Source organism: Ornithorhynchus anatinus, chromosome X3 (assembly GCF_004115215.2).
Source record: "Ornithorhynchus anatinus isolate Pmale09 chromosome X3, mOrnAna1.pri.v4, whole genome shotgun sequence".
Lineage (NCBI taxonomy): Eukaryota > Metazoa > Chordata > Mammalia > Monotremata > Ornithorhynchidae > Ornithorhynchus > Ornithorhynchus anatinus.
This window is the reverse complement of record NC_041751.1, coordinates 25,991,704-26,135,882: the sequence shown is the minus strand read 5'-3', so window position 1 is coordinate 26,135,882 and position 144,179 is coordinate 25,991,704. Positions and strand designations below refer to the sequence as shown.

Genomic DNA, 144,179 nt, shown 5'->3' with positions numbered 1-144,179 from the left:
ATGATTACAAAAATATACAGAGCAGAGCAGGAGCTGGGCCCAAAATGTACAGACCCCTTAATTCCAGTCCTTCATCTATGAATGACAAAAGTTTAGTATTGGAAAGATTTCCAGCCCATTTCCCCTCTCTTTCTTCTCCCTTCATCCCTCCGCCCATGGTTACAATAAGAGTGGGGCCGACCAACTTTGTTTGACTATGCTTTCCAGAAGATTCAGAAACTGTTTTCCTGATGCCTTTTGATTTTAGAATTGAACATGACTTCAGTGAACCATCCTTGAACAGCAGGAGTCAAGAGGATGGTGTGGTGGACAGAAAGAGTGTGTTTTCACCAGCTTTGCAGACTACCACAGAGCTGGTTGACAAAATATTCCCCACCTACAAACTGGGTGCCAAATTTCTGTGTACTCCCCCAGGGCCAGGCTCCTTTTTAAAGATGCCCAAAGCTGCACCTGCTGTCCCAGAGCTGTTGTCAAAGCTTTGCTCTGCTAGATTCGTGATCAATCGTCTGGCGACAAACAGCTGTGGCAGTGTGTTTGTGTGTGTGTATGTGTGAGAGAGAGAGAGAGAGACAGGGGGCGGTGGGGTTCTCAGAATAAGTATTGGATGAAAATACATCACCAGCTTTAGAGGCAACATTTCCACTGGGACAAACCATTTCCACATGACAGAGAACACATTCCAGGAAGCCATTTGCAAAGATATGACAGGGGTGAACAGGGCAAGCTGAATTGCCAGCTGTTCAGATTTGAACAGTTATAGCTCTGCGCTGTCTAAAATGAGCCTACTTAACCTGGCTCATTCCTGGGGTCTAGGAAAGGGGATCTGAAAATTAGGTCTTGAGGACAATTAAGGTACGATTAAGATGCCACACATTTCTAAAAGTTGAGGGTAAAAGTAAAATGAAAACACCTTGGGTCTGAGCAGCTCTATGAGAGAATGGAACAGTGTAGTAACTCTTTCAAGTCCCCGAGGAGCCTTTTCTAAATGACCTCCTCTGTAGCTTTAAGAGAGCTGAAAAATGTGGTTGAACCAAAACTTGTTTTTTCCCATATTGCCATTTCTTTAACATCCTTAATAGAGTTTGTCTTTTGTAAAAGTTTGTCTTGTGATATTAACTAGGGGAGACTTTGGAAAGAAAGTCCTATCTACCGATAATTGATGTCTGGGAAAAACTGGCTGAAAGAAAAAAAAATGGCAAGTACCATTTATACACATACTACACTGAGGTTTCCAATCCTAAATGGGTTTTAAAGGCTGCACTATCAGCCTGGAAGAGTCTATGTCTTCGTAAAGTGAGATCTGTATTTTCAAAAGCAGAGATGTCTCCTAGAATCTGGTTGGTCCCTTTGATTCTATTTATCGTGATAATGTTGTCTTGTTTTTGTTTCATTCTGTTTTGCTCTGCTGTCTGTCTCCCCTGATTAGACTGTGAGCCCGTCATTGGGCAGGGATTGTCTCTATCTGTTGCTGAATTGTACATTCCAAGTGCTTAGTACAGTGCTCTGCACATAGTAAGCGCTCAATAAATGCTATTGAATGAATGAATGAATGAATGGCCACACATGTTTCCACGTTAGCCCAGGTTGTTGGTCCTGTGAAAAGAGATGTGTTCTGGGAATCAGGAGACCAGGATTCTTGTCCCAGTTCTTCCTGTAGCTGGCTAAGATGAGTGAAGACCATACAATGCATTTTGTAATGTGCTACACCTTACTAACATGTACCGAACCCACTAGGTGCTCAACAAGCTCTAATACTACTACTAATAATAATGATGATGTTTGTTAAGTTCTATGTGCCAGGCACTAAACACTACTGCTAGTAGTAATACTATTTATACTTACTGTATGCAGAGCCCTGTACTAAGCACTGGGAAAGAGTATACAAGTGGGAATTAGACATAGACTCTGTCCCTTGAGGGATTCACAATCTAAGAATAAAGGTGGAGGAGAAGATTTGGGACAGGAAGCATTAAAACATATTTCCATGTCTCCCTACTCCTCAAGAACCTCCAGTGGTTGCCCATCTGCCTCTGCATCAAACAGAAATTCCTTACCATTGGCTTTGAAGCACTCAATCACCTTGCCCCCTTCTATCTTACCTCACTGCTTTCCTACTACAACCCAGCACGTTCACTTCATTCCTCTAATGTCAACCTACTCACTGTATCTCAATCTCTTCTATCTCACCACCGAACCCACACCCACAACCTGCCTCTGGCCTGGAACTCCCTCCCCCTTCATATCTGTCAGTCAACAACAGAGTTGGCAGAAACGTTCCCTGCCCACAATGAGCTTACAGTCTAGAGGGGGAGACGGACCTTAATATAAATAATTTATAATATATAATTTACGATGTAAATAATTTATAACGTACATAAGTGCTCTGGGGTTGAGGTTGTGATGCTAGAGCTCATTCTTTGTCTAGTGACTGTGGGGTGAAGTAGGCATAAAGGATGAGCACATGTTCCTCCACTAGGAACTATTGATTTCTGCTGGAGAATTTTCAGTCGAGGAGTAGGAATAATAAAAATATCATGGTCATGGGTTCTAATCCCAGCTTTGTCACTTGTCTGCTGTGTGACCATAGGCAAGTCAATTCACTTCTCTGTGCCTCAGTTACTTTGCATAATGGGGATTGAGACTGTGAGCCTCATGTGGGACAGGGACTGTGTCCAACCCGATTTGTGTGTATCTAACCCAGAGCTTAGTACAGTGCCCGGCACATAGTAATTGCTTAACAAATACAATAATAATAATAATATAATATTGGTTGAGTGCCCACTGGGTTCCATGCACCATACTAAATACTTGAGATCTTCCCTGTTAACAAGAAGTTTACACTTTAATGGGGGAGAGACACAGGTAATATTTTCAAATAGGGCAATCAGAATAAATAAACAATCCATAGATACATAAGTGCTACAGGAGAGTAGAAATAAATGTATTTGTAAGTACTAGAGATGGGTGATGGGTTGATGTGACTTGGAGGAGAAAAAAATGCAATGTTCAAAGTGTCCATTTAAAACAGGGAGGAGAAAGAGTTGAATTAGTTTCCAACTTCTTCGGTAGATCTTATACTGTAGCTGGTCCAGTTCGGGGTTTTTTTTTAATGGTATTTGTTAAGTGTTTACTACGTTCCAGCCACCGTACTAAGTGCTGGGGTAGATACAAGCTAGTCAGGTTGGACACAGTCCCTATCTTACATGGGGCTTAAAGCCTTAATCCCCGTTTTACAGACGAAATAACTGAGGCACAGAGAAGTGAAGTAACTTCCCCAAGGTCACACAGCAGAAAAGTGGCAGAGTCGAAATTAGAACCCAGGTCCTTCTGACTCCCAGGCCTGTACTCTATCCACTAGGCCAAGCTGCTTCTTACTAATAATAATAATAATAATTATTGCATTTTTTAATCGCTTACTATGTGCCAAGCACTGTTCTAAGCACTGGGCACTGTTCACTAGGCCACGCTGCTTCTCTTGTCCAGTTGTCAAGTGGACAAGGTTTCTTCAGAATGCGGGTCATAAGGCTATAGAATCTTTTGTATCTGTTCATTACCATATCTAAGCTTCAATTAGCAATCCAACCGCAAGAGGCTAAATACATCTTTTTGAGTTCAAGCTAAGCCCAGTAAAGATCAATGGGAAATGCATGAGGGGTTATTGTATGGGGCTATTCGAGGCAGAATTAAGAATTAATTTAATCTAAGGCTGATCTTTGATAACTTGGTAGACATTCCCAAAGGAGAAATGCTAAAATCAATAGAAAAAGCCATGCGAAACTGGGCTGCTCAATTTATCTGGTGAGATCTCCACATGAGGTACCAGAAGGGGGAACTGGAACAGTGTTATGAAGATATGTTGAGAGATACTAGGAAGCAGGGATTGCACATATATAGCATTTGCTACAGATGGCATTTTTTTTTAACAAAATATACATCATTTGTGGGTATTGAGAAGCTGGCTGGTAAATTTAGCTTTGCTAAAAACTGAAGTCAAAAATAAAATACAAGGAGATATTACAGCCAAAATGCAGTGCTCTCCGCATAGATAATATCCATTGTCTGTTTATAACAGTGATAGATTCTTCCAGAAAACCAAAGGAACTTGAAACATTCAAAAAAGGAAAACAACATGTCTTATAATGGCAGCATTTTCTTTTAAAACTCTTGGATTGTTTTCGTGACTTCAACCGTTGGCTAAAGCAAGCTATAAACTGATTGAATTAAGATATCAAGATGCTGTTGTTTGGAGATTAATTTTTGTAGCTAGAATAAAATGGTATAGAGTTTTCACATCAATTATTTCATTTGATCCTCCCAATGTCCCCTTGCCACAGAAAGAAGCAGGTATGTTTGCACTCATTTTACGCATGAAGAGTCTGAGGCACAGAGAGTTTAAGTGTCTTACGTATGGTCATATTTCAGGCCAATGATGGAGCTGGGACAAGCACCCAGGATTCTCAGAATCAAGCTCCTTCCACTAGACAATTCCACCTTCCAGATAAAGCCATCATTCAAAATGGCTACCACTTAATACCCCACCCTTAGCAACTCTTCACCTGCCTTAGGGTTAACATTTCTCCCATTGTTCTAGAAGGCAACTCATGTTTGCATGGGATATAAATATTTTATTTAAACCTTTTCACGATTGTACTGTTACTGGGTGTCTTTATTTCATTTTTTTTCCCATTATGTATTCTGGTTTGCCTCTGTGTAGCACGATGAAACCTTAAATGTACATTTTGAATTCCAGCTATGCCTGAGGATAAAGTAAAAAAACAAAAACGAAGTCTGACTCGGTATTCAGGACAAATTCTGGTTCTGTTAAACAAAAAACAACCATTTTCTTGTAATTTTTCCATTGAAACTGAGATTTTTGGATTGCTCTTTAAGGTCTTTCCTTGTTTTTTCTTCCCCGCTCCTTCTATTTATGTCTTTTATGTCTTGGCAGGTAGAGTCTGGTTTCTCTGCAGCGACAGGTTTTGTAGTGAGTTAATGATGAAGTGTTTGCATGTGGGGGTGTTTTATGGGTTTGATAATGGAACTTGTTTGGGAAGGCCAGTGCAGTGCTACTGTTTATATTTTCAGTCTTTAGAAAATAGCTGAATACCATTTTCATTTTATTTGTGAGTCTGTGGTCTTTAACTTCCAATTTTTTCCCCCAGCATTTGAAGTTGGCTTTAGGGTTCGTTAGCCCTATGTTTGATTGTTCATCTTCACTGGCTTGGAAAGAGAATTTCAATGTGATATTCCACTCTGCCTGCCTTTAGATGTGGTTTTGAGAAGTTTCTTTCATTGTCTTTGTCAGGGGCAGTGTGAATTGTCAATAAATCACCGGACTATGTTTCAGGAGGTATGACACCCACCTGCCTAAGATGGGGCAAGGGCAGCTGTGAAGATATATACCGCCTCATGGGTAAAGTGACAGTATTTTCTGGAGTCCAATGTGGGACAGGAGATCTCCTGGCAGTGTGTGGAGGGAGGAGGAGAGGAGGGTGAGAGAAAGCGGCAGGAAAGAGAAAGAAAAGAGACATATGGTTAGAGTGAGATAGAGCAAAATAGATGACGGAGAGACAGAAACAAAAATACAGAAACACAAATACTCAGAAGAAACACCCAGAAAGGTCGAGACAGTCACACAAGCAGGGGGAAAAGATCCACCCATAAATGCCCATGCACTCCCAGAGAAACACATCTTCACTGAGATGGACATCTCCAGCTTGGAATACACAACAGCAGAAGGAAGCAACCAGCAGACAACGCAGCCTCCCCTCAGCGTCACATCAGATAAATTTCATCACTTCTGCTGGCTGCTCCATAAGATGTCTGCCTCAGCTGGCCCCTATGGGCTAAGCTCAGGATTGTTTTTTGGGTGGTAAAGTAAATGGACAAATTTGGGTACTTTCCTGCCCGACGTGAAACACCTGGCCACATTACTCAAAGGGAAAATCATGTTACAGGCCTCCTTCCTGTTATCATTCTTGGGAATCCATGTTTGTGGGAAACAACTGAGTATATTGCTACAGGCCCATAGTCTAACAGTAGAGTGAACAGTCAAAAAATAAGGGAAGGTGGGGGAGCTGGCTAAGAAGGCCGAGATGGTACCTGTAAATAAGGGCACGAATGATGCACATTTTGTAGGTTTAATGCCATGACTACAGGTCTAATAGACTTTCAAAACAGGTCACGAGACTTAATGACATACAGCCAAGTCTGGAAGCAGACCAGAAAAATTCAATCAGTCCCTATCAGACCCAGATGACTCTTGGCATTTGACCTCCCGGAGGTGGGAGGGACTGAACCATATGACCACCCCTTCCAGTTCCACGGAATCTCTTCCAAGTCAATGAGTCTATTTTCATCAGTGCCAGGGATTCAGGCTAGTATTTGGCAATGTTGGTATTTGTTAAGCGCTTACTATGTGCAGAGCACTGTTCTAAGCGCTGGGATAGACACAGGGGAATCAGGTTGTCCCACGTGGGGCTCACAGTCTTAATCCCCATTTTACAGATGAGGGAACTGAGACACGGAGAAGTTAAGTGACTTGCCCACAGTCACACAGCTGACAAGTGGCAGAGCTGGGATTCGAACTCATGAGCCCTGACTCCAAAGCCCGTGCTCTTTCCACTGCGCCACGCTGCTTCTCATCCTGAATGGGCTACATTTTATACATGGGAAATGGAAGTTTCAAATTCTTGCTTGCTGGGCTGATTGCTAAGATGGCAAGTATTAAAAAAGGAAGGCCCCATTGGTGATTAGGGATCATTATTTTCCTCTTCTCTCTGTAATATAATTCCACTGTTTTGCAAAAGGGATATGGCTTCCTAAGATCCCCAGTCATAAAAATGGAATCGTCCAGGAATAAGGAATTCCCCTTCTGAAACATGTAGTAGGAAGGATTCCGGGCAGTTGTTTAATACCCAGCCCCACTTCCCTCCCCACCCCCCCACCCCCCCCAAAAAAAAGGTTGTTAAAGGAACAGATTTCAGCTGGGGAATAATGTAGCAAGATGTGGTGCGGAAGCAAGCAATAGGCTGTAAATATTCCAGGAAAGGGAGTCTGAATCTAGAAAATGAATCTAGAAGCAGTGTGGCTTAGTGGAAAGAACCCAAGCCTGGGAGGCAGAGGACCTGAGTTCTAATCCCACCTCTGCCACTTTGCTGTGACGTTGTGCAAATCACTACACTTCTCTGTGCCTCACTTACCTCATCTGTAAAATGGGGATTAAGAGAGTGAGCCAGTGCAAGGGCTTAGTACAGTGCTCTGCACACAGTAAGTGCCCAATAAATATGATTGAATGAATGTGGGACATGGACTGTGTCCAATCTAATTATCTTGTAGCTACCTCAGCACTTAGTACAGTGCTTGGCACACAATAAGCGCTTAGCAAATAACATTTTAAAAATGTAGGAAGCATGCCATGAGGCACATTCTGGGAAGAACGAAAGCCTCACAGGCAGCCACAAAGCAGTTTAGTCAGTGAGGGAAGATGGTGGGTTGGGTCCGGAGCTGAATCCTGTGGCAAGGCTGGCCTAGGGTGTGGAGCAAAATTGTAAAATCACTGAGGACAGGAAGCACATCTTTTGCTTCTCTTATTCTCTCCCAAGCACTTCGTACACAGTTCTGCACTCGGAAAGTACCAGCAAATGCCTGACTGATCCTAGCTGAGAAGGGAGCTCTGAACTGTAAGCTCCTTGCGGGCAGGGAATGTGCCTACCCACTCCGTTATATTGTACTCTCCCAAGTGCTTAGTACAATGCTCTTCACATGGGAAACAATAAATATGATTGATCAAAAATAGAAGAGAAGTCTAAAAGAGAACTCATAGGCATCGTATTGAGAATTTCTTTGGCTTTTATCTGGCTCCCCCCTCCAAATGCAAATAAATTACATTAATATTCATAAATGCTCTCTCCCTGTGTCACACCATTAGGTTGAGTTATAAGAAAAGCCAGGAATCGTCATGATTGCCAAGGTTAAAAGTGTGAGAGAAATCTCAGGGACATTCATTAATCACTGTTCTGCGTTGCTCAGGTTGACTCGCTGATGTTTGCACTTAGCAGTTCAGAATTCCACATCAACCCACCTCTCCAACACCTATTCATCTTGTGTCTGAAGGAAACTCAGGTGAAATCCAACCACTAATTAAGTCCACTGGACCAAATGTAATCTGCCTTATTTCTGGCAAAAAAAAAATTAGTTCTGTATCTGCAACAGATCTTCTTGGTCTACTTAGAAAGAACTTAGAGAAGTAGTGTGGCCTAGAGGATAAGAGTACGGGCCTGGGAGTCAGAAGGTCTCTAATCCTGGCCCCACCACTCCTCTGCTGTGTGACCTTGGGCAATTCACTTCACTTCTCTGTGCCTCAGTTACCTCATCTGTAAAATGGGGATTGAGACTGTGAGCCCCACGTGGGACAGGGACTATGTCCAACCTGATTTGCTTGTATCCACCCCGGCGCTTAGTAAAGTGCCTCTCATGTAGTTAAGTGCTTAACAAACACCATAATTATGAATTATTAATACCAGTGATTCCCAGGAACCCAAGCAGAACTCCAATTGACCACAGCCATTTTGGCACAGCTTAACCTTGAAGAGCCTATTACATTTGTTACCCACCAATCCCTGCTTTCGGCCTTCAAAATGGAAGTTTGGATCTAGTGAATTTTGGAGAATAGTTAAGCTGAAAATAAAAGGACGTCTTTCTTAGGAAGAGGTGTATCCTTTTATTAAGGAATGGATGGTCTCCTGATTTTTTTACCTCAGCCAGGACACGAAGAGCCTCCTGTTACATTTCTCTCCTTTATTTTAAGCTTACTAGTATCTGGTCTGTGGGCAGGGATTGTCTCTCTTTATTGCTGTATTGTACTTTCCAAGCGCTTAGTCCAATGCTCTGCACAAAGTAAGCGCTCAATAAATATGATCGAATGAATGAATATTCTTTGAGGACTAATATTTTTGAACAGATGCTTATCTTTGTACTGAAAAAGGTGACGCTCCCAATAAATGGATGGACTTGGCTAGGAGTTAACATAGTTCTGGATATGGGAAGATCCAGTATGTACCAGTAGATGTTGCTGTGAGTCTTGGAATGAAAGACCCCAGGGGAAGGACAGACGAGAGAGCCATACAGAGGAGTATCTTAAACGGTCTTTCTTGGTCCAGAGTGTTTTACTTAAATAGCCTTCCACTTGGCCGAGCTTTCTAGTTTCAGTAAACAGTCCAACAAATGCATATTGCTCAGCGAAGCTTTAAAAGCCAGATGCCTTGTGTTTCCTGAGTTGGTCTAAAGGCTGTTTTTAGTGGGCAACAGCATCAGTGGATTTCCTTTTATCATTTTGATGTTCAGTATATTATTTTTTGCTCAGAACTACTTCCTTTTTCTCCTTCCTCTAAAAGTTCAAGGTTGAAAACAATTTTCCATCTCACAAGCTGCACAGATCATTCTTCCTTCCCACATGTACTGGAGCTGGACTGGGATACAAAACAGCTGGGAGCCACCTAATCTGTTCAAGCTATACCATGGCTGTAGGGAAAATATCCCCAACTTGGGGGCTTCAGAGGACAGGGGAGTCATCAGTGCTGTTTTGGCCACATCACACTGAGCTGGACACCAGCCTTAGCCTTGTTCATTCATTCAGTTGTATTTCTGAGCGCTTACTGTGTGCCGAGCTCTGTACTAAGCACTTGGGAGAGTGTGATAAACAATAAACAGACACATTCCCTGCCCGAGATGAGCTTACAGCCTTGTTTAATGGGGAAGAAGCTCTTGCACATAGCAGAGTGGTGGAATCAATCAATCAATCAATGGTATTTATTAAATGCTTACTATGTGCAGAGCACTGAATTAAGCACTTGGGAGAGTACAACAGAATTAGCATACATGTTCCCTGCCCATAACGAGCTTATAGTCTAGAGGGGGAGGCAGACATTCATATGAATAAATAGAGAAGCAGCATGGTGTAGTGGATAGACCACAGGCCTAGGAGTCAGAAGGTCATGGGTTCTAATTCTGGACCCAGCACTCATCTGCTGTGTGACCTTGGGCAATTCACTTCTCTTCTCTGCCCCTCAGTTACCTCATCTGTAAAATGGGGATTGAGATTGTGAACTGCACATGGGACAGGGACTGTGTTCAACTCAATTTGCTTGTATCCTCCCTAGCGCTTAGTACAGTGCTTGGCACATAGTAAATGCTTCACAAATACCATCGTTATTATTATTAATAAATAAGTTATAATATATGATTTAAAGATATGTACATAAGTGTTGTGGGGTTGAGGGTGAGGTGAATATCAAATGTCCTAAGGTCACAGATCCAAGTGCAAGTAGAAAAGGTACATATGTCACTCAATCAGTTCATCCCCTTCTACCTTACCTCACTGATCACCTACGATAGTCCTGCCCGCACACTTGGCTCCTCTAGAGCCAGCTTGTTCACTGTATCCCTATCTCGTCTGTTTCATTCTATATTCCGAACTCATCTGCTTCATTCCCACATTCTCTCAATCAATCACTCAGTGGTATTTATTGAGTACTTTCTATATGCAGGGCACTATACTTAGCACTTGGGAGAATACAACAGAATTAGCAGACACATCCCTTGTCCATAACGAGCTTACAGGCTAGAGAATGACCTAGCCAGGAACTCTCTCCTCCTCCTCCTCCTCCTCCTCCAAGAGGCCATCCCTCACCTAGCTATCATTTCCCCTAATAATAATAATGATGGCATTTGTTAAGCACTTATTTTGTGCCAAGCACTGTTCTAAGTGCTGGGAGGTGGGTGTACAAGGTAATCAGCTTGTCCCACAATGGGGCTCACAGTCTTAATTCCCATTTTCCAGATGAGGTAACTGCTCTCTCTTCTGCGTCTCCTATGCCCTTGGATCTGTACCTTTTAAGCATTTGGTATTCCCCCCATCCTCAACTCCACAGCACTCATGTACATATTTGATGTTGATTTTGATGTCTGCCTGCCTCCCCCACTGGACTGTAAGCTCCTTGTGGGCAGGGAACGTGTCTAGCAATTCTGATGTACTCTCCCAAGTGCTTAGTAGAGTGTTCTGCGCACAGTAAGTGCTCAATAAATACCATATATGGATTGATTCAAATTCCTGACCTTGTCCCTGAATACCCAAAGTAAACATTCATTCATTCATTCAATCGTATTTATTGAGTGTTTACTGTGTGCGGATCACTGTAATAAGTGCTTGGAAAGTACAATACAGCAGTAAAGAGAGACAATCCCTGCCCACAAGGGTCTCATAGTCAACTTGGTAGTTTGAGGGGCAGTTGGCCTAATTTTAGAATTAGCTCTTGTCTCTCTTTCTTCCCAGCCTTTAAATGATCAGGTACAAGGCCATTACTGTGTCCAGCCAGCCCAGTATTATTTTTCTGACAGAGGAAACAGAATGCTTGAAGGAACCATGTGGTGATAGTCCTGTCCTTTTATATCTCCCCTCTTTTTTTTTCTCCTCCATTTCCCTCCCTTGTTTCTCCTGTTCTCAGTTTTGTAGCACTAAATCTGTAATCCTCTATGTAGTGCCTCAAGCCCTTCAGAGGAGAGGCATAACACATGTGAATAATGAATGGACAGCTGGAGGGAGAGCAGACGTTCACTTAAGTAATGAATTCGCGATGTGATTTGGGATTGGGCAGTGGTTCACTAAGCAGGTGAGTAATAAGTAAGAGGAATCACCAATTTGGATGCACTCTGGAGCTCATCATCTCTCATCACCGTGCAACCTCCCACCTCACCAACTCTGAAATCGTACTCTCCGTCCATGACCTCCTTACCTGCTTTCTCCCCGCATGAATGCACCCCACATAAATCTGACCTTTCCTTCAAGACCGGAGTCCTCCGATCTCTTATTCCTGGCCATCATGTCTCATTTGGTCTGTGTGTCCCCTCTGTTCACACGCGAATCAACGCCCTCATCTCCACTCCCTCCACAGGACTTGACTCCTTGGCAACCCTGTTCCACAAACCCCCAGCCCTGGATCACATATTAAATATGCTTCTTCTCCTCCTTCTCTTCCTACCTCTATGGCCGCTCCTTCTCAGTCTCTTCCACCCGATCCGCCTCTCTCTCCCTAACCTGCCCCTCAAGGTGTAATTCTGGGTCTCCTTCTATTCTTAGTTTATACTAACTCTGTACTAACTCCTCCTGTACACTGAATGCTCATTGTGGGCAGGGAATTTGTCTACCTACTCTGTTACCTCAATCAGTCAATAAGTCAATCGATTACTGTGTGCAGAGCACTGTACTAAGCACTGTACAATATCGGAGAAGCAGTGTGGCCTTCTGGATAGATTATGGGCCTCAGAGTCAGAAGGACCTAGCCTTTAATCCCAACTCTGCCACTTGTCTGCTGTATGACCTTGGGCAAGTCATTTAACTTCCCTGGGCCTCAGTTACCTCATTCGTAAAATGGGAATGAAATCAGTCAATCATTTTTACTGAGTGCTTACTGTGTGCAGAATGCTGTACTGAGCACTTGGGAAGGTACATTATTATAACAAAGACACATTCCCTGCCCACATCGAGCTTACAGTCTATAGTCTATAGACCATGAGACCCATGTTGGACATGGACTGTTTCCAATCTGAATAGTTTGTATCCACCCCGGTGCTTAGTACAATGCCTGGCACACAGTGCAAGCACTTAGTACAGAGATCAATAAATATGATTGAATGAAAGCTTAATAAATACCATTAAAAATACAAATGTACATATAAAAGTTGGAAAAACACAATACTCTCCCAAGTGCTTGGTACAATGCTCTGAACTCAGTAAGTGCTCAATAAATATGATTGATTGACTGATTAATGCTCTCTCATGGCTTCTATTATGACCGCTTGGTGGATGACCCAAATCTACCTCACTAGCCCTGACCTCTCTCCTTTTTCCTAATCTTATATCTCCTCCTGGCTCCAGGGCATCTCTATATGGATGTCCCATAGACACCTAAAGCTCAACAGGTCCCAAACTGAACTTTATTACTCTATTTACTCTATTGTACTCTCCCAAGTGCTTAGTATAATAATAATAATAATAATAATAATGGTACTTTTTTAGCACTTGCTCTGTACCAAGCACTGTACTAAGCACTGGGGTAGATACAAGATCACCAGGCTGGATACAGTCATTGTCTGACATGTCTAAGAAGGAGGAAGAGAGGTTAAGTGACTTGCCCAAAGTCACACAGTAGATAAGCAGACCATGTCCTTTCACTCCCGACTCCATGCTCTTTCCATAAGGCCACACCGCTTCTTGGTCCTCTGCAGAGTAAGCGCTCAATCATCAATCGTATTTACTGAGTATTTACTATGTGCATAGTATTCATTCATTCATTCAATCTTACTTATTGAGTATTGTACTAAGTGCTTCAGATAGAGTTGGTAGACATGCTCCTAACCACAGTGAGCTAGAGGAGGGGAAAGGTATTGAGATAAATAAATAATTTATAATATGTAATTTATAGATGTGTACATAAGTACTGGGGGAATGAGGGTGGAGCGATTATCAAATGCCCAAAGGTCACAGATCCAAATGCATGGACAATGCAGGAGGGAGAGGGATTGTGGGTAAAAGAAGACAATACTTGGCACATAACAAGCACTTAACAAGTACCATTATTATTAAATGGGGGACGCCTCTTGGACGAGTTGTGATCTTAATACGACTTTGAAGGTGGAGAGAGTGATGGTCTGGAATATATGGAAGGGGAGGGAATTCCAGAGTAGGTGGAGGATGTGAGAAAAGGGTGGAGAGATAGAGAAGATTGGGGCACAGTGAGTAAACTGGTGCTAGAGGAGCAGAGTGAGTGGGCTGGACTGTAGTAGGAGATCAGTGAGGTAAGGTGGAGTGGATGCGGGGAAGCTGACTGAGTGCTTTAAAGCCAATGGTAAAGAATTTCTGTTTGATGCGGAGGTGGATGGGCAACCATTGGAGGTTTTTAAGGAGTGGGAAGATGTGGACTGAATTTTTTTAAAAAAAATTATCCTTGCAGCAGAGTGAAGTATGGACTGGAGTGGGGAGAGACAGGAGGCAGGGAGGTCAGGGAGGAGACGGATGCAGTACTTGAGGCGAGATAGGGTTAAAGCTTGGATTGGCACAGTAGCAGTTTGGGTGGAGAGGAAAGGGTGGATTTTAACATTGTTGTGAAGGTAGAACTGGAAGGATTGGTGAAAGCTTGACTACGTGGGTGGAATGAAAGAGATGAGTGGGGGACAATGCCAAAGTTATGGGCCTGTGAGACAGGGAGGACACTGGTATAGTCTACAGTCATGAGAAAGACAAATACCTCTGAATGCTTGATTGATTAATTGAACTCACCTTCCCTCCCAAATTCTCTCCTCCTCCTCATTTTCCCATCACTGTTAAAAACCATCATCATCCTCCCCATCTCTCAAGCTTGCAAACTTGGCCTTTTTCTTGACTCATTTATACCTCTCTCAACCCTAATATTCAGTAAGTCACTAAATCCTGTTTGTTCTTTCTTCACACTATCTACAGAATTCACCCTTTCCTCTCCATCTTAACTGCTGATGCAATGATCCAAGTACTTGTCAGATCCTGCAGGAGTCCCTCAGGGCTCAGTGCTGGATCCCCTTCTATTTTCCATCTACATCCACTCCCCTGGAGACCTATTTGCTCCCACCACTTCAACTATCATCTCTATGCTGATGATTCCCAAATCTATCTCTCCAGTCCTGATCTTCCTCCTTCCACTCTGCTGCTCAGAACACCATCATTTTTCTAAAAGGTTCTTCTGCACTCTTCTCCCTACATCTCAGAAACCTCCAGTGGCTGTCCATTCCTCTCACATTAAGCAGAAATGCCTGACAAATGGTTTAAAGGCACCTAATCAGAAATCTCCCTCTTACTTATCTTCTCCCACTACACTCCAGCTCGCACTCCTCGTTCCTCTCAATCTAACCTACTCCTTGTCCCGTACTCTCGTCTCTCTCACCACTAACCTCTTGCTCAAACTCTCCTCCACTTCTAGCAAACAAATGCTAGAAATAGAGAAGATGCAAGAATACCCTGAACTCTCCAGGAATTTCCCAAATGGGCGGAGAACCTGCAGGCATGGCCTAGTGGATAGAGCACGGGCCTAGGAGTCAGAAGGTCATGAGTTCTAATCTTGGCTCCGCCACCGGTCTGCTGTGTGACCTTGGGTAAGTCATTTCACTTCTCTGGGCCTCAGTTATCTCATCTGTAAAAGAGAGATTAAGACTGTGAGCCCCATGTGGGATATGGACTGTGTCCAACCTGATTACCTTGTATCTACCCCAGGACTTAATACAGTGCCCGGCACACAGCACGCACTTAACAAATACCATAAAATAATGAAATAGTACATATTCATTATAAAATAGGTTGTCAGGCAACAAGGATAAAAGAGGTCATGTCCTCAAGGTGGAGTGTGCAACAATGTCACCCATGATGTAAAAGTGGTAACTTGAAGAAAAGGAGAGGTGGGAATCAATCAATCGATTATATTTATTGAGAACTTTCTGTATGCAGAGCACCGACAAAGGGTTGTCTTTTCTTCCCAGGGGAAGAGCCCCTTGGCATTCCTGAATAGTTACACTGATTTTTCTGTCTCTGATTCATTATTTACCAAGCAACTTCCTAAGTCTAATTTAATTTCCCAGGCAGACTCCTGCCAGGGAGAGATTGTGTTGTCTAGCAATCGTTACGTTGTCTCCCAGATGGGGATAGAGCTCACTGTAATAAACTGACTCTCTGGGCTGGTGAGTCTGTCTAATGCTGACTGCCCAGCCAGGACCTGAGTGAAAACAGCCAGCGACTTCAGCTCCCAGATCCAGAGTCCAGACCCAGGAGCCGATGTGATAACACCTGAGACACACAGTCTGGTCCTCTACACCTTGATAAACCTCAGAGGTATAATAACAATGATGATGATGGTATTTGTTGAGCGCTTACTATATGTCAAGGACTGTTCTAAGTGCTGGTGTAGATAACAACCTAATCAGGTTGGATTCACTTTCTGCCCAGATGAGGGACTGAGGCACAGATAAGTGAAGCGACTTGCCTAAGGTCACACAACAGGCAAGTGACAGAGACAAGATTAGAATTCTGGTCCTTCAGACCCCCAGGCTTGTGCTCTATTAGTCCAAGGAGGAGACAAGGAGGTGAAAGAGAAAACAGCCCTGGGCACTTCAAATGTTAAGCACAACAACAATGTGGCCTGGACTGTGAATCTCACATTACCATTTTCAGCCACACACACTCATAGGTGAACTTCACCGTCAGTGGAGACTTCTATGAATCCATCAGTCAATCAATTAATCAATCAATCCATCAATTATTGGTATTTATTGAGCGCTTACTGTGTCTTGTCTTATGCCGTCAAGTAGTCTTCGACCCATAGCGACGCCATGGACGCAACTCTCCTAGAGCGCCCCACCTCCATCTGCGATCGTTCTGGTAGTGGATCCATAGAGTTTTCTTGGTAAAAATACAGAAGCGGTTTACCATTGCCTCCTTCCGTGCCATAAATTTGAGCCTTCGCTGTACTAATCACTTGGGAGAGTACAGTGCAACAGAACTGGTAGACACAGACCCTGCCCAAAAGGAGCTTATAGTCTAGAAGGGGAGACAGACAAGATAACCTAATAAAACATGGACGTGCACATGATTGTTGTGGGGCTGAGAGAGGAGAGAGTATCAAGTTCTTAAAGGGTATAGGAATCACAGAAATGAGAGGGAATAGGGGAAAAGAGCGCTTAAATGGGAAAGACCTCTTGGAGGAGATGTGATTTTTAAAAGGCTTTGAAGGTGGGGAGAGTGGTGGTCTGTTGGATATGAAAAGGGGGAATTTCAGGCCAGAAAGAGGATGTGGGAAAGGGGTCGGCTGCAAGACAGACAAGATCAAAGCACCATGAGATAGCTGGTGCTAGAAGAGTGAAGTGTTCAGGCTAGGCTGTAGTACGAAGGACAACTATATTTACTGAGTATAAAACACTGTACTAAGTTCTTGGGAAAGTACAACAAAAGTAAGAACCCTTTCCTTTCCCTCAAGCAGGAGGGAGCTGTAGATGGTCATTATCACCAACACTATATTTTTCTTACTCCAGTACCGCCCTCGCTGGCAATAGGGTAACTCTTCCTTTCCTCACTGATTTACCTCTTCAGTTAGGAAGCTTAGGGCTTTTGCAAGTTTAGATCCCATGTCCACTTGTTGCCAGTGGCAGACTTTGGATGTTACAGTAAGTCATGCAGTAAAAACAACTTAATATAATATAGTTCAACATGTACAGTCTCTTCCAGGTCTTTTTCTGGTTTCCCTGAGGCAGCCATTAAAAGAGAATGACGATAGGAACAAATGACAACAGCCATCTTCTTTATTGTTAATCTAACAACAATGGCTGCTGCTGCTGATGTTTTTATTTTTGTTCCCTGATAGTCTTCTCTGTTGCCCCCTTGCCACTCGCCACAATGTTCCAGGGTACAAGGTTGCTCAGGGTGGTCACTGGCAGCGTGGCTCAGTGGAAAGAGCCCGGGCTTGGGAGTCAGAGGTCATGGGTTCTAATCCCGGCTCCACCACTTGTCAGCTGTGTGACTTTGGGCAAGTCACTTAACTTCTCTGGGCCTCAGTGACCTCATCTGTAAAATGGGGATGAAGACTGTGAGCCCCATGAGGGACAACCTGATCACCTTGTATCCCCCCAGGGCTTAGAACAGTGCTTTGCACATAGTAAGCGCTTAACAGATACTAACAACAACTTGAGAATTCCAGATATTAAGACACATGTTACACCCCATTATGCTGGGCATGCAGAGTGATGTGGGGGTGTCTCACACATACACACACACATACACAACACACACACACACACACATACACATGCTATTTTGCAGAAGTTCACTGAGTTTGCCCAAACCCAGAGTGTTTCTCTGAGGGTTCCCCTGACCAGAAAGCTTTGCGTTCACTTCCCAGGTCCTTGTGAACATGGCTGTGGTTTCTGAGCCGCCATATATGAGCAGGGCATCGAGAGGGTGGGGCACTCATGGAGGAGCTTTCAGCCAGTGGGACTTTGATGGGATGGGGAGCAGAAGAGGGGGCAAAGGGAGAAGACGGAAGGTAGGAAAGAAAAGATAGAGAAAGAAGGGGAAGGAAAGGAAGGACAAGGTATTCAGTTGTGTCCCTAATTTTCAGTCTGTGCTGGATTGTACTAAGGACTAATTTTACCTCGGGACTTACCACCATCACACTTTTCCCCCCTTTATCTCTTAGAGAGTCACATTGTATATTAGAAACACTTTGGCACCTTTTCAAGGCTCTGTAAATGGAGAAAGAGCCTGTGGAAACAGATGGCTTCCAGACTCAGTTAGCCCTGTGGGGATACTGCTCTCTTGGGGTACTGAGCTTTAGAAATTCTCCTGGCTCCAGTCCATTAAAAGGAGAAACAGCATCCATCTGATCACATTTCTGAGGACCAGTTATTCGACACAAGGCCTCACCGCTGGGCTTTGTCCATTATTTGTTGGTTTTTTTTTTTAAGAATAATGAACTCAGCTCTCCTATCTGAAAATCAAAAGAACTTTCACATAGCTCATTTAATTGTACTCTCCCAGCATCCACCTGTAAGGGCCAGGCATTACTACCCCTTTCACAATGAAGAAACCAAGGACAGACAGTTGAAGAGACTGCCTGAAGTTGCACAACCAGTGACAGAACAGAAATTAGAACTCAGATTTTCTGATGCCTAGCTCTACATGAGCAAGACTGAGCTCCTCATCTTCCCTCCCAAACCTGGTCCTCTCCCAGACTTCTCTATCACCTTGGATGGCACGACCATCCTTCCCGTCTCTCAGGCCCGCAATCTCGGTGTCATCCTTGACTCATCTCTCTTGTTCACCCCACACATCCTATCTGTTACCAAGACCTGCCGGTTTCACCTTTACAATATCGCCAAGATCCGCCCTTTCCTCTCCACCCAAAAGGCTACCTTACTGCTACAGGCTCTCGTTATATCCCGGCTAGACTACTGTGTCAGCCTTCTCTCTGACCTCCCTTCCTCCTCTCTCGCCCCGCTCCAGTCTATTCTTCACTCCGCTGCCCGGCTCATCTTCCTGCAGAAACGATCTGGGCATGTCACTCCCCTTCTTAAACAACTCCAGTGGTTGCCTATCAACCTCCGCTCCAAACAAAAACTCCTCACTCTAGGCTTCAAGGCTCTCCATCACCTTGCCCCTTCCTACCTCTCCTCCGTTCTCTCTTTCTACCACCCACCCCGCACGCTCCACTCCTCTGCCGCCCACCTCCTCACTGTCCCTCGGTCTCGCCTATCCCGCCGTCGACCCCTGGACCACGTCCTCCCGCGGTCCTGGAACGCCCTTCCTCCTCACCTCCACCAAACTGATTCTCTTCCCCTCTTCAAAACCCTACTTAAAACTCACCTCCTCCAAGACGCCTTCCCAGACTGAGCTCCTCTTCTCCCTCTACTCCCTCTACCACCCCCCCTTTACCTCTCCGCAGCTAAACCCTCTTTTCCCCCTTTCCCTCTACTCCTCCACCTCTCCCTTCCCATCCCCACAGCACTGTACTCGTCCGCTCAACTGTATATATTTCCATTACCCTATTTATTTTGTTAATGAATTGTACATTGCCTTGATTCTATTTAGTTGCCATTGTTTTTACGAGATGTTCTTCCCCTTGACTCTATTTATTGCCATTGTTCTCATCTGTCCGTCTTCCCCGATTAGACCGTAAGCCCTTCAAACGGCAGGTACTGTCTCCATTTGTTGCCGACTTGTTCATTCCAAGCGCTTAGTACAGTGCTCTGCACATAGTAAGCGCTCAATAAATACTATTGAATGAATGAATGAATACACGTTCTTTTGGCTAGACCGTGTTGTTGCTGTAGAAAGGCAGAGTCCTGGCTTGCTTGTAAAGGAAGTAGAAAGCTAGTCTAGTGGCAAAATCTAGGGCTCCCAGCCCCTCCCAAAGACTGCAGTCTTGAGATTGCAAGAACTCCTATAAAGCTGGAGGGATGTACATAATTCAGTGAATATTACCCTTCCTGTGGGAGGGTTCCTATATATGTCACATCAAAATGACATCCAGCAATACTGCCATGCAAGACTGCCATGCTGCCATGCTTTTGATGGCTTTAGATCATTATGGTCAGGGAACGTATCTGCTAATTCTGTTGTAATGTACTCTCCCAAGCGCTTAGTCAGTGCTCTACATATAATAAGTGCTCAATAAATACAATTGATTGATTGACGTAGATTCTACCGTTGCAGTGCATCTGCTTGGGACCTGGACCTATATTTCAGTTATTCTTCAGGAAGCAGCACTTACTTCCTACTTCTACTACTTTAATCCACGAGGCACCATGTGTGACAGGGACTGTGTCCTACCTGATTATCTTTATCTACCCCAGTGCTTAATACAGTGCCTAGCACATAGTAAGTGCTTAACAAATACCATAATAATAAAAGTAGGAACAATAATAATACACACACACAAATACACAAGAACTTACTATCATTAAATGATAGAAAAAGGTTTGGCAAAACTCACTAACCAGTGATCCGGAATGAGTTAGTAGAGGGATCGTTAAGTCTGAACTGATTACTTTGTATTTTCCCCAGCACTGAGCACAGTATTTGGCCCAGTGGAGATGCTTAATAAATACTATTATAATTAAAAAGTTAGAGACGTTAGCTAGGGTGCTCAATTCTGCTATATTGGATGCCTTTACTATGCATTCTAGACAAAATGCTGTGAAGGAAATTAGGAAACATTCTTCCAAAAATGCAAGCCTATTTGGAACACAGCATGGCACAACGTTGGAAGAAATAATTGCGTATGGTTGCAAGTGCATGTGGCATTGAAGACCATAAGTACTGCATCATATTTTTTAAAATGGGGATTATGCAAGACCACGACCTCTGCATTATAGGAGAAGTAAGATGACAAGGAGGACAAGATTTCCTCCAGACAATCTGTTACCACTGTAGGACAAAATTATCTGTTGGCTGGGCCCAATAGAGGTATTGCTCATATTTTTCTCTAAATAAATCTCCCAAGGCAACCAAAATCCTTTAGGCTGTGAGTGTGTGGTGATCATTTACATTTTTTTCCTTTCCTTTATTGGATTTTTTAATTGGTATTTTTTAATCACTTGCTATGTGCCAGGTACTGTTCCAAGTTGGATATAAGTTAATCAGGTTGGATACAGTCCATGTCCCACATGGAGCTCACAGTCTTAATCCCCATTTTATAGAAGAAGTAACTGAGGCCCAGAGAAGTGAAGTGACCACCCCAAGGTCACACAGCAGACAAGTGGTAGAGCTGGGATTAGAATCCAGGTCCTTCTGACTTCCAGATCCGTGGTCTATCCACTAGGCCACATTGCTTCTTCAGGTTTGTCAAAATGAATTCATACTCAGGTGACGGTTACCATCTTTGAATTACCACGAATGATCTAGGAATCAGCAGATTTGGCCTGTAAAATCAATTTTAAGTCATAGGATCCACAGCACACCAGGTGGGCCTCTTCTGGCTTCCTTTAAAGCCCGCATGAGAATATTAACCAACAGTGAAGCATTTATTTCAGAATTTACCAGCACTGAAGGAAACAGAGAAAAATTGGTGTCACACTCCTTTCAGTTTCATCTATTCTGGACATATATAGGATAGTTTCCATAAAAGGACTACTTTCAAACTTCAGATATAAGTCACAGAGACTTTCTGCCATGTTGGTTCACTTCAAGCATAGATCAGGAACCAGTTGAAATCGGGAATGTTATGTTTTAGTTGTGATCTTTAACAGACAGAATCTAAATTTATATCAAGTGTGTTGGCAGAAAGGAATTTGGCAAAAAACTGTGAACTCATTGTGGGCAGGGAACGTATATACCAACTCTGTTGTATTGTACTCTCCCAGATGCTTAGTACAGGGCTCTGCAAGCAGTCAATAAATATCATTGATGATGATAATGATGATGATAGATCAAGTTAGGGACAGAGAGCTGCTGACACTCCAACTGTTCCTCTAGCACTTTTCTGCTGATGGTGTTCATGGCAGCAGAGAGCACTGTAGGTCTCTTCAATTTACTGTCACATGCTCTTCCCAGCATTGCTCAGAAATAATAATCTTTTTGGGTGCATTAGTTAATTGGAGACACTGTTTCCTTTCCATGCTAAGATGAACCAATAAATCATATACTGTGTCTAGAAAATAGAGTGCGGTAGTTCTGAGAGCTGCTGTATGAATAGAGATCTGCGAAGTCAATACTATATTGTTTAGAATATAAAGCAAAAGATCATTCCTCTTTCCAACCCTCAAGCACACAAACACATATGGCTGTGCACAGAATCCTGTTTGCCAAATGACATTGAAAAATGTATTATTTACTTATACATGAGAAGTTAGGGGAAAACCTCCAATCAATCAATGGTATTTGTTCAACCCTTATGGTGTGCAAAGCACTGTACTAAGCCTTGAGAGAGTACAGTACAATAGAGTAGGTAGACATGATCCCTGCCTTCAAAGGATTTAAAAATCTGGTGAGGTAGACAGATGTTAAAATGAATTACAGGAAGGGGAGGCAACAGAGTATGAGGACACGTAGTGTGGCCTAGCGGATCTAGAACAGACGTGGGAGTCAGAAAGAGCTGGGTTCTAATCCCAGCTCCACCACTTGACTGCTTTGTGACCTTGGGCGTCTCACTTCACTTCCTCTGTATCTCAATTACCTCATCTGTAAAATGGGTATTAAGACAGTGAACCCCATGTGGGACAGGGACTATGGCTTTACTTGTAATCATTCCAGTGCTTAGTACAGTGCCTGGCACATAGTAAGTGCTTAACAAATATCACAATTATTATTATTATTATTATTATGTACATAAGTGCTGGGAGCACGGAGGTGCCTAGGGGATATGGACTTAAGGACATAGCTGATGCAGAAGCAGAGTTGAGTGAGTAGATGACACAGAAGTGAAGGAGAATAGTGGGGAGATGCGATACTAGTCAGAGAAGTTTTCTTGGAGGTGATATAATTTTAATAGGGCTCTGAAAATAGGGACAGTGGTGGCCCATCAGATACGAAGGGGAAAAAGGTTCCAGGGAGGAGAGAGAGTGTGAGCAACAGGTTGACAGCTAGAGAGAGATGAGATCAAGGCACAGTAAATTGGTGTTAATGAGAAAGGTCTGAGGGCTGGGTTGTAGTGGGAGAGAAACCAGAATAGGTAGGAGGGAAAGAGCTGATTGAGTTCTTTAAAGCCAATGGTAAGGAGTTTCTGTTTGATGTGGGAATAGATGGGCAACCACTGGAGGTTTTTGAGGAATGTGGGGAAGAGAGGCGGTCAGATTGTGAGCCCCACGAGGGACAGGGGCTGTGTCTAATTCCCACCTGGGCACTCTCTCCACACACAGTAAGCTCTTAATAAATACTCTTACCACTATTCAGAATGATGTTTTAGAAAAATGGTCCAGGCAGGAGAGTGAAATACCGGCTGGAGAAGGAAGAGGCTGGAGGCAGAGAGGCTAGAAAGGAAAAGGATGCAGTAGCTGAGGTGGGAGATGACAAGTGCTTGGACCAGTGTGGAGGTGGTGGTGTCTACAGTGATAGAGCAACATTTTAAGAAACTGCCTCTGGAGCCTGCATCTGAGAGGGAGATTGGGTAAGAAGGTCAAGGCCTATTTTTAGATGGCAACCCCCCTCCAGAACCCTATAGAAATTAATGTCTTGCCAAGATGCTATTGTTAAATACTTGCTACAACCGCTGAGGCCTGAATCCACTCAGGAATTGTGGAGGTTGGTTACACTGTTGTGTGTGGGAGTGGAAGTGGGAAGACTCGGGGCCAGATTAGAAGTCACTGTGGGAGGGCTGAAGTGGGAAGATCATGAGATCATGAGTTGAGTTGGAAGGAGGCCATGGGGAGGTGTGGAGAATACATGTGAGCCATGGAAAGAGGAGGTTCAGATTTTTAATTTTTTTTGCCACCGGGAGATAGAAATTGAGGTTCTGCAGTGGAAAGAGTCCGTCTGAGCAGAACCGGGAAAAGATAAGCTCATCCAGTAGAAGGCTGTAATTCCTGGCGTGCTGAGGGGTGTGTGTTCTCTTTTACTTCACATTTGGCTCAGTCAGAGTTGTAATCACCCTCTTCCTGGCTCATTTCACCTAGGGAGTGCTGAAAGCTTGACAAGTCTTGGCATCTTTCATTACCCCTTTAAGGAAGCAGGGACTCGTTCCTTGAAATGCAGCAGCAATTCTCTCCCAGTGGCCTAGCCCAGCCTCAGCCGCCTAAATGCCCTCCAGACCAAAGAGAAGCCTAGTCAGGAACCAGTGATGCTGGGCCATCACCTGAATTTCTTGGAGGTGGGGCCCTATCGACCCCTTAGTTTGCACCCAGTGGTGTTCACCAACCAGACCCAGGCCTCAGGAGAAAGTGTTTATAAAGAGCTTTGCCTTTTTCAGAGAGTTTTTTTTCAGAGGTGCTCTGTATGAAAGCTAACTCCCAACCATCACAGTAAAACGTCTTGATAATGAAACTGAAGTAACCATTATCAATCACTCAGTGGTATTTGCTGAGTGCTTTTTGTAAGCACAGTACTATACTGTAAGCTCATCCTCTAGATTGTAAGTTCATTGTGGGCAGGGAATGTGTCTGTGTATTGTTGTATTGTACTCTTCCAAGCACTTAGTACAGTGTTCTGCACACAGTGAGCACTAGATAAATACGGTTGGTTGTCTAAGCACATGGTACACATGATCCCAACCCACAAAGAGTTTACAGTCTAGGGAGGGAGACAGACATTAAAAGAAACAATGTGGCCTAATGAAAAGAGCACAGGCCTGGGAGTCAGAGGACCAAGGTTCTAATCTCTGCTACTTATCTGCTGTGAGACTTTGGGCAAGTCACTTCACTGTGCCTCAGTTATCTCATCTGTAAAATGGAAATTAAGACTGTGAGACCCATGTCGGATAGGGACTATGTCCAACCCAATTATCTTGTACCTATCCCAGATCTTAGTACAGTGCCTAGCACATAGAAAGCCCTGAAGAAATAACATTACATAAATAATTAAATAAATAAATAACAGAGAGGGGAAGTGGAAGATAAGTTCTCTGGGGTTGGGGTTGGGGTGACTACCAAGTGTTTATGGGGAACAGATCCAAGAACACAGGTAACTTGGAAGGGAGGGTGAATACATGAAATGAGGGTTTAGTAAGGGAAATGTGATGTGATTGGAGATGTGATTTAAGTAGGGATTTAAGTAGGTGGAGAGAGAAACGGTCTGACCATATGAAGGGGGAAGAAGTTCCAGACCGGAGGGAGGACATGGTAAAGGGGTTTGGTGGTGAGATAGATGAGTGAGACTGGGGCATAGCGAGTAGGTTGGCTTTAGAGAGGGGTGTGTGAGTTGGGCTGTAGTAGGAGATCAGCAAGGTAAGGTAGGAAGGGGAGAGCCGATTGAATGTTTTACAGCCCCCGGTAAGGAGTTTTTGTTGGTTGTGGAGGAGGATGGGCAATCATTGAAGGTTTTTGAGGAGTGGGGACATTGTTTTTAAAAAATGATCCGGGCAGCAGAGTGAAACCTTGTCTGGAGAAGGGAGAGACAGGAAGAAGGGCGGTCAATGAGGAGGCCTCAGTGTAGGATAGATGGTAAGATCCTTTTGGGTAGGGAAAATGTGTACCAACTCTGTTGTACTGTACTCTCTCAAGCACTTAGTACAGGCTCTGCATAGCGGATAGAGCATGGGCCTGGGAGTCTGAAGGACCTGGGTTCTAATCCTGGTTCTGCCGCTTGTCTATTGTGTGATCTTAGGCAAGTCTTTTCACTTCTCTGTGCCTGAGTGCCCTCATATGTAAAATGGGGATTATGACCGTGAACTCCATGTAGGACATGGGCTGTGTCCAACGTGATTACCTTATATCTACCCCAGCTGTTAAAACGGTGCCAGGCACACAGTAAGTGTTTAACAAATACCACGATGATGATGATGATGATTATTACAGTAAGCCCTCAATAAATACCATTGCTTGACTAGATATGATAAGGGCTTGGATCAGTGTGGTGACAGTTTTGGATGGAGTGGAAGAGGTGGAATCTAGAGATGTTGTGAAGGTAGACCAAATAGGCTTTGGCAATAGATCGAATACGCAGGCTGAATGAGAGAGATGAGGATAATGCAAAGCCCTTTATGAGGGGCTTCACTACATGGGAGCTGTTTCGATATAGTCATTTGGATACAGTGGAATGCCAGAAGAAACAGAATTCTTATATAAATGGTTTCTTTTAAAGAAACTGATATAAGGAAGTTTTGTTGCATTTCTACGTGCTGTTGAGTTCTGTTTCAGGAGATATGCTTAATCCACAAAGCCCAGAATGGGCTGGCTGCTGTCTCCTAATTCATTAGCTGCATGACTAATTAACAGCTTCTACATTCATAAATTCTGTCACAAGTAAACAAATCAGAGGGTTCTTTTTTTTTCTCAGTCCACACAGTAGGGTAGCTGAATTCATTTTAAAAAATGGGTTTTAAAGATTTTTAAAAAATAAAATAAAGATTTGCAGTGGTTTGCAGTAGAGGAACAGCTTTTTGCTTTGACAGTATCCCATCAAAATCTTTATAAATATGACAGGACATTTTCCCAAAATTCATTAATGTACATTCTGTGTGTAATGCATATGAAGAATGAATCAAGATGCTGCCATCTCTAAGCAATATGTAAAACAATATGGGACCATTCTGAAAAAAGTCTGCTGCAAGCTAGACGTCTCTAAAACGACAAACTGAAAATAATTTCAACTTGAAAACTTTAACTAACTGGAGGGTCGTAATTATAAATTTGTGACTCACTGTGGTTAAGCAAAAGTTCATTCTGCCAAACAATTTTATTTTCATTTAATCTCAGACCTTTTCACATTATTTAAAAGCATTTGCTTCGTTCAGAACCGGAAGAGACAGGAAACATTTAACGAACTACGTTAGGTCAATTCTGTACATTATTTACATCCCCTTTCCCTCAATTCAAAATAAAAAGTTGGCAAGCCTGAACTGTAATATTGGGCTATTTTGACTCCATTGGTCCAAGCAGAAAGCAATTATCGAATAAAACCCAACATACTCAAACATTATAAACTGTATTGAGCAGCTGAACTTTGGGGAATAGACAGTCTCCTTTGTGGTTAGCCATATTTTCCTCAGATTGCTGTTGAAGGTCTCTCTCAATCCAGTAAGCTTCCAGGCTTTCTTCACTACTTAACAGATTTCTTTTTTCCCCCGCTTCTCCCACCCACCTCTCTCTCCCACTTGATTTCTCTCCTCTTCCTACCCCTCCTCCCCACCCTTTTTCCTTGCATAGAGTGGTGCAGTAGCTGTCCAACTTTTTGTAGGAAATGTCTAGAAGAGATCAAGGGAGATAAAATCAAACATCTTGAAGTTAGAGCATGAAAAAACCCCAAGCTCTAACAGAAGAATGAGGAAAGATTATGTGTATCCAAGCTAATGAAGAGAACTCCAGAGTATGTGTGATCAAGCCTCTTTTGTACTGATTTCCAGGTGATTTCAGAGTCCTTGTCATTCAGATAATAGCCTGTCCCTTCTAGTGTCCTTCATGGGAAGCCTGACTGAAAACTGAGGAAGATTTTGATGATGTGATTGTTAGAAAGAACATCTCATGGGGATTTGTTACCAAATGATCTTTTCTTTTCCAATACAATTTTTTCGTTCCTCAAAACCAGTAGTTGTGCAACAAAACTGGGTTGAAACATATTTTTTATCAGTCGGACAGTCTCAGAAATCCATCGGACAGTATCACTCTATTCCTGACAGATTACAATTTGTCTGACCTGAGAAATGCGGTGGGAGTGGTGGGGAGGAGGAGAAATTGTAGAATCTAAATTCCATTAGCAGATTTTCTCTCTTTGGTTGCGATCCCTCCTTTTTTTTCTGAAATTGCAAGAATTAATTGGTATTAGAGGTGAAGCATGCACCTCTTTTTGTAAGAAACTGTATCGGGTAGTGGATAGAACATGGCCCTGGGAGTTAGAAGAATACTCTACCACTTGTCTGCTCTGTGACCTTGGACAATTCACTTCACTTCTCTGTGCCTCAGTTACCTCATCTGTAAAATGGGGATTGAGACTGTGAGCCCCATGTGGGACAGGGACTGTGTCCAACCTGATTTGCCTGTGTCCACCCCAGCGCTTAGTACCGTGCCTGGCACATAGTAAGCACTTAACAAATTCCATAATGATTATTATTCAGTGATGTTGTATTATGGACTGGTCCTGGAGGAGAGGGCACGTGTGGCAATCACTCTGACCCCACTTCGAGGGTGGGGCTCACCCCAGTAGAGAAAACAGGGTGGATTACAAAAGAGTTGGCAGACACATTCCCTGCCCATAATGAGTTTACAGTCTAGCGGGGGAGTGCTCTGCACACAGTTAAGTGTGCAATAAGTACAATTGATTGATTAACAGCAGCAGGGGATTGGCGTAAGTACCCAAGTGCTTAGGTGATGTGGAAATGCTGTAAATTTGTTGTGGGGAGGGAATGTGTCTGCTACATTGTTATACTGTACCCTCTCCAGTGTTCAGGACAGTGCTCTGCCCACAGTAAATGCTCAATAAATATGATTAACTCACTGCATCCTTCTCCAGCTCCCAGAACAGGGTGGCTACCATCTCTGTACCACAGGCAGGTATTGTTGCAACCCAGACCCAGGGTTCCCACTAAGAGGCAGCGCTATTAAGAAGCTGGGAGAAACAGGCATCAGTAACCAAAACTCCAGGCCTAGGCTGGAGCAGTCTCCAGAGGCTACTTTGAGGCAGGGCTTGGTAGTAGCTTGCCCTAGAGGATTGAGCAAGGACCTGGGAGTCAGAAGGATCTGGGTTCTAATCCCAGCTCTGCCACTTGCCTGCTATGTGACCTTGGGCAAGTCATTTGACTTCTCTGGGCCTGTTACATCCTCTGTAAAATGGGAATTGAGACTGTGTGTGGGACAGGGACCCCATTTTTTTGTATCTATCCGAGCGCTTGGAACAGCGCTCAAGAAATACCATCATCATCATCATCATCAGGGCCTCTGCCCAACCCCAGAAAAGCATTATCCACTGACTCCACAGCACCACTCCACCTTGGGTTTGGGGTGCCAACCCCATCCCCCATTCACCACCTCCTAGAGTAGAGCTCTGACTCAGGCTGGATCAATCTCCAGCAGTGGTAGGGATATGGAACCATTCATTCATTCATTCATGTTCACTGAGCGCTTATTGTGTGCAGAGCATTATACTAAGCCCTTGAGAGAGTACAATATAAAAATTAATAGGTGCATTCCTGCAACACAATGAGCTTACAATCTAGAGGAGGAGGCAAACATTAATACAAATAAATAAATTACAGATATGTACTTAAGTGTTGTGGGGCTGGGAGGGAGGGATGAATGAAGGGAGCAAGTCACAGAGATGCAGAAGGGAGAGGGAAAAGAGGAAAGTAGGACTTAGTCAGGGAAGGTCTCTTGGAGGAGCTGTGCTTTCAATAAGACTTTGAAGTTGGGGAGAGTAATTGTCTGTCCGATATGAAGAGGGAGGGCATTCCGGGCCAGAGGCAGAACCTGGGCAAGAGGTCAGCGGCGAGATAGATGAGATCGAAGTACAGTGAGAAGGTTGGCATTAGAGGAGCGGAGTGTGCGGGCTAGGTTGTAGTAGGAGAGTAGTGAGGTGACGTAGGAAGGGGCAAGATGATTGACTGCTTTAAAGCCAATAGTGAGATGTTTTTGTTTGATGTGGATGCAGATGGACAACCACTGGAGTTTCTTGAAGAGTGGGGAAGCATGGCTTGAATGTTTTTGTAGAAAAATGACCTGGGCAGCGGAATGAAGTATGGACTGGAATAGGGAAGAGACAGGAGGCAGGGAGGTCAGCAAGAAGGCTGATGAACCGGCAACAAGGTCTTTCTAGAGGGAGTGTGGTGTCTTTCCTGGGCCCAACCAGCCCCTAGTTAGAGCAACTCTGACTCATAGAAAAGTGAGGAAGTTAGCCCTAGGCTGTGGCATTTAGAACCTCATGAATAGGCACATGAAAGGAGGTATCTTTCCTCATTGTTGTTGGAGTTGAATCCAAGCAAAAAAGGTGCCATGACTTTCTTCTGAGCATTCTGCCCAAATCAGACCCCACAAGGAGAAATTCCATCATAAGAGATAGCAACATAAATTCACCCATAAATTCGTATTTACAACAGAGAGTGGAAAAAGAAAACCTTCCACGGGGGTCAGCTGGACAATCCTGCAGCTGTCATAGAATGAAAAGCCAGAGTTTAGAGAATACAGCCTACACAACCCAGAGGTTATTGCTGTGGGCGGTTTAGGGATGGGGGGAAAAGGGAGGAAAGACAGATTCTCCAGCAACATATCCAGGGACTCTTGTGAAAGCCATGACCCTGTTGATCCTGTTGCTTTATTTAGACCCAATTCTTGTGCAGACTTAAAAGGATCTTGGAAAAGCCTCTGGGGATAATGGCATCAGACCAGCCAGCAAGGGAGCTAGGAAAAGAAACAGCTTGCTCTCATCCTCGAAGGAAGTGCTGTAAGTGCTGGATGCAAATGGGAGGTGGAGGTCTGTGAGGGATGGTTGGTCTGGAAGAGAAGGATCATATCTCCTCCAGGAAGCTTTCTCTGACTATTCTCTCATCTCCCCCACCCTATTTTCCCTCCCTTCTGCATCTCTTACGCACTTGAGTCTTCACACCCTAAACACTCACCCCCAACTCCAAGGCACTTATGTACATATCCTTATATGTACATGAGAAGCAACGTGGTGTAGTGGATAGAGCTCAGGCCCGGGAGTCATAAGGTCATGGGTTCTAATCCCAGCTCTGCCACTTGTCTGCTGCATGACCTTAAGCAAGTCATTTAACTTCTCTGAGATGAGATGACCTAATCTGTAAAATGGGGATTGAGACTGTGAGCCCCACATGGGACAGGGACTGTGTCCAACCCAATTTGCTTGTATCCACCTCAGTGTTTAGTACAGAGCCTGGCACATAGTAAGTGTTTAATAAATACCATAATTATTATTATTATTATACTCCATTGCTTCCCCAGCTGTAATTTATTTTAGTGGCAGTCTCCCTCACTAGAACATAAGCTCTTCTGTATTTTTCTTTCCCAAGGGCTTAGTACAGAACTCTCCGTATATTAAGCACTTAATAAATATCATTGATCAATCAGACTGACAATAAAATAAATACTACTGATAGGATAGTCTTGGGACTGGACACCCTTCTTCCTCACACGTTAAACATCTTTTCTTCCTATTCTGCCTAACATAGCCCAGAGAGAAGACCTAGACTGGAAGCTCCTTGTGAGCGGGGAATGTCTCTACCAGTTCTGTCACATTGTACTCTCCCAAGTGCTTAATCCAGCACTCAGCACACAATAAACACGCAATAAATACCATCAGTTGATTGATTGATAGAAATCAGGCTAGAGTGAGGGCTGTACATTGTGGTGCTTGATAGCCCAGATTCCATCTTTGAGATGATCCAGTGGGCTAAGAAGCCAGGCCCCTGTGATCAGTCCAGTTTTTCTGGATTAAAGTTCAGCTTGGTTCTGGGAATCAAAAACTCTGCATGATGAGACTATACTATCAATGATGACTTTTCTGGCCAAAAAACCACTTGTATTGTTCTGGGAGGTGGTTAAGCAAAGTAGGAATCCTGAAAAACAATCAACCAATGGTATTTATTGAGCGTTTATTGTGTGCAGAACACTGTTCTAAGAGATTGGGAGAGTACACTACAATTGAGTTGGTTGATGGGATTCCTGCCCACAAGGAGTTTACAGTCTAGAGGGGGAGACAGACATTAAAATAAATTCAGTAATTGACATAGGTGCTGTGGGGTTGAGGGTGGGGTGGACATCAAGTACTTAAAGGGGACAGATCCAAGGACAAGGGCAATGCAGAAGGGAGAGGACTGGCTAATGTGGGTGGTGAAAGCTGCAGTAGTTACCAAGGCAACCAGCTTCTGGGTTATGGCACTACGCAATAGCATAGGCACTTCGGCAAATAGATGGATCCTGCATCGATCAATCAATCAATCAATTATATTTATTGAGCACTTACCGTGTATAGACCACTGTACTAAGCATTTGGGAGAGTACAACCCAACAATATCGCAGACACATTCCCTGCCCTCAGCGAGTTTACAGTCTAAAGGGGGATATGATATGGTCATTAATATAAATAAGGAAATTACAGATATGTACAGAAGTGCCGTGGGGCTGGGGGTGGGGTGGTGAATAGGGTGAGCAAGTCAGGGCCACGCAGAAGGGGATAATAATAATAATAATAATGATAATAATGATGGTATTTGTTAAGCTCTTACTATGTGCAAAGCACTGTTCTAAGCACTGGGGAGATACAAGGTGATCAGGTTCATTCAATAGTATTTATTGAGCACTTACTGTGTGCAGAGTACTGTACTAAGCGCTTGGAATGTACAATTTGGCAACAGATAGAGACAATCCCTGCCCAATAACAGGTTTATAGTCTGTCCTACGTGGGGCTCAGTCTTAATCCCCATTTTACAGATGAGGTAACTGAGGCCCAGAGAAGTTAAGTCACTTGCCCAAAGTCACACAGCTGACAAGTGGCAGATCCGGGATTAGAACCCATGACCTCTGACTCCCAAGCCCATGCTCCTTCCACTGAGCCACGCTGCTTCTCCTGTGTAAAAAATATACATGTAAAAAACCTCTGTGTGCACTTCACAGTGTGCTACGTTCCTGCCTGCCTACTCATTTGTTGCACTCTATGCCCAGTGAACATATAACTGACAACAAAGAGAGAGTGTGAGTCACACTGCTCAAACAACTCACTCTACAATCAATTCTTCTGCTTAGGTGCTCACCAAGGCTTGTCCTCCATTCTTGTTGGGAAACTCCATCATCCTTATCAGAACATTAAACGCTGATAAGTTTCCCTTAAAATGAATAACATATCCCCCTTCACACAAAAAAGGGGCTTTAGTAACTAGGAAGTTGTGCTTTGAACCTACTGTGGTACTTGTTAAGTGCTTACTCTGTGCCAGTGACTATACTAAGCACTGGAGTGGATACAAGCAAATCAGGCTGGATAAAGTCCCAGTCCCACGTGGGGCTTACAATCTCAGTCCTCATTTTACAGAGGAGGTCACTGAGGCACAGAGAAGTGAAGTGACTTGCCCAAGGTCACACAGCAGACAAGTGGTGGAACCCATATTAGAACTCATGACCTTCTGACTACCAGGCCTGTGCTCTATTCACTATACCATGCTGCTTCTCACCCACACATGGCATCAATATTTCTAGAGGGTTTTTTTAGGCTCCAGTCCCTCCAGCCTCTGAAATTCAGAATCAGCTAAAAACCCAGTAAATTTCAATAAATGTTGAAGGGCTCTGCTAAAGATATGACTGCTTCTTGCTAAACTACTAAAAGGGGCCTGGAAGATTCTACTCTCAACCAGTCCGGATAGCAGATCATGTAAATTGCAAATTCATGGAGATGCCCTTACCATTTGAACTCATTTTCCTCTAAAAGGAGAATTAGGCCTTTTAACCTCTTATGATTCAGTCAGCAAATGATTTAGAAATGTTTAAAGCTGCCCACAAGAAGCCGTTTTTCCAGACCGCGTTTTTGAACAGTAGCAAAGGCTATATTCCCTAAGGCCAGGAAAAGGGCCGGTTAGCTTTATACCACGTTGGCACATCTTCAGGAGTGTAACCGTGGCATCCTCACCCTTGCTATTGCAGGCAGCAGAGGGCACACCTGGAGAGGCAAGGCTCCCGTGCCCCTATGCCTGCGTCCCACCCCTCTCTCCTCAATAGCCCAGCCGAGTGAGATGGCAAAAAAGGCAGGGGGGAAGAATGGAGGGTGGGTACATGTTAAGAGTTCAAAAAAGCCCAGATAGGGCTCTGTAGGCAGGAATTCACTAATAGCATTGTACTTTTGGAAAGCCTGCACCTCTCCTGTGAAAATGAAGAAGGGCTTCCCGAACAAGAGCTTAGTGTAGGCAGTCAATCGCTTCCACTGAGCGTTTACTGTGTGCAGACCAGTGGACTAAACTCTTGGGAGAGTACAACAACATAATAGACACATGCTCCACCCACAGCAAGCTTACAGTTTAGAGGGGGAGACAAACATTAATATAAATAAAATTTCAGAGAGGTACATAATTGCTGTGAGGCTGGGAAGAAGGCGAATAAAGGGAGCAAGCCTGCACACCATAAGTGCTCCTAGTGAAAAGAGCAGAGGCTTGGAAGTCAGAGGTCGTGGGTTCTAATCCCAACTCTGCCACTTGTCAGCTGTGTGTGACTTTGGGCAAGTCGCTTAACTCCTTTGTGCCTCAGTTACCTCATGTGTATAATGGGGATTAAGACTGTGAGCCCCAAATGGGACAACCTGTTAACCTTATATCTACCCCAGTGCTTGGCATATAATAAGTGCTTAACAAATCCCATCAGTATTATTACTATTACAAATGCCACTGATGGATTGATGATTAAGGGCAATGCAGCCTGCCCCTGGCAATCAGGTGGTTCCCAAATTGACATCAACACTGCACCACGTGCTCAGGTTGGAATGATAGGGCCAGGAAGGGAAGCAGGCTGGTGGAGGGAATAGGAGAAGAGTACAAGGGAGGCAAGGTAACAAGTCTACTGGAGAAAGGTTAAAGGACTGAAAGAGGAGGACCCAGAAGTGAAAGCACCTAACCTCGGCATTCAATTATCCTCCCACCATCCAATTCTGTAACTGTTCTGGGAATTCAGCTGTGGCCCTGTCAGCCCAGGGATCTGTTCAGAAGCTGAAGGTAAGAGAATGGTTGGCTGGGGGTACTCTTGATCCTGTTCTCTGTGTGATTTGGGGGCCCCTTAAGGGGTAGAGCCTAAGGTAGGTCCTCATTTGGCTGCATCTCAAGACTAGCTCCTCCCTACCCCATACTTTTCCCTTCCTTCTCTCCTCCCTCCGCTCTCACCTTCACTACAACTGTTATTCTGAGCTAGAAATAGGAGAAGCAGCATGGCCTAGTGGAAAGAACCTTCTGGGTCTGAGTGTCAGAGGACTGGGGTTCTAATTCCAGCAGTGCTACTTGTCTGCTGTGGGACCTGGGATAAGTCTCTTAACTTTTCTGTGCCTCAATTACTTCATCTGTAAACTGGGGATTAAGACTCTGAGCCCCATGTGAGACAGTGATAGTGCCCAGCCTTAATTAGCCTGTATCTACCCCAACCTTAGAATGCCTGATGCTTAGTCAGTGATTAACAAATACCATTTTAACAAAAATAGCTTAATTTGGTTCTAGTCAAAGTCCATGGCCACTGGTCTCCAGATCCTAAAAAGGCATGATTGGAGCCTTAATGTGTAAAAAGTCACAGAGTCTCAGATTCCCCTTCATTTTCAAAGAATTTCAGCTACCCCTGAGGTTATAGCTTTGTGCTTACCCAATTTCATGAAGTTTTAAATATTTCAAACCAAATTAGATTCATGATTCACTCGCAGGCAGGAGCATGGAGTTATTAGTATCCTTATTGGTTGATAAATGACCTAGTCTGAAAGGCAGGATTGAAAGAGAAAATCATCCTCATCAGGAGGAACTGCAGAAATTGAATCCAGAGAAAAAGCAAACAAACCTCTGGAATTAGGATACTCTCAGACTGGATTCTGCTGTAGGCTTAGAGGGATAAAATCCTAGTTATGTACCACCACAAACCAACTTTTTCTGAGTAGTGTAAATGCCTGTCTTCTGGTATCTTGTGATTATGTATTCCTTCCAGGTCTCTCTGTTTTGGCCCTTTGTTTGCTTTGACAATCCCCAGAGGGAGGTATCTCACAAGAGCTCTGATCAAGCCCATGAGCCAGGTGAGATGATGAAAAGTATTTCTTTTCTGGCAGGAGGAGAAGGATATGGTCCTTTTTCATTACCATTTAACTGCCTATAAAAATCATGGACTCATGTGTCACAAAGCCCCCACCCAAGACAAGTCAGTTTGCTCACACTTTCCTTCCTGCCTAGAACTACCTCCCCTTTCATATCAGACAGATGGGCACTCTCCCCATCTTCAAAGCCCTACTGAAGTCATATCTCCTCCACAAAGCATTCCATGACTAAGCACTCACAACCCCCCACCTTATTTCCCCTCCCTATTGCCTCACCCTTGGACTATGTCCTTGTGGGAAGCAGTGTGGACTAGTGGAAAGAGCACGGGCCTGGGAATCAGAGGACCAAGGTTCTAACCCCTGCTTTGCCATTTGCTGTGTGACTTAGGACAAGTCACTTCACCCTCTGTCCCTCAGCTTCCTCATTTGTAAAATGGGAGTTAAGAGTGAGTCCCATGAGGGACAGGGACTGGATCGAACCCCTCTACCTTGTATCTACCCCAGCGATTAGTACAGTGCCTGTCACATAGTAAGCACTTATCAGATACCATAAAAATAGTTAGATATGGTCCCTGGACCCCAGGGGTTTCACAGTCTAAAAAAGGGATGGAGAGGGAAGGAGAGATGAAACTGAACACTTATACAACATCAAGACATAGACTGAAATACCAAATAAAAACAAAGCTCAGGAGGGCACTGTGGCCAGAGGAGCAGAATTTTAGGTTCCTTCCATTTCAGAGTTCAACAATCCAAACCATGGCCACAGTAACCGCTACAGAAGCAACCACAACAGTCTTCCTGAAGCTGATTCAAGTGTATCAGAATGAAACAGTAGAATGTCTTTGAATATACAAATGAAAATTCAAATAAAATATACATACATGCTTGGTGCTATGGATAGGAAATAAAAGGCTACATAATTGTTTAGGTTTATACAACTAGGATTTGTAAATTAAGTCAGGGAAGGTCTCCTGAAGGGAGTGAGATTTTAAAAGGAGTTGTAAGGTAGGGAGGACTGTGGTTCTCTTTACAGAAATACCTTACCTTTTTCTTTAAGGAACTCAATCAGTTTTTCCCTTCCTACCTTAACTCATTGATCCAGCCCACATACTTTGTTCCTCTAATGCCAACCTACTCGCTGTATGCCAACCTCATCTGTCTCGACACGACCCCTTGCCCACACCTTCCCACTTCATATCTGACAGACCACCACTTTCCCATCTTCAAAGCCCTAAGCCCTCCTAAAGTTACATCTCCTCCAAGAAGTCCTCCCTGACTCAATCCTCATTTCCCCTACTCCCCCTCTCTTCTGTGTTTCCTATACACTTGGATCTGTAACTTATAACACTTGATATTCACCCAACCCTTAGCCCCACAGCACACACACACACACACACATATATATATATACATGTATATATATATATACATATATATATATATATCTGTAACATTTTAATGTCTGGCTTGCCCTCTGAACTGTAAGCTCCTTGTAGGCAGAGATTGTGTCTAACAATGCTGTTGTATTGTACTCTGCTGAGTGCCTAGTGCAGTGTTCTCATACAGTAAGAACTTGACAAAGTGCTTGATTGACTGCAGTCTGGCAGATTTGTGAGAAGGAAGGGGGAGGAAGGGGAAGGCAGAAGCTCCAAGCCAACAAAACAGTGAGAGCAAGGGGACAGAGGTGGGAGAGTGGAATGATTAGTTAGAAGGATGAACTTGGGTGGAATGAAGGATGCCCTCTGGGGAGTAGGTGGGTGAAGAGTCTTCTGTGTAGCCTGACTTTTTTTTAATTGCAGCCAGTGTTTATTTTTCAGTGTAAGAAAGGACAATCCAGTGCTGTTTCATTAAAATCCTCATAAATAGCTTTTATTCCAAAACTCATTCCTTGGCTGTTGTTTCCACCATATTGTCTTGTCTTATGCCATCGAGTCATCTTCAACCCATAGTGACACCATGGACTCATCTCTCCCAGAATGCTCCAGCTCCATCTGCAATCATTCTGGTAGTGAATCCATAGAGTTTTCTTCATAAAAATACGGAAGTGGTTTACCACTGCCTCCTTCCGTGCAGTAAACTTGAGTCTTCACCCTTGATTCTCTCCCATGCTGCTGCTGCTGCCCAGCACAAGTGAGATTTGACTTGTAGCAGCTTGCCTTCCACTTGCTAGCCACTGCGCAAGCTAGGAATGGAATGGATATGCTTCTGCCTGATTCTCCCTCCTGTAGTCAAGACTGGTAGAGTACTGGGATCTCTCCAGGTGTGACCCTGAGTGGTGTTCCAGGACATTACCAAAAAAAAAAAGTGGCTAAATAAGATACATTTTTAACTACCCCAGTGGCCCTTGCAAGTAAATGTCTTCACACTCTAATGGTATTAAGTGCTTACTATGTGCAAGGCACTGTACTGAGCACTGGGGTGGATACAAGTAAATTGAGTTGAACACAGTCCCTGTCCCACATGGGGCTAGAAGTCTCAATCCCCATTTTACTAATGAGGTAACGGAGGCCCAGAGAAATGAAATGATTTGCCCAAGGTTACACAGCAGACAATTGACGGAGCTGGGAATAATACCCATGACCTTCTGCCTCCCAGGCCCGTGCTCTATCCACTACACCATGCTGTTCTCAGAGCATTGACAGTGGAAATGGGACTAGACATTTGGCAGATCTTTTGGATAAATGAAGCCAAAATGGCCAACTTCCTGAATTTCCTTAGCCTTTTGGGAAAATACCTAGAACACTTTCCAAGAAATAAGGTCAGTCAGAGTTGATGCTGGATTGTGCAGTGTTTATTGTTGCATAAGAAGTTAAATCAAGTCCCACGAAGATCCAGCCAAAGTATACTGATGTAATAGACAAATGATTATTGCCATAGGGAACAAGTCATGGAGATAGCTGGAAAGACTAGTATAAGCATATCTGGATGATTATGAATTGGCTGGGCTCTTGTAAACACTTCCACTGGTTCAAGAGGGAGAGCTTAGGTAACAGTGAACAGTTTAAAAATGATTCAAGATATCTCTCTTTCTCTTCCCCTTTCCTTTCTTATCTCCAACTTTATTCATTTCCCTGCCCTTTTCTTTTCACTAGGGCAGTCTAGCCACACAGCTAAATCTATCTGTACTTCTCAATTACTTAACCCTTCTCTTCCATCTTATCCAACTGTTCAGTGGGCCTAATGATCTGTCCATTGTTACTGGTAAGGAAGCACTCTGAGGTCACAGGATGGAAGGCACTCCAGAAAGAACAGTACTGACAGGGCAGAAAGCCTCCCACAGCAAGACAACACTTAGATTCCTTTCAGGGTCCGTCCTTGGTGAGTCTGATTATCACCATCTAATGTGGGGGTTGCTAGTCTGGAACATCTAAGCCATAGATTAAAAAATAGTGTGTTGTTTTTTTAAACCTTCTGTACCCATCTACAAATAAACACCAAGAACATAATTCAGTTTGGAGGGCATTCTGCATTAACGGTGAAAGATCTGACCATGAGATATAATTACTGTCCAGACTGTTACCATAAGATTATTTTTTCCAGCAGGAACTAAAGACTGACTATGAAACCGGAATGAGCCAGTGTGCCCAAGGGCTAAAAGTGTGTTTTCTATCCTCTCCCTTTAACCACTTCACTGAATTGGTCTCTTTTTATAGCAGTACACAAAGATGAGAGGCACAGAGAACAAACTGGTGACTACCACACCCTCTGAAGAAAAACAAAGACACAGGTTTTATTGTGATGATTCTGGAATATCTAATAATAATAATGTTGGTATTTGTTAAGCGCTTACTATGTGCCGAGCACTGTTCTAAGCGCTGGGGTAGACATAGGGGAATCAGGTTGTCCCACATGGGGCTCACAGTCTTAATCCCCATTTTACAGATGAGGAAACTGAGGCACAGAGAAGTTAAGTGACTTGCCCACAGTCACACAGCCGACAAGTGGCAGATCTGGGATTCGAACTCATGAGCCCTGACTCCAAAGCCCATGCTCTTTCCACTGAGCCACGCTGCTTCTCATTATTGATTGTAGCCCAAGGAAACCCAAGCACAGACTTGAGGACCTGAACATAACTGAGGTCACCTGGACACAAGTACTTAACTGATGTCACCAGGGAAAGAGAGGCTTCACTACTTATGACAGTTGTCAAACAAGGGATATCAGTGGTAGGTAAATGCTTTTGACTAGTACCAATCCTTCAGAGTGCCAGCGTTTCCTTTGTCATTAAGTAACTATTGGTTGAAATATATTTTTAAAACAATTTCATTGTGGGTAGACTGTGAACCCATTGTGGGCAGGGATTGTCTCTGTTGCTGAAATGTAATTCCCAAGTGCCTAGTACAGTATTCTGCACACAGTAAGTGCTCAATAAATACAATTGAATGAATGAATCAAGAACAGGAAGAGAAATAAGAGGTGGACCTAGGGAAACTCTCAAATCCTACAGCCAGCAGCAGGTAAATCGATTCTGATAAATGGGGCATAAGATAGAGGAAAGGTTTCTCCTCCTTATCTTCCATCATAATGCAATGAGGGAAGGAGGTTGAGAAATTCTGTTTATAATTGCAGAACAGGGGACATGCTGACAGTCAAGATCTACGTACTGGCATATGGACATTTTTGAAGAATGAAGAGGGGTGGCTTTCAATGAACTACAAAAAGGAGGGAAAAAAACCTGGCACATACTTTCCATTTGAATGCTGAGAAAATCAACAGGCGTTCTCCAACAAAGGTGGGCAATCAGAATGAAATAAGCCTCATTAATGAATCTAAAGATTTATAAACAAATGCCAAAAAGGACAAAATAAGTAACAGTAGCACCGGATTCCCACGGTCTAGAACTTGAGAGCTTTCATGCAAGTAAGTTTTAATAGCCAAGCTTGTAGAAAGAGGCTAAGTATCTTCAGCCATGCTAGTTAAGGTTCAACAGATGACATTCCCCTTGAAAAAGTCAAATTTCATTGTATGAGAAACAACTGAGATTCATGAAAGCAAAAGAAAAATATCACCCAATTAAGGTACAGTGTAGGAATCGGCACAGGCTTACTGGGAAAAAAAATCAGGACCTGTGGAAAAATTGTACGCTTTGTGATTTGCCAATAGGGATCTGGGTAAAAGAAGGGACTTTCGTAGTTCCCTGAGGGGAAAATCGACTCTGCAATGATGATATAAAGAATATTAAATAATGATCAGAAGTATTTACTGAGCAGGTACTGTCTGTACATCTTGAGATGCAATCTCTGCCTCCCCCGCCCTCCCCCCTCCCCCTTCCCCCCTCCACAAGAAGTTCATAGTCTTTAACAAGAGAAATGCAAATGAAAAAAGCAATTGAATGATTATGAAGAGCTGGGGAATGACAGTGATTAAAAGTATGTCAAGAAATGATTTAGGGATGGGGGTGGGAATATCAGTTTTGTGCTCTTCTAAGAAAATTTTACTCATCTGACCCTTTGAAAGTGCTAGCCAGCATGGCCTTTCAGAAGCTGTGATCTGATGAAGTCACCCCGCCTCACCCCAGTTCCTCCTGGGGCCAAGGGAGTTGGACAGAAGGTCGCTTCCTTTTTTTAGTCCATCAATCCATTACATTTATTGAGCATTTACAATGTGTAGAGCACTGTACTACGCACTTGGGAGAGTATAACAGTTGGTAGACATATTCCATGCCCACAATGAGCTTACAGTCTAGAGTGAGTTTTCCTTCCACTGGACCACAAGAGATCTTTTTGTGCCATCTTTCTGTCTAGATTTCCTCAGGACTTGGGGAATGACCGCCCCCTTGCCCCCCCCCTCCAAGTTTTAAGAAAAGTTGTTAATAAGCATGTGAAACTTATGGCAGTAAGTTTAGAAATGTCCGAGAGAGAAGAGATGGAACCCAGGGATTAGCAATGAATCAAGTTAGCATCTTTTAAAAGGAAAAGGGAACAAGTAATAATCAGCATCCTAGTGAGTTACTAGAAGCGATATTAAAGCAAATCTCTCCAAACAACAAAGAAATAACAGAATCCCAAAAGCAGGACTGGCTTTTGTAAAGAGCAAATCCGACAAATTAGATCAGTTGGTTTCATTCAATTACATTCCATTACCATTACCATTCTAATGGGAGTCCACATATCCAGGGCGGGAAATAGATAGACAAAGTGAATCTGTTCTATTGGAAGAAAATAATATGCACCCACAGAATACAGGTGTTATCTATTACCTCCTAGCATGTTATCCTATTTTCTCTTGGGCAGGCTGTCTTTTACATGCACCAATCAATGGTCACAGACAAAATCTAGAAATCAGAGTGATTTTTGAAAAGGCTATTCAAAAGAAGCAATGAACTTCTCCCCCTTGCAGCTCCACCTGGGCAGGAGTAAAGCCATTCAGGCACCAAGAAGAGTTTCCCTCCTGTACCCTGTGTAGAAATGTCTCATAATAGGTTAATGTGTGTGTTTCTTAAGAGACTGAGAGTGCCTTCAACTGTGACTTCTGAAAAAGAAAAAGAGAAAGGAAGAGGAAGAAGAAAAGAAAAAGAGGGAGGCAAAAGAAAGGGAGAAAGTCCTGGTTGGCTCAATTCCAATGTGAAAGTCTTTTCTGAATAAAAATACACTCTTGTACTGAACTCAAAAAACCCAGGCACTCCTCACCAGAATACTTACAAATAGCAAAGAATGCAAATGAAGCATATCACCCTATGATTCCCCCAATATTGCTAATGCTTTAATATTTTGCTCAGGAGGAACATCTCTTAAATCCCCATAAGATTTTGAATAGGTCAATTGTAGACCCACATCCAAATGAAGCATCTACGGGAGAAGTTCAGATTGATGGCAGGATAATGGCTCTCTAGCTTATTCTAAAGCTAGATGAAGTAAAGTGAACAGATGTCCCGCATTAAATGGGAGAGTTATGATTTGGGGAATGCCATTCCACTACCTGAAGGCCTCTGGTTGCTAATGGGTCCCATTTTAGGCTGTGTGGTGGGAGGAGATCCTATAGCCACAGCGGTGGTGGAGATGGAATGGAAGTAGGGAGATGCAAAATGGAAGAGAAATATCCAGTCTACTCCTCCTCCTCCTCCTCCTCCTCCTGGGCTATTGCTGTGGCTTAGTGGATAAAGCCCCCGACTCAGGATCGCACCTGGAGTTTCCACAACTCTACCAGTCTTGGATACCGGAGGGAGAGTCAAGCAGAGGCATACCCATTCCTAGCTTAGCGAGTGGAAGGCAATCTCCTACAAGTCAAAACTCACCTATGCTGGGCAGCAGGGCATGGGAGAGAGTCAAGGGCGGAGACTCAAGTTAACTGCGTGGAAGAAGGCAGTGGTAAACCACTTCCATATTTTTACCAAGAAAACTCTACGGATACATTACCAGAACAATTGCACATGGAGGTGTGGCTTTCTGGGAGAGATGTGTCCATGTAGTTGCTGTGGGTTGGAAATGATTTGACAGCATAAGACAAGTGGAGAGAACACAGGCCTGGGAGTCAGAAAGACCTGGGTTTTAATTCCAGCTCTGCCACATGTGTGCTCTGTGACCATGGGTAAATTATCTCACTTCTCTGGGCTTCAATTACCTCATCTGGAAATGAGGATTAAGATTGTGAGCCCTACGTGGGATAGGGGCTCCATTCAGCCCAATTACCTTGTTTCTACCCCAGCGCTTAGTAGAGTGCCCGGCATATAGCAAGTGTTTAACAAATATTATGATTAATAATAATGTTGTATTTAAGTGCTTACTATGTGCACAGCACTGTTCTAAGCGCTGGGGTAGATACAGGGTAATCAGGTTGTCCCACGTGAGGCTCACAGTTAATCCCCATTTTACAGATGAGGTAACTGAGGCACAGAGAAGTGAAGTGACTTGCCCACAGTCACACAGCATCCTTGTATGATTATTATTCGTGCCAGCAAAAAGACTGACCTGGTCCAGGCTGGGCCATTTGTTAACTGCAGTTTCTGATGAGGCCAGATTACTGTATTTCTGGCACGAAGCACCAACGAACAATTTAGCCCAGGCATCTGCTACTGACACTCCCATTATCTCTTTGTATTTCCCTTACTCCCTCTCTTTTACTTCCCCCTTTCTCTCCCCCCACCTTCTTTCTATCCTCCTTTCTGCTCCCAACCTTTGACCATGTCCCCAACTCATTTTGGGAGGCCAAAAATCTGATCCTTTTAGAATAATGTCTCCTGTGGAACAGAAGCACTGCGTAAGGAAGGTTCTCAAACAGGTTGGGGTTTCCTACAGGCTGAGGGAAGCCCAGTAGCATGGCAAGCCCACAAGGAATCATCCTAGCCTGTGAATTTACTAGTATTTTCACCATTAGTGGCATGTTAGACTACAAAGGACAATATTGAATCAATTAATTAGTTGTAATTATTGAGTGTTTACTGTGTTCAAGGCACTGTACTTAGGAGAACACAGTACAACAGAGTTGGTAGAAACATTCCCTGTCCACAACGAGTTCACCATCTAGAGGGATAGACAGGCATTAATATCAACATTGCTAAATTGGCTAAAATCCTCCCTTTCCTCTCCATGCAAATGGCTACCACATTAATCCAATCACTTATCCTATCTGGCTTCGCTTACCCTATCAGCCTCCTCGTTGACCTCCCAGCCTTCTGTCTCTCCCCACTCTAATCCATACTTCACTCTGCTGCTTGGATCAGTTTTCTACAAAAATGTTCAGGTAATATTTCCCCACTTCTCAAGAGACTCCAGTTGTTGTCCATCCACCTTCACAACAAAATAAAAACTCCTCACAGTTGGTTTTAAAGCACTCATCCCCTTGCCCTACCTCACTTCGCTATTCTCCTACTACAACCCAGCCCACACACTTCACTCTTCTAATGCCAATCACTGTACCTTGATCTCATATATATTGCCACTGACCCCTCTCCCACATCTTGCCTCTGGCCTGAAACTTCCTCCCTCCTTACATCTGACAGACAATTACTCTTTCCCGCTTCTTAGCCTTATTGAAGGCACATCTCCACCAAGAGGCCTTCTCTGACTAAGCCCTCCTTTCCTCTTCTCTCACTCCCTTCTCTGTCACCCCAACTTGCTCCTTTTGTTCATCCCTCCTCCCAGCCCCACACCACTTACGTATATATCTGTAATTTATTTATTTATATTGTCTGTCTCCCCCTCTAGACTGTAAGCTCGTTGTGGGCAGGGAATGTATCTGTTGTAGTCTCCCAAACTTTTAGTACAGTGCTCTGCCCACAGTAAGCGCTCAATAAATATGATTGAATGTATGAATAAACTAATAAATTATGGATCCAGTACATAAGTATTGTGGGGTTAAGAGAGGAGTGAATAAAGGGAGCAAATCAGTATGATGTAGAAGGGAGTGGGAAAAGAGGAAATGAGGGCATAGTCAGGGGAGGCTTCTTGGAGGAGATGTGCCTTCATACAGGCTTATTTTATAGGATGACCTTCCCCATTCAATTTCTTGCCTTGCACACACAGATCCTTTACCAGAACTGGGTAGAACAGACTTGGAGGCAATCGTCATCTTCTAGGCTATTTGGTAATAGAAATGACTCAAAAATAGCACTTGACAGAGGAGCACAGTATACTGCTTTCCTTGTACAGAACGTTGGCACAGTCCCTGAAAGAGAAAAGTGTGTGTGTGCGTGTTTGGGAGAAAAGAACCATTGTCCGGTTAAAAATCGGGGAGAGGGTCATTGAGAGCATAATGTCTTCTCTAAATCATCTCCATCATGAATTTAACTGTTTGTTTTAATTTCTATAAAAGCAACCCCAAGCGACTCCACCTTCAAATAAACACATTACAGGGCTTGAACCATGAGATTTACAGGGGCTAAAGTGGGTTTATAGGCTGGTTAAATTCTTATTGAAAGCTGACAGCCTGAGCCAATTTAACATCAGGTGAATCTCAGCATGGGAAAAAGGGAGAGGCAAAGATTGACCAAATCACCCTTTGTTGGAGTAAAGCAGAAGTGGGGAAAAGAAAGAAAGAAAAAACTAGAACATTTTCAAAGATGAAGGTGAAGAGGGTAGAAACAGTGCTGAAACCTTGAGACTGAGATTGAAAGTTTTCAGCCTCTTTTGGGAATCTTAATGAATGACATTGCCCTGTTACCGGGGAAACGCGGGGTGTTTAAAACCGTCAACGGAAATAGCAGCATGAGAACTCTTGGTTTACTGAAAGGGGCTTTAGGGGAACTGTGGCCAATTTATCTTCTGTTCTTAAAAGTCCCGGTCAGAGACCTAAAATGTCAATCTCCCTTAGGAGTTGTGAAAGCCTGATCTATTCCATCCAAACCGGCTAACCTCAGGCCTGTTGGATGAGACTCAACCTACACAGCAATTTTAACCTCTTGCACCTGAATTATATCTTTATGTTTCTCTTGGGGCAAGAGAACAGAGGATGACAGAAGAGTGCAGAAAGGGACTGCTATTCTTTCGAAAGAGACAAGGTCACAATTTTCAAGTATTTTCTTCGGTTGTGCTCATCTTAAATGATCAATTTCAAAAGCCCCCAATCCTTTCCAGAGATAAGGAGAATCATTAGGGATGAATAGAACTATCTGGGGTTTGGAGTATGGTTAAGTGCACATAAATTACACTTTGAGTTTTGAATATGATACAAACAATCCAGTCATTCCTTGCACTAGAAAAATGATGTATTTTAAGTAACATATTTTGCCTAGGGCTCTACACAGACTTCCATGAGTTCCCTGTCTCGATTCACGCACAGATGCCTGGAAAAGGATCTATTTGGGCTAACATTTTCCAGAGCAGAGATGATTTTCTTGTTTGTTTGAAAGTGTGAGCAAATTATAGTCAGCTACTAATGTAAGTACACGGAAAGTACACTTTTCCCAATTTCAAAGGCATTTATTCATTTTCTGCTAATAGATCAGCCAAACGCATTTGAAACTTTCAAATCTGGATCTTTCCATAGGTAATAATTCAATCTATCAATGATATTCATTGAGTGCTTACCCTGTGCAGAGCACTGTACTAAGCACATGGGAGAACAGAATTAGCAGACACGTTCCCTGCCCATAACGAACGTACATGTTTGAAAGTTTAACTACCTATATAGTGGCAACATCAAGTTGAGAATAGCCCTTCCATCTCACCAGCTTTTTATATACATTTGGTTTATATGAGTCTGGAAAGATTTTTGTTTATGAAGACTTACTAAACTACTGGAAAAGGTCCTTGTTTGGAGAAAATGGTTTCCACACCTGGCAATCAACGATGAACCATACTGAGAGAGGTAATTTTCCACTTAAGAGCTCCAGAGACCAGGCAGAAGCAGCAGGAGCCCTGAACTGCCTTCAGGAGAAGTTTAGAAGAACTAAAATTTTTGAGAAAAACCAATGAACCCATGAAACCCGTTCAACTGTGTGAGAACACAGGACAAATGTGTTTCCCAGCATTATTAGGCACTATAATGTTGAATGCTGAGGCAGAATATGAGGAGTTATCGATTTCTCATATGCACTGAGTTAGAATCAATCAGTGGTATTTACCAAGCGCTTACTCACTCTACATAGAGCAACCGTACTAAAAGCTTGGGAGAGAATACTACAATAGAGTTGGTAGATGTGATCCCTGGCCACAGGGAGTCCACAATCTACAGGGGAAACAGACATCAAAATAAATTACAGATAGGGGAAATAGTAGAGCATAAAGATGTACATGTAAGTGCTTTGGGGCTGGGTGTGGGGCTGTTATCAAGGTGCCCATGGGACACACAGCCAAGTGCATAGTTGATACAGTGGTGTGGAGGTGTGGTGGATAGGAGAAACGAGAGTTTAATCAGGGAAGCCCTTGTAGACCTAGTGAGCCATGGACCATGTCTGAAATTATTATCTTTGTCCTTTTATCCAGACTTAGTACAGAGCTTTGTTAAAAGAAAGCTCTTGGCAAGCAAAATAAATGGGAAGAACATGACCTACCTTCATCCTCCTCGCTCTTTTTTTTCCCCCCAAGTCACCACCCATCCGTCATGGGTCATTGCATTATTGTCTCTTTCTTGCTGGTTAATGCAATGACTGCTTTCCACCAACTGTTCTCTCCAGTAGGTCACGCTGTTTTAGTAGATTAGACAGGACAGCAACTGTGAGTTTTGTCTCTCCACAGAATCTATATTTTTTGAACCTGATATGGAGATAACGTGGCTATCCCGGGCAAAGCTCCAATTAAGAGGAAAGAGGAAAGAGGTGAGGTAGAAGCAAAGTCTGAATCATGACCATCCACAGAATGTTGATTTTCCTGGAATTCCTCACCCGGTTCTCAAACAATACCTTTCTGTGAGTGTTTGGACAGAGATATCTTGGACAAAGATCACTGCAGCTGGAGAGCTGTTGTGATTGCTGAGTTGCAAAAGTGTAGTGAAAAAATAGTGGCCTCCCTAGATCCAGCTTTGGTGAAGAGATGAATAGTTATGCTACAGGCAGAATCTGCTTTTTGCATCAAATACTTTATTGAAATCCCTCTTGTCACAGCAGTCTTCAAATACCCGCTGCAAATGTGGCTGGCATGAAATCACTACTTCATTTTTCTAGTTGATGGCCAAAGGGAAAAGTACATAAAGACTCCAGTGTGTTGATGCGCTGGTTGCCATATGGTTACTGCTAAGTGCCTTGCTTTTCAGAGATTTCTGTATCCTAATTTCCCTGACACAAAAAATTTAATTATTGGAGCAGTTATCAAGTTTATATCAGAATAGAATGAATCAGTGCTATTGGAGTTCCAGACCATTAGAACAAAAGCAGCCTATGTTTTAGCAGTTAATTGTCAGGCCATCTATTAATGTGTTTGGTAAAAGTTCATTTCTCCAATCCATTGCTCTCTCCAGAAAAACAAAGATCGAAAACAATGATACTTTCCAATTGTTCTCCCACTGCAGTGTTTAACTGGGATTGCCTCAGAGTCTCATCAAGGTTTTCTGGTATTTTAAAATGGCTTTAAAAAACCCCTCCTTGATCCCACGGTTCCCTCCTGTTGTCAACACATCTCCCTCCTATCATTTCTCTCCAAACTCCTGGAGCGAGTTGTTTACACCCACCGACTCCACTTCCTCTCCTCCAATTGTTTCCTTGACCCCCTCCAATCTGGCTTCCGCCCCCTCACTGTACCGAAACTGCTCTCTTTAAGGTCACCAATGACCTCCTTCTTTTCAAATGCAATGGTCTCTGCCCCATCCTAATCCTCCTCATCCTCTCAGATGCCTTGACACTATGGACCACCCTTTTCTCATGGAAACATTATCTAATCTCAATTTCATAGCACTGTCTTCTCCTGGACTGACTGAGTGATTGAGTGCTTTATAGCTAATGGTAAGGAGTTTCTATTTGATGCAGAGGTGGGTGGGCAACCGCTGGAGGTTCTTGAGGAGTGGGGAAAAATGAACTGAAGGTTTTTGTAGAAAAATGATCTGGGCAGCAGAATGAAGTAGGGACTGGAGTGGAGAGAGATGGGAGGCAGAGTGGTCAGCAAGGAGGTGGACACGGTTATCAGGGCAGACTAGGATAATAGGATTAATGTGGTGCAAAGGCCTGGAAAATCCACGAAGTTGATAATCTGCCCTTGAATGACTGATTTGACTGCTTTTGTTCTCACTGGAGAGACAACAAAGGGGATAAACCTGTCCAAGATTACACTTAGTTGAGAAACTGCACATTGCACTCCTACATCATTCAGCTGGAAATCAAGGCCCAAACTGGGTTGGTGTATTGGGTGTCACTAGAGAGGTCAAAACGGTTGGATAACTGGGTTCTAAACTTCTCTTCAGCCAATAGGGAGCGTCCTTCATCTAATCCAAGGTTCAAGAGTGATTTTTATTGGCTTTTATCCATTTTTTTTTTTACAGTCTTGTACAGCTGGCTGACTTCTGTTCCAAAAAGGTCAGCCTGCTGTGCAATCTGCACATGTAGCCATTGGAGCTTTGTATATCCTTTCATATGATGGAGTTTGGCTGAACAGCTCAATTTAGTAGAGTCTAAGTCCAGAGGAGAAAGGAAATTTATTTAAGCAAGTAAACACTCATGAAAAACAGTGAGTTGTGAGTGCTGAAACAGAATGGAGAGGAGTACACCAAGAACAAGAATCATTTTTTCCCATAAGGAAGTACTGTGAAGAGCACACAAACTCTCCTTTTAAAGAACTTTAAGAATTATAAACTGAGAGATAAGAATAAGGAGTTCACTCTCCAGGAACACACAAATATACACATATATAACATCCATACACAGATACATATACACTCCCAAACACATAGTACAATGCTTGGGAAAGTATAATAACATGGTAGTTGGTAGACATGATCCCTGCTTTCATGGAGTTTACAGTGTACAGGGGGAGACAGATTTTAAAACAGATTAGGATTAGAGGAAATAATAGACTATAAGAATATTTAACTATGTTTTGTGGGGCCAGGATGGATATTCAAGTACTTGTGGAGTACTCAACCAAGTGCATGATCAACACACTTGTTGATGTCCTAATTAATGGAAATGGGGCAAAAACAAATAGGGAAGGCAGAATAAACATTCTGAAGATGAAGAAAGGAAGATTGAGGTTTTTTGGTTAGTTTTTCTTTTTTTAAAGTTATCTGCTAAGCACTTACTTTGTGCCAGGCACGCTACTAAGCACTAGGCTAGATATAAGCCACTCAGACACAGTCCATGTTCTACATGGGGCTCACAATCTTAATCCTCATTTTATAGATGAGGCACTAAGGCACAGAGAAGTGACATGACTTGTCCAAGGTCATACAGCAGACATGTGGCGGAGCCATGATTAGAACACATGTCCTTCTGATTTCCAGGCCCAAGCCTATCCACTAGGTCAAGCTGCTTCTCTAGAGTTTACCCATAATACTGGATCCACCACCAGCTCCATCTGAATATTTACAAATTGGATTTTTCTTGAGTAGATGTCACAGCCCTCCATTTCTAAGACGACACTATTTGGCCCTTCCAAGCATGGAATTTCAGGGTGAGACTATGAGCAAGGCTGGGGAAGGCCTACATGTCAGTTCTCACTGTTCATCAGGTTGTCACCACAACCTCTGCTCCCTGGACATATTGTGATCAAGTCTGGGGATGGGGTGGATCCCCAAGACACTGCTCCATTCAGCACTGTCCCCTCCGCCCCCCCCCCCCCCCGATCCTAATCAACTCACTCTTCCTCATCACTGAGAGGATCTTGGGAGAAAGGTTGCACCACAAGTGGGAACAGCCTTGGCCCTCATCTCTGACCTGGCTTGTATTTCCCTATACTCCCAGGATTCTTAGGACAGAATGGAGGGATTCTCTGCCATTCATTAGAACTTGGGATCAATGACAACTTTGTTAATGAAGGGGTGTTACCCAGTATTTCCCACCATAGTTTCCTTTTTCCTTTTATCAGATTTCAATTCCTATGCCAATAACAGATATGCCCTGTCTTTTCTTGGGATTAATAGACAATGTGCTTCTCATTCTTTCTTCCTGTTTAAGCTTCCTACTTGTTTTATTTACTTAGGGCTAGCATTTGTTGAGAGCTTACTTTGTTCATAGAACTGTAACAACTGTAATAGTACAGTGCTCTGTGCACAGTAAGCGCTCAATAAATATGACTAATTGAGCATCTGAGGATACTGTCCCACTATCCTCTGTGGTCCTGAATTCTTCTGACCATCTCCTATTCTTTTGTGTGCATATCTATATTGGTAATTGTCTCTCTGTTACTGTGTGTCCCCTTCAATTTTTTTTAAATGGTATTTGTTAAGTGCTTACTAAGTTCCAGACACTGTACTAAACCCTGGGGTAGATACAAGCTAATCAGGTCATCCCACGTGGAGCTCACAGTCTTAATCCCCATTTTACAGATGAGGTAACTGAGGCACAGAGAAGTGAAGTGGCTTGCCCAAAGTCACACAGCTGACAAGTTTCAGAGTCGGAATTAGAACCCATGACCTGTGACTCCCAAGCTCATGCTCTTGCCACTAAGCCACGCTGCTTCTCTGAACCTCTTAACTTATGATTGTGAGCCCTTAGAATGTGAACCCCCATGGAAGAGGGACTGCATCCAACCTGATTAACTTGTAGCTACCCCAGCACTTAGAACAATGTTTGACACATAGTAATTGGTTAACAATTATTATTATGATGATGATGACAGAGATGAGGAATTGAGAACCATGAACCTGCCATGAACCTGCTGTGTGACTTTGGGAAAGTAACTTAACTTCTCTGTGCCTCAGTTGCTTCATCTGCAAAATAGGGATTCAATACCTGTTCTATTTCCTACTTTGACTGCAAATCCCATGTGGGATGTGATGATCTTGTATCTATCCAGAACTTAGTACAGTGCTTGGCACTTAGTAAGTACTAGACAAATGCCATCAAAACAGAAAAACCTATGACATCCAGTGCAGACATTCTCTCCAATATATTTATTCTTTTTATACACATTTTTGGGTGCATCCATTCAATCAGCACAAATAATTTTTCCTGTCTGCTGAGATGAGTTGTGATATATCTGAGGTCCCTGAAGCCAGAAGCTGCATGGCCTAGTGGAAAGAGCACAGACCTGGGAATCAGAGGCCTTGGGTTCTAATCCTGGTTCTGCCAATTGCTTTCTGTGTGACTTTAGGCATGTCACAACTTCTCTGGGCCTCGGTTTCCTCAACTGTAAAGTGGGGATACCTTTTCTCCCTCCTATTTAGACTGTGAGCACCATGCAGGACAGGACCTGTGTCTGACCTAATTAACATGTACCTACCCCAGCATTAATAACGGTGTTGGATTCATAGTAAGCACTTAAAAAAAAACATAAAAAGAGAAAGGAGAAAGAAAAAGTAGGTGTTGTATGGACAGAATGGTGAGAAAGTGAGAAGGGAAGGCAGGAAGCAAGACTCAGATCAGCCCCACAGTACTTATGTACATATCTTTTATCTCAATGCCTGTCTCTCCTTCTAGACTGTAAGGTCATTATGGGCAGAGAACATGTCTATCAACTCTTTTGTATTGTTCTCTCTCAAGTGCTTAGTACAGTGCTCTGCACACAGTAAGCGCTCAATAAATATGATTGACTGCTAGAATGTGTATAAATTAAAACAAGCAGCTGTGAACTTGGAAGTTGTATTTTCAGAAAGACATTTGACTGACTACACCCAGACCCATTTCATAAGGACAATAAATTATCCCACAACCTCCACCCCATCTCCCTTACCATCAGGGCTGTAGTCCACGAGATCCCAGATGTGCTTGCTGTATCTAGGGGCTTCCGAAATGTGTGCAAGAATTCATTCTCATATGATTGCTTATTGGAATGTCTTCTGGTTCAGGGGTAAATCCTTGGCAGGATGGCAAAATTAATCACAAGGTTTCAGAAATTTGGACTGCCTTGGGCTTAGTTTTATATATATATATATGTGTGTGTGTATATGTATGTGCATACATATATATGTGTGTGTGTCACCACAATATGTGGGGCTTCACCCTTCACCTGCTGCACTCAAAATAGTATTACAACATTCACAGTAAAAGTCTTTGTCAGTCATCTCCTTTAGAGCTGTCCCTTAGGCCAGCACTAACAGTGGAAGGCACATACTAGATTCCAAAATGGAGTCACCACTTCTGGGCCCCCCCCGGCTCCGTGCCCCGGCCACCTAAACAAAAGTGGGAAGGAAGAGAGACCTGGTGGGTGGTCCAGAACTCCAGACCCACCGCACAGATCCAGAAAAAGGCTGCCAGTGGCCGAGCAGGGCCTCATCATCATCATCATCATCATCATTATCATCAAATACTGATTTAAATGATTCATATTCCTCTCATTTTGTTGGAGACATTCCAAAAGAACAACACAGAGATTCCATAATTCCCTAGGAATGACCTTGTGAACAGCCATTCATGCATCTGTAAACTGTTTATCATGTGAATGATTCCTGCCCATGTACTCCTAAATCTGTCTTCAATCCTAATTTAAGTCTAAACTGAAAAAAATCCTCCCCCTTTCCCTAGTGCTGTGGCCTGGTTCCATCAGAAGCTATCATCTTTACACACAGTATTTCTTTGCTAGCATGTGGCAACACTTTCAGACGCTCACAGCAATCTTTGCTGCTGCCATAGTAACAGTTTAAGATAACTTGATGTTACTGTATTTACTAATACGTGAGGCTGCCACCTTTTCTCTGCCCGGTTCTGAAAAAACCTCTTATCAAGCAACGGGACTCCAGATGGATACAGGCTGCTGGCGATGCTGAAGAGTTTGTTCTAGTTTGAGAAGAACAAAAGGAGGAAGAATTCAATGGGTTAGAGAAATACAGGCACTTTGGAAAACAAGAAATTTACCCAGCGAGGGACATATTTTCTGCAGAAGTGAGAAATGGAGCACAAATTGTGGTTAAATCCAATTTACCGTAATTTGCCATTTATGACCCTTTCGGCAAGATGTTGTGTAGATTGACGGCAGATGACCGACCGATCGTATACTACTAATGCTGAGGTGATGGGATTCCTATTGCAGAGCCGAGGCTTTACGTTGCCGTAGGAGACTATTTCAGCCACAGGCCAAAACACACCCTTCCCCTTTCTTGGATTCCCTCATAATCATTCAGTCAATTTATCAATTTTATTTATTGAGCACTGCTCCCTTTATTCACCATCCCCAGCCCAGCAGCACTTATGTACATTGATATCTGTAATTTACTTATATTAATGTCTGCCTCCCCATCTAGACCGTAAGTTCGGTGTGGGCAGGGAATGTGTCTATTGTGCTGTACTCACCCAACAGCTTAGTACAGGACCCTCTGCACAGTAAGCACTCAATAAATAAGGTAGATTGATTACTGTGTGCAGACAACTGTATTAGGGACTTGGGAGTGTAAAATGTAATAGAGTTCACAGACACATTCCCTGCCCATAGTGAGCTTACAGTCTAGGGGAGTAGAACGAAGCAGTTTTAGCTTTAGAAAGACAAACTCTCCAAAGAATTGATTTTGGAGGAGGAATATCAAAGGCAGCCTAGGGTCAAGAGCCTGAGGCCTGGAAACTTTATTCTGGGAACAGTCTGAGAAGAGTTGAACTATTCTCTCCCTCTGGACCGTAAGCTCCTTGTGGGCAGAGAACATATCTGCCAACCCTGTTATATTAAACTCTCCCAAGCACTTAGTACCACGTTCTGCCCATAGTAACTGCTCAGTTAGTACCATTGAATGATTGATTGATCGATTTGCCAGAGATGGTGATAACCCAGCCTTTCAAGACTCCTCTGAAAGCATTATAGTAGGATTCCCAGCTCTGCCACTTGTCAGCTGTGTGACTGTGGGCAAGTCACTTAACTTCTCTGTGCCTCAGTTACCTCATCTGTAACATGGGGATTAACTGTGAGTCTCATGTGGGACAACCTGGTTACCCTGTATCTCCCCCAGCGCTTAGAACAGTGCTCTGCACATAGTAAGCGCTTAACAAATACCAACATTATTATTATTATTTACTGTATAAGGGGGGGAGGGTGTGGGAATGAAATCAGCCATGGTTTGAGAGTGTATTATAGAAAACACAAAGCACATAACAGTATCCCCAGTGGTGGTGGGGATACAAATTTAAAAGGTCCAAAGTGGCCTTTTCAGTAAGGGATTCTTGTACTGCTAGTGGTACTTTACTACATACCTGGTGATACTCAGCCCAAGCCTCTCAGTAAAGCAGAGAGTTAGGTGGTTTTCCTAAAGGAGGAGATGAGTCATCTGTGTGCTTACTTTTTGCTTTAGATAGCTACTGGCTCTTTCTCATGTAAGTTTGCTCTGATCCTATAAGTCTTGTTTTAGTTTTCCATTCTAGGTCTATCAGCTATTTATGCCTGTGGGGAGCGTGGGTGGGTATTAGGATGGAATTAAGTATCCCTTGGGTGAGGCTCTCAACAATGACAAAATGTTACAAAGAGGAGCAAGCACTGAACTTACCCTGGGCTTCATTACTTGCTCACTGTGTGAGCTTGGACCAGTCACTCAACCTTTCTGTTCTTATTTCCTTGCCTGCTGTAATGGAGGTGATGATGGTGCCTGGAAGGATAAAGCTGTTCTGATCATTCTGTTATCCTTGGTCAGAAACACTCCCTGAAGAAGAATTTCAAGCATTGCAGCCTAGCTGTGAAGTTGCCAGGAAGGAAGAGCAGTGTGTGGCACTAACAGATGTTTATTTTGGGCAAAGCCCGGGAGATGAAGTAAATAGGGTCCCAGAGGAAACCCTGCCCAGAACGGCAAGGTCGCTAGACTGGGCCAGGCCCTCACACACTTCTCATGTGGAAAGACCTAGAAGGTCACATCTTCTGTTTACTACAGTCCAGTGTGGAAAGCCAAGCCTGTTCTTTTTCCTAAACACTGTGGCCTCAGTTATCTTTTCAAGGGAGTCGATCCACTGGAAACCACGAGACTAGTGGGTACCTCTCCATGGCAAATACACCTAAGTTGAAGCTGTGTCTGCTCCTGTCAGACCGAACTCTGGCCTGTCAAGGATTTCCTGTCATATACTTTGGCTGAGGTGTCTCCGCCTTCCTCATCTAGCCCTGACAACAGGTAAGGTGAATCTTTCAAGCTGCTATCTCCTCATCTCTTCACCCAATGGGAACTTTTCAGAAATGAGTTTCCATCTCTTACCAAGTGAGCAGAAAAGTCTTGGGCTATTCTCACATATTTTAACATCTTATCAACCACCCCTTAGACTACTCTTGCTACTTAATGAGCCCTCTCTGGGACCAAAGTCCTGAAGGCTTGCTCCCAGAAGGAGGATCAACGGGTGCAGATGCAGTAAGATGAAACTCTACAAGTCATTCATTCATTCAATTGCATTTATTGAGCGCTTACTGTGTGCAGACCACTGTACTAAGTGCTTGGAATGTGCAATTCAGCAATAATGAGAGACAGTCCCTGCCCACAATAATAATAATGATGGTGTTTTTTAAGCACTTACTATGTGCCAAGCACTGTTCTAAGCACTGGGGTAGACACACAAGGCAATCAGGTTGTTCCACGTGGGGCTCACAGTCTTAATCCCCATTTTACAGATGAGGTAATTTAGACACAGAGAAGTTAAGTGACTCACCCAAAGTCACACAGTTGATTAGTGGCAGAGCTGGGATTAGAAACCACAACCTCTAACTCCCAAGCCTGTGCTCTTTCCACTAAGCCATGCTGCTTCTCTCTAGAAAGGGGGAGAGAGGCATCAAAACAAGTAAGCACGTATCAGAACGGCCCTCCAACGCTCCAGCCTGCTTGTGTGAATTTGATTTGCTAAGGGTTGGTACAAATATATTTTGGCTGTGTCTCAGAATGTGGGTGCAAGAGGAATCAGAATGAGCCAAATACTCTGGATTCCTTGGGTTGTGTGTTGTTTCTGGGAGCAAAGCTCTCTCAAAGGTATGGTGAATCGGAATGTTTGTCCTAAACCTTGTATTTTAAGTGACCTTGTCTTTACCTTGAATTGAGCAGCAGAGTCGATACAGGACTGGGTCTCGGGTGCTGAGGGAGGGCTCAGTTTACTGAGCAAAATTACTATATCAGCATACTGTTCTGTACCTTAACCTCTCTCCACCCACCCACCTGTTGACACTACATGAGACAATTTTTTTCAGGGCAAAGGGGGAAAGATCAACCTCAAATTTCATGAAGGGATTATGAGAAGGAAAGACAATATTACTGATGCATTTAGAGAACCTGGAGGATGGGAGAAGTCTATTCAGCTAACTCTCCAATCGCTTACTATTTCACCTATTCCTCACATGTACTTACTGTATCCCCAAACCCCCTTCATTGTCCCTCTCACTCCATACTTCTCTGACCAAATTTTATGGGGCAAAAGCAGGGCTGGTTTGAAAATTTGAAACACAACCCTTCAACCAATGTGGTTGTGTGCATTTTCAATCCAACAAAGAGAGTGTTGTCAGTGAGTTATTTTTAGTCTTAATTTGTATGGTCCAGCCGAAAGCTGTTTGTTGCTTTTTGCTACGAGATTGCTTCTTAGACATGACTCTATCTGTCCTGGAAGCCCACCTGGGTGACTTTTCATGACTCTCCCCTTCCCTCTTTAGAAAAGAAAAAGTTGCAAAATTTTGAAATATTTTGCTTTGTTCTTCCTTTATTCAAATTGTAACTCTTTGTATCCTGAAACTCTGTATCTGAAGATCAAGTAAAGGAGGGCAGTTAGAGTTCAGACATGACAGGTTCTAATTAAGCTTGGAGTTGGGGAGGAAAAGAGATTGGTTGCAGTCTCCTTCTGAAAAGTGGACTAATCTTTAATTTGCATTTGCATTTTAGATAGCATCTCTTCCTTTTAGTTCATCACTCTTCCCTGCTAAATTCCAAAAGCTGCACTTCAGTTTTCACAGCAAAATGCTTCACATGCCCTCTCTAACCTAACTCCTTTACCCTCTCCAAATCTTCTGATTAGGGATGAGAAGTGAAGTAAGCCAGAAACGTCAGGAATGCCACACCACTAAAACAATAAGTCCCTGATCTGGGCAGTCTGTCAGTAACCAGTGCGGCCACCTCCTCTAGGAAGCAGTGTGACCTAATGGATGGAGCACGGGCTGGGTGTCAGAAGGATCTGGGTTCTAAACTCAGCCGTGCCACTCTTCTGCTCTATGACCTTGCCTGCACCTGCTCTCCCTAATTTTTTTATGGTATTTGTTAAGCGCTTACCTATGTGTCAGCCGCTGTTCTAAGTGCTGAGATAGATACAAGCTAATCAGGTTGGACATAGTCCCCATCCCACATGGGGCTCACAGTCTTAATCCCCATTTTTAAAGATGAGGTAACTGAGGCACAGAGAAGTGAAGGGACTTGCCCAAGGTCTCCCAGCAGGCTAGTTGCAAAGCCAGGATTAGAAACCAAATCCTTCTGACTCTTAGGCCCATACTCTAGCACTTAACAAATACCATATATATGAAAAAAAAAGAGGCAGATCTTAGGTCCTGTTTCATTCATTCATTCAATCGTATGTATTGATCACTGTGTGCAGAGCACTGTACTAAGTGCTTGGGAGAGTACAAAATAATAAACAGACACATTCCCTGCCCACGATGAGTTTACAGTTTAGAGGGGGAGACAGACATTAATATAAATAAATAAATTATAGATAAGTACGTAAATGCTGTGGGGCCGGGACGGGGGATGAATAAAAGGAGCAAGTCAGGGTGACGCAGGAGGGAGTGGGAGAAGAGCAAAAGAGGGCTTAGTCAGGAAAGGCCTCTTGGAGGAGCTGTGCCTTCAATAAGGCTTTGAGGTAGGGGGAGAGTCATTGTGGGATTTGAGGAGGGAGGGCGTTCCAGAGGCAGATCCCAGTGGGAGGGGCCAGTCTGGCCCAAGCACAAACCAAACTGGGGTTTCTCCTTCATTAGAAGTAGTTCCTGGGGGAAGCTGAGGAGCAGCAGCAGCAGCAGCAGCACTGGGATTCATTCTCTGCATCTCTCCAACTTGGCCCCCTTACCATTCACCCCACCCCTCTCCCAGCCCCATTCAATCATTCATTCATTCACTCATTCATATTTATTGAGCGCTTACTATGTGCAGAGCACTGTACTAAGTGCTTGGAATGTACAATTCGGCCACAGATAGAGACAATCCCTACCCAATAATGGGCTCACAGTCTAAACGGGAGCTGCCTCTTGCAAGCAGAATGCTCAGGCCCCTTACTCATGGACATGTATATGTGTGTATGTGTGTGTGTAAATAAATGGATACACATACACTGAGTCAGCATTGCACACACACGCACGCACACACCCACAACCAAATGGTCCCACCAGGGTGCGTGGAGAGAGCCACTCTGGTGGAGGCAGAGAGGTAGGGAGCTTTTCCAGGGTCTCTGCCTCCTGCCTAGCAGGTGGGAGGCTGGGGAAAAGTCTCAATGCCTGGCCTCAGCCTCTGCCCTGGCTTGTGTCTCACTCGCCAGCAGCATCCCTTCTCTCATTTTTTTTTAAAAGCATGTTTGACACATAGCATGTGTGATGTCCCATGCATCTTCTTCCGCGACCACCCTAATGCCTGGCCATCCAGATAATAAAAATGTCGGAATTTCACAGCTGCTTGGGGTACGAGCCAAAACAGAAAGAAAAAGATCCAGTGAACAAGAGGCTGCAGGATTGAACGCAATCTGAGATCCAAGGGCAGGCAATGGAAGCTCATCACAAGTAGTGGTAGTCTGTCTGCTAGGGAGATGTGTTGACATATGGGTTCCCAGTGTCGGCTTTTAACTGGAGGTTTGACTCCAAACATATTCCATGCATAGATGCCACACCTAAAGAGAAGTCTGCTTTAAAGTGATTATTTTCACTTGAAAAATCCTCTCTCAAAAAATACTGCCCTTTGCAGCCTGGGTTTACTCTCTCTTTTGTTTTCTCATCCCTTCCTCCGAGTCCCTTGCAGTCACCCATTGACTTTGAAATGGTCCAACCCAATGACTGACTAGGCATTGGGGGACACCTGCCCTGTGAGGAAAGCTGTTCTTAAATGAGACTTTTCAGCTCGGTATAAATCATGTTTAGAAAGTTGACAGCACTCCTTTCATTTGAAATATGCATAGCTGTCAGATACCTGGCAAAACTAGTTTGAGGTGGAAAAGAAATGGTAGAATCCACATGATTCTTAGCCCTAATGAACTCTACTTCATTAGCTAGTTAGCAGCAGGAAAGTTTGTACTAGTATAGTCTGTTGCAAATCGGTATGAAGGAACTGAAAAACATTAGAAAAGCAGCAGGGTCTAGTGGACCGAGAATGGGTGTGGGAGTCAGAAGGACCTAGGTTATAATCCCAGCTCAGCCACTTATCTTCTGTGTGACCTTAGCCAAGTCACTTTACTTCTCTGTGCCTCAGTTACCTCAACTTTAAAATGGAGATTAAGGCTGTAAACCCATGTGGGACAGGGACTGTGTCCAACCCAAGTTAGAACAGTGCCTGGCACACAGTAAGTGTTTAACAAATACCATAAAAAAAAATAGGGAGAGCAGGTGCAGGCAAAGTGCTTTTACGATGAGATTATGTCCTCAGGTGTTCCTCCTGATTGATGTGAAAGTTCACTCCGAATTTAAGTTGATGCTCAGGGTTTAGGTAGCTCTGGGCTGCACTTTCACCCAGTAACCAGTCTGTCTCCAATCTGAGGACTGATCTGGGGCCTTCCAAGGCAGCAGCAATTTAGAGGACAGGGCTGGAGGGGGAGGGAGAAAGGAAGGTGGAAAAGCCTCTAGAGCTTTCTATCAATCAGGTAGATGTCTGACATCTAAGTGTCCAGGGGAGACTGTGAGGTGGGACTCTTAGGACAAGACTGAAAAGATTGGCCTTCTCTGCGAAAGAAGTCTGCAGGGTCACATAGGGAGGATGAGAAGGATTGATTCCATCGGCCATATCAGAGGGATGGACAAGAAGTCACGCATTGATGTTTCTCGCTATTTCACCATAAATCTCTGAAGGGGTAGGGGTTGGGTGCTGACCACAGCAGCGTGGCTATGGGAAGCAGCGTGGCTCAATGGAAAGACCCCGGGCTTGGGAGTCAGAGGTCACGAGTTCGAATCCCAGCTCTGCCACCTGTCAGCTGTATGACTGTGGGCAAGTCACTTAACTTCTCTGGGCCTCAGTTACCTAATCTGTAAAATGGGGATGAAGACTGTGAGCCCCACGTGGGACAACCTGATTACCCTGTATCTACCCAGCGCTTAGAACAGTGCTCTGCACATAGTAAGCGCTTAACAAATACCAACATTATTACTGGGGCTGGAATCAGATTCAAACATCATAGGCAGTGTCAGCGAGGTTTCAGGGCTGGATTATCCCACTAGGAAACTGGAAGAATTGCAAAAGGGTAACAGCTTCAGTAGTCTCAAGTAGCCTTGGATTTCTCTCTCGCTCTGTTCTTCAAGTTTCCTTTTTGATCTACAGAGGCAGTCTTTCTTTCTTCTAAGGGGGTCATAAATAGACATTTTCACCTCAGGACACTCACCAGGGATCTGGCCCAGAGAAAATTTTCCAGTCCTCTGCCCTTTAAGATCCCTAAGCATCAGTGTAATTACCAGAGCAGGTTTCTTCAGCTCAGCTTGCACCCATATAACCCATCTCTTGTAGCAGACCTGGGCTATGGTAGGTACAGGCTGAACCTGGAAGTTTCAGTTAACTGGAGCATGACGATGGTTGGCAAGACACTGTCTCTCTTATGTCTGGGTCCATCGTGTTGTCAACCTCTTAGCACGTCTGGAATCGGGGACAAAACCTGGCTCATTTTCATGGGAAGTCTTTCTTTCTCAATCAGAGCTCAGGAAAGCAACCCAAACCTATGCTTGCTTCAGTGACTTCTTTCTGGAATGCAGGTAGGAGACTAGAATTTCCTTGCCGAGTGCTCTGTACATAGTAAGTACTCAATAAATACCATTGATTGATTGTCTTGCTCTCTCAGAGGGCAGAAATCCACCCATGGGTTCCCTGGGACTTTTGCTTCTCTTTGCCCTATCCTCCACTTCCATTTCAGGGACCCTTCCACACTTACCCTCTTGTGGGTGGGCAGAGAGAACAAAAGGAGTGAAAGCTCAAACCTGTCGAGTTGGCAGCAAAAGCTGAAGTTGGGAAGGAGGCCGGCAGTTACGTGGGGGTTCCAGTTACCCTTCCTCTCCCTGCCCTCCTTCATTCCGGGACCACGGGTACTAGAGAATGTCTGCAGTTTCAAAAGCCTTGGGGGTCCCTAAAATAATGGCCAGCCCACCAGGTTTGGGACCACCCTCTCCCTCCACCCCCCAGCTGTGTCCCCTTTAGCTTTTCTTCCGGGTAAGGCAAACACATGCACCTGTCCATAGCAAATGAGAGAAAATCCCATGGCCTCAAGGGAAAATCCCAAGGCAAAGGGAGTAAGTAGAAAGTAACAGTTGATTCTCTTCTTTGCTGCCTGATTTTCTTTCCAGCCCTGTCCCGAGTTCTGTTAGATCCCCCACATTCCCATGTGAATCCAACCGGACCCCAACTCCCTGTTCTCCTCAATGCCGAGCAAAGAAAAAAAAAATCAGACAACTGATTTACCTTTAAAGCTTGCATATTTATTGAACAAATCCTACTAAAAGAGCTAAAATACACTGGGTACTTGTAGTGCATTATTAAAGATCACATGGTTACAAAAGCCTGCATTTTCAGCAGTACACAACTGCCACTATACATAAATGCCACGACTGCTGAATACTGTTTCTTGCTCTATATACAGCACAACTGACATACCTAATCTAACAAAAGAGGGGGGGATACTCTAGAGAGTGGGTACAATTGAGTGGGGAGAGGGAAGGACAGGGGCACTAAGAGAGAGGGGAGCTAAGAAGTTCAATGCATGCATTGGGGTTTAACAGTCAGAAGCAGAAACAGTTCAGTACAAAGCCTGCCCTGTCAAAGGAAGAGCTAAAAGACAGAGTTATATAAAAAATTAAGGTGGGCTTTCAGACTGTGGCTAACACAACAACACTCCATGAGTAGATGGTTCTGTTTTGTTTATTAGTTTCACTGGGAGCAAGAGCAAAAATGTAAAATCCACAACTTGCTCGACAAAGCTGTAGAGCTATATTCTGCCTTTTGAAGCGTTTCTCCATCTGAGTTTTTTGGGAGGGAACGACTGTCAGATTCCTAGTGGGTCTGCGGTTGGATGGGTTTTAAAGAGGACATTCAAAACTTGCCCCGGTTTCCAAACGTATGAACTAAAACCAAGAAAAAAAAAGATTTCTAAAGATCACTGTAAAATTATTGCTTCTCTTTCTCTAAGTTAGGCAGACGAGGGCACAAAAAGGAGATTTGTTTGTCAATTAGTTTTGTGATTGCTCCCGCTCCAACAGGTGCATGTTTGTGAGCGTGCACACGGCTGACAGAAAATCAGCTCCTCACTTGCGCTATTAGCATTTACTCACCCGACAACACTGAATAGGAAAGCCACACTGAAGACACAAGGAACCAAGTCAGTCCAGTCTAAAGAACAACATTCGGAAAACAAAGTCCCAACACCCTCTTAGAACACGAAAATAAAAAATAACTCCATCAGAGCTACCTTGCCAAGGAGCATTTAAAGTCCAAAATAGCACCATTCATCAGTGTCTCAAATCCCGTGGCAGCATCTCCGTCACTTACCACAAGGAAACAATGAGTTTCAAACTACTTCTACACATCAAAGAGTACATGGATAAAATATAGAGATATACAGACAATGGATGAAAATAACCACTAGGTGTGTTACATCTAAATGAAAAAATGGGGACTCTCAGCCTCTGCAAGAAGCAGTCAGGAGCTGTGGAAGTGGAGACACGGAAATTTACCAGTTGCATCTGGGCAGTAGGGTTTGAGTAGTGGAAGACATTGTTGTAGGAGAACCAGGCCTGAAGGCCCACCTGTTGTATTTGTAAACGTGGATTCACAGTGTGAAATTCTGAGAGCTTTCACGTACGTCAGAATGATTAAAAACTGGTTTATGATACATATTTGTCCACTGTCATTCTCTAAAGCAAGGCTCAGAGTCCCCCATAGTTTCTTCTTATACTTGATGATTTACACAGAAACAATTCCCAATATATGACACCATGACCTCATCAATACCCATACACCATGTGTAATACAAATGGAGGAGTAATGATTAAAAATAGCAGAGGTAATTGGTTCCCTTGGAACCCTGTCCATAGCCACGAACTGGACTCAGGAATGCAGCCATGGTCTCCGCCTTGTTCTTCTTGCGATTAACTTCCTTCGGGATAGGACCATTTCCCTACATGATAGCCACACAGATGTACATGCACACACACACACACACACACACACACAAGAGAAAAGAGATGAGGTTAGCAAGGCTTCTGGAAAAGTTATGAAATGTTCCTCTCCCTTTCCCCTGACTCCTCCCACTTGTACGTCCTTGAACTTCTATGGTCTTGTATATTAAGTTTACAGTTTAAGAATGGTTTACTCAAATGTAAATATTAGGTCAGGAGAGAGACAAGCTATGTTTTTTTAACATACACCAGGCCCTGGGCTAGTGAGATGAAATTTTATAGCACTGCTTTTGGGAACTAGGTTAGCAAATGCAGAGCAGAATAACAATGCTGATGGCAGTATTCACAGGTGGCTAATGCCTCACCAAGTTGTGATTTCTGTATATTGATCTTTTCTGATTCAGGAGATTTCCTAATATACGGCTAACAAAAAAGGGCTTAGAAAAACCCCAAGCACTTGAATGGTTTATTTCCATTCCAATAATCCATTTCAAAGAACTCTTGTTTGGTGACCTATAGTTTTAGCGGAAAGGAATATTTCTCGTTTCTATAAAAAAGGTCATCTAGCAGAAGGTTCCTTCTATAAGCAAGTGGTGAATGTTTCTGCATAATTTTCTGTATTTATTTCATAGGCTATCATGTTATTTTAGAAATCTTGCTACAACAGACCACCTTTTCTCCATGTCTCCTAGGACTTCCATATATTAACTCATTGATTCTCCCAACATTCCTGTGAAGGAAATGAGATGGGTGCTAGTATGGCCAAGGTAAAGCCGCCAAGTGAGGTGAAGAGGTTTTTGCTAAGCAAGAAAATGGCTAAAATAAAGTATAATGAGTTATCTAACGTGACTTCAGAGGAGAAAAAAACTTAATTTAACATCACCACCCCAAGAGCTCAATTTTCCTTTTGGCAATAGAGTTAGCCGGGATGACCGATCCCATTTAACAGATGGGGAGAAACCCCACAAAAAGCCTCAGGAGTTGTCTAAAGTCTAAAGTGGCTGAGCAAAGGATCCACCAGGCACCTCAGTGTAGAGTGGCATAGAGGGAATAGCACATGAAAGGTAACATAATCAAAAGGGCTGTGACCCTGGGCCTTAACTAGAAAGAACTGGGGACAGGTGGACGGTGGGCAGGGTTTCAATCAATACCATTTGAAAAGTACAATTTGAATGTCTCAACTCTCCACAATTATATTTTTTCTCAGACATTTCAATTTTGAAATGGTGACCATTTGACATCAGTATTCTCTTGGGCTATACCATTAATCACTAAATGCTCTTCTTGGAAAAAGTACTAATTACTGTCATAAAAAAAATTGTGGCTTCTTTTCCTCATTCAGGTCACAAGGTCAAATTGGGTAGGCTAATGAGCTATTTTGACAAAAGGGGAAAACTTTGATTAAAGGATTATTTTGTTGGAACTTTAGTCATGAACCCAGACCTCTAAATTTTCACTTTGTTTATTTTAGATTTTTGAGAGGAACATTAAAAACCTTGAGATTTCAAATCAATTAAAAGACACTGACCAAATGTCCAGAATAAACTAAAAGAAACAGATCAATCTAGAAAAAAAAAAACACCCAGAAAAAAAAACAAAACAAAACACTGGCCAACTAATGTCAACTAGTGTCAGGGGGAAAAAAGCAAAATATGCATTTATAAGGACTAAAAAATTGCCATGTTAGCCAGCTAATGATAGAGGGAGTTGGTGCTTGTATTATTTTTGTTGCAGTTCAACATGGACTGAAATGTATTCAGTCAATTCATGCAGACAGGACTTTTTCCCTGTAAAATTCCATCTTCTTGTGTCCCTCCTGATTGGTGTGGTAGTCTGCCTGGTAGACGATTATTGTTGAGGGATGAGGGCAGCTCTGTGGTGTTTTCTCACTCTCCCTTCCAGGTCTACCTGGTCTTTGAGGAGTGCTTAGAGGTGTTGGGCAGGATTAGAGGGGAGAGGGAGAGGTGGAAAAATTTGAAATGGAGTCTGTTAATTAGGTGGACATGTTGACACTAGTATTCCTGGGGAGGGCTAGGAGATGGGTTTAACAGCACACTACTCCAAATGCATTAAACTTGTCTACATGGCAAGCTGGCCACTAACACTATCTAGCAGAGAAGCTGCGTGCCCTCGTGGAAAGAGCATGGGTCTGGGAGTCAGAGGACCTGGACTTTAATCCTGGCTCCACCACTTATCTGCTGTGCGACTTTGGGCAAGTCACTTAACTTCTCTGTGCCTCAGTTACCTCATCTGTAAAATGGAGATTAAGACTGTGAGCCCCATGGGGGACATGGACTGTGTCCAACCTGATTATCTTGTATCAACCCCAGTGCTTAGTACAGTGCAGGGCACATAGTAAAAGCTTAACAAATACCATTAAAAAAATTAGCTAGGCATTGAAGGATAGATTTACTCTGGAAAGTTTCAGATCAAAGGAGGAATTTTCCACTTGAAAATCTATTTCACAAAGTATGCTTGATTCCATGCCGAGTTGGCCAATTTCTCTGAGATTTTCCATATTAAATATCTGGTCTAACTAGCCACTATCCATATTCAGCTAGTCTACATCTTTCCTTGGGTCTAAAAGGACCCAGGATTCAGAGAAGAGCAGATTCAGCTTTTAATTGCAGGCAGCATTTAGGAAATTCCTCATGAATGCCTATAGCATATCTGGGAACCAATGGAAAACTCAATTCTGGGAATGCTCTTGCTTTTTGTTGATTTAGAGATGGTTTGTATATAATTATAGGCTATGGGAATCAAACCAGAAAGTTACACATTTGTCCCACCCCCTCAACACACATAGTTAAGGATCTGGGCTAATTTCAAAATGTATTGAGCCTTTCATTTCAGCTGTGAAAACAATCTCAATCTTTATTTTTTTTTAAAAAAAAATCTCATGGTTCCTGTAGTTTTTTTTAAAGTAATGCTCTTTGTCAAATCTTGGTTCAGGGCAATTATTTTATCTAGAGATAGGGGCAGTTCAAATTCTCCCAATTTCAGTGTCACCCTTTCATTATTGCCAGCTAGGATAGGAGAAGGTAAATTAAATCACATCAAAATGTTTCCCTAGATGACTGAGCTCTTTAAGTGACTACTTGAACTGAAATTTGCATTCCTTGGTGTCAGATAAACAGCTTGCCAAAGCAAATAATGATTCTCTGACCTCAGGGAATCTGGTTTGCTGAAAATTGGTTTGACCCAGTCTGAGAAACCAGCTCACTCCCAACCTCAGTTCTCCATCCATCAAGTCTTTTTTCTTTGTAAGACAAAAGCCACCAGATGCAAAGGAAGTATCTGACATCCAAGTAATTTAGGCCAAAATGTTGTCCAGAAGCTGCAGGCTGGACTATCTGCTCTCAGATCTTGGTGGCCAAGCCAGAACTGTACTAGCCTCTCCAGATCTGAGGGATGAAAGATAGGCAGGTGAAATGCTATTTGCTTTTCTGCAGAATTCACCCTGTTGGGGGATGGACATGGAGGATGAGGTTGGGTGTGGGGAAGATGGTTGCAACAGGACAGGTAGGGTGTATGTGCGGGGGGGGGGGGAGAGATAGGTGGGGGGGGTCAGGAAATTTCAGGATAGTTTTAATATTTTTTTCAAGCATTAGAGTACAGGAGGAAAAGAGTTGGGCTCTTGGCTCTTCAGCTCTAATCTTCAGACTCTAGAAAGGTTCTTTCTTATTTATTCACAAATTCACAGGAGCAGTGGAGCCGTGTAGGATTGTTTTTGTATCGCCCTACTAATGATTTCAAACTTGAGCTTCACAAAGTTCCCAAAAGATATGGTGAAATGGGGCTCCAAATCATTTTCTTCTAGCATAAACTGCCAACTGGGGCTGTGTCATCCAAATGCTGAACTTAAATGTAATAACTGCAGCCCATCAGTAGAGGAAAGGAAACCACTCAATTTAACTGAGCTAAATGGAATCATGGTTTACTGTCAAGGCACTGACCAAATTTTTGAAATCCAGTAATGACAAGGGACTGCAACCAATTTCTCACATATGGATGGCACCATTTAAAGAGAGGCCAATGCTCTCCAAAAAGTGACAAAATTTCTAAGATGTGAAACTGAAATCCAAAAATTAATTTTAGAATGTAAAATTTAAAAAAAGGTCCAAAACTGTTACTCCTCTCCAGCCGGGATGGCAGAAGTGTGTTCACAGGAATTTTTAGCCCAGATAGCAATAGAAACAGAATGACATCATTTTGGCATTTTATCTCTTCTCTGTTTGCTTGCTAATCGTGCTGCCAGATTTTGAGTCATTGGCAAACACGTTTTTGGAAATGAAGAGATATGACCTGTGATTTCTTAAAAAAATTCTTTTCTTTAGTTTGTTCATCAAATGTTATAACCAAACTGGCCCAAATCACTGAAACCTTGCCAGGCAGGGCACATTTTTTTTTCCATTTAATAAATTCATGCAGTGATCATCACTTTCAAATTAAAGAGGTCTTTAGTTTCACTGGGCATTTCACAGAAATGGAAAATAAAGCCCAGTAAATAATACCTTTTTAAATACAGAGCTGTTCCTTTAGGCCCCCATAGTATCAAATGAAGACAGTTTTAGGGCACATTGCATTTTTGTTAAGTTACAAAATCTATGAAAAATAGAAAGCAAACAACCTCATTATGAAAACATTATTCTGATCTTTCAGATCAGCAAATGGAGATTATAGTTACCTTCAGAAATCTTCCATCCCCTTGGCCTGCAGGAAATGCCCCCTGAATGGCCCAGGCGGCTAGCTTTGGTTGATAAACCTGTGGAAACGTAAATGCTTATGAATCCTTGCTCAAGAGATTTTTGGAAACACCACCTTGCTGGGCTCTGTTCAATCAATCAATTAATCAAAGGTATTTATTGGGCCCTTACTGTGTGCAGAGCACTCTACTAAGCACTTTCCCTGACAGGGAGTTACACATCCATGTCTTAATAGGTCCAGGCAGTAGAGCACCGGGTGGTCTACTAGGCTTGATTGAGCCCTGGCCAGTCTCTGGCTCACTAATCCACATTCATTGATTCCAAAGGTTAAGAATAAACTATCAGTCAATCAGTGGTGTTTATTGAGAGCACCTGTGTAGTGCAAAGCACTGTATTAAGCACTTGGGGAAGTATAGTAGCAGTAGAAGACAAGATTCCTGCCCACAGGAGTTTTCACCCTGTGGGTACGAAAGACTGACAAAAACTATTTATGAGACGGTAGGAAGAGGAGTCTTCTCTCAGGATCACACCTGGAGAGTTTCCAGTACTCTACCAATCTCAACTATGGGAGGGAGAGTCAAGCAGAGGCATACCCATTCCATTCCTAGCTTGGGCTGTGGCTAGCAAGTGGAAGGTAATTTGCTACAAGTCAAAACTCACCTGTGCTGGGCAGCAGCGGCATGGGAGAGAGTCGAGGGCGGAGACTCAAGTTTACTGCGCGGAAGAAGGCAATGGTAAACCACTTCCGTATTTTTACCAAGAAAACTCTATGGATACACTACCAGAACGATTGCAGATGGAGCTGGGGCGTTCTGGGAGGGATGTGTCCATAGAGTCGCTATGGGTCGGAGGCGACTCGACAGCATAAGACAAGACAAGACAAGGAACAGGAGGAAAAACAAGGATAAAATAGGTAACAGTACGATTATGTTGGGATGCAGTACCAGAATAAATAAATCAGAATGAATGTAAATTGAATATATGCATATATACATAAGAGCTGACAAGACCCGAGAGCTTCCAATTAGGGATGAAAAGCCCCCAGATGGTCGCTTTCTGGTAAATTCACTCTTTGAAGCCTATCAATCAAACAATCAATCAATCATATTAATTAAGCACTCATATTTGTGAGTACTGTACTAAGTACTGCCCCTTATCAGTCTCTAGCCCCACCTAAGAGCCCTGCCAATTTTCCATTTCCATCCCCTACCTGAAAAGTTGGCCTCTATGTAACCCTACTGTACTTCTCCTTTACCCAGCTACACTCCATGTTCTTCCAACTCCTGGTTCATGGCACATTCCTCTGATTATTCACAATATAACTTGCAAATATACTGCTTTTTTTAATGAATTTTCTGCAGCAGCAGCCTTCCAGTCAAGGCAGCAGTCTGTCCCAGAACTCATTTCTCCTCTAGACCGTAAGCTCATTATGGGCAGGGAACGTGTCTGCTAATTCTGTTATATTGTACTCTCCCAAGTGCTTAGAACAGCACTCTGCACATACTATGTGCTCAAATACCATTGATTGATTGAGATGAGATTATTAAAAAACATTACTAGTTCCACTAAAAATCTGTTCCCCTGCACATAAGCGTCGCAGAAAACCAGCTGCCTAAATAGCATTAGTGCTGTCCAAAATTCACTCTGGACACCATGCTTCTCTATTGGTGTGGAAATCAAACACCCCCTTTTCCACTAACTAATGATTCGCAAATCTGCCAATCGTAGCAATCAACCTGTTTGAAGAGTTTGCACAGGAAAGGAAGGAGGGAGGCAGGGGCGGGTGGGGGGTGCGGTAATCTAATTGGTACATAGGGGTCCAAAAAAGGTTTTTGTAGGATAAGGGAGGTGCGGGCATGTTTGAAGGCAGAGGGGAATGAGTCATCAAGAGAGGATCAACAACAATGAAACCATAGAGGTACAAGCCCTGATGTTTTGCTGCCTACAGGCCAGCTCTATTTGGGTGGATTTGGGTGGAAAGTAGATGACAACAGTTTATCCAGAGAGCTCTTGTACTGTGAATTAAAGTGGAATGAGCCCAGAATGGGGGAAAGGAGGTGGCACTGAAGAAACACCACAGGGACTTGTTGAAGAAGCACTTCAAGGCATGTTCATTCATTCATTCAATAGTATTTATTGAGCGCTTACTATGTGCAGAGCACTGTACTAAGCACTTGGAATGAACAAGTCGGCAACAGATAGAGACAGTCCCAGGGATGGACGACTGAGTAGCAGTAACAGCGGTAGACGGATACAAGTTGCGTGTAACAGTCAGAGGTTGGGTGGCTGATGAAGCGAAGATATAAAGTCACAGACGTGACAGGCTCCCCACCGAGTGGCTTACCAAAAGACACTGCCCATGTTCACCCACTGTGGAAACGACTAAAGGTCACAAAACGGAGCATACCAGCAGCAGCATGTCCCACCCGATACAAAAGACATCAACATGCATTTATGACTTCTGCTCTCATTCTTTTCCTCCCTTTAATCATCCCACCTTCGGCTCCACAGCGCTTTATGTACCTAGCTGTTATTTATTTATTTAGTTATTTATTTATTTATTTATTTATTTATTTATTTATTTATTTATTTATTTATACTGTCTGTCTCCCCCTCTAGACCGTAAGCTTCTTGCAGGCAGGGAAAGTGATTACCAACTCTGCCCTACTGTAGTCTCCCAAGCACTTAGCACGGTGGTCTGTAAACAGTAAGCATTCAATAACTCCGATGGATTGATTGACGTTTGCAGTGTTGGGAGGAGCCCCACTGAATCACATTGATCTTTAATCTACAGAACGCATGCCTCACAGTTGAGATATCAACAGGTGGCTAGGATGGCTGATTGGTATTGCCTCCTCCAGGACAGTGCCCCAGGATTTACAGAGCTATTTCAACCTTCCCATTGTCTTTCCTTCTATGACCTCCCCGGTATCTTGCCAACTGTCACATCCCAAGACAAAAGGCACAACACTGACCATAAAGCTCTTTTGTGATTGAGGGCATTTGATTACTCCTGGCATCCACTGATTGGTTGCCTCAGAGCTGCCATCTGCTCCCATCTTTCCTTTTGGCTTTCTACTTTCCTTCTGGCATCAGGTGGGGTAATGCCTGCCTGTTCCATAACATTGTCCACAACAACTGTCATTGAAAACAAGGTCTGGTTTTTTGGCATAGGCACACTGTTCACTCATTGGCTGTGCATTATCTTCTATAGATTAAGAGAGGTAAAATTGGTGGTTTCTGGGGTGTTTTTTTTTTACACTGGGGGTTCGGAGGGGCGGAAGGGGATGACCACTTTACAAAGGATATTAATGCAGATCCTGGCTTCTCCATTTCCTGTTCCCTTTCTGAATCACTTCCCACAACATTGCTGGGAGATTTCAAACAAATCCTTTCTAAAATTTGACCTAAGTCCCCACCCCTGCCTGCCAAAGCTTTTTGAGTTGATCAGATCCACCATTCAGATTATGGGGAATGATTTTAGGAAGCGTTCTTCAGCCCAAGTTGTAATGCTGCTGTTATGGTTCTGGCTCCACTTCTCTTTGTAGATCCCATTTCCCACATTAAGATTATCCATGATTAGGAGTGATAACATTTTGAAATCAGTGACTGTTTTTCAAAGATTGTTATGCCCCTTCAAATCTTATCGGGGCCCCCCAAATATGCATTGACCCTGCCCACACTTACCAATAGCACTCAATCCCTCCTTGTCTAGACACCCCATTTTCTTGCAGCAAATTCCCTGAAAGTTCACCTCACCACCCCAATTTCCCATGAAATCGAAAGAAAAACAAATAGGAAGAAGAGGCAGAGATTATGCAATTTCTTTTAGGCTCACTATCTGACTTCCATTAAATCCTAATTACCTGGGACAGAGCTCATTTTTAAAGGCTGAAATAGACCTTCCATATGAAATGCAAGAGAAAAAGAATAAAAGGTATACTACATTCTTTATTTGCTTATAGGCAGATCTTTATTAGGTTTTGACATCAGAAGCAAAGGCTTAATCTGATTTTTTTTTTTTTTTGGCAAATTCAGGAAAAATCATTTTCCAAGGAATTGAACCACCTTCAATTCTGGAAACTACAAGGCTGATATCCTCAATGTTAAGACTAAAGATCCCAAATTAAAATATACCAGTGGAATCAAAAAAGTCCAATATGGTTTTTCTTAGCATATTATTTCCCCAAATTGTTGCACTTATCCATTTCTTCCCATAATTTTGACTTGGTAAAAATGTACAAGATCAAATAGCTATATGGACCTTTTAAGCTGATAAAAATATAATAATACCTTGATTTTAAATAGTGCTTTTATTCCCACAATGCTTTACATTACTTAGGCTATTTTGAGCAGGTATATTGAAAAGCAGAACCCAGGGAATCCCAGGACAGTACTTGGAATTCGGTAGTTTACATTTTGCGAAAGAATATTGTACTTGCAATATTGCACTAAACTGTAACTGTTCCAACACTGCCTCTGCAGTAGTTTCCACTCAATGATGCAGTGATTCCAGGCTGACATGCAAAGCATGGACCCTCAACAAATCCTGAGGATGATGATGATGATGAAGTTGAAGATGTACAGATACTCAATTTGAAATCTTACCAATCACTTAGTTTTCCCACTAAGCATTTCTATTGCAGAAAAAAAAATGGACTTAAGATCTTTTTGCCAATGGGCTCTAGGGAAAGAAATGTCTGGCATTAAACCTATACTCGAGGATAGTTTTTCCATCAAAAATCAAGATTTTGGAATAATAACCATCCATTATAATAATAACTGTGGTATTCATTAAGTGCTTACTATGTGCCAAGCACTGGACTAGGCACTAGGGTCGATCCAAGATAACCACGTCAGACACAGTCCCTGCCACACATTTGACTCACAGTCTAAGGGAGGGAGAATAGGTATTTAATCCCCATTTTACAGATGAGAAAACTTACCTTCACTGAATGGTGAAGTTAAGTGACTTACCCAAGGTCACACAGCAGGCAAGTGGCAGAGGTGGGATGAAAACCTAGGTCCACTGAGTCCCAGGCCCACGCCCTTTCCACTAGGCCACATTGTTTCTCATTATATCCCATTATATCCCAAGCTTCACCTAAACCTCTCTTCCTCATCCCTGAAATGACTAAAAGCATTTCCAGAGAGACATTTGCATTAATCTAAAAAGAGGCCATTTGTCTATTGTAGACAATAATGAGTTGTGCCGCACCTCAGCTCGAAATAAATTCTCTTTCTCGTTTGAGGCCCCAGGGATACTTGGAGGTCATATTTTAATGGATGCAATGATGGAGCAGAAGTGCTTCTTTTTACGGGCTCCTCAGATCAATTCTGAAAGCCTGGACAGCGAGGCCTGAACCATCCTTGGAAATAATCTTCACCCTTAACCACAGGAGTGCTTCCTGGTAATAAATACAACCTAAGTCGCCTGACACCAGAAGTGTTTTGGAAAGACGCAGAGCCAATTATTACTCTCCCATTCTGGGTCAAAATTAACCTTTTTCTTTCTGAAAAGCCATTTTGGGTAACTGTGAGAATACATAGCAAAATGGCTACCATATACATAGTTCTCCACTCCATCAAACCGTCTATCTCAGTTTTAACTCTACTAAGAGCTGTTATTTGTGCTGTATTAACTCAAAGTATCCCCTGGGAGAAAACAGTCACAGAGAGGTAAGTGACTTGCCCCTAGGCACACAGTAGGCCAAAGGCAAAGATGGAACTGAAACCCAAGTCTCCTGGTCATCCCTACTCTCTCCACAAACCCACTTTTCATTTTGAGCATCAGGGGGAAAAGAGGTCAGGGAATTTGGAGGGGTTGAGGACTGGGAAGGGTCAGATGCCAAAAAGCAAACAAGTCAGAAATTTAAAGATTTGGGATAAGCAAGGCTGAGAGTCCAGTTCACAATCCTTGGAAGTGATAATAATAACGATGGAATTTATTAAATGCTTCCTATGCAATAACTGTGGTATTTGTTAAGTGCTTATTATGTGACAAGCACTGTTCTAAGCACTGGGGTAGATACAAGGTAATTAGGTTGGACCCAGTCCCTGTCCCACATGGGGCTCACGGTCTTAATCCCCATTTTACAGATGAGGTAACTGAGGCATAGAGAAGTTAAATAACTTGCTCAAGGTCACACAGCAGACAAGTGGCGGAGCTGGGATTAGAATCCACATCCTCTCACACCCAAGCCCCTGCTCTATCCACTAGGACACACTTCTTCCCTATGTTCTAAGCACTGGCGTAGATACAAAATATGAAATCAGACACAGTATCTGTCACAGGAGGGTCATTGTCGATGAGGGAGAACAATTAAGAGTGCAAACCTGGATATAGCCCTATTATTATTACCACCTGTATTGTACTCTCCCAAATGCTCAGTGTAGCACTTTGCAAACAAAAGGTGTCCACTTAGTACTATTGATAGATGATTATCAATGTCTGGAATTAGGTGCCAGGGACTAATTTCAAAACTCTACTCTGCTGGATAACCTTCTAATCTGATATCTCTGTAGGCGCAAAAGTTCTGAAGTCATTTCCAGCTAGCTTCCTTGCCAGCCAGCTATGTGACATATAACTCCTAAGTCAGGTATCTGCAGAGTGTTCCCCGACCAGCCACCTATCTCTGCTTGAGTGGAAGTAGCCAGAGATAGCTGCCTGTTGGGAGAAAAACGCCTTGTTACCAGCAGACATAGATAGCCCAGACCCTCCTGAGGGGCTGTCGGTACATCTGGAGAGTCACATTGTCTGTGGAGAGGGGAGGGGCTCAAGAGAATGGGGCCTGATAGATTAGGAAGGGCAAGAGGGAGATGTGGGATGAGAGGAAACGTTTTAAAGCAATCCAAGAAAAAGAGTTGTGCACTGCTAAACTTTGTTGCTGCTACAGATCCCAAAATATGTTTGTGGGGGTAAAAATGGAATTACTCCAAGTTTCTGCCATTTTTTGGCTCCTCTTTTGTTTTATTAGAGTTTGGTCATGGAACATCTTGTGAAGTGTTAGGAACCCACCTTAGAAGGCAATGTATGAAACAGCTGGGTGTCGGGGAGGGGCGGGCGGGGGGGAGGGGAATGAGCTGGTTACAAAGTTTAGTGAAACCAATTGCTCTTTAAAGGGGAAGAAGGATCAGGGAACTATTGGAGGAGGAGGACTGTCTGTTTTGGGGAGCTAGTCCTGGGATGGGAAAAGCAAGGCAAGGAGCTGGAATCTCTAAAGACCTGATAAGTTATCCTTTCAACTACTGTCCTCCTGGGAACCTTAAAAGCTGAAGAGAGGAAGCACAATAATAATAATAATGATATTTATTAAGCACTTGTTTCCAGCTCTGTGCTGAACACTAAGGGAGAGGCAAAATAATCAGATTGGACACAATCCTGTCCCACATGGGATTCCCAGCCTTGGTGTACGGTCATGGAAAAGAGCTCAGGAGGCATGATTACTTGAGTCTAAGTCCTGAGAGGGAGAGGGACCAGGCGGCTTGTATAGCACCTTCTAATTGAATAAAGTCATCACAACAACTTTTTCTGCTCTATTGGAGAGCCCTAGATTTGAGTAGAATTAAACCACAATTTTTTTAATGGTACTTGTGAAGCATTATTTGCTAGGCTCTGTACTTAGCGATGGGGTAGATACATCATAATCAGGATGGATACAGTTTAAGTTGGAGGGAGTAGGATTTAATCCTCATTTTACAAATGAGGTAACTGAAGCACAGAGAAGTTAAGTGATTTGCCCAAGGTCACACAGCAGGCAAATGGCAGAGTCAGTATTAGAACCCAGGTCCTTTGACTCCCAGGCCCGCACTCTTTCCATTAGGCCATGCTGCTTCCTTGTTTCAGTAGCCAGACCAGAATATCCAGTATTTGTTTGCTTGGTGCCTAATTTTTGAGCCTCATGGAAAAATGCTGTGGGAATACAGAGGTAAATTGATATATCTTCCTGGTAAGAACTTACGTCTGTTCCATCTGTCAAGCCTGGTGGAAAGCTGCAGAAAGGATGGCTCATTCTTCAACATAACACTTGGACTTTCAAAAACTTCTGACTTTTTTTGTCCGATTTCAATTCATTCATCTTTCAGATTTGACTATGGAAACTATAGGTCTGACTAAACCTACTTTTTATGAGACTACTGATTCTTTTTAACTTTCCCTTGAGTTTATCTTTATTTTATTTTTCCACTTTGTATATTTAAGAGGTGTATTGAAGGGCAATTCATATAGAATTTTCCTTACAACTCATTTTACAAAATGGATGTACAACATTCACCTCAACTTTATCTGCATGTGAAATTTGTTCATTTTAAAGACTGTCCTGTATGTTGATCAGAAAGAGAAAACTACAACCAGAACCCTTCCAATTAAAAAAAAAGTGTGGGGTGAAGGGAGCAGAGAGTAGGAGAACATATGAAATAGACACTGTCTCTAATTGTCCCTAAGGAATATTGCAAATATATGCTTACCCTTAGGGAAACTGTAATATTTATGATTTCCCATCATCATATATCAATCATACTGTGTGCAGAGCACTTTACTAAGTGCAACAGAGTTGGTAGACATGTTCCCTGCTCACAGTGTGTTTACAGTTTAGAGGGGGAGACAGGCAAATAATACAAATAAATGACTTAATCTTTCTTCACATGGGTCATTTTTGCATGCCATCGGCATTAAGAGTGAGGTGAAGAAGTTCATACGACATCTACCATAGAGTGTTTTGTCAACTTGAAGAAAGAAAAGAGTCAGAGTTGTTTTTGCCTGCAGTTTATCAGTCACAGCATTTCACATTTTTAGGCTAATAGAAGGGAGAAAGGCTGGTTTTCTTGATGTTCATTCTGCCTAGTTTACCTAGAGAATGCCTCCCTGGACTCATAGAGACAAGGCAACATGTCAGCAGAATAGCTTCCTCATGTACTCCTCCTGCTTGGCCTGAGGGGGATTGTCCAATTGGCCACTGATGCCCCAGGGGCTTGAACTCTGGGGACAGCCATGGCATGGGAGGAAGAGAAGGAAGGGATGGGAGGTCATAAAGCCTGAAATGCCCTCTGCCAATGAAGCCGACCTAATGATATCTGCATTATTGGGTCAGGGCTGAGAGTTGGCATTAGTGGCATGTCCCTCTGTAAATAACAGTAATGTCTACCTAGCCCATTGCTTGTATGAATTAGGCCCTGAGGTCTGTTAGGCAAACTCTGCCCTAGGTGGCATCATTTTTTTTTTTTGAAACACTTTTTGCTGAAAAGACCACTGAAGAAAGCATGATTGCTCAAGGAAGCCCTGTTACAGGTCAAAAGGTACTAATGTAGAAATGTAGTTCATCTTGGGAAAAAAACCCTAAGATATTAGATTCAAACTAATTTTATGATTTAGGCTGTTGATTTTATTTACAGTTTTGAAGTAATAGTCCAGTACAGCCCACCGTTGCCTGAGCAACTTGCAAAATTGAACTTCCAAGTGACACTTGGTGGTTTTGGTCTTTTAGCCTCAGCTTTCGTGGTCTTTTTAGCTCAGTCTTTGATCCCATCAGAATTGGCTAATGTATTTTTTTTTGAAATCCCTTTCCATCAGAAATAATGCACCCTAGCACAAGATTTCACAACTCTAACTTTATGGGGAATTTTCTTTTAAATAAACCCTAACCTGGTGGGCAATTTTCTTTTCAATACTTTTCACTGTGCCTCCAGAATATTACAGATAGTTGTTTTGATAATCTCACCCAGAATTCTAAGTTAAAAAAAAAAACCTCTTTAGGAAAGCAGATCTCTCAAGCCCTGGATATTATAGAAATGTCTGAAATGATAGTTTAGGTGCCACTTAAGCATCTTCCTTGTACGCTACAAGATTCATTTGAGAAACCTACCCTGCAGTTTCCTGTAAGAAGGATCATTCCCTTAAAGGCAACAGGACAATGGTCAATAAACGTGGGAAATACTCCTTCAGAAACCTCAGATGACCCCCCACTGGGATGCACAACGGAGTTGGTGGCACTGGAGATACCTCTGGCTCTGGCACAAAGATTGGTTGCTATTGGATATCCTGTAATTTTACTCTCTCTATAATCCGATCCTTTGGCGGACAATTAAGATTCTACACAACTTAATGAATTCATGTGCTCAGTCCAATTATGACTAGAAAAGGCTGGGTATCCATTCCCTACATTTGGTTCTTGTGTAGATTTGGGGGCAGTATGGGTTCATCTTGCATTATTCATTCATTCAGTAGTATTTATTGAATGGCTGCCATAGGAGAAAGAGTGGCCTAGTTGAAAGAGTATGGGCCTGGGAGTCAGGAAACTAGCATACTAGTCCCAGCTCTGCCATTTGCTTGCTGAGTGATCCTGGGCAAATCACTTAATTCCTCTATGCCTCACTTTCCCCCATCTGTAAAAGGGGGAATAAAATACCTCATCTCTCCCCTTGACTAGACTCGTCTCTCCCCTAGACTGTGCGTCTCTTGTGGGTCAGGGACCGTGTCTGGTCTGATTAACTGGTATCTACCCCAGTGCTGACTCAGAGCAGTGTGGCCTAACGGGCAGTGCCACGGGCCCCAGAGTCATTAGGACCTGGGTTCCAAACCCAGCTCCACCACTTGTAAGCTGTGTGACCTTGGGCAAGTCACTTAACTTCCCCGTGCCTCAGCAACTTCATCTAGAAGATGGGGATGAAGACTGTGAGACCCTTGTGGGACAGGGACTGTGTCCATCCTGATTAGTTTGTATCTAGCCTAGCACTTAGAACAGTGCCTGACACATAGCAAATGCTTAACAAATATCACCATCATTATTACTACTAGGAGGTGGGGAGAGTACAGTAATAATTCTCTTTGAACAGCAGGCAATTTCGCAGTGTGTGTGCAGGTCACGTATGCGCACATATATTCACGCAGATGCACCCCACGTGGTGGCTTAACTGGCCGAGAGGCTATGAAACCCAAAGAGATTTAATGCGCTAACTCACTGACTGCTTGAATGAAGCCTTTGTAGCTTGGCTTTCGGAGTATGCTGTAGCCAAAGGCCAGAGTGTGTTTCCAGGTGTTGCTGGCCATGTAACAGGGTTGAAATGTAAGCTGATACTGTAAATGAATTACAGGGATCATTTTCTTCCAACCATATTACAGCAAAGACCAGGTGAAGCCAGGGAAAGATGCACTGACCTTAATCCTCTGAGTCTTGAATGCTCCGCTTGGCTTTAGGCAAAACGAAGGTGAGTCTCACCGCTCATCCTCACCTGCTAGTGTGGGATAATACAAGGCTGGAATCTCTCATGCAGGGAGGACAATCGCTCTACTCCTTGAAACCATAAACTTCAGAACTCATTTTGAGGATCAAGGAGAAGCAGCATGGCCTAGTGGAAAGAGCACATGACTGGGAGTCGAGTGAGTCCCACTTGACTGTAAACTCTTTGAGGGAGAGTACTATACTCTTCCAAGTGCTTAGTACAGTGCTTGGCACATAGTTCGCACTCAATAAATACCACTGATTGATTGACCTGGGTTCTAATCTCAGCTCTGCTACTTGTCTGCTGTGTGACTATGGTCAAGTCACTTAACTTTCTCTGTGCCTCAGTGTCCTGATTGTGAGCCCTAGTGCTTGGCACATAGTAAACACTGAACAAGTACTGCAATGGCTAATATTGCTATTATTAAGGGGCCACCCAGGCCCTCTAGCCAGGAGTGCTAGAAAGAGGGGTGAATGGATACTTTCAAATGTTGTAATGCTTTATGCTGTACTTCCCAAGTGCCCTCGTAAAGTGGAATGTACCAAATAGGCACTAAATAAATACTATCACTAGTATTGATACAACTACTTGCTAGCAAACCTTTCAACACTAAAAATAATCATAATAATAACGGTATTTGTTAAGTACTTACTAGGTGCCAGGCCCTGAACTAAGCACCGGGGCAGATACAAATAAATCGGGTTGGACACAGTCCCTGTCCCTTGTAGGGCTCACAGTCTCAATCCCCATTTCACAGGTGAGGTAACTGAGGCACAGAGAAGTCAAGTGAGTTGCCCAAGGTCACACAGCAGACAAGTTGCAAGTTGCGGAGTCAAGATTAGAACCCATGATCTTCTGACTCCCAGGCCCGTGCTCCATCCACTGTGCCATGCTACAATAAGGAAGACCTTGTTCTTATACCTTACCTGAACTCAAGTATTTAAAAGAGACTGAGACTATTCCACAACAGAACGAAATTACACCACAGTCAGCCTTCAGATACCTCTGCATGGCCTTCATTTAGCACTTGATTCCCGACTCTCTAAACACTTTAAATCCCAGGCTGCTTCCCTGTTAGGGGTCACTTCTACCAACAAACTCCATTTATAACACCTGCTGATAGCTTCACAGATGTTATCCTCACACACGCTCTGAAAATGTGAAAATGAGTTTCATTTTTTTGAGGGGGAAAAAGGGAATAGAACAGGAAAAAAAGGACGATTTTAGTTCTCGGAGAAACAATACTATTTCACCAATCAATTACATCCACTGATAAATATGAACATTGGTTCATATGGGCATGCCCATTGAGGGTTCGGGAAAACACACTTAACTTTGAGATTTGGGGCCAAGCTAATTATATCTCTGCTTATAAACAAATGGCCAGTAAAACTGATTACACACAAAGTCATTCTAAACATTTTACTTAGGAATTGGTTTTTTCTTGAAATAATTGAAGCTTTTAAATACTATGATCCTCTAAATTTACTCTGCCTATTCTGAAAATGTCTTTAGAAACTGCTGTTGAATCGGTAGGAGACAAATAGCCCTGGTCAGGGCAAATCCTCACTTTGGGATCTCAGAACTAGGTGTGCAATGAGCAAGGGCTGAGTAAAATGAAAACTACTGACAGCCCCTTTGCCCCACACTATGGGAATTTGCTTTCTTAACATATGATTGTGCATTTCCTAGTTCATCTGAGAAGTCTTGATGTACAAGAACAGCACTGGAGAAATCCAGGGAGAGTTGATGAATCAAGTCAGGAACAAGCTATTGAAAGGTTAATAGCATGGGAATCCATATCCAAAATTTATTTTCTATTACCATTTGAAATAAACATTTATATCTGAGAGTTATCAGAGGTTGAGGGGCTGGTGACTGATGGTGAGCAAAATTAGTTGGCAAACTTGAGCAGAATGAAAATTAGTAGGGCGGGTTCAAAATATTTTATTCAGCAAACTATTATCATAGCCTTATTCCTTTCTGACAGGAACAGGCTTAACACAAAGCAGTCCACCTAAGCACTTGATAAATCCAAAAAAGGAGTTACTGATCGAGGAATTCTCAAATGCCTGCCAAGTCAACCCTACACTGCTGCCTGGAGGTCAGCCTAGAACTGTAATTGAGCCAATTTGTGGATTCAAGTCAAAGAATTAAGTTTAAAATGAAAATCTCAACTTCCAAAGACTGACTTTCTTTGTAATAGGGAAAATGAACCAATAACTAGCTGAGATACCCTGGCAATGAGTAAGCTGAGAGAAAAACAAGCTCCATTAAAACACTGAAAGGAAAGCAATACTGGGGCTTGTGAAGATGGGAAGGAACATTCCAAATACACATTTTGAAAGGTCTTTTTCTTAACTTTCTCAGTTTTGAGTTCATGCAGATTGTTAATGAACAATAGGAAAACAAAAGCTGCAATGCAAGATGTTTGTTCTGTTCAGCAGAAACCCCTGCCTTTGTAAGGTTGCAGCCAAAGTCCCTTAGGCACTAACACATAGCATAAGCTTTCTTTTGCCCCACTGACCTCCACAAATATGTTAACGAAAAGCTTTTACCTTCACTAAGCAGGGGCCAGAGTAAATATTTAGTTAGCAGGGCTGAGTCCTAAATCTGCGGCACTTATTTCCATCAAATGATTGGCTTCCATATAGTGTCCTCCTGTTTCAAAGACCTTAGAACAAACCCAGAATATTACACTTTCTCAACCACAGCAGCAAACTGATGAAACTAGCCCTTCCTCTATGCCATAGATCAGAGCAATTCCATGGTGATTCTGACCAGACCATGACATGAGGAGGGCCAAGGTCTTTCTCAAAAACATTTCAAGGTTTATTAGGAAATAAGTTCAGCCTGAAGCCTGAACTGGCTTGTCCAGTTTTAACACGAGGACAACTCTCCTTAATTCAATGGCAATATGTTAGACTTCAAAAAATCTAAAAGCTATAGGAATGCTATATGCATTCTTCCTGAACCAGGCCTATTGTGTTAACAGTTTGATCATTCTAATTTGAACATTTTCATTACCAACATGGAATAACAATAATAATAATAATAATGGTTAAGGGCTTACTATCTGCCAAGTATTGTGGTAGATACAAAATAATGAGGTCCCTGCCTCGAGTCTATTTTTCACTCTATTGCCCAGATCATTTTTCTAAAAAAATAGTTCAATCCACATCTTCCCACTTGTCCATCCGACTCTGCATCAAACAGAAAATCCTCACCACTGGCTTTAAGGCACTCAATCACCTCTCCCCTTTCTACCTTACTTAGCTGATCTCCTACTACAACCCACTACACTTCACTCCCCTAACACCAACCTTTTAACCTTACCTCAGTCTCGTCTGCCTCACTGCCAATACCTTGTCCCTATCCTCCTTCTGACCTGAAATTTCCCCTTCATAACCAATAACCTCTAGACTGTAAGCACCCTGGGGGCAGGGAACATGTCGATCAACTCTGGTATTCTATACTCTCCTAAGTGCTTTATGCAGTGTTCTGCACACAGTGAGCACTCAATAAATTCAATTGATTCTCTCCCCACCTTCAAAGCCCTTCTAAAATCACCACTTCTCTAAAAGGCATTCCCTGACTGAGCCCTCATTTCCTCAATTTGCCCGTCCTCCCACATTACCTATGCACTCGGATCTGTACCCCTTAAGTATTTGATACTCACCCCGCCCCTAGCACCAGCACATATGTACACAACCCTATACTTTCCCATTTCCCCACTCTGAAATTTATTTTAATTTCTGTCTCCCTCCCTCTCTAGACTGTAAGCTCCTTGCGTGTGGGGATCATGTCTACCGAGTCTATTGCATTGTACTCTCCCAAACACAGTACAGTGCTCTGCCCACAGTAAGCATGCAGCAAATATCAGTGATTGATTGATTGATTGATTGACTGATTGAGGGATCAGACACAGTCCCAATCCCACACAGGGCTCAGTCTAGGTTGAGGAAGCACAGGTATTGAATCTCCATTTACAGATGAGGAAACAAAGGCACTGAGAAGTTAAATGACTTGCCTAAGGTCACACAGAAAGCAAGTGGCAAAGCCAGGCTTAAAACCTAGGTTCTCTGATTCCTAGGCCTGTGCTCTTTCCAATGGTCCTGCTGCTTTCCACTGAGTGGGAGGAACTGATAAGAGAATCACCATATGAATACTTCTCTAGTTCTTCCAAGGACCACATCTTCTACCGATTTGCTGGGGGGGAGGGGAGCGGGTGTCTGGGACTAAGCAAAAGCCCCGTGGGCACGTATACCTATGGGGGTCCTGCCGTGGATGGGGTAGGAGAGTGCAGGACATTTATGTTTCCCCATAATATACATATTTCTCTATACTCTACTTCTCCATCTTACCCTCAGTGCTAGCACTATTTTGAAAGGATCAACAGTTCTAGGCAAAAGCTATCTACATATCCTCTGCCTTATATGTCCCATGTCCCCATCACATTCTGGGTCTTTGGCTCTTATTTATATGAGCAGTTAAGGATGATGACTTTGGGCCTATTCCTGGAAGCCATTCTGAGAGCTGGAACAGTAGGACAATAGCATAGGTTTTCCTGGGGGGTTTGATCAGCTTAAAGTTTGTATCTTCAGCTGTTCTTTTCGCTCTGTTTCAGAAGGAATGTTGAAGAACTTTGGATGCTAACTTTGCTGCCCGGTTTTCCAGGAAATTATCAGCACCTTAGGAAAAAAATCATTTGGAAATAGAATGGAAGCACCCTCCACTGCCTTTTATTGTGTTTCTAATGCAATGAGCCCGGTTTTCCAGGAAATTATCAGCACCTTAGGAAAAAAATCATTTGGAAATAGAATGGAAGCACCCTCCACTGCCTTTTATTGTGTTTCTAATGCAATGAAGGAAAGGCTTATCCTCCAACTCTTCCTTTCTTAGGATGTGGCTTTGCAGAGTTCAATTAGATGAACAGCCACTGGCAATCAAGCACTTTCTCTTTTTCCAACTTTCCTTGGAAGGAAAATTTTAGTGCAATATAAACATCCCCGAATCCCTGTAGTTAATCACAAAGAACTTTACTGAATAAAAAAAAAGCTTCCTCGAATATAAGACCAAAAATATTAACCCTCAAATAAGAAACTACCATTCTGACAGCCTGCAGATGTGGAGGATTTAGGGGCAGAATATCACTTTATCTTTAAAACGTAGGAAATTAGACTCACAAAAGAATTCCATTCCCTCCTAAAGAGTTAAATTAACATCTGGTATAGCCAAGTAAGTAGCTGACTAATTAAAAAATAATATACATTTCATCTTCATCAGTGATCTGAAAGTTGGATAAACAATACATTAAGGAAAAGCTTAAACGTGGCTCAGTGGAAAGAGCACGGGCTTTGGAGTCAGGGCTCATGAGTTCGAATCCCAGCTCTGCCACTTGTCGGCTGTGTGACTGTGGGCAAGTCACTTAACTTCTCTGTGCCTCAGTTCCCTCATCTGTAAAATGGGGATGAAGACTGTGAGCCCCACGTGGGACAACCTGATTCCCCTATGTCTACCCCAGCGCTTAGAACAGTGCTTGGCACATAGTAAGCGCTTAACAAATACCAACATTATTATTATTATTAAAACCACAATAAATTGAGAGATGTAGAAAATTTGTGAGAAGAGAAAAATAATTTATATATAATATTATATATGTATGTACGTGTGCGTATATCCCTTGGAGTTAAAAAACAATCCCAAAATGCATTAAGAAAAAAACCCCTTAGGCTCAATAAAGAAAATATTCAATGTATGCATAAAATCTTCTTTCCCCTGAAAGCCATCCTGCAGACAACTAGGGCAAAACTCTCCAACTGGGATACCGAATCCCACCCATGCCCTACAGAAAGTTTCCAAGTGTGCCCTGACATTTTCTCCTTGCCAATATGCAGGGATATTTAAGATGGTGGCTTGGAGAAGACAGAAATGGTGGGATCCTAACCCAGACTGTGTGATGTGCCATTTTCTTTGTGGTGGAGGGCATCCAGGTTTGGGGGCAGGAGTGTGTATGAAAAGGATGGCAAAGAAGGAGGGTAAGCATTCTCTGGGCCCTTATTGCCTCCAAGCTTTCCAGGGACAGCCAGATGAGCCCCTAGTTGGCTCATCCTCAAAACTTAGGGAAGCACAGAGGAAGTGTCCTATGGAAATACTTGGTCCTTAACTAACAGGTCCTGTAGAAGACCCTGGAACAAGAAGATAATTTGGTGGGGGGGGGGGGTTAAAAAGGAAAAGACAAATAAGAGGGGTTAACTTGGGGATTCATGAAGCAGAGTCAATCAATAGATCCATGGTATTTATTGAGCACTTACTGTGTGTGTGCCAAGCACTGTACTGAACACTTGGGAAAATACAATAGAGCTGGTAAAATGTGATCCCTGACCACAAGGAACCTACAGTCTACAGGGGGAGAAAGATATTTAAATGAATTGTAAATGGGGAAAATGGTAAAGAATAAGGATATGTGCATAAGTGCTCTAGAGCTGGGGTGAATATTGAAGTGTTAAAGGCTACAAGTGCATGGTTGAGGCCCAGGGGGAGGGTGGATAGGGGAAATGAGGTCTTAATCAGGAAATGTCTCTTGGAGATGTGGTTTTAGAAGGGTTTTGAAGGTGGGGAGAGTGGTGAACTATCATATATGATGGGAGAGGGAGTACCAGGGGTGAGAGAAGACATAGGCAAGGGGTTAGTGGTGGGGTAAATGAAATTGAGGTAGAACGTAGGTTGCCATTAGAAGAGTAGAGTGTGTGGATTGAGAGGTAGTAAGAGGTCAGAGAGGCAAAGTAGGAAAGGGAGAAGTGATTGAGTACATTAAAGCCGATGGTAAGGAATTTCTGTTTGATGCAGAGGTGGATGGGCAACCATTGGAGATTTCGGGAGAGTAGGGGAATATGTACAGATTATTTTTTCAGAAAAATGATCTGGGCAGCACAGTGAAGTATGGATTGGAACGAGGAGAGACAGAAGGCAGGGAGGTCAGTGAAGAGGTTGATGCAGTAACTAAGGCAGAAAAAGATAACTTCTTGGATCAGCATGATAGCACTTTGGATGGAGAGGAAAGGGAGTATTCTAGAGATGCTGTGAAGGCATAAACAGGATTTTGTAACAGACTGAATATGTGGGTTGAATGAGAGAGATGAGTCAAGGATAACGTAAATGTTATGACCCCTTTTTTAATGGTATTTTTTAAGCGCTTACTATATGTCAAATACTGCCCTAAGTAATGGAGCCAGGCACATAGTAAGCGCTTGACAAATACCATAATTACTATTATTATTACATGTTAAATAGGACAGACACAGTCCCTGTCCCACATGGGGCTCACAGGTTAAGTAGGAGGGAGAACAGGTTTGAATCCCCACTTTACAGTTGGGGGAACTGAGGCACAGAGAAGTTGAGCAACTTTCCCAATGTCACATAGCAAGCAGTTGGCAGAGGCGGGATTAGAACCCAGGTTCTCTGACTCTCAGGCCCGTTCTCTCTCCACTAGGCCGTGTTGCTCCTCCTTGTGAGGAGGCTGATGGTGTCGACTAGAGTGATAGGGAAGACAGGGGGAGACTAGGGTTTATGTAGAAAAATGAGGAGTTCTGCTTTGGACACATTAAGTCTGAGGTGTCAGTGGAACATCCAAGTAGGGCTGTCCTGAAGACAGGAGGAAATGTGAGAATGCAGAGGAGAGAGGTCAGGGCTGGCGAGGTAGATTTGGGAATCATCTGCTCGGAGATGACAGTTGAAACTGTGGAAGCGAGCGAAAGAGTTCTCCAAGGGAGTGGATGTAGATGGAGAATTGAACAGATCCTAGAACTGTGCCTTGAGGGACCCCCACAGTTGGGAGTGGGAGGCAGAGAAGAAGCCACGAAAAGAGTCTGAGAATGAGTGGCCAGAGAGATAGGAGAGGACAGAGTGGGTGAAGCCAAGGTTAGATAATGTTTCCAGGAGAAGGGGATGGTCTATAATGTCAAAGGTATGAGAAAGGCCAAGGAAGATTGGGATGGAGCAGAAGCCATTGGGTTTGACAAGAAGGGATCATTGATGACCTTCAAGAGGGCAGTTTCTGTGTAGTGAAGGGGGCGGAAGTCAGATTGCAGGAGGTCAAGGAGTTGGAGGAGAGGAAGTGGAGGCAGTGAGTATAGATAATTCACTCGAGGAGTTTGGAGAGGCATGGTAGGATGACAGAACTGAAAAATCCAAAGGCAATTCATGGTGGAGTAATAGCTCTGGTGGATGGACAACAACTGAAGACGGTTATCACCAAGAAGGGGTAGTTCAGTGGGATGGAGTTAAGTTCAGGTCAAAAGGAGATCAAGGGTTGACGATTATTTGGAAACATGCAGACAGACAATCTGGATCATTGAATAAAAAAGAAATGTAAAGGGAGTGGACCCCAGAGAGGAAGTTTTCTTTTGTTTAAAATGGTATTTGTTAAGTGCTTACCATGTGCCAGGCACAGTACTAAGCGCTGGGGTAGACAGAAGCTTATCAGGTTAGACACAATCCCTTTCCCACAGGGGGCTCTCGATGTTAATCCCCAATGTACAGATGAGGTAACTGAAGCCCAAAGAAATTAAGTGACTGGCCCAAGGTCACACAGCAGACATGTAGTAGAGTTGGGATTAGAACCCACGCCCACTGACTCCCAGGCCTGTACTCTCTCAAGTAGGCCATGCTGCTTCTCAAGAGTTAACATATTGTTGTACTGTTATCTAGATTTGTTGCCTGCCTAGTCCAAAATCAGCAGATAATTGTCCACTCTCCAATTGCTCTGGCTGTGTAGAGCTAATTTGAGAGGGAGAACTAGGAGTTTCGATTTGTATTGCCAGAGAAGTGGGGAAAGCACAGCCCCTTGGGACCTTAATAAGCTCACCCGCCAAACCCTAGAAAGTACAGAGCAGAGAGAAGACCTCCACTGGAGGGATATATGCCTTTTAACCTTTTCTAATCAAAAACTTAAATATGCCAGAACTTGAAAATAAACATGTACCCACGCATTCAAACCATGAGCCAGCTCTCTGATTCCTCCTGGGCAGAATGGCGAGTTGAACCTATCACAAAGTAGAGGGGATATCTGGCAATTATCCAGGGAATATTTGGCCTGCGAGAACAGTTTCTTGCTGGAAAGTCACACTGCAATTTCTCCAGAGAGAGAATTATCACGTTAGGGAGATCTTTTAAGGAATATAGCCCACACCTGCAGAAAGGCCCAAAATTGTATTTGGCATAATCTGATTTGGTAAATATATTTTCATCCTGCTGCAGCTTTTTTTTTAATGGTTAAGCGCTTATTATGTGCCAAGCACCGTACTAAGCACCCAGAGTCCCGATTGCTGAATGTCTAAAGTAATGATATCTTACTCATACGTGACCTGTTCTCTTACTGTGTACAGATTTATCATCAGATACTGATTTGGGCCCTCTTCCCCCAGGTCTTCTGAGTGAGTGAACTCACTTTGAACCACCTTTGGGTGTTTCTCCCAGTTGCACGCCGAGGCAGGAGGATCCTGAAGTTTCCTTGCAATTTTGAGTCAAGCCCAATTGAGCAAAGAAGCACACAACCTGTTCCAGGAATCAAAGCTCAGTATGTTCATTTGAACTTTGAGGAGGGATGGAAAAGGCTGAGAATCGAGGCAGCATACCTAAAGCTCCTTTGTGCCTTATGAATTTCCCTGAATTTCCCTGCTGTTTCAATTTCTCATCGGTATGCTTCTCTGGCTCAGGCACTTTTTTCTGGAATGTCCCTCCTGCTGTTCCCCTTCCCTTTCCATCTGATGGCTCAAACTTCCAGTTTCTACCTCAATGGGAAAAGCAGACATTTCCCACCTCTTCCTCTGCTCCTTTCCCTTCTCCGTTCTGGAGACAATTGATGATTCCCCCTCTGAGATCTGGGATTAGTACTGATCCCAGCTCAGTTTAAAATAATACACGAAGCACATCTCGAGGAGGACAATCATATCATTTCAAAGGCAACGAGCCTAAATCAGAAAGCTTTCTAGGATAATAGCTAGCAGTAACTTTCTTTGAAAAGGACGATTTCATTAGTCTGTAAAACCAGTAAGACCAGATTTTATTCTTACCATCAGAGCCGCCAGCACTTTGCCTGCGAAAAGACAAAACTGCCCCCATGTTATGAAAAAGTTGCATACAACTAGGAGTTTCAGCATGAGTGGCTCGATGGCCAAAGCCTTGGATGGGCTGAACGCTGAGGTCTCCAACTGGCATACTCTCTCCATGGTCAGGTGTCCTCTCAGCAAAGAGTTTTAGTAGTCATAGTTACTAGCCATAAACTACCCATCCAGTGAATTCTCTAGATCTTCTACCAGGTCTGGGTGCACTTCAAGTCATTGTCTGCACAATCCCAAAGTAAATGTGTTAGTTCTGGCCCACTCCCTTTTGGGAAGAGATTTCTGAGTTACTCTGAGGGGGCTCCTGAGAGCTCTGGACTGAAATTAATCATTCAATCGTATTTATTGAGTGCTTAGTGTGTGCAGAGCAATTAGGAACCTCTTCCTCCAGTACACCCTCTGGAAAGACTCAACTTCTGCAATAATGTTGCCGAATTGTACATTCCAGCCACTTAGTACAGTGCTCTGCACATAGTAAGCGTTCAATAAATACTATTGAATGAATGAAGTCTTCTGAACCTGCTAGCAGTCTCCTATAGAGGCTGTGGGTCCTCCATACTTACCCTGTTCCCCACCCAAGGTGCTGGGATCTAGAATGCAGACTAGACTGAGGGGCCCGAAACTGGGAGGTACCTGCTTGATGTTGCAGGGACCAATTATCCCTTCGATGTTTTTCAACAGCAGCCCCTGACTCAGTGAAACCTCTAGAAGGAATCTTTTAGACACTCCTCTCTTCTAAGAAGGAGAGGTCATATTCTCATCCTCACCTGTGCTACCTTTGTCCTCACACTGGGCCGTACTTTCCCTTTTATTCTTTTTTTTCCATCCAACTAGACCCCATACAAATTTTGTTTCAAGGCTTCATTCCCTTCAGCCAAAGGATCACAATAATCTGAGTAGATCTTTGGGGTTAAGGGCTTAGCTTGGTTTGGCTTAACCCTTTCATTATTTGAAATATAAAAACTCTCTGGTTACTAGGTGTAAAACATAAAACGGGACCATCGGCTCTGGATAGACAGGGGACTTTTAACAACCATATGGTTTTATGCCAGTGAAAATCTAGCTTGGTACCAGGGCCCACCAGGAAATCATTGGTGAAAGTTAGAGTTCTCATAGTACCTGAGGGAAAGAAATCACAGAACCTTCCTCCTTTTCTGGGTCTACCTCCTCCCACTTTAATAAAACTGGTGGCCCAGATGGACTCTGACACCGAAATCTATTCACTGGCAGAGGAAAGTTGCCAACGGGAACCTAGTGCTTCATCTGCCAGCAAGGGATGGACCCCGAGAAAGGAGTTGAGGGAGGCAACCAACTTAAACTTAGTAGTGGCCAAGTTCAGATGGCATCATTTCATGCCAAACCCATCATGCCATTTCCTTCTGTGTATACCATAGATAGCAGCTTCCACAAAGGATCTGCCTTGTCTACCATACTGTTCTCCCAAACTCCCTCACTTTCTACCAGGGGAAATTACTTTAAGACAGGAAATTTTCCACTTCAACATCACATGGAGCCACCCAGAATGGGGAAGAGTGTCACTAAGAAGAAGGCCGTCACTGGGTCCCTCGCTGGCCAGGGATCTTTCTCTCCCAAGAAGGCATTAAGGTTAGAACCAGCCTGAATGTTATCTGCTGGTGAATCACTCCCATCATCATTTTCCAGAACCCAGTGCAATACTTCTGAGTCTATTGTTGCCCTGCTCTTTCTTTTATGGATGGTCCCAAGGTCAGTTCTTTTTCTTTGATGGCATTAATGACAAAGATAAATGTTTGCAGTGAGACTCTAGTAGTCTTGTGTGGAAAGCAAGCACTTGTGACAACCTGACTTGGTCTGGTCCATACAAAAGTGGAGAAGTTACCGTTATCTTGTGAATTTGAGCAGCCTACATGGCCCACAGTTGATTTGCCCAAAGGTTTTATCGTAAATTATTCAAGCAGCTGCCATTGCTCCACTTCCCTTTGTGCTGGATACCCCATGCCCTCTAATTACTCAGCTTGCAATTTAATTGGAGTACATTTGACCAAAACTACTGACTTTCTCCATCTTATCTTCTGTTTCGGCCCAGCAGTATCATGTAAACTGCCCAGACAGAAGAATGTATTGCTAGTTATAGTCACATCATGATAAAGAAAAAAAGCCTAGTTCGGCTCAAATTTAATCTTTAGGCAACTGAGCAACCACCTAAGATGGACTTTCCACGTCTGAAAAAAAGTCACGGGATTAATACTGCTAGAGTTCCTACCGAGAAATAAAGTGCATTTTAGGCAATGATTCCTAGTATCTTCATCCTCTGAGCATGAAGATATTGTTTGCTTCAAACACTTAAATAATGTAAGTCCACATACATAGAAAAATAAAGCAGTTACTCTTTAGACGAGAAGGAACACTGGTGCCATTGAGGACTATCTCCAGAGAAAGAAGGGAATCTGACAATTTCTGAACATTGCTATGCAATGTATCAAGCTTTTGTCTTATGCACAGTACAGTATTTGACACACGAAAACCCTCAACTATGTGTACAGGCTTATTTGCATTTTACTGAAGTGAGCAAGGCCGTCTCCTGAATCATTAGCGAGGGAGTTAGGGAGCCTGCATTCTGTTCCCCACTCCATTACTGGTACCGAGTGTTACCTTGAGCAATGCCAGACTTACATTTGAAGCACTAGGGTATCTGCATAAATATGCCAATTCCTGATCATCAAAGCCTAAGAAATTGATTTTTTTTTAAAGAAAGGAGGGCTTCAAATCTTTTGGGCCCCATCCCCATAAAGTCCCCAAACTAGCCTTAGACTTGACAAAACTCCCTTCAACTCCATTTACCAGATGAAGATACTGAGGCACAGATTGGCTAATATGCTTGCTCTCTGCCTAAATCATGAGGATGTCCTGAGAACAAGGGAAATAAATGCAGGAAAGTCTTCTCGGCTCCTTGGGAGAACAGTACTCTACAAACAGAAGAGGCATTAGTAAAATTCAATTCAATTTAGGAAAATGAATCCAAAACGAATGTGTACTCTCCCAAGCTCTTAGTACAGTGCTCTGCACAGAGTATGCACTCAATAAATAGAATTGGTTGATTGCCCGAGTGATTAGAAAGTTGCTTACATGTTTAACCCTTAGGTAAAATCCAAACCATTTTCAAAAGGCCACTTCCTAGAGATTTACCGTACTCCAGGGGATTTATTTGACCTGATTTCTGGATCATCTAAAAAAACAACAACCCAATCCCCCCACACCACCCCAGCAAAAACAGAAGAATTTCAGACAGTCTGATTAAATTATCAGAAGTAAAGCATTTCATGCAATTTTTTTTTACTTTAATTTTCCTCATAAACTTAAGCAATGCCAAAATGTGTACTTTCACTTGACGGGTTTACCCCATGTTACGTCTATAAACTTCTAAGGAACGGTTCAGGCTACCAGTCTCTCACCCTGATTGAAAAGACTAGCCCGTCAAATTCATTCACCTCCCCCTTAAAGATGAGGCTCAAAGCCAAACCCTCAAGCCCTGGACAGAAGCAAAATTATCTTCCAGCAAGCAATGACTACCGTTGGCACACCCAACTTTTCCATGGGGTAGGGTTGGAAGGCTAAATAACGATTTCTGGTTGGACAAACATTTCTGCTTTCCAATTTTTCAAATGTTTTGTCTTAGCTACAGAGAACCCTGAGGGATGAGATAATAATGATGATGTTGGTATTTGTTAAGCGCTATGTGCCAAGCACTGTTCTAAGCGCTGGGGTAAATACAGGGTAATCAGGTTGTCCCACGTGAGGCTCACGGTCTTCATCCCCATTTTACAGATGAGGTAACTGAGGCACAGAGAAGTGAAGTTACTTGCCCACAGTCACACAGCTGACATGAGATGACTATTTGAGCACAGAGATGGTGCTATTTACCCCTCTACATGGGTTATAAACATCCTATAGCCTGCATATTTGGATACCTGTGAGGAAATGAGGGGAAAGAAACTGCCAAAGCCCAGCTGGATCCCCTGGCTAGAAGGGCAGAGTTGCCACCCTTGCCTGATGCTGGTTTTTCTGAGCAGACTCTTGTCCACATGTCATGGTCAATTTGTCTCTCTCTTCCGGCCAATGGCTACCTGCGTGCCTGACCAATGGGCTCTACAAAGTGAAATTGCTGGCTCAGAGGAGGAAGTGAAGGCCGCAAAGTACCCTCAGTCCTCAAAAATCAAATAAAGATGAAATGAAACTATGAAAAATGAATAAGTAGTAATGTTTCCCAACTTAATACACGTCAGCACATTAAAATGTCTAAGGGTACCCAGGTTAATAAAATATCACAGATAATCGTTCTTTCTTAATACGGTACTCAGGGTCTTGCAGGGCTACGAGGGTAAGTGCTCTTCATTGACATTTAGCATGCTGAGGTTTTAATCCCAACCCTATTAAGGCCGCCGGTGCTTGACCTGAGTTAGAGTCCTTATCTCAGTCCCTTTCTCTCACCGGGGACAGATAAGAATTACATGGAACTGTCCCTGGAGGCTAGATGTATCTGGAAATAGCTATTCCAGTTAAATTTAGAAAAGTATATTTGATATTATATTTTTAGCAATCGTAATTTGAACAGACATGTGCTGAGACTTATGATTAACCTTCTTTCTAGTTCGACCCAGAAGAGCAGTTGAATATAAATCAAAATCTTCTAATATACCTTGTTAGTAACAACAACAAGTTTCTGTTTCTCCAGGCTCCCATCCTCTCACCCTCAAATGGAAGTTGCTGCCCAATCCTTTGTGGGGAGGTCTGCTTGGCCACAATTTTCTTGCATACACCAGCTAGCCTCGGTCCCTTCAGCCAAAACAAAGCAGAGGGCTGAGGCTATTATCCAGAGAATGCAGAAAAAATAACCCCGGATTATCCAAGTAGATCAAACGAAAACATGGGATGGGGGTGAAAGGGAGGAGCTCCCGAATGAGCCAGAAAATGGTCAGAACCTTCAGCTCCTCTTTGGCTGTGAAAACCTAGCTGTAGATGCCCCTTCCGCTCACTGGCCAACTAAGCAAATAGCAGAGCCTCAGAGGCCCCCAATATGCCTCTCCAGGGTTCAGCCTGTAGGAGGGGTCTCGTATCAGGATATCTAATGACTAAAGGACACATCCACTCACCCCCATTCCCAGTCTCCAAAATCTCTTTTTGCCTGAACTGCCCATATAGTTAAGGAAGAAGCCAGACAATCAACATGTATTTATTAAGCGACAAAATATGTACAGAACTAAGGCAAATGGGGGGCTTTTTAAGGAAGAGACATCATTTCCCTTGTTCTCAAAGTCTTAGAAGGGTCGAAGGGTCCAGTCATGGACAGATTGCAGAGAGGCGGGTGTCCTAAGGCCCAAAGGTCCCCTATTGGCAGAGCAGGGGAAGGGGGGGAATATACTAACAATAATAATGTTGGTATTTGTTAAGCGCTTACTATGTGCAGAGCACTGTTCTAAGTGCTGGGGTCATCAGGTTGTCTCACGTGAGGCTCACAATCTTAATGCCCATTTTACAGATAAGGTAACTGAGGCACAGAGAAGTTAAGTGACTTGCCCACAGTCATACAGCTGACAAGTGGCAGAGCCGGGATTCAAACCCATGACCTCCAACTCCCAAAGCCTGTGCTCTTTCCACTGAGCCATGCTGCTTCTCTATGATGGGAAGGGGACAAGAGTGGTCGTTATGGCACTATCACATGGGGGCCTACTCAGGGCACGAGTCCATATACACCCACTGGGACTGCAATCTCAGTAACACTCAAGGAAAGTTGAGGTGGGAAGAACTGGTGGAGGGGAGCGGGAACCGGGTATGCGTATAGGTCAGGCGGGGTCAAGTTGGGCCTAGATAAGAGGATATCAGATGGCATGTGAAAATGTCTCCTTGTTCTACTTGGGCTGGACCCTCTAATTTCAGCCCTTGAAGGAGTTTGACACCTAATTCAGTGGGGCCTGGACTGGAATTAGCCATCTCAAATTCACAAAATAACTACCAATGTTCCCCTTCACTCTGCTATGTAGATCTGGCCTATGGGAAAGAAACAATTCTTATAATGTTCTCCTATCATATTTCTTAATAAACCCTCAGCCAAGAATCTCTAAGCAATCTGCAAACCTGGGTCCCCAAATGCACAGTAGCAGAGACACCGATCGGATCTCATTCCTCCCAAACCCTCGTTTTCTTTTAATAAGCAGTGAGTGGAAGGATCTCCTTGTAAAACCGTTACTGCCACTCCAAAGATTGACCAGAAAGCAGTGTTATATGAGTGGTACAATGTACTCAAACTCATCTCTTTGAAAAGCCCAGCAACAGCCTTCAGCGAGAATGGCAAATTGGTCCCATTTCTGGGTCTCTTCGTTAAAACACAATGAGCCCACGCTCTTACCGCTGTACTTCCACACAAAATGGATTTTGAAGCCAATGGCATTACTATGCAAGAGTATGTGATACTGAAAATAACGGTCCAACCTGTAACTTGGAGAGAGCGATATTTTATTTTCTCACACTTTTCCAGAGAATATGGGATTTTTCAGTTGTCTTCTTTTCACTTCATAATTGCTACTTCACACAGTCAACCCCCAGTAGTTGAGAACCATTGCAAGTAAATCCAAGCCATCGAAAGTAAATCCATTGGTATAAATGAAAACATGTTATCCACAATCTTCAAATTAATTTAAAACACATATGCCTTTGAATATTCACAAATTAAAACTGATGTTGAAAGATGATATGGGTTGCCACATGGAGCGAGGACAGTGGGAGATCCCTTATCCTGGTACTGGCAGATCACAAATGCAAAATTGGACGTAGCCCTTTATTAAGCAAGATAAATGCATTGAAAGTGGATCCGCTTGACTGTTTTAAATAATGCACACTGAAATGCATGTTGAATAGAAATATAAATAGAATAAACTCTCAGGGAAGTGGACAGATGTTGCATCTGTAGTGTCTGATCAAATAAATAGGCCATGGTCTCCTCCTGAGTAAACTGGTTTCATGGAAAGCCCTCTGGACCTCAACCTCCTCCTCTGGACTGTAAATTCCTTGTGGGCAGGGAATGTGTCTACCAACTCTGTTGCACTGTATTCGCCCAAGCGCTTAGTACCATGCGTTCTGCACACAGTAAGTGCTCAATAAGTATGATTGATTGATTGAAAATTCCCACAGGGCTATACCAGAGGAGAACATGGTCCTATACTGTCTCAGTTTTCAACAAAAGAATATAATTTCATTTTGGTGAAGAAGTCAGAGGAGAAGATTCAACAGGATTTGAAAACGAGTTAAAAATAATTTAACTGAACGCTATTTTACTTTATGGTGCACAAAGGCTTTTAAGAAACTAGACCGCTCTGAATATGAAATTGCTAGAAAGTTACTTGGAATCACCAACAGACAAAAATGGTCAGGGGTTTAATTTCAGGTCATGGGCTTGTGCCAAAATGTATTTTTCTATAATGACATCTTGGGGAAAGGCTCCTCCAAAAGTCATGCAGCTTGTCCCAGTAAGTTTTTTAAAAAGAAAAACTTTCCAAGAACCACCAATTGAGATTTCCAGGTGAACTGTCATACAAAGTTTGACAATGGAAGAAACTTCCAATGAGGAACAATAAATCACATTTGCTTTTCTACGTGAAGGTCCAACTTTTATTCTTAGTTTTGGCACGCAAGCTTGCCTTCTACTAAACTGACTCTGCTATCTGGTAGGGAAACTTGATATTTACTCTAGTTTGATTTAAAAGACCATCTGCGGGCAGAATCAATGGCTATGTTATGCCCAACAAAATAGGAGACCTGTTTGTTAAATGTACGATCAAGTGCACCTCAGATTTCACAACATGCCTGCTAACAGAATCTTTGTAGGTGTTGGTACAATATATGTAGGTGTTGGTATAATGTAGCAAACAACAGTCTAGGTTCCACAGACACAATGAGTGTTGCCATTTCTATTCCTTATTTTCTCTTAATGTTCTCCCCTCTTTGACTTTCTGTCAGAAGCTTCTTATTTTTAGGAAGATGAGCATTATATTTTCTTACCAGAATCATTCCTTGGGAGGGAAAAAAAAAAGGTGTGTAGACATCATCCACTGAGGTTGTATAGAAAAGCTGATTTGAGAACAAAATTCATATTGAGTTCACTTCACTGCCTCTGAACCATTTTCCCCAAGGAAGTTTAAACCCAGACTTTCTCAAAAAAACAAAAACGTGTATTTGATTTTTGTGCCGATTCATTAAATTCCACCCTCGTAAAAAAACCTACACATTCTGAGTGGTTAAGAGGTGTTTTAAGAAGTACAATTATCTATAACAGGACTTACTGTACTTATTGAAAAGTTTTATGGCATTACTTCCAATCCTCTCTAGGTACAGCTTTATTTCACAAGAAAATTAAATATTCACCTTTCCTCTGGTGAGTTGTTTGATGTTGATTTCTTTCATTTATCTGAATCCCAAATCTTACCTCCTCTTCTCAGTGGCCTTTTTGTTCTTGCAGACTCATTTAGAGGTCAGCTTGTTTGACCTCTAAAACCACTCAGATTTTTGTAGGAAATGAAAAGTTATAAACTGATGTGATATGCACTAAAACTACTGGAGTACTGTTCAATATACCCTAAACATAGCAGACAAATTATATCCAGATAATATAGCTCTTGCATTTCCTGCATTATAACCTTCCAACCAAAAATACATATCCTGCAGTTATTCTGGTGACTTTTTTTTTTCCAAGATCAACTAATAAACCTAACGGCACAGTGCTTCAGTTTTAACACGGTAGTCCCTTGCATAAACAGTCACAATGTGTCTCTCTTCTCGGTGTACAAAACAGTTTCTGTGTGAGAATTAAATAAACCTTTCCTCAAGAAGAAGGATTTCGGGTTCCGTTCAAAATGACTGAAAATGAATGATGCTAGTCACAAAGAGTTTTAGAAGGCATTAATTGTTTCTTGGCAAATCCCCAGGATCCTGAAGGATATACTGTATTTTAAAGGTCAGAAAGATAAATGTGTGTGTGTGGTGGGGAAGGAGGTCGGGGGTGGGGGAGAGGAGAGGGAATAAATGGGGAGAAAGAATGGGAGGGAAATGGGGTGGAGGGGGAAGAAAGATGTTAATACTCATATTTGATCATGACTGACGGGAAACTACTGACTGTTTCCTTAAATGACTAATTCTTACCATTTTGAGTCTCTAGCAGTCTTGGGACTGCCCGCACCTCTTCTCCCCTCTCCTCCAGCAGTCCTGGAAGGACAGCCTGAAAAATATTTTGAAATAAAAGTAGACAAATAATCTCACCACAGTGACTGCCAATGCAAAATGCTTCTGTACAACATTCACGCAAACTGCACCTAATCTTCAATGGAAAAATCAGATACATGCAAATTATTCTAATCACACGTGCTTCTGGATCGGGCTTCTCCGTGCCTCAGCAGTCTATAGGCTTAAATATAGGACAAAGGAATCCCTGATACCTGGATTTGCAAAGCCCCGCGCTATACTTAGCGCTCTGCACACCTTTGAATTGTACCATACCGAATGGTGTACCCACTTAAAAATCAGACAAGTTGACAAAAATAGATCGCTTTCTGGAGGCTGAAAAGCCAGTTCATTGTTCCCAGACATACTACACGCTGTATATTTGCGATCAAGACAGCCGAATAAGAGTCACTCTTCCACCATGTAATGGCTCAGGGTGGATATTTTTGGAAATGGCACTGCATTACATAACCTTCCGAAAAAAAGATCCTACACGAGATTTTTTAAAAAAGGAATAACCATCATTATGCCCCTTTACCTAACCAAATAAGCATGATCTTAATTGGCACCGTGAGCCCCCCCGCTTAATTTACCACGTTCAATCACGATACGGTTCTTTTGTTAGTTACCATCAGTTACGATGCACGAAACTAAAACTTCTCTGCAAAGGTTCCATGTACATATACGGAGTACACCTATGTATTCATTCATTCATTCGTATTTATTGAGCGCTTACTGTGGGCAAAGCACTGTACTAAGCGCTTGGGAGAGTACAATATAAAAACAAACAGAGACATCCCCTGCCCACAACAAGCTCATAGTAGTTATCGTAGAGGGGCAAATTCAGGTTTACTACTCCTGCAAAGAGAAAAGAAACCCGACATGCAATTTCTCATGAAAAAAAAAACAAAAAAACACCACCAACGACAAATTCAACATGCCCAAAGTTTAAGCGCTGCACAAGAAATGCAGAAAACTGCTGCAAGAATGAATGCTCTAAAAATACCCCCGGCAGCCACCTAGGAAGAGGAATTCAGTGTCGGGTTGGAGTGGACTAGATTCGCTTAAAAAAGGCAAAAGAACCCGAAACCTGGGTGCCTGCAAGCCCAGAAGTGCATTCGATGTGGGCGAGTCATTCTATAGTACTGCTCTGAAAATAAAAAAACCCGAGGGGGAACACCGATCTTTTTTAAAAAAAATTCATTTCTCCCTCTCAACTTGGGCATTTTAGAAAAATCCCAAGTTAAATTCCAACATTAAAGCAGCAGGACCAAAATGCCAAAATTTGGGTTTTGTTTTTGGTTTTTTTTTTTTTTTTAAAGATAGGCTTCGGCTTTTCCCAAATGCTCAGGAAAAGCTGTGAATGCTGAGGGACTAACAGAGTACAGCTAAGGGCAAGAGAAAGAAACCAACACAGAGAAAGAAAAGCTCTTTAAGGCTGTGGATTTGAATTGCATATACTTACAGACAAAAGCCCCTTGCTCCCTGTTCACTTTCTGTCCTCTCTACACCTGAAACACAAATGTGGATGGAAAAAGGGCATCATGCTAGAAAGGCAGTTCATGGGGGGTGGGGGGAGTGGGGGGGGGAGGGAGGAGGTTAAAAAAAAAAGCCCCCAAAAGAGACCAGGAAGAAGTGCAGCCTTGGAAAAAGAAGGGAAAGTCAGTCTCTCTCTCTCTCTCTCTCCCCCTCTTTCCCCCCTCCTCCCCTCACCCCTCTCTCTCCTCCTCTCCCCCCTCCCCACTCTTTTTCCCGCCCCACTTTCTCTCCCGGGTTGGGTTTGCGTTGCCTGTGCTGGTTCTATTGAACAATGAGCTAATTCTGATGGGGGCTGGCCTGGAGCCAGCGCCTCCGCTCTGCTGCTGCTGCCGCTGCCTCTGCGGAGCCAGACTGCTTACTCTGCAATAATCTGCAACTCCGAGCACCCCCCCCCACCCCCCCGCAGTGTCTGGCAACCCGACCAATCCCGGCTCCGGGCACAGACACAGTGCCGGCAAACCCAGCCGCCTGCTCCACCGGCACCGAGAGACCTGTTCTACCTTCCCCCGTTCCCCTTTTCCTTCTTTACCCCCTTCCCTTTCCACTCTCTCCCCCCCGCATCTCCCCCCACCCTTTCCTTTTGCTCCCTTCTCCCTTTCCCTCCTCCCTTCCCTCTCCTCTCCCCCGCCTCTTCGCTACTCCTTTTCCTCCTTCCCCCTTCGTGCTTCCCTTCTTCCTTATCCCCCTCCCTTTCCCCATCATGCCCCCTCCCCCGTTTCCCTCTCCGGCTCCCCTTTTCTCCTCCCTCGTCCCTTCGTGCTTTCCCTCTCCCGTAGGTCTCGTCCCCCCTTTGATCTTCCCCCCTTTTCCTTTCGCGCTTCCCCCCATCCGTATCGCTCTCTCCACCCTTTTTTCTTCCCCCCCTCTTTTCCCTCCGTGCTTCCCCCCCCCCCCGCACCCCTCTCTTCCCCCTTTTTTTCTTTTCCCCCCTCCCTCTTCCCCCTCCTTTTCCCTTCCTCGCTCCTCCTCCCGTCTCCACGGATGCCTTCGCCCCGCACCCAGATTTCCCCTCCCAAATCCACTCTGGGGGATGAGGAGCTTCAGCCGATTGGCGCGGCCGCCAACCTGTCAGTCATCTCCCCCTCCTCCATCCCCTCCCCGGGGTCCTCCCCCCCCCCCCCCCCCCCCGGCGCCTTGACCTTCCCTTCCAAGATAGAGATGCTTTTCAGCCAAATAAAGAGGTGGCGGGGTGAGGAGGGGCGGGGGGAGGAAGAGGAGGGAGAGCTGGTGCCGAGCCAGGCATGAACCACGGCCAGAGCGCTGCACAGACGCGGCGCCCTGCCAGGGAGCCAGGAGGGAGGAGGAACAGCCCCACACACTGTAATAATAAACCTGCGGCAAAGGGCATTTGAGGAAAAGAGGACGGAGACGTGCGACTGTCGCCTTCCCTTTTATGTGCCTGTCTCCGAGTAGAGCGGAAAATGGTGTGGACGTCCAGTCTGACACACGTAGGTGAGCAGCACACACACTCGACCACTGAAAGTCAGGTACATCGCACGCGCGCGCACACACACACAACACACGAAGTCCAACAGAAACATGCAGATCAATCTCGATCACAGAGAGACTACGTGGATACTACGCACGTGTACACAAACACACACACACGTGAGCAAAACATTGAGACTGTGAGCCCCAAGTGGGACAGGGGACCGTGTCCAACCCGATCTGCTTGTATCCACCCCAGTGCATATAGTACAGTGCCTGGCACACTGTGAGCGCTTAACAAATACCAGAATTATTAAAACACGTATTGGCAAATCAAGCGCATCTAGAGGCAGGTATTTTACAAACACACACACATGCATGCATACGCGCACACACACACACGCACACTCCAACAGAAACACTCACATCAAATTTGGGTTACAGAGCCAGCTCCAGACAAAACACTAGTGACACATTTACTAAGGGCAAGAGCTGGGGTGGAGGAGTAGGCTACTGCTAGGAACGGTGCAGCTTTACCCCGTTTCCTTCACCAAGGCTTTCTCCGTTGGACAGTTAGCCATCTCTCTGCTGCTCTCCCAACTTTATGTCTCCCCCCACCTCCTCCCACCTTCCCCATTTTTATATTTCATGGTAGGAATATCTTTTTGTCCCTGGCTTCCAAAAACAAAATTATTTTTCTATTTTAAAAAGCCAGCGGGTTTTCACGGTAGTGTAGTGGTTCCCGAATTGGGCTACGAGCTGGAGGAAGCTGGGTGTGTTGCCAGAAACAGTGTGTTATGATATTACGGCAACTAAAAAAGATGTTAGAGGGGAAGATTATCCACTAATTAAGTTGCTTTGGCAAGGAAATGATAAATGATCAAAATTTTTTTTACATTTTTCTGGTTGTTTGAAATTTTACCTTTAATCACACGGAGAAATATTTTCAGCTCCTTTCATCCTAGGAAATGATGAGAAAGGGGAGAGAGAGACTTGTATAACCACTACGTCCTTTAACATACGATATTTTGAGTCAAATCCTTATGTTTTAAGATGTTTATGTAATGATGCAGAAAATACCAGCTATAAAGAGCTATCTTTAATATTATAATTCTGGTAGAACAACCAATTGTGAGAATTCACAACAAATTTTGTCCAGGGGGCGGATAATTCTGAAGCAAGATTTTCTTGAGACTAACTAAAAATATGTTTGAGGCTACCCTAAATAGATCCGAGTTTTAGTGTTTATGACACAGAAAGAACGCACAGGACTGGCATATGGTACTTGCCAAAATTACATAAAGCTCCTCAGATTCTCTAGTTCTCTTTCCAAGTTGGTGGATGGGGGCTTTCAGTGAAAGTAGAGTTTTTCCTTTGGCACCAAGATGACATTGCTGCTAGTGAGCTTGTGTCAGTCGGTGGGGGTCTTGGCTGAGAAGCATTTACACACCTATTCTGTGCCCCTGAAAATAGAGTAGTGCACCTTTTCTGACCCACTTGCCATTCAGGGTGAGCATTCTTCTGATATCAGTGGTTAAGAGAGGCAATATTTATCCTACTACCAGCTGGACATGAACTTGAGTTGTTTTGGCAATAGTGGTGGTGCTCTGCACTAAGCCAGAGATGACCGGAAGGGAGAATTGTGCAGTGTGGTCATGAAACAGAATACCTCTTGAGACCTCAGCAGCAGCCAAAATCACTATGCCTGTGCTCATCTTGCAAGCTTTTGGAGGATGATAATCTGAATGGGGGGGGCGGGGGCAGGGGAAATTGCCCCTTCCCAATCCTGACAAGAACCAGAAAAGCAGTAGAGGCATTATCTCCCTCCTCCTCTTCCACTGCCACATAGCTATTCTGCCAGAACCTCTTCCTGGTGCACAGCAACCACCCACCCATGGCAGTTCCATGGAAGTGGTGAAGGGGAAAGCTCACCCCCACAGTATGGACCCAGTCCTGCCAGCCCAGGGCAAGGAGTAGAGCTGTGGCGGGTTGATTCCAGCTCTGATCCCTCTCTGGCTCCTTGGGGTGGAGCGGCTAGCCCCAAAGCCATGGAAGCCACGCTAATGGTGTCTTCTCTATGGTACCAAGTTCACAGTGACCACGGCCACCATGCCCCTCACAGAGTGGTGCTTTGGACCAGAAACAAAATGGCAAGAGCATATGCAAGCAAGGGTGGTTGTTTCAAGGGGTAGTCACTAGCCAGACTCTTCGGCCTCCGGGAAGATTTGGAAGGACTGTTTCCAGCAAATGTCTGCCAGAAAAACCACCCCCTGATAGCCACCAGTCTGATGAGGAACAATCATGAGGCAAAACAAGGTGATTCTAGCATCCTCCATTACCCCTCTTTCATCAAGGAAGCGATCCAAACTGGCTCAGTGCTGTGAAATCGATGCCCCATCTGGCTAGCGAAAATGCCACAAGTAATGCCATCCTTTCAAGGATGGGAGCCTGTAATGAAATGAAGTCTCTGGAAGTCAGAGATAGCCTGGGTTCTAGTCCCCGCTTTGCTAGTGGCCTGCTCTGTGACCTTGGGCAAGTCACTTAAACTCTCTGGGCTGTAGTCTCATTACTTCATGTGGACAGGGAACATGTCTACCAACTCTGTTTTATTGTACTTTCCCAAGCACTTTGTACAGTGTTCTGCACATAGTAAGTGCTCGATAAATACAATTGATTGATGGATCTATTCAGCACATTTTTATCGTCATAATGGGGTCGAAGTAATACTCAAGAGACCATCTAGTCCAGACCCCTGCCTCCAGGTAGGACTGCAGTTAATCATCCAGTTTGTTGCCATGTTGTCGGAAATTCTTCCTTCGTTTACCTAAAACTCTATTCTGCTAAAATTTAAAATTTCTGATTATATTTCTATCTTCTCTGGATTTGAAGTATTGTCATCCTGTACAAATAATCATTCACATGCTTGAACGTGATCATTTCATTTCCTGCCAGCCTTCTCTTCAATTAATCAGTAGTATTCATTGAGTGCCTACTGTACAATAATTAGTAATGATAATAATAATAATAATAATGATGGCATTCGTTAAGCACTTACTATGTGCCATGCACTGTTCTAAGTGCTGGAAATGATCCCTGTCCTCAAGGAGCTTACAATCTAGTGGGGGTGACAGATACACCCACTATTTACAACAATTTACAATTAAGAGAAAGAATAATAATGGTATTTGCTAAGTGTTTACTATATGCCAAGTGCTGGGGGTAGATAAGAGTTAATCAGGCTAGACACAGTCCCTGTCCTATGTGCGGCTAACAGTCTAAGGGGCAGGGAGAATAGGTATTTCATTCCCGTTTTATAGATAAGGAAATGAAGGCACAGAGAAGTTAAATGACTTGCCCAAGGTCACAACAGCAGACAAGTAAGAGATCCTGGATTAGAATCCAAATCTTCAGTCTCCCAGCCTGTGCTCTTCCCCCCATTCATTCATTCAATCATATTTATTGAGCGCTTACTATGTGCAGAGCACTGTACTAAGCACTTGGAAAGTACAATTCATCAATAAAAAGAGACGATCCCTGACCACAACAGGCTTACAGTCTAGAAGGGGGGAGACAGCCATCAAAACAAGTAAACAGGCATTAATATAAATAAATAGAATTATAGATATGTACATATATATACACAAGTGCTGTGGGGTTGGGGGGGGTAGAACAAAGGGAGCGAGTTGGGGCGATGGGGGGGTGGCTGAGGAAAAGGGGGGCTTAGGCTGGGAAAGCCTCTTGGAGGAGGTGAGCTCTCAGTAGGGTTTTGAAGGGGGAAGCATGATTCGTTGGCGTATTTGAGGAGGGAGGGCATTCCAGGCCAGAGGTAGGATGTGGGCCAGGGGTTGACTGCAGAACAGGTGAGAATGAGGCCCACGGAGAAGGTAAGAACCAGAGGAGCGGAATGTGAGGGCTGGGCTGTAGAAGGAGAGAAGAGAGGTGAGGTAGGAGGGGGCAAGGTGATCGAGAGCTTTGAAGCCAATAGTGAGGAGTTTTTACTTGATACGGAGGTTGTTAGGCAACCACTGGAGATTTTTGAGGAGGGGAATGACATGCCCAGAACGTTTCTGTAGAAAGATAATTCAGGCAGCAGAGTGAAGTATAGACTGAAGTGGGGAGAGACAGGAGGTTGGTAGGTCAGAAAGGATGCTGATGTAGTAATCCAGTCGGGAGAAGATGAGTGACTGAACTAACGTGGTAGCGGTTTGGATGGAGAGGAAAGGGCGGATCTTGGAAATGTTGTGAAGGTGAGACTGGCAGGCTTTGGTGACGGATTGGATGTGTGGGGTGAATGAGAGAGCGGGGTCAAGGATGACACCAAGGTCGTGGGCTTGTGAGACGGGAAGGATGATGGTGCCGTCCACAATGATGGGAAAGTCAGGGAGAGGACCGGGTTTGGGAGGGAAGATAAGGAGCTTTGTCTTGGACATGTTGAGTTCCAGGTGTCAGGCGGACATCCAGGTGGAGATGTCCTGAAGGCAGGAGGAGATACAAGCCTGGAGGGAGGGAGAGACAACAGGGGAGGAGATATAGATTTGGGTATCATTCGCGTAGAGATGATCCCGGCTCGGCCATTTGTCAGCTGTGTGACTTTGGGCAAGTCACTTAACTTCTCGGTGCCTCAGTTACCTCATCTGTAAAATGGGGATGAAGACTGTGAGCCCCACGTGGGACAACCTGATTCCCCTGTGTCTACCCCAGCGCTTAGAACAGTGCTCGGCACATAGTAAGCGCTTCACAAATACCAACATTATTATTATTATTATAGTTGAAGCCATGGGAGCGAAAGCTGGCCAATGCTGCTTCTCAAGAAGAGATATAAGGGAGATTATATATGAATTAGTGCCTCAGTAATAGGTGTTGTAAGCTATGTACACAAGTGCTATGGGAGGTTGTGAGTAAACAAGTACATACATGGCCCAGAAGAGCTGAAAGGCAGTTGGGATGGATGTAATCTGGGCAGATTAAAAATCTTCTTTAGACGAAGCCAATTCTCCCTAATATTTTCTCAGAGAAACTTTATCCATTCTCTTCATTACTTTTATTGCTCTTCTTGGAACAAATTTCTCAATCAATCAGATAATCAATGGGATTTATTGAGTGCTTATTGTGTGCAGAGCACTCTATTAAGCACTTGGGAGAGTACAATAGAGTTGGTAACCATCATCTTTCCACATCAGCTTCCCACAAGGAGCTGACAGTCTAGAGGGGAGAAAGACTTTAAAATGAATTACGGACGGAAATGTCACTGTATAGGGATATGCACAAAAGTGCTTCAGGGGTACAGACCCAAGAGCAAAGATGAGCCAGAAGGTAGGGCGAATAGGGTGAGGAAATGAAGGGTTAATCATGGAGGAGCTATGATTTCAGTAGGGCTTTAAAGATGGTGAGAGTGATGATGTGTCTAATTTTCATAATTCATTTCTTGAAAAAATGAAGATTCAACTATACAATACTCTTTATACTCTTTATATCTGTCCTAGTTTGGGGATGATTCTAACAGAATTTTTTCAGTGTGGGTGTGGTTGATAAAACTGCTGTATGAGTGACTGGCAATCTCTTCCTCATTATACTCATAAGGCTGTCTCTGGCTGTGCTGTTGTATTTTTTACCCACAGTGTCTGACGCTGTTTTCATTTCTCCCTCTTGGCGTCTTGATCTTCCCAAAGTCACTGTTCTAAAACAGTCACTCAGTTTCTGATTGCCGTGTGCCAGGCTTATCAGCCTTCTGCTTCTGCTTCCCAACTGCCTACTGCTCTGCCACAACATTTGAGGTTTTGGTTCATTGTATCTTTAATGTATTTCTTCTGTCCACCCCAATCACGTTTCCCCCATTTTAGGTCATCATATGGTGCTATCTTGCTGCTATTCATTCTCCTCGTGTGCCCTGCCTAAAATGTGGCAGATAACTGAAAAAGTTAATTCTGCAGTAAAATGCTCTAGGGAGCTGGAGCTGATGCTCGTGTTCCATGTAGGTCGATTCTCCTTTGTATGGAATTGACTCTCAAATTTTGTATTTCCATAAGTTGTTTAAGCAGCGGGCCCTAATGGAAAGAGCACAGACCTGGAAGTCACAGGACACGGATTCTAATTCCGCCTCTGCCACTTGTCTACTGTGGGACTTTGGATAAGTCACTTAACTTCAAATCCTCTATTTCCTCATCTATAAAATGGACTTTGAATCCCACTCTCTTCCACTTAGACTGTGAGCCCCCACGTGGGACAAGAGAATGTGTCCAACCGAGTTTCCTTGTATCTACTCCAGCTCTTAATACAGTGAGTGCTTGGTAAATAATAAGCTATTAACAAGAACCATAATTATTAGTAGTAGTAATAGCAACCCAATGATGCTTTCACGCCGGAGGTGGAATAGGCTTGGAAACTAATTGGTCTTCCTAACATGGCCTTATCTGAAGTAAACTGTACTTCTTTTGAGGACATATCTTACACTGCTTGAAACAAATTATGAGGCCCTGTGGATAATGTTATGGTTTCAGTAAAATATAATATGAAGAAATCCATTATCTACTACCAATAAGCTAAGTCATTTTGCTTCCCAAGTTCCACTGTGACCCCTTGTTGTAATAGATAACTCTGATTAACCCAACCACTTTTGGGCATTAGGTTTTAGGCTAGATCTGCAATCCAGGCATAGAAAATATCTGTGGGTTGTGTGGGTTACTGTAAAATTGCATACACTAGTCATAATGACTGCTGATCTTTGTCAATATCAATTCTGCATTTTTTTCTTTTTGAGTTAGTGTAAAGTTGAGTACATTAGTCATAATGACTGCTGATGTTTATCAATAGCAATACTGCATTTGTTGTTTTTGTTTGGGTTAGTGTAAAGTTGAGTACACTAGTCCTAATGACTGCTATTATTTGTCAATATCAATACTGCATTAGCGTCCGGTGTTTTGGGAGAAATTCTTTAGGTCAGATTTATATTCTTTTCAACCCATATGTTGAGAGGTATAGAACCTTAGTAAGCGCTCAATAAATACTATTGAATGAATGAACCTTGCCACCTCTCCAGGGCCATCAATTGGCCCTCTCAATCACCATCTTGGGTCACTCATTGAATCTGGGAACCAGCTCCAGACAGTGGTGTCCCTCATTTCATTGAAACTTGGAAAGAAGAGGTTTTCTGGAGATGACTCAGCTCTCCCCAGGTGTCCTCAAAATGAAGAAAGATGGGTTCAACACAAGTAGAGAGGTTGCTCAGTGGTTGATTTACTCACATCTGTCAGGGTTCTATCCATCCAAAACAGTTGTGTGCTATTTCAGCAGGTCATCATGCTCTCGTCGAAAGGTGGTAGAATTTGCATAGCCATGTTGAAAGGCTGATTCTGGCAATCAGATAAAGCTTCCATCATCGAAGACTGCGTCTTGTTCCTGTAAATCGAGAAGATGCTTATTGCAGCAGACACCTGGAGTTTAGGTCTGGTTTGAGGCTCCATAATACTACCTGCTTAAAGCCCAAGAACTGAACCCAGTAGGCTTCATAGATGGGAAGGCTAGGACTCCTCATGAAAGTCCAATTTTCCTGAGGGGGATGACTTGGATATTATTTTAAATATAAGGACTATTGATCTTGGGCTCATTCATTCAATAGTATTTAGTATTTATTGAGCGCTTACTATATGCAGAGCACTGTACTAAGCGCTTGTAATGTACAAATTCGGCAACAGATAGAGACAATCCCTGCCCACTGATGGGCTTACAGTCTAATCGGGCGAGACAGACGAGACAAAAACAATAGCAATAAATAGAATCAAGGGGACGTACATCTCATTAACAAAATAAATAGGGTAATAAAAATATATACAAATGAGCGGACGAGCACAGTGCTGAGGGGAGGGGAAGGGAGAGGGGGAGGAGCAGAGGGAAAGGGGGGGAAAAGGGGCCTTAGCTGAGGGGAGGTGAAGGGGGGCAGAGGGAAAAGGGGAAGCTCAGTCTGGGAAGGCCTCTTGGAGGAGGTGAGCTCGCAGTAGGGCTTTGAAGAGGGGAAGAGAGTTAGTTTGGCGGAGGTGAGGAGGGAGGGCATTCCAGGACAGCGGGAGGACGTGGGCCAGAGGTCGACGGCGGGACAGGTGAGAACGGGGGACAGTGAGGAGGTGGGCAGCAGAGGAGCGGAGCCTATGGGGTGGGCAGTAGAAAGAGAGAAAGGAGGAGAGGTAGGAGGGGGCAAGGTGATGGAGAGCCTTGAAGCCTAGAATGAGAAGTTTTTGTTTTGTGCGGAGGTTGATAGGCAACCACTGGAGGTTTTTAAGAAGGGGAGTGACATGCCCAGAGCGTTTCTCAAAACATTTATTGAACTACACTATTAGATAAAGAGAAAACTGAGGATTCAGTGCTAAAAAATGACCTCTTTGGTCAGGAGAAAATTGGCTGTAATGCTACAGTGTTATCTAGGTCACACTTCTTAGAGATTAGGTTCATGAGCAGTATATGAGAAGCAACATGGCATAGTGGATAGAGCATGGACAAGTCATTTCACTTCTCTGGGCCTCAGTTACCTCATCTGTAAACTGAGGATTGAGGCTGTGAGCCCCACTTGGGACAGGGACTGTGTCCAACCTGATTTGCTCATATCCACTCCAGCGCTTAGTCCAGTGCCTGGCACATAGTAAGTGCTTAACAAATACCATCATCATCATAAGCAGAGTTCTAACCAGGCAGACCTTCTGTATTGAGTCTAACTGATTTAGTCAAATCAGTTGATGGTATTTTAGTGCTTACTGTTCTGCTAAGCACAACCATGTGCCAAAGTCATGATCATGATCCCTGCTGTGGGCATAGCTAGGCCTACAGCCTAATTGGGTGGGGCAGGCAGATGTCAACCCCAGAGGAGCAAGAACAAAGATATAGTGGTTAGTAACATCAGTATATTGGGGTGAAGTGGCCAAATGAATAATTGAATATAATAATAATGGTATTTGTTAAGTGGATAGGTTAATGACGAAGGTGGATGGCAAGAGCACGGGTTTGGGAGTCAGAAGACATGGGTTCTAATTCTGGCTCTGCCACTTGCCTGCTGTGTGACCTCGGGCAAGTCACTTAACTTCTCTGTGCCTCAGGTACCTCATCTGTAAAATGAGGATTAAGATTGTGAGCCCTGTGTGGGGCAGGGACTGTGTCCAACCTGATTACCTTGTATCTACCCCAGTGATTACAACAGTCCTTAGCAAAAAGTAAGTGCTTAACAAATACCATTATTATTATTATTACTATTATTATTATTATTATATGATAAGCACTGCTGCAAAGCTGCCATGCAACAGTGCTGGTGGTCTGACTGAATCCCAGGACCTCACTGCTTGGGATTCTGCCTTGGCACTTGATCTTAAGTATTGCATTTAGATGGCATTGGTGAAATTGCTCAAGAAGTCAAATGTGGCATCTATGGCAAGGCTCCTTCACTTTAAGTGGGCCCTCCCCAGATTCAGTAAGATTTAAGGGCTACTAGCTATCGTCATTTCATTGGAAAATAGCCCCAAGGTCTAAGTAGCTGTATTTTCATTTAGTGAGATAGGCCAGGCTGAGGAGCTTTAACAAAAGCTACATTTTGTGGTTCTTGAACCACATGGAGGATAGAAAGCCTGTCAGCCTTATGCGTGCTAAACTTTCCTTCTGAGTTTACAAAGCTTCTGGAGGCAGCCATGGCTGAAACGGTTTCTTAATCCCAGGTTCGAAATCTTCAGAAAAATGGTAGAGGGTAAAATGTAGGATGGCCGTTCACCCATCTTCAAAGTGCTTCTGAAATCGCAATTCCTTAGGAGACTTTCCCCAATTAATCGCCAATTCCCCACTTTATATCTTTCCCCTAATTGCCACTTCAGCCATTCCACACCACTTATGCACTTAAAAGAACCACTTTAGTATCACTTAAGCACTTAAGAGAAGCAGCATGGCCTAAGGGAAAAAGCACAGGTTTGGAAGTCAGAGGACCTGGGTTCTAAACTGAGCTCTGCCACTTGTTTGCTGTGTGACCTAGGCAAGTCACTTAACTTCTCTGTCCTTCAGATACCTCAACTTAAAAATGGGGATTTAGATTGTGAGCCCCAGGTAGCACAGGGACTGTGTCCAACCTGATTTGCTCTTACCTACTCCAGTGCTTACTACAGTGCCTGGCACATAGTAAGCACTTAACAAATACAATTAAAAACAAACAGTAACTTGCACATACATAGCACTTAACAAATACCATAAAAAATACTTATAACTCCCCCAGTAGCACTTATGTATATATTCTATATACTCTGTTACTTACTCATATATGTAGTTTATTTAAATGTCTGCCTCCCCTGCTAGATTGTAAATTCCTTGTGGAATATTAAGTGTTTAAAAGATATGAATCCAAGTGCAAGGGCAACACAGAAGGGAGAGGGAGGAGGGGAAATGAGTGCTCAGTCAGGAGAGACCTTTTGGAGGATAAATGATTTTAATAAGACTTTGAGGTGGGTAGAGTGGTGGTCTGTAAGATATAAAGAGGGAAGGAGTAACAGGCCAGAGGTAGGATATGGGCTAGGGCTCTGTGGGGAGATGGATAAGATCAAGGTACAGTGAGTAGGTTGGTGTTAGAGGAGCAAAGTGAGCATGCTGTGTTGTAGTAGGAAATCAGCAAGGTAAGATAGAAGGGGGCAAGGTAATTGAGTGCTTTAAAGCCAATGGTAAGAAGTTTCTTTTGGATACGGAGGAGGATGGGCAACCAGTGGAGCTTCTTGACAAGTGGGGAAACGTAGACTGAACTGCTTTTTTTAGAAAATGTCTGGACAGCAGAGCGAAGTATGACCCCGAGTGAGGAGAGACAGGAGGCAGGAAGGTTATCCAGGAGGCTGGCACAGTAATTGAGGCGGGATAGGATAAGTACTTGGATCAGTGCCGTAGCAGTTTGGATGGAGAAGGAAAGGTGGAATATAGAAGACTCAGAACCTGCGCCGGTAGATGCAAATAATGCGTAGCTCAGTGGAAAGAGCACGGGCTTGGGAGTCAGAGGTCATGGGTTCTAATGCCAGCTCTGCCACTTGTCAGCTGTGTGACTTTGGGCAAGTCACTTAACTTCTCTGTGCCTCAGTTACCTTATCTGTAAAATGCAGATTTAGACTGTGAGTCCCATGTGGGACAACCTGATTACCTTGTATTCCCCACCCTTAGTGCTTAGAACAGTGCTTGGCATCTAGTAAGTGCTTAACAAATACCATCATTATTATTATTATTATTATGCTCCTGAAAATAGTAGCACTCCAAAGCTTCCATTTATTTCTGCCAGCCTTTTGCTCAATGCTAGGAAAAGATTGAGACTCTGTTGGTGGAGAGCAATGAACAGCCATGCCAAGTTAATTGTGCCAGAGGTAAGGAACTGAACTGGCAGAACTGACAGAAGTGAAGGGAGAGTCTGGAAGAGATTCTGAGAGGAAGATTCCTCCAGATTTCCAAGAAGGTCAATTCACTGTGCAAGACGTAGTTATTGACACTCTTAGAGACTTCTCTGGAGCAGAGTTCAGGCCCTGAAAAACAAAACAGAGAGGCAGCATGGGCTAGTGTCACAAGGACCTGGGTTCTAATCCCAGGTCTGCCCATTGCTTGTTGTCTGACCTTGGGCAAGTCACTGAACTTCTCTGTGCCTCAGTTTCCTCAACTGCAAAATGGGGATTAAACTAGATCTCCTTCCTACTTAGACGGTGATGGAGACTGTTTCCTACCCAATTAACTTGTACTAATTTGAGTGCTTAAAACAGTGTTTGACGACAGAGTAAGTGCTTAACAAATACCATGAAAAAATTTTTACAGTTAATTTTTATTAGAGGGACTCTGAAATAAATCAATAGAAATATTTTAGCTGACCAATTTGGCATATTTGTATGAACTTACCATTTAATGTTTAAACAAGAGTGTCTCATCCTGAGTCACCTTGGAGGTTTAATTTTGGTGACCTAGAAGCAAATTGGACATTTTCTATTTCCATTACCCTTTGTCCAGCTATAAGGAAGATTCAAGTGTGGGGAAAGAAAGGGTTTTTAGTATTAAACTCATTAAGTGTGGGACCCAATTTGCCTTCTTCTAAGGCTGCTCTTGCATACTGCATGCTTTTAGCATGAGGGGGAAGAAGAAAGATGATCCATGGAAATGCCAAAATTCAAATATAATAATAATAATAATTCTGATATTTGTTCAGCGCTTACTCTGTGCCAGGCACTGTATTGAGTGCTGGAGTGGATACAAGCAAAGCAAGTTGGATACAGTCCTTGTCCCATATGGGGCTCAAAGTCTTAATCCCTAATTTATAAATGAGGAAACTGAGGCACAGAAAAGTGAAGTGACTTGCCCAAGGTCACACAGCAGGCAAGCAGTGGAGTCAGGTTTAGAACCCACAACCTTCTGACTCCCAGACCTGTGCTCTATCCAAATGCCATGCTGCTTCTTATGACTCCACTACAGCTGCAGGATGATGCCCCTACAGGAGAGCAATGGGTTGCTAGTTCCAGCTCTTCCCCAAACCCCTGCTTAGTGCAGTGCTCTGTACATAGTAAGCGCTCAATAAACACGATTGAATGAATGAATTAAAGTTAACATCATCTGACTATTGAACAAAGGCAACCTTCGTTACATAGTTAGGAGGGTGGTTGAAAGTTGAAGCTTAGAGTCCAAGTCCTATGGCTTAGTAGTTGCAGTAAATGTAATGTAACCATTAAATGACAACTGTGTACAAAGCATTGTACTAAGCACTGGGAAACACAGCACTTATGTACACATCCATAATTTATTTTAATGTCTATCTCCCCCTCTAGACTGTAAACACCTTGTAAGCAGGGGATATGTCTACCGATTCTGTTATATTGTACTTTTCCAAGGCCTCAATACAGTGTTGTGCACATAGCAAGTGCTCAATAAATATGATTAATTGATTGACTAAACTCACTGTGAGCAGGGAACTTGCCTACCAACTCTGTTATATTGTACTCTCCTAAGCGCTTAGTACAGTGCTCTGTACACAGTAAGTGCTCAGTAAATATGGTTGAGTGATTGACAGACGAGTGGGAAATTAGACTCACAATAAAGGGACTGGTGACACATACTTAAGGAAAAAGAACACAATAAAAACACAGTATGAAAGACAAGGACAAAGATAAATTCAAAAAGAGCCACCATTTACTGCGGTTAGAAGAGCAGAGTTCCAGGTTCCTCACAGCTCAGAGTTCAAGTCGCAGTGGTCACAGCCGCAGCTATGGGCTTCCTAGCATTCTTGCTGGCATTTTTCATTTTCTGCAGGCTGGAACAGAGGTAGATGGGAAGTTTCAATGGGGTGGGGGCTTGGCAATTTGGGAGAAATTTAGTCCTGGAAGAGATATCTGCTGACTGAGAGAGAGAGTGAAGGGTGTGGTAGAGGAGATTATAGACAAAGTTAATTCTTCTATTTGTGAGGTCTCATGTTTCACGTAGTAATAGTAATAGTATTTATTGAGTTGTTTCAATGCGCTGTTCTAGGCACTTGGGAAGTACAGAATTGAGAAGGAGTGATGGCAATCTTCTGCTCCTAAATTTATAAAGGAGATCACCATCTTGCCTGGCATTAGCCTGAGGAAAAAAAAAAAACATGGAGAAGTTCCTTAGGGACTGGACATTGGCGAGGAGGTAGAGGTTAGTATTTGCCCCACCTTTGATCTCCCTGCTATAAGACGCCTAAGATTTCATTCGTCTAAAGGTCATTCCTGGTTACATCTGGGACTGAAAATTATGCCAGAGCAGGAGATTATGTCATTCTTGGCAAACTGGGGTTGGGGAAGAAGCATTTGCCAAGGCTGTAAGGACACGTGACAAGGCACCAGACCTCTTGCCTGACATGGAATCATGCACCTGCACAGAGTTTCTAGGTTATCTAGTGCAGTCTCCAGTTTTCAAGCAAGCCTGGATCTCTAAGAAAGGAGTCTGTGGTAAGTCTATTCTAGTGATATAGCTCTTCATCCACCCTTATCAGTTAAGTCTTGTCTTATGCTGTCGAGTCGTCTCCGACCCATAGCGACACCATGGACTCATCTCTCCCAGAACGCCCCACCTCCATCTGCAATTGTTCTGGTAGTGGATCCGTAGAGTTTTCTTTGTAAAAATACAGAAGTGGTTTACCATTGTCTCCTTCCGCGCAGTGAACTTGAGTCTCCGCCCTTGACTCTCTCCCGTGCCACTGCTGCCCAACACAGGTGAGTTTTGACTTGTGGCAGACGGCCTCCCACTCGCTAGCCACCACCCAAGCTAGGAATGGAATGGGTATGCCTCTGCTCGACTCTCCCTCCCATAGTCAAGACTGGTAGAGTACTGGAAACTCTCCAGGTGCGACCCTGAGAGGGAAATCAGTTAAGTAGCTATTGGATTTTATCTATACTTCTATAAATTGGGCTTGGGAGTCAGAGGTCGTGGGTTCTAATCCCGGCTCTGCCACTTGTCTGCTGTGTGACCTTGGGCAAGTGATTTCCCTTCTCTGGGCCTCAGTTACCTCATCGGTAAAATGGGGATTAAGACTGTGAGCCCTATGTGGGAAAGGGACCGTGACCAACATTATTTGCTTGTATCCACCACAGTGCTTAGTACAGTGTCTGACACATAGAAAGTGCTTAACAAATACTATAATAATTATTATTATTATTATTACTATCCTGCAAGACAGAGTGTAGCAGACAATAGGATGTCAAGCTCCATACCCCATTGAAAGTCTCTTAGGGTATTTTGGTATCTAACCTTCAGTAAGCCTGTGAGACCCATTCCTTCTGGAGAAGACACATCCAAACTCCTGGAATGGTTACATCAGTGGTATCGAGAGCCATATTCACATCAAATGGCAAGAAAAGATTACCAGCAGTGAGGTCCCGGAACAGAAACATCTCATTCGTTCATTCATTCATTCAATTGTATTTATTGGTTGCTTATGGTGTGCAGAGCTCTGCACTAAGCGCTGGGGAGAGTACAATGCATGGCATCGAAGCTATGCTTACAGCCACACACCTCCACTAAGAGGTGTATGTGATGACAGAGGGATACCTAACCGGCTGCCATAGGATGAACCGAAAGGGACGCACTCAAGATGGGAGGACAGGCTAAATGATATAAAGACATAGTGAAGCACCATCTCAAGCAATACAATGGACTGCTGGGAAACCACTGAAGCAGACAGACCAGTCCAGTGAACAGTAATCGGGAGGGAGGTTGCTTTCTTCAAGCAATAGACGCACACCTGAATGAGAAGCAGGATGGTGTAGTGGATAGAGCATGGGTCTGGGAGTCAGAAGGTTATGGGTTCCAATTCTGCCTCCACCACTTGTCAACTGTGCGACCTTGGCAAGTCACTTCTCTTCTCTCGGCCTCAGTTACCTCATTTGTAAAATGGGGATTGAGACTGTGAGCCCCACGTGGGACAGGGACCCGATTTGCTTGTCTCCACCTTAGCGCTTAGTGCAGGGCCTGGCACATAGTAAGCACTCAACAAATACCACAGTTATTATTATTATTGTTGTTATGCAGATCAGCGTACTGAGAATGGGAAGGTACCGGAGAGCAGGCATTGCGTTGGGTGGGTTTGGGGAGCAAAGAATTGAAAAACACCACCATCGTGGCAAAATGGGTATGGGAATAGGGCCGGGTATTTAACAGAACCACTGGCCCAGTTGTAACAGGCGGACATTGCTCAGGGTTGGAGTGAAGACAATGCAGCCTGGTGAGGATGATGGGAATCCCATGGGCCTCTGAGCCAGAGCCACAAGAGTAGGAGCAACAGCACCGTAGCCTGGCTTTAAAAAAAAAAAAGGTATTTGTTAAGCAGTTACTATGTGCCAGACATTGTCTTAAGTGCTGGGGTAGATATAAAATAATCAGGTTGGACACAGTCCCTGCCCCACAAGGGGTTTATAATCTTAATCCCCAATTTACAGATGAAGTTAACGAGGCACATAGAAGTTAAGTGATTTGCCCAAGGTCAAACAGCAGACAAGTGGCAGAGGTAGGATTAGAATCCAGGTCTTCTGGCTTCCATGTCCATGCTCCTTCCATTAGGCCACGCTGTTTTCCCTCCATCCCTACCCCAGAGCAGCCTCTCTGCCCTGAGCATCTCTCCTAGAGATAGCCAGGCTCACTGCTGAAGAAAAGAATCTTCCTAAAATATCATCTTTGAAATGAATCATTCTAGAACATCTGCACCAGTACTTCTTTTCTTAACCATCATTTAGACCAATTGGTTCTGCCTTACTTCCATTAAATGTTCCCTCTTCAAATGTCCTGTAAGCATCATCTTTTACATAAATAATCAGCCGTTTTTCTACCCCTCCCTCACTCCTAGCTTGCTCCCACACTGAGAGTGACTAAGTGTCAGGGTTACCAAGGTTGGAACGGTGGGGCTAATTTCAAATTCCAACTTCCAAGCAAGTCCAAAGACCCAGTGTCCTTCAGGGGGCAGGACAGGAGTTGGCAGTTACTAGTTGCATCAGTCCTTCCCCTTCTTCTTTCCCTCTGCCAAAGTGGAGGGTGAGGCAGACGCTAGATTGGAGAGCCAAAGGCATGTGTGTTCAAGCGAAGGAGGAGGTAGAGAATCAGTATGATGCCTCTCCACAGCAGAGAGTGCTGGGGTAGAATTAATTCTCCAGGTAGGGGGAAAAATGACTATTTTGTTCTTCATGACCCTTGGCGGGTGCAACTATTCAACCTCTTCAGCTATATAAGGATTTGTAAAATGAAACAAAACAAAACAAAAAATTGCCTTCTTGCTTTTATGCAAGGTCTTGCTGGTGCAGGTTTTTCTGAATCTTGATGTTAACAAGGATAATTTCCCAGTGGTGACAGGTTAATGAAACGTCAATGATCTCTCTTGAGATTGCTTTTCTACTGAGAAGGGATGTGCACTAGGAGTTGCTGGAAAGATGACTATAGATTAGAAGTTCCCAGCTCAGATACATGACTTTGGCCTAGAATGCATTCTTCATTCATTTATTCTCCTCTGGACGGTAAGCTTGTGGTGGGCAGGGAACATGTCTACCAACTCTGTTTTCTTATGATATTTGTTCTGTACTAAGCACTGGGGTAGATACAAGCTAATCAGGCTGGAAACAGTCCATGTCCCATTGAGGTTCAGGGTCTTAATCCCCATTTTACAGATGAGGTAACTGAGGCACAGAGAAGTGAAGTGACTTGCCCAAGGTCACACAGCAGACAAGTAGCAGAGCCGGGATTGGAACTCACATCCTTCTGACTCTCAAGCCCATGCTCTATCCACTAGCCCATGCTGCTTCTCTTTGTACTGTACTCTCCCGAGCACTTAGTACAGTGCTCTGCACACAGTAAGTGCTCAATAAATACCACCAATTGATTAATTGTCTGAGTAGAGCATTCAAAAAATGATGTTTTGAGGGCCCTTTCAGCCTTGCAAAGCTTTGAGGAAACATTCAGATGTTAGAAAGTTGGATAGCAGAATCTAGTTGATCCAAAAGAGGTCTTGAATATAGTTTCATTTTATAGGGTTTATTTTTCTTTCTTCTGAATTCAATTTGGTTTTAGTAGAACACTGTGACAAAGAGCTAAGAAAGAGCTCAAGAGATCATCTAGTCCAGTCTGCTGTCTTCAGGCAGGGTGACAGTACTAATAATTCTTAAAATTGTGGTATTTGATAAGCATTTACTATGTGCCAAGCACTGTACTAGCCACAAGATAATCAGACCTGGGGCTCACAGTCTAAGTAGCAGGGAGAACAGGTGTTTACTCCCAATTTTACAGCTGAGGAAACCGAGGCTCAGAGAACTGAAGTGATTTGCCCAAGATCACACAATTGGCAAATGCGCACTTGGAAGCAGCGTGGCCTAATAGATAGAAAATGGGCCTGGAAGTCAGAATCACCTGGGTTCTAATCCCAGCTCTTCCACTTGTCTGCTGTGAGACCTTGGGCGAGTCACTCCACTTCTCTGTGCTTCAGTTATCTCATCTGTAAAATGGGGATGAAAAACTGTGTGTCCTATGTGGGACATGGACTTTGTCCACCTGATTAGCTTGTATTGCCCCCACTATTTAGTACAGAGCCTGGCACATAATAAGCATTTAACAAATTCCATTAAGAGAAGCGGCAGAACTAGGATTAGAACTCAGGTTCTCTGACTCTCAGGCCCGTGCTCTTTAAACTACACCATACTGCTTACATCTCCTAGCCAATACCTCGCTGGGCTTGGACATGAAAAGCCTCTAAGAATGGGTTCATTCAGTCCAGCACTATTAGGCAGGCCTCATGTTTATATGTTAAACACAAACTCAGAGTAGAACTGCTTGTGACTTTTTAAATCATTTTGGAAAAGTCATTTTCATGCAGTTCTCAAGACTCATGCCCAAAATAATGAGAAAATAACTTTGAAATTTCTTAGTCTCAGGAGAGTAATAATTCATTTTTCAGAGCATTCCAGGAATTATCCACATTCTAAGACAGATAATTGTTCTCCCTCACTCCAAAACCTTATCGAAGACACATCTCCTCCAAGAAGCCTTCCCTGACTAAGCCTTCCTCTCTTCTTCTCCCACTCCCTTCTGTGCCGCTCTTATTTGCTCCTTCATTCATCCTCCCTCCCATCCCCACAGCACAGAAGTATATATATATATATAAAGTATATATATATAATATATATTTATATATCTGTAATTTATTTATTCATTTATTGACTGATTGATATTAATATCTGTCTCCCCCTCACTGTGGGCAGGAATATGTCTGTTTGGTGTTATATTGTACTTTGCCAAGTACAGTGCTGTGCACACAGTAAACACTCCGTAAATACGATTGAATGAATGAATGAATTCTGAGGTAGTGAAATTAGGCTTGCACTGGGATGACTGAAATTCATGTGGATTCACTGGACTTTGGATCAAGAAATCATTTGTTTTTGAGTGAGAATGGCGATAGCCTTCAGCTGAAGATATGGCTAGGAGTCAGCTTGTCTTTGAAAAATTTCACTTTCAAGTTCCAAAGATAACAAACTCCCTTTGTGCAGTTTCATTATAAATATTTGCTTAAGGGGCAATTTTCACAAGGGGCATATCGATTTTGGAATGTTTGCACGTACTCTCAAATCACTGGACTTTGAAGGTGTGGGTGGATCCTGAATTATCATCATCACTGGTATTTATTGAGAGCTTACTGCGTGTAGAACACTTATGTGCTGTACAACCCCCAAGTTATGAATTCATTAACCTCAGTAAAATATGTCATGCAAACATACAAGCCACCGTCCCCCCGGCCTAAATCTTTCCCATTGGTAAGTTGAGCATTCTGGGTGGTGTGTCGATGAGTCTTTCCAGCAACATGGCCACAACTCTTCATCTACCAGTAGTATGAATATTTATTTAGTGCAGTCAGGAAGAACAAAACTAGGAACCGACAGTTGTAATGGAGAGCCTTCAACAGGCTGGAAATCTAGTCTAGTTCGGCCCAGCCTAGCCAGAGCTAGCCCAGTGTGGTGGCATGGAGCTGGGGTATTTCTAGGGGTGTGGGAGTTCTCCCTTTAAAGCAACTTTCAGCCTCTTCTTTCATGATACTGATCCAGCCCAGTTCCACTTCATCGCAGCCTACTTCCTGAAATGGTTGACTGAGGTGGACTGGTGACTGTCTAAGACTCTACTGCACTGTGCTAATTGGTTCCCTAAGAGCAAAATAGCCTAGTGGAAAAACACATGGAATTGGAAGTCAGTTTTAATCCTAACCCTGCCATTGGCCCACTGTCTGACTTTGGGCAAGTTACTTAACCTTTCTGGGGATAGAATACCTGCTGTCACTATCTTTTGTTTAGTAGCCCCTTGTGGGACAGGAACTGTGTCCAATCTAGATACCTAATATCTATCCCAGCCCTTAACACAGTGCTTAGCAGATAATAAGTGCTTAATAGATGCCATCATTATTACCTTACAATCCATCTATTTGGCATGAACCTAGCAACCTCCCAATCGTTTGGTTCATTCAAAGCTGGAGAACTAAAAATCTTATCTTCAATACCAACAGCTTTAACTGAGCATTTACTGGGTGCAGGCGGACTGACTAGGTGTTTGGGAAGAGTCTATAGAAGTAAAAGACAAGTTCCCTGCTCTTGAAGGGTTTACATTTAAATCTGGGAGACAAGTTCTCCTAGAGACACATGATGAAAACAAAAGTAAGCAATTGAATAAGTAAATAAAACAAATAGACCAATGATCAACAGGTACATGAGTGGCTACCAGGAAGGAGGATTGCTCAGGAAATGTCTTCTGGAAGCAGTGGCTTTTTAGGCAGGCCTTGAAGCTGGAGAGGACCATGGTCTTATCACTTAATCATGCCAAGAGCCAGCAGAATTCAGTGCCTAAGTTGAGATTAAATTGATTGCAATTTCTGATTAGGTTAGATAGTAAAGAAAGGATTCTCTCTTGCCAGCTCACTTCTTCATGCTGTTTCCCCCAACACTGGACAGTCGAGATGGGCAGGCTTCAAAGTTTGATCTGAATATGGTCCATCAGTTTGTTTTCCAAATGTATTCAAGTATTGAATTTTTCTTTCCAGTATGGAAACATATGTAAACATTCAATTTAGGAAACTTCATTCCAGCTGGAGAACAGACGTGTTCAAGCTCACTGTCACCTTTAGAGTTAATAGTTTCCCTAACCCGCAAATGTTATGACAACAGCACTGGCATTTTATTAAGGAAAAAAAATCAGGCTCAAATGTATGTTATAAATGGGTTAAGCCCTGAAAGAAGGCACAAATGGGGGAGAAGATTGAAGTAGTATTTATAAAATGTGTGCTTTTTGAAGGTATGCCTGAATCCAACCAATGCCCAGGATAGTGAGCCAAATTCTCCGTAGATGAGCTACACTCAGGGAATAAGTTCAACACAGTTGGAAGTTGAATGAACACTCTTGGATCCCAAGATCCCTTGATCACATCCCCCACTCTCTCCTACTGACTCACTCACTCCCATGCAGCTTACACTGTGTATTTATCATCCCTCCGACGTCTAGTCTCCTTCCCACATGCTCTCTTTCTCTGTGACTCCCTCTCTCTCAATCTCCCTACTTCTCTCTCTCTTTCTTCCTCTCTGTTTCTCTTCCTTCACCTTTCTTTATAAACGCCCCATATTTACTCATTTTTTCTAACTTCATTGCCTGGTTTTTTGTGCTTCTTTTCCTCATTATCACTTCCTTGGATTTCAATGACTCCTTTCTTTTCTCCACATTTCTTCATAGATGCTATTTCTTTACCTTTTCTCTTCTTTTCAAGCGGTCATTGAATCAATAGCATTTATAGAGTCCCTACTTTATGCAGACCACTGTACAAAGTGCCTAGGAGAGTACGACAGAACTTATCGATGCAATCCCTGCCCTAGAGGAGCTCACCGTGGGTTATCTTTTTCCTTGAGTTCTAACTTGAAGAGGACTGTGAGTCTAACTGGGGAAAAACCAAAGTAGCTCCTGGTGCCACAAACAGCAAACATGCCCATGCGACTGGAAACAGTAATTGGTGTGTACAATTATATATAAAACCCTCCCTTTTGTTCTATCTCATTCTGCATTTTCTTTATGCGCCATGTGTTTTCTCACTTTTTCCTTCTTTTACTGCCTCCTCTTTTTTTAACTTCTCCCTCCTTTTTTTTCTCTCTTTCCCTTCTTGTCTCTTTCACAATTTTTTCTTTTGTGTTTTTCTTCCTATCTTTGGGACCTGTACCTAATCCTCCTTCCTTCACTATCTGCAAAGAGGGGACTGGACTAGGGCAACCTGAGGCCTCTCATTTTACAGGCTCCTGACACCAGTGAGGAGAGATTCCTTTTAAAAATATAACTAAATATGTCTCCCCTCCCACAAAGTCCACCGGGACTGTGTTTCTTGATGGCAGAAAGCCCTGCCCCACCAAAGATGATTTATTCTGGCAATTGCACCTTTGTTTTAGGGACCTTTCGTACCCTGAGGGAGGCTTGTTGTATGGTTTCTGGAGAAAAGTTTTCCTGAACAAATAACAGTCACATCTGCTCAAGTGTAGACCTATCGATCGATCCCTTGCTGATGTGGATACTTCCTGACTCCTGGTTCATTTCTATCGATTTTAAGATTCCTTTTTGTACTCTGTAGTGCGTGCTTTGGGCTTGGATTTTTCTTTTTTATTCATTAATACTCATCTGGCTCCTTCGAGTGGCCTTTGATGGTCTTTAATAATTACAGGCTTTTCTGGGCTTGCTATTGAAGTTTTGATTGGGGGCACTTGGAAGAAAATAAGCCCCTATGTGCTGGGTACTTGACTGTCATCAAGATGAGGCCTAAATCACTGGCAAGATTGGTACGGTTTAAACCCAACTGAAAAGCATGATTTCATCTCGGTTTGTCAACGTTTACATCAGGGTTGATATTTTGCAGTAAAGTTTTAATTCATTCATTAATTCATTCATTCAATCATATTTATTGAGTGCTTACTGTGTACAGAGCACTGTACTAAGCCCTTGGGAGAGTACAATACACCACCTCACATTCCTTGCCCACATGAATTTACAGTCTAGAGGGATGAGCATTTATAGATAAGTGCATCTTTAGCGGTCTTTCATTTCAGAAGGTGATTCTACTGACCGTGAGGCCTCATCTCTTTGAGCAACTGTGGCTTAAAAAAATGATGAGTGACCGACATCGCATGCCACACCCAGGTGCGTGTAAAAATAGTTTTTTGCTGCACTGATGTGTTTGACCCATAGAGGGCCTGTCTGCATTTTCAAGCTCATCTCCTGGAAGTCCTAACTTAGCAGAGCTTCTTTTAATAATGTTGATATTTGTTAAGCGCTTACTATGTGCAGAGCACTGTTCTAAGCTCTGGGGTAGATACCGGGTAATCAGGTTGTCCCACGTGAGGCTCACAGTCTTAGTCCCCATTTTACAGATGAGGGAACTGAGGCACAGAGAAGTTAAGTGACAATCCCTCGCGGGATTGCTACCCAACAGACCGGTCTGTTTTCTGCCCTAGTCTCCCAGCTGTCCACTGCTCCGTAACATTGTTTGAGGTGTGCTTCACCATCCCTTTAAATAGTTCATTCTGGCCTCCTGGCTTTCTCGGGTCCCCTTGAAATTCATTACGCAACAGTTCCTTGGATCCCTTGCTACCGACCGTTCTCCTCGCATGTCTTGCCCAAACTAACTGTGTTGCAGTGAACAGGACTGTCTTTATGCTGGTGAGCTGAGTGTATTCCATGACTTCTTTGTTGGTAATCTGCTACCATATTAATACAATCACTCATCAGAAGCAGCGTGGCTCAGTGGAAAGAGCACGGGCTTTGGAGTCAGGGCTCATGAGTTCGAATCCCAGCTCTGCCACTTGTCGGCTGTGTGACTGTGGGCAAGTCACTTAACTTCTCTGTGCCTCAGTTCCCTCATCTGTAAAATGGGGATTAAGATTGTGAGCCCCACGTGGGACAACCTGATTCCCCTATGTCTACCCCAGCGCTTAGAACAGTGCTCGGCACATAGTAAGCGCTTAACAAATACCAACATTATTATTATCCTATCCCACCTGGATGACTGCATAAGCCTCCTTGCTGACCTCCCAGCCTCCTGTCTCTCCCCACTCCAGTCCATACTTCATTCTGCTGCCCGGATCATTTTTCTACAAAAATGTTCAGGGCGTGTCACCGTCCCCTCCTCAAAAAACTCCAGTGGTTGCCCATCCACCTCTGAATCAAATAAAAACTACTCACCATTGGCTTTAAAGCACTCCACCACCTTGCCCCCTCCTACCTCACCTCGCTTTTCTCCTTCTATAACCCAGCCTGCACAATTCCCTCCTCTAGCACTAACTTTATCACTGTGCCTAGCTCTCACCTGTCTTGCCCCTGATCCCTGGCCCACTTCCCGCCTCTGGCCTGGAACTCCTTCCCTCCTCAAATTTGGCAGATAATTACTCTCCCCCCACTCAAAGCCTTACTGAAGCCATATCTCCTGCAAGAGACCTTCCCAGACTAGACTAGGGCCCTCCGCCTTTCCTCTTCTCCCACTCCCTTCTGTGTCACCCTAACTTACTCCCTTTGCTCTTCCCCCCTCCCAGCCCCACAGCAATTATGAACATAGCTGTAATTTTATTTATTTGTATTGATCTCTGTCTCCCCCCCTCTAGACTGTAAGCTTGTTGTGGGCGGGGAATGTGTCTGTTTATTGTTGTATTGTACTTTCCCAAGCACTTAGTGCAGTGATCTGCACACAGTAAGTGCTTAATAAATACGATTGAATGACTTGAATGAATAATCTTCTTCTGTCCATGCAATTAAGAAAGAAATAACTCTTTCAGAGCAGAAGCAGCATAAAGATCATGAGACAAGAAAAAGCAAAAACAGTAACAGGTGCTGCTAACAGTATACATGACAGCACAGCAAGGGAAAGTTTTCTGTTTGCCCAACAGATATCTCATTGGCACTGGCAGCTAAGAAGCAGCTAAATGTGAATTTCCCCATCAATCACTTGTATTTATTAAATACTTACTGTGTGCAGAGCACTGTATGCATGCTTAGGAAAGCACCATGAGTGGTGCCTTCTTAAAATAGGAAGGATGATTACATTTGTGTGTGTGTGTGTGTGTGTGTGTGTTTGTGTGTTCACGTATCCTGTCATCTGTTGTTGAGTATGTCTCATAAGTGACACGTCATATACTGCTCAAAAATCTGGTGTGTCTTCTGAAGTAGTTAGCCATATAAAACATTGAACATCACTACAACTTTATAGACCTATAATATAGTGTGAAGTTTTATGCCCATATATCACCAAGTGCTGTTCATCCCACAGTCTAGGTAGCAGAATTCAGTGAAAGTATTAATTCAAAGACAGGAACGTAGTAAGTGCTTAACAAAAACCACACAATACATATGACACACACACACAAAATGGGGGTTTATATTTAACCATGAATTGCAAAGTGGCATTAGACCAAAATGCAGGATGACAGATTCACGAAACTTTCAGGGAGTGACAACAGGCCTCTGTGTTATTTTTGGAAACATTAGAAAAGCATTTTTAAGACATGGAATGCTGGGAACCAGGAGCAGTAGACATACCCAATATAATGTATAGCAATCAGAGGTGGGTTGACTCATTTTGAGTAAACACATCATATGTGAGACCAAGAGGCTGCAAAGAGTGAAGCAGCAATGTAGTTTCAAAGGAAAAAACCAATCAATCAATCAATGGAATTTGCTGTGTGCAGAGCACTGTACTAAGTGATAATAATAATAATGTTGGTATTTGTTAAGTGCTTACTATGTGCAGAGCACTGTTCTAAGCGCTGGGGTAGACATAGGGGAATCAGGTTGTCCCACATGGGGCTCACAGTCTTAATCCCCATTTTACAGATGAGGTAACTGAGGCCCAGAGAAGTTAAGTGACTTGCCCACAGTCACCCAGCTGACAAGTGGCAGAGCTGGGATTCGAACTCATGACCTCTGACTCCAGAGCCCGTGCTCTTTCCACTGAGCCACGCTGCTTCTCACTGAGCCACGCTGCTTCTCCAAGTGCTTAGGAGAGTACAAAACAAATAGGTAGAACCCAATCCCCACCCTCAAGGAATGTTCAGCGAGCAAGGTGTGACTGGTCACTTTATATTTTTCCTTTCACATTTTCACATAGGTGGTTAATAACTTTATCAGTGGCAACAAGTAGAGGTTTGATTGGATAAACCCTGAGACTAACTGAGCCCTGCTAAGTCTGTCCTGGGTCATCAGGAATGTATCTAGGCTATAGGGATTCAATCTTTGGGCTTGGAAGCCAGGCAGAATAGTGCTGAGGGAGTTAGAAAGCAGCGTGGCTCAGCGGAAGGAGCCCGGGCTTGGGAGTCAGAGGTCATGGGTTCGAATCCTGGCTCTGCCACTTAGCTGTGTGACTGTGGGCAAGTCACTTAACTTCTCTGGGCCTCAGTTACCTCATCTGTAAAATGGGGATTAAGACTGGGAGCCTCACGTGGGACAACCTGATTCCCCTGTATCTACCCCAGCGCTTAGAACAGTGTTCTGCACATAATAAGCGCTTAACAAATACCTATGTTATTATTATTATTATTATTTGGCCTCCACTTCTACTTCACCTGTCCTCATGGCATCTATTGGACCATAGGCCCAGAACCTTCCCCACTCTATTTTTACCCTGTTTCTCCTGTTAGGTATGCCTTGCACATGTGCGCTGTCAGGTCTCCGAGAAATTAGGCCACAGGCAGACAAATTTAGACCACGGGCCCAAAATATATCAGACTGTAAACAAATGACAGATGCAACTGAAATGGAAACTGTGGTCCATAGCACAATACTTGACTATGGGTTTTCTGCCTATCGATGCCCACCTCCATCTAGTCCCTATTGTTGAAAAGGGGAAAACTGACTGTTGGAAAATGTTTCTAACTCAAAGATCTTATGAACCCTTATGTAAGGCTGGGGCTAGGTGAATACCAAGTTTCATATGGCTGGAAGTTTTTATGATTTCCAGACTCAACCAAAGCAGGGGCTCTGTGGTTAAGTAACTGAAAATAATTCATCCCTCCATTTTCCTCATGAAAGTGACTGATATATCTCTGTAAAGGCACAGCTATACTATATATACACTCTCAAAGCAAAAACACGTATTTTTGCTTTGGGAGTGTATATATAATGTTATGTAAGTTTTCACATATGTCTTTCTCACAGTCCAACTTCCACTTGACCTCACTTGGACTATATAATCCTTTAAGATGGCTATATTACTGACCCAGCTTATGTGACCTGTCAATAATACTCATTTAATACACCAAATTGTTTAATTTGTAGAATTAGCAGCTTATTTGGTGGGCCTAGTGAGTATGCCATTTCATTCCTCTCATTAGTTATGACCTTCCCCACAGCTATTCTCCTGTCGCCAGACTACAAAGTTCTTTTGGGGCCATACAAGCCCCACAGCACAAATGACAGATATTAGGGATGTGAGCATGCAGCTGTCCAGTGTTATTAATAATAATAGTAATAATAATAATTATGGTATTTGTTAAACATTTACTAATAATAATGGTGGCATTTGTTAAGCGCTTACTATGTGCCAAGTGCCAGGTTTACATTACTTAAGACTCTTGGTAATCAATCGAGGAAGGCTTGCTGGAGGAAGTGGGATTTTAGCAGGACTTTGCTAAATAATGTCCTAGAGGCCTGAAGAGCTGATGTAGTTTCCACTGCAGCGTAGCCTAGTGGATGGAGCATGGCCCTGGGAGTTAGAAAGATATGGGTTCTAATCCTGCCCCGCCACTTGTCTGCTGCATAACCTTGGGCAAATCATTTCACTTCTCTGGGCCTCAGTTACCTAATCTGTAAAATGAGGATTGAGACTGTAGCACAGGGACTGTGTCCAACCTGATTAGCTTGTATCTTCTACCCCAGTGCTTAGTACAGTGACCGGCACCTAGTGAGTGCTTAGCAAATGATGTTAATTAAAAAAGGTGGCTATCTTATTGTTAGGACTCAACCCAGCATTACCAGGATGTACCACGCACATAAGGATGGCTCAGTATCCTTGCCTTGGGTGTTTTCTATCACAGGGAACTTGGTGAGAGAGTTTGGATGGGCCAGCCACCCGGCTCTTTACTTGGAAAATCAACTAAACCACGACAGTGATAAGCACAAAATGAATAATAGGGTAATTGTGATGCCTTGAAGTCCACCACCCTCTACTGCATCCCCTACCTCCAGAGTTTTTGGTATTTCCCCAGAAAAGCCATCTGAAATTCATGAGTAAAAATTTTATTCTACTGGACAGAGTCTAGATTGTGGTCTAAAGTGGGTCAGGAGACCTATGATTGGAAACCTAGCGTTCTGTTAACCAGTTCTGTTTCCCAAGATTACTTGCTTTTTAACCTGCTAGAAAAGTTAGGTTAGGTCTCAAGAAATCTTATAAATACTTTTCAAATGATAGTTGGTTTAATGAAGCAGATCTTGCTCTTCCTATTAGATTGGAAAAAGTGTGTTGAAAAAGGGAATTCGCTTCACTTTTTCATTTTAGCTCTCACATTTAACAAGTAATCTTAAAAGTTTTCCATTTTAACACCAATCTTTATTCAGGGTTTTTTTTTTAAAGGCAGGTTGAATAAATATGTTCTCATCAGTTCTTAAATTAAGCATTTGAAAGTCAGCATAGCATCTGCAGTTTGGGGCTGATGAGTTGTGAAGTTGTGAAGTTTGAAGAGGATATTTGGAATGGAGAAAAACGGACTGGTTTTGCCAAGAGTAAAACTACATCAGCTACCCAGGTGAAATGTGAAGAATTTCTCACTCGGAGAGCTTGGATGATAATAGGTCAAAAGTGGCATAGCATACCAAAAGTGGCAATGCTATTTGCAGTTTCCTCTGCGGTGGAGAAACAGTTGAAAAAAATGGGAAGGGCTAACAACATAGACTGGTGGCTTGTGACCCCTCATAAGAATAAACTACTATAAACCATGCCATTTATTACTTGATCAGATGAATGATTCATCCGGCCCAGTATCTATCTCTCACAGAGACAATGAAATACTTTGAGGAACAAGGCAATGATTGCCCTCCTTGACATTCACCCTAACCATTAGGTATAGACCATCTAACTTTTTCCATTATGAACCTCTCCTCTGTGAATTTATCCAAACCCTTTTAGAAACCTACTGATCTTTCCAGAAAGCACAAATTCCCTGGTAATGAGCTCCCTGTGCTTACCAACTGCTGCATGAAAAAGTATTTTCTTATTACTGTTTTGAACCTACAAACCTCAAACTTCAGTGAATGTCCTCTTATTCTGGAGGCATGGGATTTAGTGACCAATTCCTTGGTTTCCCTGTTTCTCTGTTATGAGAAGCACCCTACTCTACTGGGAAGAGCACAGGCCTGGGAGTCAAAGTACCTGGGTTCTAATCCCGGCTCGTCTGCTTCTCTGCTGTGTTACCTTGGGCAAGTCATTTCTCTGTGCCTCAGTTCCCCCATCTGCAAAATGGGGATTCAATCCCTGTTCTCCTGCTTGAGCCCCATGTGGGACCCGATTACATTGTATCTACCCCAACACTTAGTACAGTGCTTGGCACATAGGAAGTGCTTAACAAAAAAGCACACACACATCATTCCGTTCTTCCTTGATTTTATAAATTTCAATCATACCCCCTTTAACTCATCACCTTTCCAGATGAAATAGTCCTCGTCTTTTCTGTTTCTCAATCAATGGTATTTATTGAGCACTTATGGTATGCAAACCACTCCACCAAGCACTTGGGAGAGTAAGATAGTGGAGGAAATGACCCCTGCCCTCGAGGAGCTTAATAATAATAATAATAATAATGTTGGTATTTGTTAAGCACTTACTATGTGCCAAGCACTGTTCTAAGCGCTGGGGTAGATACAGGGTAATCAGGTTGTCCCACGTGAGGCTCACAGTCTTAATCCCCATTTTACAGATGAGGGACCAGAGGCACAGAGAAGTGAAGTGACTTGCCCACAGTCACACAGCTGACAAGTGGCAGAGCTGGGATCTTTTAAGGGTGTAGAGAATATGTATTTACTATGATTTGCAAAAAATGCATTACAAATGACAGAGGGTATGGGCAAGAGGTTTGTTCTGCCACTATAATGTGCCTGATATGCTTTTTTCCTTTTCATTTGTGAAGGGTGTTTTTTGACCACATTAGTGACATTGCAGTTGACGTTGCTGATTATTTTTGCATGTTGTTTTTTAGCAGCTTCTCCTTAGCAACTTACAGACTTGGCTATAAATAGAGCTGTATATGCCCATACTAGATGAAGTAAAAACATAAATGTTAAACATCAGTGGCCAAGGAAAAAGCTATTGTATTTGAGATGGATGCTTCTGGATCAGTCAATGGTATTTGTTAAATGTTTACTGTGTGAAGACCCAATTGCAGGGCACTGTACTTAGTTCTTTTGTGGAAACAAGAGAAACAATATTAAATGATTTTTTTTTAGGCCAGTAATTTACTTTTGAGGACCAAAATGGAAAGTTGACAATAATTTGGTGAGTTCAAGCCCAAGAGAAAGCCAGTCTAGATTGGTGTGGTTTGAGCATCTGCCCTAACGCCCCAAATTACTGATGGATCATTCATGATGACCTACAAACTCTCTCTTTTGCTGATCCTTCCAAACCTAAACTACCACTAGCTTTTTCTGTCTCTCATTCCTAGCCTTGGTTCTCGAGCTCACAGATCGGTTCTAAAATTGGCACCTTGCGTGTCCCACCTCCTCCCCTCCTCCCTTCCCCAGCATGCCCTTGCACTTCAATTTGCATTCTTTATTCACCCCACCCTCAACCCCACAGCATTTATGTACAGATCCAAAATGTATTTATTTATATTAATCTCCCCCTCTAAGCTCGTTGTGGGCAGGGATCATGTCAACCAATTCTGTTATATTGTACTCCCTTAAGCGTTTGGTACAGTGCCGTGCACACAGTAAGTACTTAACAAATATGATCTATTGATTGATGGAGGAAGAGGGCTGGTGGAGAGGGGAGTGGTATCCAGCCCTAAAAGGAAAAATTAGTTAGACCCAAGGCCTCCCCACCCACCACCTTTTCCCTTCCCCTGCTATGAGCTCCAAGTTGGAAGCAGAGGGTTAGCTCTTAGGCCCTTTTGCAAGCTTTGGTGTAACAATGTCCAAACACAACAGTCCGGATAAACCTGATCTATATAAATTCAATACCGCACTCCCCAAAATCCCATCTTTCCTTACTAGCAGAAATCCGTCCTTTGAATTATTCAGATCATTCTTTTTGCTTGCCGGTTATCCAGATTTAATCTTAATTTCTTCTGCTATAAGGCAAAGATCGATTTTCACCATTCAAACTGAGTAGGAGCAGAGATATTTTGTTACAAGGATTAAGGAGTTGAACATTCACCTTGAATAAAATGAATCGTTGGTAGGTTGCCCAGCCAGGAAATAAGATCAGCAAAGCTGGATGAACTCCCCCAAGTCCCTTCCAGCCCGATGATTTTTACTTTGATCAGTATGTATGCATAGAAGTGATACTGTTTCTCTTGCAATTCTTTGGGCATTTCTATAATTAATTTCTGGGTCACGCTTGGGCCAGGCTCCCAGGGCCAGAATTCCTGCTGATTAGGATTGACCAGGCAGGTAATTGTAGCAACCTAGAAAGAATCAGTGTGGCCTAGTAGAAAGAGCATGGGCCTGGGAGTCAGAGGACCTGAGTTCTAATCCCATCTCTACCAGTTGCCTGCTGGATGATCTTGGACAGGTCACATAGTTCTATGTGCTTCAGTTTTCTCATCTCTAAAATGGAGATTAAATACCTGGTCTCCCTCTCCCTTGGACTGTGAACTCCATGTGGGACAGGGACTTTGTCCAAGTGTATTATCTTGTATCTACTCCAGTGCTTAATACAGTGCTGGGCAATTAATAAACACTTAACAAACACCACGATGGTTATTATTACTGGAAGCCAAGGAGTTGGGATTGATCAAACAATCAATCAGTCATATTTACTGACTGCTTACTAGGGTGCAGAGCTTTGTACTAAGTGCTTAGGTGAGTACTGGTATTTGTGCCAGGCACTGTACTGAACAATGGGGTAGATACAAGCTAATCGAGTTGGACACAGTTCATGTCCCACCTGGGGCTCCCAGTCTCGATCCCCATTTTACAGATGACATAAATGAGGCACAGAGAAGTTAATTGATCTACTCAAGATCACACAGTGATAGGTGGCAGAGCTGGGATTAGAACCCAGGACCATCTGACTCTCAGGAGTGTGCTCTATCCACTAAGCCACACTGCTTCTCATGACCACTCAATTTATTTATTTTAGCTGTATTTTAAACATTTTTGTGTTTGTCTCCTGCTTTAAGTACAGGCTCCTTGAGGGCATTGAACACGGCACTTTGTCATTCTGTATTTCCCAAGCACCTAGTACTGTGTACCACAGCAATGGTCGCTCAATAAATGCTACTACTTCTACTAGGTCAAATGCAAAATAGTTCAGTTACAGAATTTCATTCTCATGGCTTTCTAAGAATCATCAACAAAGCAATGCCAATGGCTAATTTTTTTTGACTTCTTATCAGCTGGCTGCTTCGGTTTCCAATTCACTAAACTAGAGAGCAACTGGAGGAACATACCTTGTGGCCTTTGTGTAATAAAAGCCTGAAAGATTCATTTTAATCCCACAAGATCATAAAATACTCTGGGTCAGATTCCTCAACAATGTCTGTTTCGTTGAGGTCGAAACCAAGACAATACATAACAATCTATAAATACACCATGACCTGAACTTCCCCAGGCAGCCTAGGCACAATTGCAAACTATAAAACAGTAGTGGCAAGTCCATTCAATATTGAATGGGAAAGATAATTTCCCATTATCCCAGAGAAGCAGCGTGGCTCTGTGGAAAGAGCATGGGCTTTGGAGTCAGGGCTCATGAGTTCGAATCCCAGCTCTGCCACTTGTCGGCTGTGTGACTGTGGGCAAGTCACTTCACTTCTCTGTGCCTCAGTTCCCTCATCTGTAAAATGGGGATGAAGACTGTGAGCCCCATGTGGGACAACCTGATTCCCCTATGTCTACCCCAGCGCTTAGAACAGTGCTCGGCACATAGTAAGAGCTTAACAAATACCAACATTATTATAATTTGCTACTCAAACAGCAGAAAAATGAGAAGTATTAAACCTTAAATGAATAGAGGTTGGCTGAGTGACAGTTAAAGAGAATAATAAAAAACACTGACCATTTTAAGGATGTGGAACTTGATGATCGATCGATCAAATGATCGATGGTATTTATTCAGTCAATCAACCAATCGAGAGTATTTATCGAATGCCTACTACGTGAAGAGCACTGTACTAAGCACTTGAGAAAGTACAATTCAACAGAGTTGGTAGACATGTTCCCTAACCATAAGGGGCTTACAGTCTGGAGTGGGAGAGAGACACTAGTGTAAATAAATAATTTGCAGATGTGTACGAAAGTGCTGTGGGGCTGAGGGTGGGGTAAATGCCAAATGCCCAAAGAGTTCAGATCCAAGGGCATAGACAACACAAGTGTTGACCAACTTGTTGCAGCATAAATCAACTGTGATTCCAAATAGGAGCAGTTTCCAAAAAAAAAAAATTCTCGATTATAATCTTATAGAACAAAGATGGCCATATTTGATGGTCTGGTAAGTCTTTTACTTACGATCAGTTCTCAGGGTCACAAATAGACTGGGGTTGTTACCACAGGGATAAGATCCCTTCTTGGACTCAGCTTTTTTTTTTTATAAAGACCCTGATGTATCCATTCAGGAATTAAACTTCCCCCACTTCCCAAACGTACGCTCTTCCTCACCTCTAATGAATCTGTATTTGTAAAAGGGCAACGCTGTCTGCACGTGTCCCTCTAGGCATATTGTAAGCGCACTGTGGACAGGGAGAGTATCTACTGACTCTGATGTACTATGTCCTTCCAAGTGTTTAGTGCAGTGCTCTGTGCACAGTAAGTGCTCAGTAAATACCATTGAGCGATGTGTGACGATCTAGATGGTCCAACTGACACGCATAGCTTCACCCCAGCAGACAAGCATGCTAGCCTCTAGTTGCCATTCCCCCCTAGGTAGAACCTTCGAGCACTTCTGACTCGGTTTCTGAGCCCTGACTGCCTCTTTCAGGTGTCAGATCTCCACAAGGAGCCCGGGGCAGTAGTGAAAGATTCCAGGATGGCAGCTGTGGTGATCTGACCCGTGGAGAGCAGCAATGGCAGTGACTGATGGGTCTGAAGTTGATTTGTTAGATGCCCTCTGGGCTAGGAATGTAGTTATTTACATATTAACCTTCTATACTAAATACAGCCATGAAAATATTTCTGGGGCTGGCCGAGACTAGGCAGCTAAACTGGAAAGAGCAGCATAGCAGAGCTACCCTACTGCAGATTTTCGGATTTCAAATGGGCCTGAAATAGAGTCAGATTGATCTTCAGATGCAATGAACCCTGCTAAATCAGGATAATGGGAAGGAGAGGCAAACAACAGCCCTTCCAGAGAAGCCAGTTGCTACTGCAAACTGCTTAGGGAGGGCTGCATTGTTGGTTTTTTTTTAAAAGAAGAAATGCAATAACCTGATGTGATGGTCTTCCTCTGCATCCCTAATTCTCACTCAAGTAACCATTTTGGACTGCTTATCCTCGAACTTGAAACTTCCATAGGGTAATAAACAAATTCGCTTCACAGTTTGAAGAAGTGTCTCCTTTTCTCTGTTTGAACCTATCACCCTCAAGCTTCGATAGGAGTCCCTAATTCTGGCGCTGGGAGATTTGGTGAACAACAATTTCGTGTTTGCTCCGTCCACAGACTTTGTGATCTTTTAATCTTCTGTCTAGGCAGCATCTTTCCTGACTGAAGATTCCTAATGCTTTCAGATTCTCCCCTCCACCTCACCCTGGATCATCTTGGTTGTCCTTCTCTATACATTTTCCAGCTCAATTATTTCAATCCTAAACTGCAGTGACCAGAGCTGCACAAAGAATTCCAGAGAGAGAGAGAGAGAGTAGGAATTTCAGATTAGGAATATAATTAATTAGCCAAATCCTCAATCAAAATTATTGAGACAATTCAAGACAAAGCAGGGCTTTTGGATTTTTGCCCAGATTACCTTGATAATTGTATTTACCTTCCATTTTCTTGGTTGTGTAAAACTGGCCACTGGATTCTTTCATTTCTTCGATTACCATGGAATGAAGCACAGGTGCCAATTCCACAGAGGTAAGGGGGACCTTTGGCCTCTTGGAATTGGCACCAGAGGCCTCCAAAACAGAAGCTAACCCATCCGGGCCCTTGGCACCAGAAAGGAACCAGAGTGAAGCCAGGATGCCGGCTCAATCTCTTGGCTCCGCTGACAGGGCACGGCTGCCGTTTTAGGGTTTTTCTCATCCTTACTGAGCTCCGAGGCCAGGCTGGAGTCTCACTGGGATAAGCCATCTACCTTCCTCACCCCTGGATCTCCCAGTCAGTTCAGAAGTTCCTCTGAGGAAGAGACAGAGACTAAGTCGCTGGAGCTTCAGAGTTGGTCTAAACACTTCAGGGCCACAGTCTCCACACCACTTCCTGGCCCAGAGCTGCCAGCCACTGCCACAAGAACGGCAGCAGCCCCAGCTCCTTCGTGGCAGCGACACTGTTGTTCAGATGGTGGCAGAAGCTTGTGGCTCGAGCTAGAAGCGGTGTGGAGACTGTGGCCATGCAGGGTTTAAACAGCTGTTTCAGTGACCCTGGGATGTGAAAAAGCGAGTGGCAGTGTGGATAAGACCTTTACCATCCTCTTCCTTCCACCTCTTTTCCTTTCTTCCTTTCTGTCTCCCCATCCTCTCCCTTTCTCCTCTCTTCTCAGCTCCACCACTTGCCTGCTCTGAGATCTTGGGCAATTCACTTAACTACTCCGGGCTTCGGTTTCCTCATCTGTAAAATGGGGATTAGATACCTCGAGGCTGTGAGCCCCACATGGGACAGGGACTCTCTTCCATCTGATTATCGTGTAGCTACAGAAGTGCTTAACAAGTATGATTATTATTACTATTACTGCCCTCCCTCACCTCCTTTCCCATCCCACTTTTCTCCCCACTTTGTATTTTCCTTCCACATCTTTTCCTCCCTCTCCTCCTCTTCTTTTTCTTTCTTTCTCTTATCTTTTCCCTCCCTCTCCCCTGTTCTCACATCTTCCCCCTCAAAGCCCTGACACCTCTGAGTTCTTCCCCCCCACTGCCATTTAGTCTCCAGGTCTCTCCCGTGATCAAAATCAAAAGCTGGTAGCTCTGTTAATAGAGTCAGTCCTCTAGAATGTGATTTCACTGGGGTTTCATCAAAATGAAATTTTCTCCAGAATGCGAGTGGAAACGGGACACATGACTCATAAGGGAGCAAAGCAACTTGTCATCAAAGGTAGGGGACCTGAAGTCTTTGAATCAAAAATCTAATAGAAAAATGATCTGCCCATTTAATAGTCAACAGCTGGATTCCCCTTTTATCTTTTTTCTTTCTTTATGCTCTTTGTCACTGTCTTTTGAATGACATATTCGCGTTTATGATCTTTTAACTTTTCTGGTTCCAGCTTCTGGAACAACTGCTATTGCTCATCTGTTGCTCAGGACACTCAGGATGAGGAGCATGAAGAAAAATGGAAAGAGTCAAGATTCCATTTCCAAAATGCCTTATTAATATTTATTATGAAGAAATAAGAATGGTCAGCCTATTGGTCAGATCTATCGTCTAAATTTTCCCAGATATATTTTCTATATGAAAGAGATTTCCTCTTACGAAGGAGCCTGCTGATGGGTTTTTCCATGGCCATTTTAGAGCGAATGCATTTTTTATGTAATGTATAGCCTGGTTCTTTCCCAGCACCAGCCAGTGATGGGTGAGGGATGGCAGGGAGGCGTACATGGGTCAGGAAACAAGCGGAGCCACCCACCCTGCTCAAGGTTTCTGGAAATTCTGGCCCGGCTTCTGGGAGTTCACTCTGGAAATGGGTAAACAGGCTGCTGCTGCTATGGATGACATCATCCCTCAAGATGCCCCGCTCACCAAGAGAGCACTAGTCACTGGGGGATTCCACTGCAGCAAAAGCACTGCAGCTCCTTCTCCCCGCATTCTTTTTCGAAACGTGCCTTGTGCTGTTCTCTGTATGGTCCTCTGCTGTCCATCCAGACCCAAATCACTGCCTGACCTCTCATCCCAGCTCAGCCGTGGGCCTAATAAGATCACTGGCTAGGGGAGGAGGGGCCTGGGAAGGAAATGAAGGCGAGCTGGAAGGGAGAGAAGCAACTATCTTGTTTTTCTCAGTTTAAAACCCCTGCTGGGACTCTGCTGGTTGTACCAGAGAATCAACAAGAGGGAAAGAGAGTGAATTAATCAACAGAGTGGGGATGGTGCTTTAATTTTCTCAGCATTTTGTGCCCCCTCCCCCAATCCATCCCTGGAGGCCAGTTTGGTTCTAGCTCCCTGGGGGCTTAGGAACAAATCCAACCTAGTACTGGTTTATTAATTTGCCTTTTTGTTACCGATACAGATGATGCAAGCTGCAGAACAAGCACATGATCAAGTTTCGATTCTAAAAACTCCCAGCACCCATTAAGTGCATTATGGTATTTTTTTATTTCCTTAATGTGAAATGGAGAGTTTGGGCTTTTGTCTGTATTGCTGCAGGTGCTCCCCAAACTAAGCTCAAAGGAAAGCCACTAGAATCTGGAGAGAAGGTAATTAATGTAGAATTTTGACTTAAACATTCCAAACTCCAAGTAATGAAGTAAAATGAAGTGAAGTCAGCAGCCATTCTGAGGACTGCTAACACTTCACCACTCTGGCTCTGAACTTGAACCATAGTTTTTGACTGAACTTAGCCACAAGAGAATCCCCGCATCACACCTCTCATTCTCTGGGCTTTTTTGTAGAAAGCCTGGCCCTGCTCCCAAGTCCACACCTACTCTGAGTAACCCATGAGGCTGTTGATGGGACTGTTTCAGGTCTATGAGTGGAGTTGGATTGAGTCTAGAGTCTCTCAAGCACTTGCTGCTTAAGATAGGTCCTCAGGCACCTGGTCTGCCAATCTGGGAAGCAGTGTGGCCTAGTGGATAGAGCATGGGCCTGGGAGACAGAAGGATCTGGGTTCTAGTCCTGGCTCTGCCACTTGTCTGCTGTGTGACCTTGGGCAAGTAATTTAACTTCTCTGTGTCTCAGTTCCCTCATCTGTAAAATGAGGTTTAAGACTGTGAGCCCCATATGATATAGGGACTGTGTCCCACCTGATTTGCTTGTATCCACCCCAGCACTTAATACAGTGCCTGGCACATAGTAAGTGCTTAACAAATACTACAATTATTATTATTATTATTGTTATAATTATTATTAATGGCCTAGTGGATAGACCACAGGCCTGGGAGTAAGATGGTCATGGGTTCTAATCTTGGCTCCACCACTTGTCTGCTGTGTGACCTTGGACAAGCCACTTCACTTCTCTGTCCCTTAGTTACCTCATCTGTAAAACAGGGATTAAGACTGTGAGCCCTATGTGGGACAAGGACTGTGTCCACCTTCCTTTGCTTGTATTCCCACCAGTGCTTAGTATATTGTCTAGTGCATAGTAAGTGCTTAACAAATACTACAATTACTATCATTATAGCTAAAACCTTGGCCTCTCTGCACATCTCTCAGAACACCGGATGCGGCAGGACTGAGGCTCCTCCATCTTTTTTGGTGAGAAGCTCCATCCGTCTTTGGGCCAGAAAGGAGAGCCCAAGAGCTGGCCAGGAGTGGAAGGAGAGGTAGGCAATTATTTCAAAAAAGAGGCAAGGTGAAGAAGGCACAAAAGAGAATCTGTCCCTACATCCTCTATTCCCTCCACTCTGGGTGACCAAGCAGGGGGAGAAGCAGAAGGTGGGCTGAAAGACACTTCTGAAATCTGCTCTGGCCTACATCATTGGCCTTCATCCATTTCTGGAGAATCTTCATCAGGAGACTACCTGTGCCATCCACAAAAGCCTCATCAGTTTTTCTGACCCAAATGTCCACTTGGGGAGATAGGAAACAACTAACCTTTTTCAAAAACACCTAAATATTTCTGATAATCTGTTGTATGACCATGGTACATACTTAGACTACCTATAAATCATTTTTCCAAAGAAAAGAAAAATTCAGTCCACATCTCCCCCCTTCTCAAGAGCCTCCAGTGGTTGCCTATCCACCCCTGCATCAAACAGAAACACCTTACCACCAGCTTTAAAACACTCAATCAACTCTCTACCTCTTACCTTATCTCACTAATTTCCAGCATGCTCACTTTGCTCCTCTAATACCAACCTACTCAGTGAACCTCAGTCTCATCTATCTTGCCACCGACCCCTAGCCCACATTCTCCCTCTGGCCTGGATCTCCATCCTGCTTCAAATAACACAGACAAATAACACCCCACACTCCCCTTCTTTGAAGCCTTTTTAAAGTCACATCTCCTCTAAGAGACCTTCCCCAACTATGCCCTCACTTCTACTCCTCCCTCTGCACCCTTTATGCACTTGATATTCACCTGACCTCCAGCCTCACAGCACTTATGTACATATCCATAATTTACTTTAATGCCTAGCTACCTAGATACCTAGACCCAAAAATAAAACCCACTTCCTGGAAACCTCTCCTTGAAATGAATGGGGCCAAAAGCCCCTCTTCTTTTTTGCCTTTCTTAAAGGATCGACTATGAAACATGGTGTGTGATGATCTGATAAGTAGAAGAATGAGTGTAGTCAGAATGACAGAGTTGTGTGAGGTAAAGATGGATGCAGTAGGTTGGAATGTGAAGGTGATTTACACATGTTTTAGCATCTTTCCCCCATTTGATCTGGCCAGCTGAATTTGAACTTTCAAAATTTGGGAGAATCAAGTTCACATGTTGTTATATAAATGCTTAATAAAATGATGATTCAATCAGAGTCCATGTTTAATAATGTATTTTAATGTCCTTGGGAAGCAGCATGGCCTTGTGGATAGAGCACGGACTTGAGAGTCAGAAGGAAATGGGTTCTAATACCAGCTCCGCCACTTGTCTGCTTAACTTCTCTGTGGCTCAGTTACTTCATCTGTAAAATGGGGATTGAGACCTGTGAGCCCCACGTGGGATAAGGATTGTGACCCACTAATTTGCTTGCATCCACCTCAGCACTTAGTACACTACCTGGCACATAGTAAGCTCTTAACAAATACTAGAATTATTATTATTATTATTGAAGCTGTTAGTAATACATTTTTATTTTGAACATCTCCATATCGATTATTTTTCAAATTAGCCAAGACCATCACCTGGAAGTCAATGGATCTTGCAACAAATAGTGCAGTTGTTTCAGCAAACTACTGTGCTTCATGGAAACTGTTTATTTCAGAAGGGATATAGATTTCAGATAAATTTAGGAAATATTTCTGCAGAGTGCTTTACTAGCATTCTTAATGGTTTGTTCTTTGCAAAAGCCCTGCTTGGCCCAGTGGATAGAGCCTGGGCCTGGGAGTCAGAAGGACCTGGGTCTGCTGTGTGACCTTGGACAAGTCTATTAACTTTTCCATGCCTCAGTTCCCTCATCTGTAAGATGAGGATTAGGACTATGAACCCCCTGCGGGACATGGACTGTGTCCATCCTGATTAGCTTGTATTTACCCCAGTGCTTAATATAGTAGTATTTTTTTAAATATTTTTTTATTTATTGAGCGCTTACTATGTGCAGAGCACTATACTAAGGGCTTGGAATGGACAAATTGGTAACAGATAGAGACAGTCCCTGCCCTTTGACGGGCTTACAGTCTAATCGGGGGAGACGGACAGACAAGAACAATAGCAATAAATAGAATCAAGACTGTTCTAAGCGCTGGGGTAGATACAGGGTAATCAGCTTGTCCCTCATAAGGCTCATAAGGCTCTTCATCCCTATTTTACAGATGAGGGAACTGAGGCACAGAGAAGTTAAGTGACTTGCCCACAGTCACACAGCTGACAAGGGGCAGAGCCGGGATTCGAACCCATGACCTCTGACTCCCAACCCCGGGCTCTTTCCACCTGACCCACACTGCTTCTCTTAATTTAGTGCCTGGCATATAGTAAGTGCTTAACAAATACCATAAAAAAGCATGATTAACATTCTGGTAAAGAGATACTTGCACTCACTCTCCAGTAGCTCCTGACTGGTGACTCCATCATTACTTTTATTAATATCATAGAGACATACTGGCTCGAAGTAGCCAGCATGGAGTGAAGTGAATAGCTGGAAAATTACCTGGATACTTCAGGTGTTTGTACATGTGGGATGCAGGACTACTGTAGCCATCAGGTGAACAGGTTGGCTCCCTGGGGCCATCTTGGGCTTCGCTGGGAGTCACAGGGGCTTTCAATGGCCTATGGTGACAGGTCCAACAGTAAAACCTTTCTTGCCCCTCTCACTCTGTTCCTACCACTGCTCTGGCTGCTCCTCCTGACTAATTAAAGCTCCAGCATGTGTAAGCTGTGGGCATGCATGCTCTGGAGAGGACAGGGAGAGAACAGAATTCAGCCAGAGCCTTTAATCCAAATTTTAACATTTAGCTATTGTTAAACAATATGTGTTCTTTTGTGAGTCATTAAATCATCATAGAGCAGGGTATAAATTCCTTTGGAGCCATCTGTTAATAAAATATTTAGAAACATCCCTTTAATATATAGTGCAACCATTTTTATCTCTGTGTGAATCGACTAGTCTTTATGGGATGATTTTCGTAACTGGTTCTCTGTCTAGAGTGAATGAATGTGCTTTCTTCCTT

At 43.4% G+C, this 144,179-nt stretch overlaps 1 long non-coding RNA gene and 3 other non-coding genes across 5 annotated transcripts; 1 reads left to right on the top strand and 3 right to left on the bottom strand.

Moving 5' to 3' along the window:
- Positions 1 to 38,057: 38,057 nt before the first annotated feature.
- On the bottom strand, positions 38,058 to 38,195 carry LOC114807716. The gene has a single exon (XR_003755791.1). It is a non-coding gene; the product is annotated as a small nucleolar RNA SNORA7 (small nucleolar RNA).
- A 24,729-nt stretch (positions 38,196 to 62,924) lies between these two features.
- On the bottom strand, positions 62,925 to 101,815 carry LOC103171388. Of its 2 annotated transcripts, XR_003755675.2 has the most exons (5): positions 101,693 to 101,815; positions 101,397 to 101,442; positions 99,854 to 99,929; positions 69,329 to 69,406; positions 62,925 to 64,640 (listed from the first exon to the last, which is right to left on the bottom strand). It is a non-coding gene; the product is annotated as an uncharacterized LOC103171388 (long non-coding RNA). The 2 variants fall into 2 exon arrangements; XR_486760.3 differs by lacking the exon at positions 101,693 to 101,815 and having other exon boundaries at positions 101,397 to 101,521.
- On the top strand, positions 69,860 to 69,997 carry LOC114807714. The gene has a single exon (XR_003755789.1). It is a non-coding gene; the product is annotated as a small nucleolar RNA SNORA7 (small nucleolar RNA).
- Positions 101,816 to 117,106: 15,291 nt separating the features above from the next.
- Positions 117,107 to 117,244, bottom strand: LOC114807759. The gene has a single exon (XR_003755833.1). It is a non-coding gene; the product is annotated as a small nucleolar RNA SNORA7 (small nucleolar RNA).
- Positions 117,245 to 144,179: the final 26,935 nt, after the last annotated feature.